This window comes from Amblyomma maculatum, chromosome 11 (genome assembly GCF_055883805.1).
Source record: "Amblyomma maculatum isolate TAMU_Amacu chromosome 11, ASM5588380v1, whole genome shotgun sequence".
Classification (NCBI taxonomy): domain Eukaryota; kingdom Metazoa; phylum Arthropoda; class Arachnida; order Ixodida; family Ixodidae; genus Amblyomma; species Amblyomma maculatum.
This window is the reverse complement of record NC_139354.1, coordinates 109,806,426-109,928,321: the sequence shown is the minus strand read 5'-3', so window position 1 is coordinate 109,928,321 and position 121,896 is coordinate 109,806,426. Positions and strand designations below refer to the sequence as shown.

Sequence of the window (121,896 nt, the reverse complement as noted above, 5' to 3'; positions counted from 1 at the left end):
TACTGTTTGCTGTTTTACTGAAACATTATTTATTGTCCCAGTGTGCTTTGCTATTTCCATGTTTATCAATAAGATTTCTTTGGTTCCCTGCTAAGTAAATGGTTGAAGTTCACGCCTATGACGTCATGATCGTTTCTACTCTCTTATCCCGGTACTTTTCAAGCAGAAGTCTTAAGTTTCTGGACCTATGCAGCATTCCTTCCACATGCAGGGCTATTCTACAAGCGATCTCTCGGCTTAGTACGTACGACAGATAATTCGCTTTAATCCCTTCCGATACATGTTCACGCCTTAAAACTAAAAGTTCTCCATATTATTAGTCTGAAGCCACAACAAAAACCCGAAATTGCGGCAGCTGCTTCAGGAAAGAATTCTTTTCAATTAGCTTCTTTTATTGCGCGTACCTCGTGTAGCTCTCAATAAATATTATTAATTTTCAATCACTCTGTATAACATAGGGGTCTCAAACTCATATTGATATGCAGGATGCGTTGAGAAAATATGTCTCTCGCGGACCAGGAGTGGACAGTAACAAGCAAGAAAATATAGAAGCCATAATTCAAAACAATCTGTAAAACAAAAGCGAAATACTAATAAAATAAATAAAAATCAACTGTATCGTTCCTATGAAACCACACTCCCATTATTGAGCAAAAAGAAAAAAGGAAAAAAACAAACAAACAGAAAAACAGAAAAAGCGGAGCATCTTCGATTTCTTTTTGTCCAAACGCGCCGGAGGAGCGCGTTACTTCAGGATGGCTTGGCGGAGTTACTGAAAGGATACAGCGGTTGAAAACTATTACAGTCACTTGTCCTGACAATATATAAATGCGAATGAAAAAGAGGTCTGGTTGTCCAGCGCCTAGTTATTGAAGGTAACAAAGTTGACTGTCTTGTAATTTTAACTAATAACGCGCAACTTTGGAAAACGCGCTTGCATTTCCAACATTTCGTTCGCACGTACAGCGTCCTCGCGCGCTCGAGATCGTCTCTTGGTCGCGCTCTACACTTCTGCAACGTGCAACGAACTTGAAAGCACGCACGCACCCACGAGCACAAGCTGCCGAGTCTTCCAAGAACTGTTGACAAGAAGCGGGGGAGGAGAGGGGGTTAGTTTCCGGTGTAGAATCGGACCGCTCGCTGCGAAAATGCGCCCCTCCGACTTCCGAAAAAAAAAAAAAATGAAAAGAGCCGCCCGTCCCACCCCGGCAGGTCGTAAAAGAGGATGAATGGGCCACACGCAAAGAAACAAAACCAAATGACAAGGACGCTGGCCTGTTTTCTCGCGGCTCTTAGCTTTACCAGACTGTTTTGAGAAAAACAGTATGCGATTAATAACCTGGACAATAATCATTTTCCTTCGTTTTTTTTTCTTCATATATTTGATCGTAAGACAACTTTGTTCGAAAAGAGCTCCTTCAAAAATAGTATACAAATACCACAAAACTGCATGCTCTCTTCAAAGTCGGCGTGTATACATTTCTTCTCTCGCCCAGTCAGGAACGCTCGCCACCAACTTTCGAGCTGCGGGGGTGACACAGTTGCCCCGCCCTTCCCATTTTCCCCCTCTTTTCCGCCCTTCCTTCGAAACGTCCGAGCGTGAGGTCGGTTTTGTTTCGTCCGAGTCTCCCTCCGTGTACGCATTTCTCTTCTCCTGCTGCGAAGTAGTGTTTTTAGAATTTGTCTCTGCTTGCCTGCTGGAGCGTTCGCCGCGGCCAAGGCTTGCCAGTGCCCTACGCATAATTTCTGCCCCCCGTGTGCTTTTTCTCTTCTGTCCGCTTCTTTTATTTTACACAATAGCCTTCTCCTCCCTTACAATGCGAAGTTGCGTCTACTCAAGTGCCCAGCTGCCATATAGCGAATTTCAGTGAGTGATACGGGCTAAATGGGGTGTACGGGAGCTTGTGCGCCAAAAATATAACTGATGTTACATCACCTACAGCTGCGCTTCGTAATAAGCAAACAGTATAATGTATAATGACATGATCTACACATGAAATCGCGGTCACCTTGTGGCGTGCTGTTTATCAGAACTCGGTAAATAATTTTACTAACAGCTATAAGGTTCACTAAAAATGTGAGCGACAAGCTAAACAAACAATCGCATTAATTAATGTAACAAAACATTTACAATAAATAGCATGTATCATTTTGTTCCATACTAAGCGCAAATTACATAACATCGCGAAAAACCAAAGCCAAGTAACAGGCAAATTTAAAAAAAAAAAAAGTAGCAGTCGTGCTCTTCATAACCTTTTTTCAATGCACCGCCTCAACAGTCGGGCCGACGCATTGCCGCACTCTTGCCATTAACCTGGCGCCGTGCCCGGCATTTAGTCCGGCCAAAAAGTCGGGCCAAAGCCCGCTGCGAACTACTTGCCGAAATGGCTGGCGGCTACCTCCGGGCCGACCGCTTGCCGTGGTTTACTAGCCGACTAAGTAGGCTCCCGACCATTTTCCGAACGTCGGCCACACGTAAATGGTCGGCCAAGGATGCTTGGGCTGTGGCCGCATGAAATGGTCGGTTTCCGACCACACTTGTGCACGCAGGACGTAATGCTCCGACTAAAGCATGATATCATAGACTCGCGATCGAGAGACGCCAAAGTGATCCTGGGCCTAGACCTCACCAAGGCCTTCGACAATGTCAGGCACGAGGCTATTCTCGAAGGGCTCGAAGTGCTCGGAGTAGGGGAGAGAACGTACAACTACATAAAAGACTTCTTATCGGGCAGAAAAGCCTGCATGATATTTCAAAATTTAGAATCTCCTACGATAGAGTTAGGAAGCAAAGGCACACCGCAGGGCTCAGTGCTATCGCCTTTTCTATTCAACGTGGCAATGAGAGGCCTCCCGGGTAAACTTAACCAAATCAAGGGGCTAAATTTTAGCATGTATGCGGACGATATTAACCTCTGGATTAACCATGGGAGCGATGCGAGTACGGAGGAACGCCTGCAAGCAGCGACCGACATCATTGTCGATTACTCGGCTAAAAGGGGACTTTCGTGCTCCCCGCATAAATCTGAGTTGTTCGTTTATAACCCAAAGTACCTCCGCTGCAAGAATAGCGGGGAGTTTCATATTCAGGTGGAGGGCAAACCGGTGCCAAAAGTAGATCACATCAGGATTTTGGGGATGGTCATTCAATCCCACGGTCACAACGGAGAGGTCCTGAAAAAATTAGAAAGTTACGCGATGCAAACCCTCGGGCTCTTGAGGAGGATCGCCACTAAAGGAAGAGGCCTCAAGGAGAGAAATTTACTAAAACTAATCCAGGCATACGTAATAAGCAGAATCAGTTACGCCACGCCCTACCTGGACATCAAGGCCGGCGAAAAAGAGAAGTTAGACTGCCTGATTCGAAGATGCGTTAAGAAGGCGCTAGGACTGCCCATGGGTACCTCGAGCGAACGACTGCTCGAACTCGGGGTGCATAACACGTGGGCAGAATTGGCGGAGGCAGTGCGAGTCTCCCAATTAGAGAGACTAAGCACGACCGAGACGGGCAGGGTAATCCTTGCAAAAGTAGGCCTCAACCCAGACAGGGGAGTTCTAAAAAAAGTCACAATTAATAGTGAAATCAGGAATGCCTTGGTAGTCCCCCCCTTCCCTAGGAATATGCATCCAGAATTTAATGTCGAAAGAAGGGCCAAACGAGCTGAAGCTCTAGAGCGACGGTTCGAGAACATGGGAACAAAGGAAGTAGTCTATGTTGATGCGGCAAGTGGCAGAACAGGTGCGGCGGTAGCGTCGGTAGTCGATGGCCGAGGGGCACCGGTATCCGCGGCAGCCATCAGAGGCCGCAACATAGAGACTGCGGAGGAAGTTGCGATAGCGCTAGCTTGCGTAGGAACAGAAGCCAAGTTCATAATTAGCGACAGCAAAACTGCCATTCAAAATTTTGGGAAGGGGAGGATATCGCCGGAGGCGGCCAAAATCCTCACCCAAAGAACAATAAATAGGAAAATTCAGTTAATTTGGACACCCGCTCACGCTGCTGTCCCTGGTAACGAGGCGGCTCACGAGCTAGCCCGAGCTCTCTACTTCCGGGTAGCCGTCGAGCCCCCCGAACACTGGGCATACGACGAGCGTCTGCAAAATTATGGGGAAATCATCGACCATTATAAATTGGGACGTAGACTGGTACCCCCGCCAGATGTTAGACTAAATAATAGAGAAGCTGTCGCGTGGAGGCGGCTACAAACTAATACGTTCATGAACCCGGTCTGGGCGTTTCACGCGCTACCAGACTTTAGGGACAATGATCTCTGCAAACACTGTGGGGCGAGAGGGACCCTCGACCACATAATTTGGGAGTGCCCACAATCTCCAGGGATAGGGCAAAATATTACAAGTAGAGAAGCCTGGGATACCCTGCTGCGAAGCGCGGACCCTGCGATCCAGCACCGCACCGTCCATCTGGCGGAAGAGGCCGCAAGAAGAGGGCTACCTGCCAGCCTCTAATCCGCGGGCGCACGACTCCCCGTTTCCGATGGAAATAAAAGTTGTACAACCAACCAACCCAGGTGGTCGAAATTGCTCCGTAGCCCTCCACTACGGCTCCTCTTTTTTTCCACTTTCACTCCCACCTTCCTCTTTCCCTTACGGCGCGGTTGAGGTGCCCACAGAAAGCAAGTGAGACAGTTACCGCGCCTTTCCCTTCCTATAAATAAATAATCCGCTAGTATTCACCTTTAATATCCAGCTTGGTCTTGCATAATCTAATGCAGTAATACATCCTCAATCATACCAGGCTTCCGAATTTTCTCTTTGAATTTAGCGCTTCTTCCTGTTGTCTCCGGAGTTAGAGCTACTCTAGTACACTCTACCGGCGTTTTCAAAATCTCAGGAAAAATTTGATATCGCCAGGAAATAGCTTGACAAATCTCCTAGAGTTAATAATAATAATAATAATAATAATAATAATAATAATAATAATAATAATTGGTTCACAGGAAAGGAAAGGCGCAGTATCTATCACACTTGCTCTGTGGACACCTGAACCGCGCCGTAAGGGGAGGGAGGAAGCTGGGAGTGAAAGCGGAAAGAGAAAGGGGTGCCATAGTGGAGGGCTCTGCAAGGTACATCCGCCTTGGGCTCTGGAGTAATTTCTGAGGTTCTCTTCTCTCATCCTGCATCCAACACGCACATGACACGCGGGTATGCGCGGGTTGCGTAGGGTTTTCGCTTAAAAATTTGTAGAGCTCTCTGCATTTCACCCATTGTCATCTGCGTCTCAGTTTTTAAAGCTGAAGTTTCTAAATATAGCTACCAAGGAGATTATATAGTCAGTATTAGTTCCATATAACCTCCTTGATAACCACCAACTGAAAGCGAAAACAGCCGTCGAAAGTCGTTCCTCTCAACTTCAGGAGAAAAAAAAAAAAATGGTTGCATTTCTCCACCATAATCAACACCCGCAAATGCATTTTACACAAAATATTTCTTTCCTTTATGTGATAATGCGCGGTGAAAAAAGCGGACGATTCGTTTCCGCGAGCATTTCCTCCATGATTCCAGACCGGCCGTGATTACGAATATCCATCGTCATCGCTGTCACATCGGCGTCGCAAAATGGACGACGATAGGTCTGAGAAGTCTGGAAAGGCTGACAGAGCCGACCCAGAAAATGGTCACGCGCAGCCAGCGGCGAGAAAAAGATTCCGAAGAGAAGAAAGTCACAGCAGTCGTGACTCTGACAGTGACTACACTCCGTACGTACCCTTGAAGGAGCGTCGAAAGCAGCAACTCGGCAGGTTGGGCCGCCTGCATGCCATTCTGCTGGAGGAAAAGCGCGATAAATCAAGCACTGCCACCGATGAAGATGATGACCAGAGAGATGAATATGGGCGAAAATCCAACATCAGTCTGCTTGACCAGCACACCGAGCTCAAGAAGAAAGCTGAAGCTCGCAAAGAGAGCGCGCTCGAAAAGCAGCTCAAAGAAGAAGAGAAGATATTGGAGAGTGTCGCTGAAAGGCGAGCTCTCATGGGTGTAGCAGAGTTGGCCAAAGGCATTCAATATGAACAGCCTATACAGACTGGGTGGCGACCTCCAACCTACCTGGCCAACATGGCTCATGAGCAGCAGGAAAAGGTGCGCCAGAAGTACCGAATCCTAGTTGAAGGTGAGGGAATTCCAGCACCCATCACCACCTTCAAGGAAATGAAGTTTCCTCGACCAATACTCAGCAGCCTACGTCGCAAAGGTATCACGAAGCCCACACCTATCCAGATGCAAGGTTTGCCAGCTGTGCTGTATGGTCGGGACATGATTGGCATTGCCTTCACAGGCTCTGGCAAAACTTTGGTGTTTGTGCTGCCTCTCCTCATGTTCTGTCTGGAGCAGGAGAAGCGGCTTCCATTTATACAGAATGAGGGACCATATGGCCTCATAGTGTGCCCATCGCGGGAGTTGGCCAAGCAGACGTATGAAATTGTAAGCTTCTTTGTGCGTGGCTTGGAGGATGCAGGCTACCCGAGTCTTCGGGGCTGCCTCTGCATTGGAGGCACCTCTGTGCGTGAGCAGCTCGAAGTGGTACGAAGGGGCGTGCATGTGATGGTAGCAACGCCTGGTCGGCTGATGGATATGCTAGACAAAAAGATGGTCAACTTGGACATGTGTCGTTATCTGTGCCTCGACGAAGCCGATCGCATGATTGACATGGGCTTTGAAGAGGATGTCCGCACTATCTTCTCCTTCTTCAAGGGCCAACGACAGACGTTACTTTTCTCGGCCACTATGCCCAAGAAGATCCAGAACTTTGCGCGCAGTGCTTTGGTTAAGCCAATCACAGTGAACGTGGGTCGGGCAGGAGCCGCCAGCTTGGACGTTGTCCAGGAAGTCGAGTATGTCAAGCAGGAAGCCAAGATTGTGCATCTGCTGGAAACGCTGCAGAAGACCGCGCCGCCTGTTCTTATTTTTGCTGAAAAGAAACAAGACGTAGATGCTATTCACGAGTACTTGCTGCTCAAAGGTGTGGAAGCAGTGGCCATTCATGGTGGCAAAGATCAGGAGGAGCGATCACGTGCAGTGGACGCATTTCGACGGGGTGAAAAGGATGTCCTGGTAGCAACTGACGTGGCCTCAAAAGGTCTCGACTTCGAAAACATCCAGCATGTCATCAACTACGACATGCCAGAAGACATCGAAAACTATGTGCATCGTATTGGACGTACTGGTCGTTCTGGACGAGTGGGTATTGCGACAACCTTCATCAACAAGTCTTGTGATGAGTCAGTGCTTCTGGACATGAAGCATTTGCTCCTGGAAGCCAGGCAGAAGGTACCACCATTTCTTCTTGCCCTCCAGTCTGAGAACGAAAAGTATTTGGAACTTGGAGAGGAGCGTGGTTGTTCATACTGTGGTGGTCTGGGTCATCGCATCACTGATTGCCCCAAGCTGGAAGCCATGCAGAGCAAACAAGCATCCAACATTGGCCGCAGAGATTACCTGGCCAATAACAGTGCTGATTGGTGAATTGGCACTCAGCCACGCCTCATCCAGCTTTGTACATGTATAGACAGACTACAACACAGGGTGCTGTGTTCTATTTTATTATCACTGTTGCTGCAGATAATGTGTACATTGAAGCTTTCCTGGTGTACTGCTGTACGATACATTCCGTGAACCATAAAAGGATGAAACATGTCACATACAAACAAATCTCTTTGCCTTTTGCATTAGTTATAAATATCTGCTACTGAGAGAAGCTCATGATGTGCGAATGCCACTCAATCAAAGGTTCAGAATGTCATCAGCTCAAGAATATTTGGGTGGCAACAGGAACAGATATGGATAGCTATAGATTTGACCCTTCGTGGTTTGCTCGGTGGCTTGACATTCGTGAATGGTGATGCGGATTGTGAACTTTATAGGACATCATGCTGTTGTAAAGCCACTCCGCCCGTAAATTGTGCGTAGAACTGGCACCCTGCCCCTTTCATCGCATTGTGGGTTATGTGCAGCAAAATATGGTATTCGTGTCGAAATTGCATGATCTTGAGTTATGTTCACGGAGGACTGCTGTGGTGCTTAACTGTGTGGGTGTGTTGTGGTTTGAAAAACATTGCCAGTACCTAGCCCTACTTGCATCTGAAGAGCTAAGTGCAAATGTGCATTCAAGTCTCTGTGTTTTCAGTGGTGCAAGCCTTTATTCCACCAGTATGTTTTTAGAGTTGTATCTTTCATTTTCTTTTTTCCAGTTGTCTTACTGTTGTAGCAATAAAAATGTTAACTGTTTTGTTGTACTACTTAATGTTTTCTTTGTGTAATAAAAATCGGTGGATTAACTGAGCTGCTGTTCGCATGCAAGTCTGGCAGATAATTCACAAGGGTCAAGAGGTTGGATTTTGTGAGCTAAATATCTACAGCCCATTTACAATCTGTAGTGCCGGCATCAGGTATGAAAAATCATCTTTTTATTTATTTTAATTTATTAGTTCTTTGAGACTTGCAGTAGTTTCAGTTGTGGCAGAAGGCAATACTTTTGTCTGACAAGGGCCACAACACGCAAAACATTTATATACTCGAAGGAAAAAAAAATGAAAGAAAACAGTCCAACAAGTAGCACTTTCATTGATAGGGCAAATGGAAATTTACAGCCTCTGGGCTTGCAGCAAAAAAGCAAGCATTAGAAACAAAATGAAAGCCTTTGTCAAGCCTTTTAAGGAAAACAACACATATAAGGATGTTATGTAAAAAAGCTCTGCAAAATATTTTTCGTGTGCGTTTTAAAACCTGTGTATACAGCTTCTCCAGTATAGGAAGCTTGTATGAAGCGATGCATGCTGGGTAATCTGCCATTATGTTGTCGCTGGCAGCAGACGACGTAGCACGACACTACCACACAGCCTCGTCTATGTGGTCACGTAGTGCACGCAGACGATGCTGGCGCGATCGAACCGACTGTGGGTTCTTCACGATTCCAAAAATACGTCTGCACGAGGGCGAGAAGGCAAGGGATTCCTCTGACGCCATCGCGAATGGCTTGCATGGGCCAACACACGCGAGATAAGTGCCAGTCCGGGCAAGTATCAAACTACTTGCCAGAACTAGAAATCATGAATGTCAGCGATGTCGACGGGTGGCCAGGTCCAGATGCATAGTGCAGTCAGTCGTTCTCGCGTAGCTTGAACAGGCTCGCGTCGCACTGTTTTGCATTTCTTCGTAGCGCGCCCGATTTTTCGGGCGGAGCCTCGACGCGTACATTTCTCAGGAATCTGCCGACAATTGCACGCACGTAAGGACAGTGCACGAAAAGCCGCGTATTTGCTCGGTGGACCGTCGAAAACGACAAGGCACTTGCTCAATTCAGTCTTGCTGCCCCTTTCCTTCCTCCATGGGCTGCCCTGCCTGCCGTCTGCTGCCAGCGACATCATCATGGCGGATTACCCAGCATGCATCACTTCATGCAAGCTCCCTATACTTGGGTGGTTAAGGTAGGTAACTGAAAATTCAAAGCCCAGTTCCATTGTCTGTACATGTTAGTGGCACAGAAATTGTTCCATGTTTCAAGCTGTATGTTCTTTCTTTAGTGGCGAAGGTCTTGCTTAAATGTTCTTTATTGGTCTGAGACTAAATGCTTCAAGCGATAATTTATGTAAGAATAGGCAGTCTACAGCAAGTATTCAGAGTTTATTAAAAAAAGACAGTGTGCAAAAGGAAGTTTACCACTCTTTTTTGCAGCCTAAAATGTGGTTGGTTGTCTTTTTTTGCGGTAGTGGCCCAGACCAAAAGCAAATACTGGATACTCGTGTATATCAGACAGTAATACAGTTGATTTTTCAGGCTCAATGGAATAAAGTACTTCAATATACTTATCATTCCTACTGCGAATACCCGCTCAAAGGGATTCAAAGTGCTTTGACCAATAAATGCTCGCATTAAACCACACGACCAAAAATCTCATGCAAGTAGTGCTTTCAATAACATTGACCCCAAATTTAGAATCGTAGTTACATGTCAGCTGCTTTCGCTTGGGTTTAAATATAACAAACTTTGTTTTATCACAGTTTAATTGCAATTTGTTTGCTTTTAACCAGCGTTTGAGGTGATCCATGCAGCTATTAGTGAGCAGTCTTAGCTAAGTTGGCCAAATGCAAAGTATGTGTGCAAGCACAATGTTTCGTTTCGCTTTCAGTTTGAGGCTAGGATTTCAAGGTCAGGCTTCAGGCAGGTAACTGGGGGCCTTATTGGTAGCACACTATAATGTTTTGGGACTGCTTGATGCACCTTAAGAGAGCAATGCGATAGCAGTGTGTTTGTATCCACCTTGAGAGAGTGGCAGTTACGGAGTAGTCAACTGCAGCGATAGCTATGGGGTTCCGTACTAGTTACCCGTGAGAAATCCTACATTCAAATCTACTCTGATAGTTTTTCTTCTTTCTGGGAAGGTAAAAGGTTGAAGCTTTCCACACTGTACCTCCTGGTTTTCTTATTCACGCTGCAGAATACTGCTTTCACATTAAAACACTGCATTTGGACGAGCAGGAAAATGAAGGTATGAGGTCATAGACGCTTTCCAAGGGCTAGTCAGCAAACTAAAATAGTGCAAAGGGTGGTACTGCCATGCATTGTATACGATACCATATCTCATAGCTGGCTGGTTATCACTATCTAGTTACTGGTATGTATCTACCAATATCTGCATGGTACTTGGCTGGTTTCGAATGAAACCATAACTATTTAGTGGTAGCGACAGCTGCTGCTCTGGATGCATTGTCACGTGCCAATCAATAAAATTTAGAAAATTTCTGCATTGCCTAATGTGTATAAATATGTGAAATTTTATGTAGGTGGTGCTAGCCAAGTAGTGGCAGGCAGACATTATAAGTGGGAGGAAATGGAAAATGCAGGTCATTAACCTCTGCATTCCTTTGCCCCTTCGTAACATCATATAGAAATGCGACTTCATTGCAGTGCATGTGATGTGAAGTCTCCTGCCTTTATAATACAATACGCATCAGTGGCAAAAAAGGATATGAACAAGCACCAACATTACAGTGACGTTTGATCCCTAGAACAGATATGTGTGTACCATGCGTCGAAATCATATGCAGTACAAATGAACACATGCATGGCAAAGCATTCAGTTTTGACACTAAGTGGTGTTAATGAAGGTAGAACTTGATCACAGAACCTTGATGCTGGACCACAAGGTGCTCACAATCATAGTGGCTTCACTAAAAAAATTTGGGCAAATGCTGGCTTCCCTTGCAGATCCTCATTTTCATACGTGTACTATACCGTTCGCTTAATCCTTTAATCTGTGCATCTATTACCTCAAACATGCTCTTTGGCACACAGTCGTAAGCTACTACATCATGTGAAAGACCATCGGTCATATATAAAGCCCCACTTTGACCAAGCCGTACAAGTGTGCCTGTGTGGACCTGTGGTATCGCGTCTGACTTGTGATCTAAGGATCCAGGTGGGTTCTATTCCAATCTAACTCTCCAATTTCAGACAAAAAGCCCGAGTTCGCAGCTCCTGCCAACTCGGCCATGTCATGTGGCCTTGTCATGTCACACAATCCGTCGACCAATCAGAGCTTGGCCATGACACCTGCCAAATTCGACCTTTCAGAGTCATGGCTCGCAATTTTTCGCTCACAGTGCTAATGCCAGGTTTTGTGGAGATGGCATATGGCAGTGGGTGTTACGATTTTCAAACATGACTGAGGGTCCTCATTACGATGTGTTCATACCCCTATTTATATGCTTCTACAGGGTACAGGATACTGGTATATTTTGTTTGCATTTAAGAGAGAAGTAAGATTAACTTGGAAATTAGCATTACTACCAGTTGTCCTCATTTGATTGGTTACATTTTCTTTCTGCTGAGGGCCTCATAAATTAAGCTTGATAACCTGTATTGCATGGCTGCATCATGAGGTTCATACTGAATCTTCTTGATGCCATGCAGTTGAACAGCCATACTGCTTGGCAGATACATGCGACTGCTCGCGCACAGTGTGTGGTCAACAGCACTTGGAGTACAAACTGTCAAGCAGTGTAATGAAATTAGAGGCCTTTGAGCAGCAGTGATCCTTTCCTGAACCAGACTGGTGGGAAGGCAGCCATTACAGAATGCAGTGCAAAGTCGTCCTCAAACATATGCCCCTAGAGTGTCTTTAAAGGAGCAATACTAAAGGTTACAGTAAATTTATTTCTATGCCTCTTTACATGGCTCTGTTGGTGATTGTTTGGCACCAAAATGTGTTCAAATATTAGTGAGCACAAATTTGCCCACGGGCGACAACGACCTGTTCGTTTTGCATAGATACTGCACCCAACACTATCATCGCTGCATTTAAGTTATCACGCCGCAAAGAACCTTAAATGCCAAAAACAGGCAGAGGGCATCATGATCCAGCATTCAATACGGACAAAAACTGCCTTCACTGTAGTGCAGGGCTTCAGTAAGTTAGCATTCGTCTTGTAAGAAGCAGACACTCAATTAGGAGCAAACAGTAATCAGTATGCCAAATGAATGCACAGAAGCACCACTGGCTAACAGACGATGCGAACAGGCATCCACACAAAGGAGGACTTGTTGCTGTGCCACGAGGCGGCGCCTGCTTGACCTCGTGGCCAATATGGCGTGCCAAAAACATGCTGCCATACCCTTACCTCTTCTCTCCCTCAAAGCAGATGGTAGCTAGCGGCATCTCTTGCACATCTGCATCCTAGAGAAACTATGTGTGGTGTCAGAGGTGATAAAATAAATTTCAAGCCATCTTGAAGGAAACAAGTGCGCAGGTATTTATGATTGCTAGCAGACTAGACCTGCCCCATGACCACAAAAAGAGTGCACTGCCCACGGTCAGAGCTAGCAGACGAACAAAGCCATGCTTTAACAACAGCTGCCGAACGGTTTTCTTATTTAAGTGCTCGATTTACCTTCTCTTTGTACCCTGCCCATGACAGGCCTGTCATCGAGTGCTTTGCTGCTTGATGCCAAAGCAAGTCAGCTGATAGAAAACATTTTGTGTGATACCAGCAGTTTAGTTAACGATGGCTGCAGGCATCTGCAAATGCAGTCACTCCACCCTCTGTAGCTTGCATTTTTGACAGAGGTCAGCACACTCCCTCATGACAGCACTCGTGATATCCACTCACTCACACTTCTAAGTGCACGTGGTTACAAGTGTGAGTGCAAGTTGGTGTTTGTGGGTGAACATGAGTATGAGTGAGAGGCTGTCAGTGGACACAAGTGGTTCTGAAAGGATGCAAGTGGTTTTTAGTGAACGTGAATTGTTTTGAGTGGTTCTGGATTATTATGAGTGGATGATTGTGCACATTCTCTTGGGTAACTGCAGTGAGCTGAAAGAAAGCGTCACTGAATGCATCAGTTGGCATTTGTCTTGAAGCAACTCGGACCACAGGGGACAGCATAGTGAAGGGTTCCAGATGATCTGGACCATCTGGGGTTCTTTAATGTGCACTGACATCACGGCTGCTTTGCGATCTGCCTCTATGAAATGTTGCCACTGCAGCTGGCACGAAACTGGCGCCGGCCTGTGAATGAGAAATATTATGGTGACCAACCATACTTTAATAGACTGGTATAAAGATACTCAGGCTCTTAAGGGTGTCACGCAATAGCATAGGTGACCACCCGACATATAAAGCCCCAAGCCATATGAATATGCCTCCGTGGCATAGATTTTGTGTGCTGGACTTGGCATCCAAGAGCACTGAAAGGATGATTCCTATATATCCACCTTCCCACCTTAAATGAGCAACCAGAGGTGTCACCTCAACTTTTATCGTGCGGTCACATTAAGTCACACAAACCATCAAAGAATCAGCGCTCTGCCATGTAGCTATCACCTACCAGCACCATGCCCATGATTCTTCGCTCCCAATGCAGAAAGTGCCAATACTGAGGCCAGATTTTCTGGATAACAAGGCTGTTAACGCTATCGCAGATTTGTCTGAATAGGTCTGAATACTTAAGATATTATTACGTAACAATATTTACTTAGCATCCATTCAATAATCGTGCGGTTATTATGTGATTACACGGTCATATATAGGTTGGCACAATCACTCATGAGTGCACTCAAATCCACTCTCACACTCACATTTGTGAGTGTAGTGGTCATGATTAGTTGTTAGTGTCAATGGGTGGTTGTGAGCGAACATGAGCGTGAGTGCAAGTTGTGAGTATGAGAGCGAGTGAAGCGCCCCTCAGGTACCAACCAACAATTCTCAGCCCCCCCCCCCTCCCTGAATACAAAGACACAGCTGCAAGAGGTTACTATTAAAACCAGATATTGTACCTATGTTGTACTGTACATCGTATAGACTACACCATGCAGGCCTGGCACAGAATGCTGCTTCAAAATCGTACACATCATGATGATAGTGTGCAAAGGTACTCGCAAGTTCACCTCTTCCTGCTAACCACTCACAAACCATCCCCTGGTTAATCCACCACTACTGTTTCTCAGAATGGAAGCAATGTCATATGTTATATCATCAGCTGCATCAGTGTGCCTATGTCTCGTGCAGAACCAAAGCATCTCCCATAACCCACCAGTTAACCCTACCCTGTGCCATCTGTATCCACCTTACAATTCAGTATAAGGGTACTTCCTAACATCATCTGCTCGCCTCTCTCCCTTGTATATAATCTGCATTTCACCTCTTGCAAGGTAAGCATACATAACAGTGCTCACACACAAAAAAAGAGAACCTATATAAATGGGAAAACATTTATTATGTTTGCATCGCAACTATTGCAAGTTAAGTGTCTTACATGGCAAGACATTCATCTCAACGAGTCAGAGTTCTTACGAAGCAGTGAAACTTCCATCTTTGTAGTCCAGAGTTACCTAGATGAAAATGACATATACTTTAAGTATCGCACAGTTAAATGAACAAATATGCAGCCACTGGCCAAGTTAGTTAAAAACAAAATGGAACTGGAATTTTAGAGGAGCCCCACACCAGTTCCTTATTCACAACAAAAATTGTGAACAAGGTACACCTGTAAACATCAATTCCATCGTTTTTCCTGAGCACAATCTCCAAACGGTTGAAAAAAATTAAGTAATAAAAATGACCAGTTCCTCTTTTTCCAGATCGACAAGCCACTGTCTTCCCACACTTTTCCACGTCTTGGTGGTCACGTTCACAGAGCAGCCACGTCAGAGGCCTCACTCCTGGCAGTTCAAGTGTCACTCAACACCACTCATAGTGCGTCCACAATTGCACACATGATGCTGTCCTGGCTGAGACAATGTCCCTGCACGGGCGACTGGCCCTGGCTGGAACTGGCTGCACCTGTGGCTTGGCTTGGCTGCTGCCACGCAGCACTTGGCTCAGGCTCCGGCAGTACGCTCAGCGTATTCTGCAAGATCTCCCGCACCTGCAGAGCACATGGAACCAATGAACTCTCTCTCAAAGCTCTCAGATCAGCTTCAACAAAGTGTTCTCGTCAATGGATACTTTTCGGGAGGTTATGAATGACGGCACAGCCTAAAAGCAGCCAATAACAGCTGTCATCTATTGTCACCATTATTTTCTGAAAAATGTTTTCTATTGTTGTTTTTGTTTACTGTTATGCTTTGTTTACTCAGACTTTTATGTCTATTACTTTATAATACTGCATCTGTTTTTCCTTGGGCATTACATTGCAAACATCTCGATTTCAGCCAAATGAGATGACAGAGGTAGTGAACATGCAACTTCAAAAACTATGTATCCAGGCATCATGCTGCAAGAGATGAAATGGCAAGTACTAGTCAGCTAGACCTGGATAAACTGCGATGAAGCAAGTCGGCAGCACCAAAGAGCCAAATATGGGGAAAATAGAGAGTCACGAATGCACTCTTGATCTCTAAGCATTTCCCACATATTGTCTACGTTGGAATTGCCAGCTGCATCGTATACACTGCGAGTAGCAAGCAAAAGAACATTTAATACCCATACATTGACGACAACCAGATACGGAGTGTGCCCACCATGCCCAACTCTTTAAGGGCTCATGAAAAGCTGAGCTCGTTAAGAGTGATTGCCACTTTCTTGCTTATGATGTGCTTAGGTCATCATGGGTGTTCTGTGAAGCTATAAGTGGCTTTTGACAAGTCCAACTTATCAAATACATAGTGCCTTCCTATTTAAAACAGATTACAGCGTACATTTCATAATTTGTGCTTTTATTGAAACATAGTTTGTACACTACATGGCAGGAGGTGTACCCTGTTTCTTACACTCTCCCACACTTTCAAACATGGTATTATCCATGCAGCACTTGGGTGCTGGAGAACGTTATCTGTCAAATGATGGCGGTGCAAGTGACTAGGGTGTAGGCTTCATATTCTATTCTTCAAGTGAAGAAGATGGTGATGACGTTTTTACAGCCAGTGAGTCTGAAGTGCAAGACTGCAGTGAGGAGACATTGACCAGTTCCCGCAAATGGTGTCTGATAAACAGCAGTATTCCAGTGAAGCCACCACTCTTTCAGTTCAAGGCTTCTCCAGGACTGATGGTCACCCCAAGCTTAATTCCCTCCTCTCTTCCGCCCTCCCCACAACCACTGCAGCTTTTTGGGGCTTGCTTTGAAGATGAACTGCTTGATGATATCGTAGCTGAGACAAACTGGTATCCCTCTCAGTTGCTGAAGTGGGTAAAAATCCTCACTTCCGAAAATGGTTTCCATATGCCGCTGCATAGTCTTCTACATGAAGTGAGACAGAAACAGCAAAAACGTCCGGAAAGAAACCAGGATTTGGAGCAGGTGGTGCAAAAAGGCCCTCTGCACAGTGCCTTTTGCTTTTGAGCGTTATCACACAGACTGCAGTCTCAGTAGAAAAAAAGAGAATGCAACAGCTATTCAAAGAATACATTGATTACTACAGTTGAGGGCATATATTTGATATTTCTTTATATTACATGAGCCCTGTTAGGGGAATTACACTAGGCAGTGAGGAATGGCGAATAATGCATTATTGCCTGCCGTAAAAATTTTCACAATTTTCCTGTGTTAATGTTATTGTTATGTTAATGGTATGTTATTTTTTTATGACCCACGTCGTAAAAAATCGGCAATTTTCAAACAAAATGTTTTTATAATAGAGCCCTTAAGAGGCTGATTACCAGCGATGTACAGGTCACATGCTCCAGTTTGCTGCTCACATATTGTACATGCACATCGTGAGCAGTGAGCAGTAGTGCTCAGTCAGCACAACACCAACATAATGAGTGAGCGTTACCGTGTGGCTATAAATAAATGATGCTAGCCGGAAATCTACTTTGGAAAATGCAATTCCCATGCTTAAAAATATGAATTTTGTTCTCTTCGAAAGGTACTTATTTGAGATTACATGAGCATGCATCATGACTTCATGACATCATCTCAAAGTGGGTACCGTGGAACCCTTGGGTGGATTGGAGTAGCTTCCTGAAGACCTAATTCCAAGCATGCCTCAATCCTTTCCTTTTAATGTACAAACTATCTCTGTACTGCCATTCCATTAGTTATCGCCAGTCAACATCATCTCAGTCTGAGCATATTTTGAGGGCCCTTAAGTCGGCAGGCATGTAAGGCAGGATCAGACAGAAGCCAAGACACGATGAGGGGTTCCCCCAAAGATATTGAAAACGTTGAGAAACCGTGCTCTAATGAAATATGTTTTCTCGGGGCAAGTAGTATGCACAATCAATGATACTACCAGTCCATGACGAAGTGATTATCTGTGGTCTTGAAGAGAACAACAGTGAGAGTGTAAGTGCTTGGTTATTCTTGATGTCTGTAACTCCAGTTCCACGTAGCACAGCAAAGTTCTTTGTGCAGATTCCTCCATAGCAATATGACTATGCAGCAGAAATTCATCAGCATTAGGCATATTCTGTCTGGATTCTGTTCACATGTTTTCTTTGTGCATTGAATGAGTCAGACAACACAACAGTCTCACAGCCTGTTCCACTGAAGAAGAAGCAAATGAGCAGCCGCACCTTGTCCAGATGTTTGTGGAAGCGGTGGGCTGTGTCGAGCCGCTGCCGCCGTTGCATGTCAAGCAGCACGCGCAACGTCTCTCTGGCTTGGTGGGGTCGAAACTCATTGATGAGGTGGTGCATATGGACGAAGAGCAGGCTCATGTCCTCCTTTTTCTCGAGCCGCTTGGAAGTGTCCGGACAGCGGATGAGCACGTCTACCATGTCCAGGAAGTTGACCAGCAGCGAGTGGTTCAGCTTCTTCAGCTCCTTCTTATGCTCGTAGTTCTGTGGGTAGAGCCGTCGGATGCCCTGGCTCTCCAGAGGGCGGATCACCGGCTCCTCACCGTGGAATGGCACGCCAAACATGGAGTAGCCTGCACCAACAACAACATCCCGCTTTTCACACCGAAAGCTCGACTTCATGACCAAGGCTGCAATAACTGGGTGGGATGTGAAGTCTGACTTTGAACTGACCTTGTGAGTATGGTTCAGCAAAAGCACGCCTAGAGTTAACGAATGTATCTAGCTGTTTGGCTCGACTTATTCGCTACAAAAGAAAGTGTAATATATGGTGTACCATATCCACCTATGAGCCAACGTAGTGACCGCTGTCTACCATGCTGTATATGAACCTTTGACCTTCATACCTTTGCTTTGACCTTGTGTGGCAAGTGTTGGGTGGAATATTCCAAATTAAATAAAGCTGAAACAAGTAAAAGCAAGCTAAACAGAGCTTTTGTTTGACAACTACATTTAACTACATCAAAACCGTAGCATTTTCTTCCTTCTGCATAGTACAATGCACAAGCTATGCTTTCCTCATCTGTCTTGCTGCATATACCTCCTGTCACGCAACCGAGTGCTGATTTCTAATTCCTTGGCTAAAAGTATGTTCAATGGCAGCTTATATTACTTCATGTAGTCTCCTTTTTTCACTAATCATGAACAATAAAATGCCAATAAAGAGCTTTGTGCTGCCACGTATTAACACTAGGCAGCCACACACAGCACTCTCCTCCCACTGCACTGCAATGAAAACAATGCAAACAATCACAGATTCTAGCTTACTCTTGACAAAGCTACACTTAAGCACCATTTGTATGTGAAAACCTCTTCATGGCAAAATTACAACATAACAAAAGAAAATCATCTTCACATTGTGCTAGCTAATCTATGCATGGTTGGAAAATCAAGTAGTAGTTTGCAAGTTTTGCCTATTACACTTTGTGACAGCTGATTCTTAAATGAAACAATAGTGTAACCGTACCTCTGGCACTAGCGTTTCATACCACCTCAGCTGTATGTGATATACACTACCACAGCAGTAAGTGTCTTGTGAAATAACTTTTTCTCAGATACATCTGCATCAATATGCCTAACTTCCAGTCTTCCTAAGGCCAGTGGAAGACAACTGTCTTTTTTATTTTTTCAGAACACACTATGAATGAAACGAATCGCTTTCAAATGCTATTTACTGTGGGCTGGAATCAACATTTTTCAGTTTTTCGTTGCTGCGTGTACTTTCATGACAATGTCAGATGGCACCCTCACACAGTGTGGCACAGTTCAGAACTTGCAAGGGGGGTCAGAGGCTGTTGACCCCCTACTGCTCATTGGTTATGTGTAGGGGTTAGACTTCTCGGTTTAAACCGAAAAACACCGTTAAAGGTATGCGAAAAAATTTTAAGAAGTTTGGTTTAAACCGAAAAAGGTACCTTTTCACACACACTGCGAACTCTCAATGACGGGAGAAAATTACAACAGTATTCCATCCAGTGGATGTGAGACAGTGGGATCGTTGGTTTAAGTACAACGGTTGAGGGTTTTGACGCATTGTTCATGGTATCACGAATGAGGAAAAAATGGCAGCCGTTCTTCCCGACCCTCACAGACATGCCAAGCGTTTGAGAAGGGGCGCTTGTGATGAGGCAGGCACTTTGAGGGGCGAAGGACAGACCTGAGAATTTGCAGCGTAAGTGTATCTAGGAAATCGCGGAGACCAGAGCCCGCCAGTTTCTTTCCACGTGACACTTCATATAGACACAAGGTGAGAGAAGCGCGTTTCTTTTTTAAGTAATTTCGATTTTTATGCAAAAATTTGATCGTAATAAATAATATTTCAGTCACTCCTTTGTCAAACGTGTGAATTTATCTTTTACATATGCGTTTTGTCTTAACGCTAATTTTCATCATGACAATAGCATCTTTTTCCAGGTTTTTAGCCGTATATATAAGAAAGAGTACATTAAATAAAAGTGAATAAAACAATGTGCAAGGAAAAAAAAAAGCCAAAATGTGCACTACGTCACTTTTAACTGTACACGGATGCCTTTATCTCACCGAAAAAAACTGATATTTATTCAGCAGAAAATAAGAATAACCGATAAAAACAGGAAGTTGCGTTTGCAAATAAACACCGAAAAAAGTCAGCTGAATTATCAGAAAATAAAAACCGAAAACTCCAACCCCTAGTTATGTGAAAGACTGCTCATAACATCAGTGTTGTCTTGCCAGTTCAGATTGGGCGTCGATAAAAAAATAAAGGCAGATGAGTTGGAAGTGTACCTTCGTGCAGCGGCCGAGGTGGCGATGGCGCCCGTCCACGCTGCACGTTGTCATCCGTATAGAGCCCGACGTACTGCATCGGAGGCAGCGGCAAGGAGCTCACCTGGGTTGCCTCTCCCATGGCTGTGGCTGCTGCTGCTCCAGGGGCAGAGCTCACAGTGCCCCACTATCTGCAGAGAGAAGAAAAGACACCATCAGCTGCCTCAGGCAATCCAAAATGCAAAGCATAATCCAGGTTCATTTGACTAGTTGCTCATTACTGCCACATCTTTTAATGCAGCAGGTTGGCTCCTTCAAATGAGCAAAGCGGCATGTCGGTTTTCCCCGCCAGTTCAGACTGCATGGTTTTGCAAAAGACAGAAAATGAAAACTAACCAGATAAGGCCATGCAAAGTGTACAGGGTTAAGGCAGGAAAGTATAGAGTGCTGAGGAGAGCACAGAAAGTTGAGCAAGTTGGTTGACATTCATGCCTGAAAAATGCGCGAATTGGAAACAACTATGGAGAATGGACAAGGAAAGTGCCTGTCCTTGTTGTTCTTTCTCCATCCTTGTTTCCAGTTCGCACTTTTTTCAGCCATATACAGTGCTGACCCATTGTCGAAAGAAAACAAAGATGTCTTGGCAGCCTAAACATAAACCAAAATAATATAAGTGGCGGGTGTGCATTGTGGATAGGTTGCGTGCATTGTGATTGAGCATGTGTGCCACTGCATGAACGTGATGAGGTTCCTAGTGAAGACTTCTTTTCATTTTCAATTATCTTCGTACTATCACATTCGATGTCATGGCTTTGGGAGGAGATTGCATGTTCGACCAGCACACCTGTTGCCACAAGCTGCCTGTCAGCACATCACTTCTGCACTGCTTTGATCTTTTTTTCGAAATCGCCCAATTCACAGATGTGCATACACCCACACCCAATGTGAAGAATACTGCACACATCACCCGGGAGTTCCTATGCTATCTTGCTTATCGTGCCCAGGCTTCCACATAAGGACATCCGCGAACCAGATTTTGTAAGACCAAGGTATGCAAACAAGCATTCGCTTACGCTGGGGATACGTGATATCAAAATCTTTGCACTTTCCTCTTGTAGCCGGAGTTGCTGTGGCACCGGAGGAATTGGGCAGTTTTTAACAATCTTGAATAAACACACTGCGATAGCTTGCAAATCAGCTTCAAAGAAATTTTGCTGCACGAAACATGCACTTCTTGATATCAAGAAGTGCAAAAAAGGTAAAATTATCTACTTAACGTCTACAGAAATAGAATCATTCAGTATAAAAGCTGGAACAGCAGAAACAAAGAGAAAATGCTTTTCCTCTTCATTCATAGTATAGATGGAAATTACTAGGAACAAAAACTGCCTGTAGTTGTCAGTTGCCTTTTAAGAGAAAAACAGACCTTGAAAGAAGATGTAATGCAGCTAACAAATATAGTTCAGAGGTTGGATGAATTCAAGCTACACGTTGAAAAATCAACGCTTGCCAGGCATAGTGACAGAAAGTAAAGGCAAACACATTTTTCTGCGCTGTTCTTGGAAATCATTGGCATTCCAATGCTCATCTCTGCAAAGCAAATATTTTTAAGCTGGTTTCACTAACACAGAAAATATTGTTACGGACGAAGGAGGAAGAAGAGGGCAGTGGCGCGGGCAGGAGCGTGCGCGCTAGGCCCGCACACAGATTCATTAAACGTCATCTTAAGACCATCAAGCATCTTCTCTCCGTCCTCTGTTCTCCTGTTGTCATCGCTTTTCGCCACGTAACATTTGGTTGGAGGTGCGGCGTACGTCATCCCTATCCTCGCCTTGGGGCATCGACGCCATCTGTAAGCTGGGACCCTTGACCGAAGGCTCAGGGACATCGCTGAGCAACTTTGCCCCAGCCCTTCAAGCCTAGACCCGACCAACTACCACCGCCCAGCCCCCAGCCAGCCCGGACCTGAAGGCAAGGAGAACAGACAGACTAATCAGAACCGAGACGAAGGACCCGAAACACCCGAATGACCCGAAGCAAACGATGGACACGAACACGCAACCACCCCGCAAGCTGCCCGATGTGACCTCAAGCCATCGGTCCCATGGACTCTGGTGATGGATGGTTGACAGCTCCAGGGGAGGCGGATCACCCACGCATCAGACATTGTACCGGCAAGCCATTCTAGTCTTCTTCCTCTTCTTCAAGCATCCAGACACGGCCATCATCATGCCATGGAATCATCATCGGTAAACTTCCTCGTCTACGATCGGGACAATCGCTCGGTGGCCCCGGGTCATGTTACGGACGAAGGAGGAAGACGAGGGCAGTGGCGCGGGCAGGAGCGCGCGCGCTAGGCCCGCACACAGATTCATTAAACGTTATCTCACGACCATCAAGCATCTTCTCTCTGTTCTCCTGTTGTTATTGCTTGCCGCCACATAACAATATTACTGATAAAAAATAATACTCCTCAACTCAAAGTACGCTGACGCACAAAAAAAAAAAAAAAAAAAAAGAAAACATGTTGTGACTATGCCCCACTGCATCCCATTCCTCCGGAGTCACTAAATTGATAAATATGATCATATTCTAATGGGACAGATCTGTAGAGGTGGCCTTTTGCGAGTGTTCTGCTATATCTGCTATAATTTACACCCTATAGTTACAAATAACAATCAAAGATTGCTCCTTGGAACTTCTGGCAAACGATTACGGTGACAATTCCCCGAGCATTCTTAGCTGCCTTTTTTCTACTGACATAAACTGGGACATGTGGGTGTGCCGCCTCAATAGTATCCACATAATGAGAGGGCAGAAAAGCAAAGGCAAGCGAAAGAGTGAGCTATGAAAAATAATAGGTGCAATGTCAAGACACAGGAAGCGTGCCAGGGTACAAACGCAAGTTAATGACATTCTAGTCGAAATCAAGAAGAAATGGGCATGGACAGAGCATGAAATGCGAAGGAAAAAAATTTATGATCATTAAGGGCAACAAACTAGATAGAGCACAAGTGCAGCAGGGGGTGGCAGACAGCTAGATGGGCAGATGAGGTTAAGAAGTTCGCAGGAATAAATGACCAGGGCTAACATAGCACTGGACTAATTAGAGAAATATGGTAGAGGTTTTTGTTCTGCAGCTGACATAGGCTGCTGCTGGCCAGTCGCCCGCAGATATTGCGCGCCTTTTCAAAGCTTCCAAAGCACCTCCCAACTTGTTATATCATGCAGTCCAAGAAGTCACCCATTAGAACTCTTTAGGTATCTGAAGCATTCCTAAGTGGTGAATTTTGGTGAAGGGCCTGAAGAGAGCTGTGTGCAACTTATCTTTGTGGACTGTCTTGCAAATTGCCTTTGTTTTGTCATTTTTCTGGCTTTTAAGATAAAACATTTAAATGATGTTCAAGACAATGCCAGAAAGCCAGGTTTCTGCTTTGATAATGAAGATGTTAAGCAACTAGCCCAAAATATAAATTATTGCCGTATACGCTGGGAAGCACTATTTTCTGACTATGGTTTGCTCATCACAGGTTATGTGGATCATGATGACGATGAAGCAAACGAGTGACGGTTATAACGCATGCACTACAGCAGGGGCTCTCAAACTGAGTTCCACATAACCCAGAAGTTCCATGAGCTCCATTTGACTGTGGCTCCCTTCTCTCCATGCTATGTGCGGACTAGGCACAGTGTCTAGTTCACAGAAACCAATTGTGAAGCATTTATTCAGCTTTTCTTATCCTATCTCAATTCCTCAGTTTCGCGCCGTCACCTCATCCTGTCAGACAGCGGCGTTGACCAAGCGTGCGAGACAAAATGTTGGTCTTGTGACAAGTTTTCTGCATTTTTGTTTTTGATTTACAGGTCTGTGCATGATTGAGAGATGAGCACTTATTAAAAAGCTGATTGCCAAATATAAGAAAACAAACAAAGCAGGAAAACCCACCAGGATGGGCCCATTCGCAAGCAAAATCACCTGATTTTGATTACCAGGGGAGGGGGTTCCCTGGCACATATTGATGGACGTTGGGTTTCCTGAGGCAAAAAAAAAAGTTCAGAAACCCTGCAATAGAACCTTGCTATGTGGGTAATCTGAGAGCAATACATAGGTAAGGTTGCCTTTTTTTTTTTTACATTAATTAAAACTATGAAAAATGGGAGGAGGGGGGAAGGTGCTATTGCATTTCCATTTCTTCAAAATATTATATTATAAAGTGTTGACCTGAAGGGCAACTCCGGATGCTTTTTTACATTTGTATATTCTGGTAAAAATTTGAGTGTAGGTTCTTCTTTGTCCTGAATTTTACAGAACTTGGGCATCATGCGGTAATCCATTCGCGCTCAACACAAATTTTAAATGTGCATTTTTCGTGGCTTCAGTTGAGGCAATTTCTGCGGGCAACACAGTGTTCCTGACGTCATAAACATTATACTGGCGTTACTGTCCATTTCCCGCGTGATTATGAAATTGTGAGGCTTGTACTGGCCTATCTCAGATATATTATGTAGTGCATATTGACTTCCACACTTTATTTCCACCATCCAATGCACATGCGAGTGTTTTTCTTATGGTATATTGCGAGTGATGTCACCATTTAGTCAACTGGGACGAACGTTACTAGAACATGCAGTTTCGGTTTTGACTTGCTGTTTTTCCTTTTTAAAAATAGTTCTAATTGGAATTTTGAAAAATGGTTTTGTGTGGTGGAGTTAGGGCATGCCAAGCAATGTAATGCAATCAAAAACACAAAATGATGAAAAAACCACCAGAGCTGCCCTTTAAGCACTTATTTTGTTCTCACACACGCGTTCCATTACACAATAAAGCAGTCAGGACAGAAGACCTGCATGTAATATTTTCCAAAAAACTTTTTTTGCATTCATTACAAACTGCCTCTACTGTTACTAGTCCATATATATCTCATATATACCCTGAGACAACAATATTAGTGCGAAAGCACTCACCAACCAAAACTCTTATCCTACTTTTCTTGTTTGTGCCGTTGCTCTGATTGGCTAAGCTTTTTCTCGAGACCACAACCATGTGGCCTCGTGCAGGTAATTCAAACTAAGACCAGAGGCTCCAACGCGCAAGTCTCTCCAACAGGTTTTTTAAGTCTGCCAGCCAACGGAGAGTGATGCAGGGATGGAAGCAGGCTCGAGCATTTTGGAGCAGCTTTGGGAGCAGTAATAAAGCCATTTCGGAGCAGCTTTGGAGCAACGAAAAGAGTTTTGGAGCATTTGAATTATGTTTGGAGCATGTTTCTAAGGCATACTCCTTTGATAATTGACGTTTTTTTAGTTTTGAAATATAGAATCTCCCATCTGATTCCTTTTTATGCAAGTTCAATGCCTTTCCAACTATGCACTCCTCTCCGACAAGACAAACGACCAAAGCATGTAAAGATATATAATGGAGGCTGACCTTAGCAACAACATGGAAAAGACTAGCAGCAAACAGAACGCTTGCTGGTGCACTTCATAACTGAACACCCAGTATGGCCTGAAGTGTTTGCCTATTATGACTTGAGTCAAATGTCGAGTCTATAATTAAGATGCTCTAAAGTAGTAGCACTAATTTGGAGCTCAGATTAACGGGCACAACATTTCCATTCTCTATCTTGTGCATATCCTTTCTGATCTCACCCCTATGCCGATAAATTCCTGATGAGCACTGGACAGTAGTGCCTTTAGGAAAGATAGATGGCACTGAAGGGTAACCTTCATCCTTCAGCTTTCTTTTACTGCACTGCCTGTTGCCAATAGTTCATTAGCCTTTCCAGATACATTATATCTTTGCCCCTGGTGCTGTGACCTTGCTCCTGTGTCCTGTTAAGTTCGATGGCAGAACATCAAGGCAGCTAGTTTGGAGCAGTTTTGGAGCAATATTGTATTTTGGAGCAGGATGGAGCAGGGAAAGCAGTTTGGAGCAGACTGGAGCAATTGGAGTAGCGCTTCCACCCCTGGTGATGGAATCTATGACTGACTCTGGCCTCTTGTAAGGCTCTCTCTCTCTCACACACACACACACACACACAAAAGAAAAAAAGTTAAAACAAACAGAAACACATCCATGCGGATTCGATCCGGTCGAGTTTGAACTCGGGTACTCAGGTTCAGTAAGCAACAGTCTTAACCCACAGGTGCCTTTGCTAGTTGTAGCCAGGTTAAACAAGGTTAAACATCCATCGTATGACGGAGAAGCACCAAGACGATGCCCCAATCTAGTGGCCTCTAGGATATCCTAGTGGCTTCTGCAGTCAAGAACGCCATCGCAATGAAGCTGACTGCGAAGGCCACTATTCAGCCTCTGCCATTTGACGTGGCAGCTACAAGGTGGCATCACGTGTACAGCTGAAGCTGCACCTTCTTGTGCTTTCCCACCATACTCGGTTTAACAGCGATAACTACAGTCAATTTTTTCTAAGCGTCATAAAAAAACAGCTTAAGAAAATGAAATTTGGCCCATTGACAGCAATGTGCATATACTGATTAAGTTTGCTGGCAACTTTATAAAAATGCAAATGACAGTCCTGAAGTCGACTGAAGCCTTGAAGGCCCTTTTAAAATGATTGTAGAGTTATTAATAGTTTCCACGTGGTATCTCAGTTCAGCTGTGTGCAATGTCAAAATGAATCACAAAAAAGGAAGTTTTCAAGTAGAAACTGTTTGTTTCTTCCAAATCATAACTCTCTCTCTGGGTGGAAAATTCAGGAAGAATTGGCACTTTGTGTTTTTGTTTCCTAAAACAATGCAGCACACATATAGACCGGCTAAGATTTTTGCCGATATGAGCCTGTTTATGTCATCCTGGTGACTGCTCTAACCTTTTAGGGAATCCGAATGACACTCTCATAGATAATCTACTGTCAAGCTTTCATGTGCATTTCTCTCCCGAAAACATTAAAAAATATTGTTGATAACAGTAATAGAGTTTGTTGCAGCAAGGGCAAAAACATTTTCAAAGTACAATGATAACAACATAGAAATTACATTTGGGAAAGGTAGGTGGATAGGGAGAGTTCAGTTGAGAGCATTAGTATTGGCCAGTTACAGTTAGCATGACATCGGATAGACTTGAAAGGAATACTTGTTGCCAGTAAGCGTAAAGGAGAGCACAAAACAGGTCTAAATGATAGTTATGATTCGCATTCTAAAGCCACTACATTTCCAGTGAAATATTTTCTGATGATGCTGCCTAAAAAGTATTCCTAAAGATTAAACACTGATGCATAGGTTATTCCATCCCCCAATTGACAGCAGAAAAAAATGTGTTGCATAACAAAACGAGCATTCCAATATTTCCCAACCAGCATATTTCGACATTTCGCATACTTTTGCCCTAATATAAATGCCACATTGTACATGCATTCAACAATGCACTTCAACTGGCATTACCAAATGGAATAAACTGGAATTAATATGAAAAACCTAATTCCAATTATTGATGATTGAGTGAGAGCAGAAGCCGATTGAGCCCAACTGTACTTGTCAATGGGAATGAACTGGGCCATATGGGTAATTATTGCCTCCAGTTGGTTGTAAACGAGTCATGACTGAATCAAATTGAGTTTTGCTGGGGTGGAATAATATAGCGATTCTATTCCATCGAAAACGATTCCATGCTGTCACACTCTCTGCGATTGATTGGCCAAATTTTGAATATGTGGATAATGAGGTTGCATTGTACAACGTCACAGGAATTTATTATACATCTTACTGCTACTAACTTAGAAAATTATTTTTCTTCAACAATAAACTCGTTTTATAGGCATTGGTAAAAAAAATTAAAAATACAAGACAAAGCGTTTGGGCGTGCCTGTTACTATCTCGTGGGCTTTTTTCGTAAAAAGTCACGCCTTCACGTCATGATACGCAATTTTGACGTCATCACCAATGGAATGGATTCGATTTATAGTAGTATTCCACCCCTGAACTCACAAATTGGAACCGTTCGGCAAAAACAATTGATTTTGCCAACAAGTCCAACTGGGTCTGCCTAAAGGCCCAACTCCAACGACATATCCTGGGCGTAGTGCCGTGCCACAGTGGTCGTCACAAGCGGTGCGCATCTCCATGGGACTCGGCGCTGGTGCCGTTGGCGCTCACTGCTGATGCTTGTACTCGTGCTGGTGCGTTGTTGCAGTTTTAATATTCACTCGATGATTTCTGCTTCTTAAAGCATTAGGAGACGTTATTTAGACATGGAACTTAATTACAGTTTACACTTTCTACTTCTGCACAAATAAATGGACATCTTCCACATTTTCCTCGGCTTTTCAATACAGCCTGCAACGCCATCGACGCCACATCAATTTGTCCCGTTTTCTGCGACAGTAGCTGAGACAAGTCTTTTGAGTTTTGTTCCTCCATGTCTGAGATCAACCGATGGGCGGCGAAGGGTTTTGCCGGGGTGGTGCAGTGGTGCAGTGGTAAGACGCCCGGCTACTGTCCGGAGAGCCCGGGTTCGAACTCCACCTCGGCGGCTGCGTTTCGATGGAGGCGAAACGAAGAAGCGTCCGTGTGCTGTGTGATGTCAGCGCACGTTAAAGATCCCCAGGTGGTCGAAATTACTCCGTAGCCCTCCACTATGGCTCCTCTTTCTCTCTATCCACTTTCACTCCCACCTTCCTCCCTACCCTTTTCGCGTGGTTCAGGTGTCCACAGAAACAAGTGTGACAGATACTGCGCCTTTCCCTTCCTGTGAACCAACTATATTATATCAAGGCCACGTGCGACCATGCAAAACGATGACAAAAAAAAAAAAAGTAAAAAAAAAAAAAAGCAGGCAAAGACTCAGCGCGAGCGAAAATTGTTGTTGTTGTTGTAGTGGTTATTTATTGTATGTACAAAAGGAAAGAAAAGATGTTTGCCAGCCCCGGTATCTGCTATAAAATTCCCAATACAGAGGTCGTGGCCACCCTGTCCTCTCATTGGTGTACGGCGCCAAGACGTGCGCCAATGAGAGACCTACGCGGGTGAGCAGCTCGGCGCCTGTGTGAACGCTGATGCCGAAATCTAGCACGGACAGATCTCGGCGCTCCGCTCGAGTTTGCTGGCGTCTCGTACCGTGCGCATGCTCAAACCGGTTTCTGCATACGCCAACAGCGCCGATGCCCAGGATATGTCGTTGGAGTTGGGCCTTAACTGCATCCAAAATATCCATGTGAACATTTGCATATTTGACAAACATGACAAAATTAATATGATTTTTATATCGAGCTTTCTGCTAAATTGTAAATCATTTGTGCTTTTTCTGCAGTGAAAATTAAATGAAATAACTGCGCTGAACTGACAGGCATCAAATATATAAGTGAGAGCAAATGTGTTCTATGAATATGTTCAGGTTATGTTAGCAGTGTCTGATATTTATGTCCCTCGAGTGTGATGCACAGCTGTTTGCTTTGCTTAATTTCTATGAAAGTATGTAGTTGTCATAATTTGCACTCCTTCATAAAAATGTTGGTAGAGTGCCATTCACGCAAATCGGGCTTTTCTGCACCTCAATATCGCTAGTACTGAGGTACGTTTTGTAAACGTCTCTTGGTGCAATATTACCTCCATGAATCCTTATGGCTGGAATTGGGTGAGTGGGAATTCCTCCAACCGGTCCAACTGTGTACTAGATTACGACTGCAAATTTTCCAATTGGGAAATTCTAAATTAGCGTCAACTGCTTTTTTTGACAGGACCGACTTCCAAATTCGACTTATTAACCAAAGTGTAACAGCTAGGGTTTCATGTTCCAATTTGTTTTCCTTCATAGGCTTTTCGTTCACAAAAGCTAGATGAGTACTAAATGCACGCTGTAAAGAAAGAGAAAAAACGTGAGCAACACAGAAACGGTCATAATATGTGAAGTTTAGTCACTTGGTTTTAGCCGGTTTGAGCACCGAACATGGGAACTTAATGCCGTAGCGACTAGAAGTGCGCTATCCCATTTGCCGTACGGTCATAGCTAACGTATGCAGTGCAGCATGGTACCACTCAACTGTTTCTAGTACTCGACAAGCATTCTGAAGTCTACATGGGACCAAACAACGATCTTCAAGAAAGCAGAAAAGAACAAAACCGCACGGCTTCTCTCTTTCTGAGCCATTCAAGAAAACAAAGAATACGGAAAAAAACTTCTTGTGCTCACTTCTTCGCCCCAACAAAGTATTTTCTGCAGCTGCAACCACAAACAACCTGTCTTTCGACGCGATCTGACGTTCACAAACAGAGCGTTGTTCCTTACCTGTGCGGAGAGGACGCCTCGGTCGGCAAAAGTTCGCTTAGAAGAAAAGACGCAGCCAATTTACTCGGACGCCAAATGCTAATGACACCGCAACTACCTGCAGTGCTGTTAAAACACAGTTCCACAGCAATCACGATATTTAAGGCTCTACGCTTGCAGCATCTACGACATCGTTCTCCGATCCGATGCGGTACTGTCGCGGCTTGGCTTGATCTGGCTTGCTTTGGCTTAACTCGATTAATTTTGATGTCTACTGCGATCCGAAACATAACCATAACAGTGAAACCAGCTGAAAGCAAAATAGAAATATTTTGCATGTGGCAAAAAATATATCTTGTTGAATGTTTTTGAAATTTTGAAGCTATTGAGGGGGTATTTATTGGTTTTTAATTTTTGTTTAATCCTCAGGTCGACAAGCTGCAGTAAGCTGTAAGCATTTTGTCGTTTGTACATTGACCTTGGTTTTTATGTGAACAGTAAAAAGTTTGGTTGGTTTGGTTTGGTCTTTATGGTTTTGTTTAGCCGTAAGTTAAAAACTCGGTTTGCGTGGCTCGAAGCTACGCGGACTCCCCGTTGGTCTGCATGCGTGTGTGTGCAGCGTGGTGTGCAGTGAAAACTTCGAGAGTTTTCGCAGTATCTGTTTACATAGCCTCCTATGTAAACAGATACTGCGAAACAGATGTGAGGCTATGCTGTTTACCACTATGCCCAATGCCCTCGTGCGCAGTAAACTGTCACGTGCGCCGCTCACTTCGGCGAACATTCGTGCGCAGCGAGACTGACAGCCACGACGATGACGTGATGTGGCTTCCAACTCTTGGTAAATAGCGCGGTGAGAAGGTTGTCCAGAGAATTTGAGCGTCACCCGAAAGACATCAGCAAAATGAGGAAAACATGGCATGTGACGCGCAGTTAAAAGAGCGCGAATACAGAAGTGCCGTAAGCTTTGTCTTGATCCTGGCCTCAGCTTTGCACTGGCGGCAACCTGGCTCTTTTCTTCATGGTTTTCCTGCTTTTTGTGTGTTTCAGCGTGAGCAGTCATCGCAAAGAATGTTACGTCGTTGACATATTTGGCTCTTGTTAGTGTAGTGGTGGGATGATCGCGTTGGCAGGCTTTGGACTACGGTGAACTACTGTAGCTGGTCCTACCATCCTAGCTCAGACACGTGCTAGCGGACGGAGGCGCGACAAAGAAGCAACTCTCCTGACCGGGAGCCAAAAGAAACCTTTCTCTCCTTCCCCAGATAAGTTTCTTTCGGCGCTCCACACTGTAAACCACTACACTTTCCAAACGAACTTTAACAATTCGCACTAGTGGATATTACTTGACGCTGGCCTGTTGTGTCAAAGGTTCAGTCTGAGAGGAAGCGTCACTTGCCTGAGTGTCCCTGGTCAGTACAATTACGACTCTCACCCATACCTCTTCCCCTTCTTCAAGATCTTTCAGATGACTGACTGCATGTCTTTTGTCGAAATGCTTCTTCTGTAGCTGGCGTGTCTGCAAATTCTTTCGGTGGAAAGTGAGACTGTGAGAAAGGTTTCAGGGTACGGTCCATGCTGACAGTTCGATTGCAGGAACCTCATTCGTTCTGGCTGGTGCAGCGCTGTTAGCATCCTAGCTTTCAGTTTTATTGTACTGCAAACTACATAAATATGAACTTTCAGCATAGAAAGCTTGTTTCAGTCATTCTAACTAAATTGAGCTGCATGTGAATGCATGATCCTGAGCCTAATTATGCCGCTTCCGGACATCTTCCGCCACACCTGCTCTAATTATTTTACAATGGAAGTGAGTTCAAATTGAGTCACTCAAGAGTAAGCAGCGTACTTGAGATGTGCATGACAACGCCAAACTCATCAATAGAGGAAAGTAGGAACACGCAGCGCACAACAAAACACTTTGTTGCCAGAGGCGCAGCCATTCCGTACTGAAACTGTACTGTGCTGTGAAATGGTGACACAGAGCTTGCGCTCCTGCTTCAGCCTCACAGCGCGAAAGAAACAAAGTGGTCACACTTGTTACAAAATGAACCTTTGACAGATGGCCACCTGTTTATTCATCTTGGCTTTCCCTAACTGAAGTCCTTCAATTGAGGTGTGCTTGGGAGTGCTAACATCGCAATGTAATAGCGCAGCTATATGTCTATTTTTAAATTTATCAGCCGAAGTGACACTGAGAAAAAATACAACTGAATCGATCTTTTAAACATTCTTCAGAACTATTGCGCAGTGAAATTTGCACTAGTGTTGGTAATATGAAATCTCGCTCAATTTCCGTTGTAGAACTGCAAGTAGATTATACCCTCTAGCATAGCGGTTTCGAGGTGTTGATGAAAAGTTCACCAGAGGTCACAAAATACTCGTTTCAATTCAGCCTAAAGGATCAACATTGGTCGGAACTTATGCACAGGATAATTAGCAGTAATGTTAAAGATACAAAATTTCACTTTTTTTTTTTTTTTTTAATGAAACAGTGCAGTTAAATTTTAAGCGCATCAAAAAAAAAGTATGCTGATGAAGATGGCTGCAGTCAAATGTTCATCTAGCATGGTTTCCATTTCTTGAAAACTGTGTATTTGCATTTCTTAGGTTATTTCTCATTACCAGCATCCTGCTACAAACACAAGGAAGCTGCTACACATTAATTTTCTTCTCCTACACAGACTAATCCAAAGTGCTCTTTACTGTTTGCAGCACTGAATTGTTGAAATATTATGAGCCCTGTATACACAGATTCAGAGTCTGGTTGGGTTTGCCTGTCGAGTAAAAAGCAGTTGTCGGGTTTATATACATACAATTGGATCGAGTAAAGTAAAAGGTGGAGCAAGTCGAGTTAACTTGCCTGCAAGAGGTAGGTTAATTTGCTTTACACGCTTGTCCAAAATCATGTGGAGGCTTTCGAGTCAGGTAGTCGAATTATGAGGAGGAGCTCCTCCTCCTCTAATTATGGGGAACTCTAGGATCAAAAAGCTCCTGACGTGGCTAGGAGCAACACTAAAATTGAATGCTTGCTAGCCCTCATCAGCAAAAAAAAAAACAACAGTAAGCGAAGCTTTTGACAGTAAAAGGCGTCAGAATCAAACATGAACAGGAAGCTTACACAATGACAGCAAATCTTGATACATACATACATACATGAACTTTATTGCGAGAAATATACATGCAAAAAAAATAGCGCCAAAAAATAGATGCTAGGCACCACTACTATACTTGCTCTCTAGAAGTGAGTTCGTGCAAGCACCGTCTGGGTCGAGTTAACTGTGACCTCGCTTTCCCGAAACTGCCTCTGTGCAAGGCTGTTGAGTCCCATGTATGGTTGGCCTGTGCTTGAATCTCCCCCCCCCCCCCCCCCTTCCCCCAACAGTCTTGCCAAGTGGCAGTCTGTACGAAGCCAGATGTGCTTTTGTGCAGGATTGGCGACTTCTTGTGATATGGAAGAGCCGGGCCTTTTCCCTGACTGGAATTGGAGCAGGTCTCTCATGAGCCCACTGGCCAGCACACCAACGGTGAGGCAGCGTCAGTGAGCAGCCCTGTCAGGTGAGTGACCATGGGTCAAAGTTTTGCTGCAAGTCTTCGACCAAGTCTCTTTTCAGGATCACACATGTATCACATTGCTTTTGGAAGTTCATTGCTCTACTGTGGTAGAACATTCCTTTCTGCTCTTCCAAAACATCATCCACCAAGGTGCTTTTTTGTCTGTCTGACGGAGCGATCGCAGTAATAGGGTCAGTGCTAAGGCATTTGGAAACCATAGGAGTGAATTGCATCCATCTCAACAGCTGATGTGGAACTGGGGCTTTGTCCTGGTGAAGCAGGACTGTTTTCTAAAGCATCCCTTGCCATTTTTTCTTAAAGGGGCGATGACAGGGTCATTCGATGTATTGCCGTTTTATACTTCTATGAATAATATACAGGTTTGTGATTCTACTCGCGAAGTTTCACTACCTAATGCGTGGCGCATATTACAAAAAAATGGTGTAGAAATTGGAATCTGGAAGCTCCTCCCACCAAGAGCGACCGCCATTTTGGAATGCTTGTGTGACATCACAGAGGACACGCGGCGGAGTGTCGTCTGCAGTGCAGGCTGCAATAGCAAAGAACACGTCTTTGGGTGGAGCGGTGCAATCTCATAGGTCACGTCGGTCACTGGGCGTAGTACATGGTAAGGACCTGTGGATGGATGGATGGAAACAACTTTATTTAATAAAAGAAAAAAAAAAGTCTTCCAGGGTGGTCCCCTACTAGTCCAGGAGTCCACGGGCTTTTGCTTCACATAGAGCCCGATCTACCAGCCATTTCTGACCGGCGGGTTGAGCTGTCCGCAAAGCAGCTCAACCTGCCGGTCAGAAATGGCTGGTAGTGGGGCAGAAGGTTTTGACACAACCCCACACGACAGCACGGAAGCCAGAGCAACACCAGAGATCCGGGAGGATAGTGCACATCGCGGTGGTGAGCGTCGTAGCGGCGTTTTTGAGCTTCTTGAGAGATGGTGAGATTGTGACGAGCAATCTGGCGAGCAGCGTCGGCTCGGGCGATGGTATCGCGGGCATAGGTTGTGACGGGGCCAACGGCGGGAAGCAAAGTGTCGAAAGGCAGTAAGGGGTCTCTTCCAAAGAGAAGATAGATGGAGAGTGCCCAGCAGTGTCACGCGAAGAGTTATATGCAAAGGTGACAAATGGCAGACTAATATCCCAGTCGTGATGACTGTCGGATACGTACATTGCGAGCATGTCGGTGAGTGTGCGGTTAATACGCTCCGTAAGGCCGTTCGTCTGAGGGTGATACGCAGTGGTGAACTTGTGCCGAACGGAGCAAGAACGAAGTATTTCCTCAACAACTCGGGCGAGGAAACAGAGGCCACGGTCGGTAAGTAGTTGACGGGGAGCACCATGGTGAAGTATGGCGTCGTACAAAAGGAAGTCAGCAACGTCTGTGGCGCAGCTGGTCGGAATGGCGCGAGTGATCACGTACCGCGTGGCATAGGACACCGATCCATTTGTTTCCTGACAAGGACTCGGGGAAGGGCCCTGGGAGGTCAAGGCCAACACGAGAAAATGGCTCAGTCAGGATAGCAATCGGCTGCAGGTGTCCAGGTAGTAGCACAGGGGGTTTCTTCCTGCGTTGACAGAGGTTGCAAGCGGCTACATAACATTGGACAGAGCGGTAGAGTCCAGGCCAGAAGAAACGCCGGCGCATGCATTCGTATGTGTGTGAGAGGCCAAGATGACCAGCTGTAGGGGCGTCGTGCATTTGTTCGAGAATGGCAGAGCGTAGGTGTTGAGGAACGACCAGCAAGTGCTCAGCGCCATCAGGTCGCATTTTGTGGCGGTATAGCGTATTCCCATGAAGGAAGAACAGGGCGAGGGAAGAGTCATGGCTGTGTGTGCGGAGGCGGTCGACAAGAGAACTGAGGGTTGGGTCCAAGCGCTGTTCGTTGGCTATGCGGGAAAATTCCGATATAGAGAAGACACAGGGGTCCGACTTATGGTCAGTAGAGGAAGGGGGATCGACGGGATAATGGGACAGACAGTCTGCATCCTGGTGGAGCCGACCGGATTTGTATACAACGGAAAAGGTATACTCCTGCAAGCGCAGTGCCCAGCGGCCGAGGTGGCCAGCAGGATCCTTGAGGAAAGAGAGCCAACATAAGGCGTGGTGATCGGTAATTACAGTGAAGGGTCGGCCAGACAAGTTGGGTCTGAATTTTCCAACGTCCCAAACGAGAGCCAGGCACTCCCGTTCCGTAACAGAATAGTTCTGTTCCGCTGATGACAGGAGACGACTGGCGTAGGCAATCACGCAGTGTTGGCCGCATTGTCGCTGTACAAGAATGGCACCAATCCCATGGCCACTGGCGTCGGTGCGAAGTTTCGTCGGGGCAGACGGGTTGAAATGGGCCAACACAGAAGTATTGGTGAGAACAGTGATGAGGGTGGAGAATGCGTTAGCCTGATCTGGTCCCCATGAGAAAGGAACGCCTTTCTTCAGCAAATTGGTGAGAGGACGAGCAACAGTGGCAAAGTTTGGGACGAACCAGCGAAAATAAAAGCACAGCCCTATAAAGCTGCGGACATCACGGGGTGAACAGGGAGATGGAAAAACACTGACAGCGCGAACATTGTCGGGATCGGGTTGCACCCCGGTGGCATTCACCAAATGGCCAAGCACTTTATGTTCGCGGCGACCAAAACTGCACTTCTTTGAGTTCAGTTGAAGTCCAGCACGGCGCAAAAGTGCCAAGATGGAAGAAAGGCGACGAAGATGGCTTTCGAACGAGGGCGAGAAGACAATCACGTCATCCAAGTAACATAGACAAGTCGTCCATTTGAAGCCGCGGAGTAAGGAGTCCATCATTCGTTCAAACGTAGCAGGGGCGTTGCAAAGTCCAAAAGGCATAACCTTAAATTGGTAAAGTCCATCGGGTGTGACAAAAGCTGTCTTCTCGCGATCTTGTTTGTCAACAGAGATCTGCCAGTAGCCGCTACGAAGGTCGATGGAGGAAAAGCAGCGGGCTCCATGTAAACAGTCCAAGGCATCGTCTATTCGCGGCAGCGGGTAAACATCTTTCCTTGTAATCTTATTCAGATGTCGATAGTCGACGCAAAAGCGCCAACTGTTGTCTTTCTTTCTAACGAGCACGACAGGAGATGCCCAGGGGCTGTTCGAAGGTTCGATGATATCGTTGCCCAACATCTTGTCGACCTCCTGCTGGATGACTTGGCGCTCAGTACAACAATATAAACCTCCTTAACAATATAAACCAAAAATAATAACGGCCCCAAGACGGAGCCCTGAGGGACTCCTGAAGTGACCTCAACAGTTGGGGAGAAAGCTCCGTTTAATACCACAGATTGTCCACGCTGGGACAGGTAATTGGCGATCCAGTTCCACACTTCCTGGTTAATATTTAATATGTGAAGTTTGTGAAGAAGCAAAGGGGCGACACACCATGTCGAGCGCTTTACGAAAAAAAAAAAAAAAAACAGTCTGTTTGCCTGTTTTCATCTACCTCCGATACTAAGTCATGGTAAAACTCTATTAGTTGTGTAGTACAGGACAATCCCTTACGAAAACCATGTTGTTCATCAATTAGCTATCTGTGTTCTAATTATTTCCTTGTACAGAATATGCTCCAATATTTTGCAACAGATAGATACTAATGAGATAGGCCTGTAGTTGTTTACCTCTTTTTTAGAACCACCCTTAGGAATCGGAACTACATGTGCCATTTTCCATTCAGCTGGTAGCACGCCAGTAGAAAGAGATTTAGTGTATATCAGATAAAGGTAGGATGAGATAGGCCACGCACAGCGCCTCAATATGCGGGGAAAAATACCTTCTGGTCCGGGTGCCTTAGTTTCTTAACAATGATTCAATACCGTTCACGCTAATCTCTACAGGTGGCATTGGTGTCGCAGCACACACACATTGGGAAATCGGAGAACTTGTTTTGGGCAAAAATACGGAATAAAAAAAGTTATTCAAGCAAGACACCTTAGCTGTGTCATCAGATAAGACCTCGTTGTTGTGATAAATTTCCCTTATTCCAGTCGCATCAGAACCACAGCTTTTCACGTATTTCCAAAACAATTTGGGATTGGTTTTCATGTTATCATTCAGTCGGCTGAAGTACTGTTCCTTCGCAGTGCTTATTTTAGCTTGATATTCATTAGTTACCTCAATTAACTTGTTATACTGATAACTACTTTGTGTCCTTTTGAATGCAATATATACATGTCTTCTTTTCCTGATTAGTCTCAAAATACTAGGAGCCACCCATGGCTTCTTGCACTTTTTCAGCCTGGCTGACTCGATACTCGGCACATACTTCTCTGTCAGTGCTATCACTTTTTGTTTAAACAGTGACCACATTTGTTCAACATCAGCATTTTCTGAAACACAGCCAAACACAGACAAGTGACTAAATAGCTCTTGAGAAATGGCAGAATAATCGCCCCTATCAAATAAGAATACCTTCCTCCATTGAGGGGCCTTGTTTCGTTTGGCTGCATATTTAATGCTAGCCGTGACAGCTAGATGGTCACTAATGCCAGGATTGCAAGTGGCAGAGTCTATTAAATCAGGTGAGTTACAAAGCAAGAGATCTAAAATGTTGTTGCGCATTGGCGTGATCACATATTGGGTGAAGCCAAACGTGTCAACAATGTTTTTCATTTCCAAGTTTTCGCGAGAACCAGTAATAGTTACAAATGTTCCATTGGACCAGTTCAAGTTCGGTGGATTAAATTTGCCGGCAAGAATTACCTCTTTCGATGTTTTAGAAATAATCTCGTAAAGTCTGCAATGTAAGTGCATCGGAATTTGGTGGGCCGTAAAATGCTCCAGCAATAAATTTAGCATTATCAGCAAGGGTTATTGTGCACCAGACTGATTCAACGTCTTCATGTCCAATATTTAACGAGGATGACCGTAAAGATGAATGAACTAGCAGAAACACCCCTCCGCCCTTTTGTGACCTATCATTACGATAAGCGGTAAAGTGCTTAGGGAACACCTCACTATCAGTGGTGGACGGGTTCAGCCATGATTCCGTTCCAAACACGATGTCAGCCTTCAAAGATTCAATCAGACCTGAAAATTCATCTTCCTTGTGCACTATGCTTCTGCAGTTTATGACAACAGCTGTTGATTGTGTGAGGCAGGGGCTGATTTGACAACAGGATGTCACTTCGTTAGGACTGGAATAACTTCCTCTTTGTCTGTATCCCAGGTGAAGGCCTTATCATCAACTATCACCTTAACAATCACCTTCTCAAAACTTAGTTTATTCTTACTGCTGCTGTCAGTTATTTCTGTTTTGGCATAGTTCCATAATCTTTTCCGGATATCTCGTACCTCTGGTGCATAACTCTAATCTACACTATAAACAGACCCTTCGAATTATTTTGTGTTTTTAAGGACATCCATTTTTTTTTTGTCTGAGAAAAAGCTAACAACAATCGGCCGTGTGAACTTCTCGTTGTATCGACCGACTCGATGCGCTGTTTGAACTGTCTTCAAGTCGATATTAAGCTGTGTCTGACATATGCCTTTAATCATTTCTTCTGACTGATCCCATGTTTCGTCCTTGTCGTTTTTGACACCGTGTAAAACAAGGTTCTGCCTTCGACTTCTATTTTCAAGGTTGATGCTTCATTTTTGCAGGTCCCTAACATCTTTCATGACGGGTTTTAACTGCTTTCCCTTGTCCCTCTACAGCTCGTTAAGTGAAACAATCTTTCCCTCAGCCATTCCCAATTTATTATTTATTTCTGTGAGCATAGCCTCATGTTTAGCAAATTGAGCTTCAATGTCATTCAGCTTATTCATGATCGTGTTCTGATCAGCCTGTAAACTTTGGAGCAATTCCAATTCAGACTCGCTGAGGGGACCAGGGTTGCGCTCCACATCACCGGAAAGTAACAATAACAACATCAGAAACAATACCCGGTTAGCAAAGAAACGAAATCCCCTATGGGGTGACCATCCTCTCAGTCGTGTACAATCAAAGCGAACACATGCCGTTGTGGGAGGAGCCGGCAACGCACTCAATAGTATGCATACCTGAAAGGGATAATAATTACTAACCTGCAGAACCAAAAGACGCATGAGCCTCATGTCGGCCAGCGTGCCGGCTCCAAATCCCACGAAGGCATGCAGACGCTTGTTTAAGTAGGGTAGTGCATGGTCATGTGATGTCTCGCGCTTGGTATATTCCGGCATATCACCCGCGATACAACACATATCATTGAGGCGCTTGTCGTCGATGGCGGCTGGCTCATCCAGGCAGTTACTTGGACGCGCGTGGCATGTTGTTGCTGCTGAAAGCGGTTTGAGAAGAAGCGGTGCCGCCCCTTGACCGATCGTGACGGTTTCAAGTGCAGTTCCAAATAAGACAGCAACCTGCAGAACCAAAACATGCATGAGCCTCATTTCGGCCAGCGTGCCGGCTCTAAATCCCACGAAGGCATGCGGACGCTTGTTTAAGTAGGGTAGTCCGTGGTCATGTGATGTCTCGCGCTTGGTATCTTCCGGCATATCACCCGCGATACAACACCTATCACTGAGGCGCTTGTCGTTGATGGCGGCTGGCTCATCCAAGTAGTTACTTGAACGCGCGGGGCATGTTGTTACTGCTGAAAGCAGTTTGAGAGGAAATGGTGCTGCCCCTTGACCGATCGTGATGGTTTCCAGCTCAGTTGCAAATACGGCAGCAACCTGCAGAACCAAAAGATGCATGAGCCTCATGTCGGCCAATGTGCCGGCTCCAAATCCCTCTTTTAAGGACCTTTTGAAGGACCTCTTCGTTTATAAGGAGTGCATCTTGGGTAGACAGTCGCTTTCGGAAGCCGATCATCGTAGGAGGGAAGAGTTGGTTATCCTCAGTGAAGTTTGTATTGGTGGCAGGTGTGTATGACTCATTCACAGAGCTTGCTTAGACATGAGGTCAGTGAGATTGGTTTGAGTGCCTCAAGGTTAGGCTTTTTGCTGGCTTTGGGATGGTTATAATTTTAGAATGCTTCCACTCCGGGGAATTTCGTCCTTTTTCTAGCGGGAGTCATTTATGGAAGTAGTAAAGGCCTTAATTTGAGTTTTACTATAAGATTGGGAATCATGCCATATGTCATTTCGTCAGCTCCGGCTGCTGTATTGCGCATTGCTGATCTAGCGGCTGCATACACTTCGGCTGGTGAAATTGGAGCGTCGAGTTCCTTGTTTGGTGTTCCAGTGCACAGTTGAGTCCGCTTATAACGAACATGAGCTCACGCTGCATTCATTCGTTATATCCCGAAGTTCGCAGTAGGTAGACCACAGAGGAAAAAAAAATCTGTAATGCTCGTCTGTTTTGGCAGTGAAGATGCGGTGATGGCGGTCTCCAGTCTATTAAAGCAGAAGTATGCTCTTTGCCGAGGCCCTTGGCATAGACAAGTTGCCTGAGGCCCTCAATCTAGCCCATTGCCACAGACGTGTTTATGGCTGCTGGCTCCAATAATACATCATCTGATTCTTCCGCGTCGCTCTCTGCCCTCACTTCATAAACGATGTCCTCGTCTGTGCACAGTTCTGCAGTAACAGCGTCTTCATCAGTAGAAGTAAAATCATCCCAAATAGTGTCATGGCCTCCCATGTCGGAGTCGACGACGCGCTGCCATAAATCGCAACCGGAATGATCACTGTCGGAGCCGTCAGGCCCGACATCTGGCACTGCGTCGACAAAGCCGGCCTTGCAGAGACAGTTCCACATGCAAGTGGCCGTCACCTTCGCCCAGGCCACCTCACCATCTCAAGGGCCGTTTACAGTGAAACACAGAGCGCCAAGCTATCCGCTGGGCGGTCAACGGCGATGAGCAAGCGCTGCACTATGCGGTGCTTATATGATGCCTTAAAGGAACGTATTGTGCTTAAATCAAGAAGCTGCACTTTCAAAGTCTGTGGTTTGAGAGGTCGCAGACGCTTTAGACAGTCCTACTTACCTCCAGTCTTGTGAGGGTCTATCCCTCAAGTGGGTTCTCCAGACCACATGTCCTGCAGACATTTACATTTCGTGTCGAGCACACATCCGGCTGGTGTCCAGGCTTCATGCATACGTGACAAAACTCTGCCCGGACGAAAGGGTTAGGTAGCATTGATGGGATATGCCCTCGAACCAAATGCAGGAAGTGTTGGTCCTTGAAAAGTGAGTAGCAAGGAAGATGTCTTGCCCCTAAGACATGGGTCAACAAGCTTAACGTTGGTCCTTATCTGGAGGAGGCTAGTATAGAAGGCATCTGGCAACACTTCTGCTGGTATGTCATGGCAGCTCGTTCTTCTCAATCTGTGAATGGGCAGTAGGTGTTTACTTCATGGCGGGTGTAGTTAAACAATTCAGGTGAAGGTGTGGGCATGAATGAACTTCCCTATACAGCAGGTATTTCTTGCTGTTTTCTTCTGCCTTCGCTCGTACAGAGGGGTGTTGGTGACTACCGCTGTGTCCGTGGCTCAGCAACACATTGAGGTGCGGAGATGAGAACTTCCCTTCCCAGACTGTACACATTTGTTTACACTTTTTACAAGTTATTTACATCAACGTCGTCAGATGCGACATCAAACCATAGAGGGTTAACTACAGATGGGTGAACGATCGGAGGTCAGAGGCTAGCAGAATCGGGTCCTGGCTTTCTGCTACACTTAAGGCCGGAGTCCCTTGAGACCTCCGTCAGCCTAGCCTCCCTCCTCGAACAACCCGTCTTCCCTCGACTCTCGCCCGAATCCAGCTCTCCTTTGAGCCCAATTGTCTCAATGCTCGCTTCCTTAGCATTACCTAAATTCGAGTCTAGTCCGTTGACCAATCAATGACTTGTCACTCTGTGGCCAATAACATGCAGTGTTTCAAAGTGGGCTGGCCGATCACTGTGCCACATATGCCCCTCACCTACGCATATTAAGTAAACAAACACAAAGCACGCACTAAGCGGCGAGCCGTTGCACACGCATCTGCGATTTACACTCTCTCCTGAGGTCTTCCCTCAGTTCACGCAAGAGGCGCCAAGCAGTCGCAAAGACACTTCTGAAAATACACACATATAAACACACACACGCAAACCTCAGGCCCAAACATTCTGATCGCTGCCCTTGGTTGCACGCGTGCAGCGGATTCAAAGGGACGTCCAGGTGTCTTCCCGAGAAGACATGTCAATAGTGGCTCCCTCTGCATCGCGTTCTCCCCAGCCCGTGTTTCGGCACGTTTCGGGATTTATGGCCTCCGCGCCCTTTCCTCTCAAACCGAGAGACAGAGCATTTAGCGCCGAACCCACAACCACTGCGCTTACGCTGTGCTTTCTAACTGCTTTGTTTTGTCTCCTTCCCGGCACGGTCGAAGCGCGACTTTTCCGAGAATCGGGACGGACAGAACCGGCAGCGTCGCCCGCTCTCGTGTGTGCTGGCACCACTTCCAAAAAGCGGCCGCCTGCGCAACCGTCATAAATAACCCAGCGTCAAGCTGCCCCTTGACTTTAGTCGCCCTTTCGGAACCTCTCCCGCGACAGTGTACCCGCGATGAACACTTCGTTTCTGGGCGAAGCCCGCAAACTTAACTGGAGTCTCACAGTGTTATTTGCTGTATTTGGCTGAGCTCATATGAGACCTCTTCATCTTGAATGCTGATGGAACCGAAGTGTGATTGAAGGAGGAAATTTCCCTTCACTTTTTGCAGGAATTGGCATGCCTGGCAGATGGCTCTGGAGAGGGTGAGGCTGGAGAAGCCCATGAGGGCAAGTCCTTCCTTGGGTCGAATCATAAACTTAATTCTGTTCTTGGAAAGGGCCTTCCTTTCCTTGGGTTCATTTTGGGTGTCGATAAGTTTGGAAGAGTGGCATTTTCTTGCAGTTTATCATTGCTAGACTTGCGTTCTTTCCGAAGTTTGCGCTTCTTATGGCGCCCCTTGACTTTGGTCGCCCTTTCGGAATCTCTCCCGCGACAGTGTACCCGCGATGAACACTTCGTTTCTGTGCGAAGCCCGCAAACTTAACTGGAGTCTCCCAGTGTTATTTGCTGTATTTGGCTGAGCTCATATGAGACCTCTTCATCTTGAATGCTGATGGAACCGAAGTGTGATTGAAGGAGGAAATTTCCCTTCACTTTTTGCAGGAATTGGCATGCCTGGCAGATGGCTCTGGAGAGGTTGAGGCTGGAGAAGCCCATGAGGGCAAGTCCTTCCTTGGGTCGAATTACAAACTTAATTCCGTTCTTGGAAAGGGCCTTCCTTTCCTTGGGTTCATTTTGGGTGTCGATAAGTTTGGAAGAGTGGCATTTTCTTGCAGTTTATCATTGCTAGACTTGCGTTCTTTCCGAAGTTTGCGCTTCTTATGGCGGCTCATGGTAAGTTTTCATCCTTTGGGCAGTATTGAGGGTTCTTCAGGTCTTGATCCTTTGGTCCTGATTAGTTGGGTTTCTTTGCGAATACTGTAATTCCATATCTGACTCCAAATCTCCTGGTAGTTCTCTGGAGGGATATTGCAGGCCATTGGGGCCGGCGATGGGCTCCGCTGTTGTCACTTGCAGGCTGTGGAAAGTTTGGCCGGGCCGCTCAGTTGTAGTGAAAGCTGTGGCGCGGCAGCCACGGCGGAGTGCGTCGTTCATATACCGTATAATGCGGAATATAGATTGAGGCGGAATATAGGTCGACCGAATACCTTTAAGCAAAGAACTCAACATAAAAGTTATAAGCACAAAACTTGATGTTTTATTTACGTGCAACCAGACTCCTCGCCTGCTAATTCCTCATTCTTCAGAGCTGTCCGAGCTCTCGTCTGAAGGCGATTGTTTCTCGCTGGCTGCGTCCCACAACATGTCGTCCTCCGTGCCGTCCAGCGAGTTGCTAATGCAACATTTCTTCAGTGCCCCCGTGATGATATCGTTGGGCAGCGAGCGCCATGCCTGCGACAGTTTCTTGCAGATTGATGTGCGCTGACGAAGTGCAAATCCTTTGCATCGCATGAGGCGACAAACCCAGTAAATGGAGCCCTTGAACTGCTCCTTGGTCAGTCCAGATTCATGGGCGAGCTCAGTAGCTTTGATGCGGATGAGTTCCGCTGTCACTGACAGGGATCTGGCACGATGCTCGTGGAAGAAATTTGCCACCTTGCTTCAAGTTGAGGATGCACCGCACGGCGCCCACAAAAGGAGGTCTTCCGCACATTGCAGGCAGACAGCTTCACTTTCTGCGCTCACCGGTATCAGACGCATTTTTCAGATATCCCAAAGTGTCGCTGGGTGGACATGTTTACATGCAGCTCACTGTACTCGATAACTTTCTTCTTAAACGCTGTGCTGAACTGACATTGAGTACTGGTACCCATTTTGCTGGCTGTCGCGAAACACAGAGAAAAGATGGCGTCGGTCAGCATAGAGGCGATAACGATGCGGATGCCAAAAGATTAGCGCTCTTACATGTTGCCAGACGACTATACTCCTATATGCTACTACTATAGGTATATAAATCGAGGGGTGGCGTTTTAGTAATATGTTTTGAAAAAAACCTATATTCCGCACTATACATGTAGACTGCTTTCTGAGAACACTTGAAGCCACGGGTCAAGGGGGCAGTGTGCACGGTCTTGGAGCTGTCGAAAAGCACATCCACTCGCGTTATGAGCTTGGAGGGGTCTCCACACATCTTGCAGGGAAATGCTGCAAATAATGCTGCAATTATTACTGTATATTTTATGACCACATCTTGGAAAATGTCACTGGTTTTCGTAAGGTCACAGTATTTCCTACTCTTATTATCAGGGGTGGAAGTGCGGCTCCATTTGTTCTATTCTGCTCCAAACTGCTTTCCGTGCTCCAAAACGCAATATTGCTTCAAAACTGCTCCAACTTAGCTGCCTCAGTATTTTGCCATCAGATTTTGAAGGGCATGGTTTCAGCACACAGTTGGTTATTAATACTTCCCATAAAAAGATCTGATGCAATTTGATTAAGTAACTATGAGAAGCACAGCATTATGGTGACATGCTGTGAGCTCCGTGCACACGCTTGAGGAGCCGCTTTAGTCAAAATGATGGCAGTTCACTGGTGGCAGAGTTATAGTGCAGCTTGCGCTGGGTTTAATACGTCTGAAATGTGCGTAAACTGGAAAAACTATAGCACTGAACAAATTTTCAAGTAAATTTAAAACAAACCACGAGCGATTGGAGGGAAATAATTGCAAAATAAAATGTTCTGTGCACTTGATGAAAGCACCTTCTCCCAGCCTTTTAAATTGTGGGGGAGCGTTCACGGCACTTGGATCCGACAGTACCAGATATTTGGCGCGCACGCTACTTGCGGCAGCGTGCACTGTCGCGACGCCGGACGCACAGGACCGGAGCCGAGGGTAGCGTTGACCGGCGAGGCGTCGAGGAACCGCGGAGACATGGAGCTTTCATTAGAGCTGAGTACACGTAGTTTATTTACATGTGTACACTTTGGAGATTTCAGAAGGAAGCCCTCTCCAGATGTCAGACATCAGGTTTTCTTCTCTTAGGTCTCCCTAGGTCCTTAGGCAGAGAATTAGTTCATCTTTGGCACGGGCCAATCACAAAGCGCGAGGTGACAGTTTGTGCACTGCATCACTGAGCCCCGCCCCGCACATTCTTGCACGTGTGCCACTACACTTTAACAAACACATCGCCAGTTCACAAGCGACCCCCCATCGTTCCATCCTCACGGCTTGCCTCTGTTTTTGTCCGTTCGGTCCGGCGCCTTGTGGGTCTCCCCCTCAGTGGCAAACACTTCAGCCAGCAGGCCAGAGCTCGCGCAATGCCGACGATGGCTTCTTCCTCTGCTTTTGTCCAATGTCTAGTACCGTAACCCGACACCGCGCGGCTCCGACGACGGTCGCTTGCTCCGCCGCCGCCCCTCTGTAGGTCATTAACAGGCCAGGCTCTTCTTGGGAAGTCAGACCGTTTCTTCACAAAGCGACCAAATCGGCGCTTCGAAATGGCCATGGGTGAGGACAGCGGCTGTTGAGGCGTACGTGCAGACCGGGTGGACATCTGCAGACAAAGCTTGCTGAGATGCCCGTGGAGCAAACGCAGACACACCGACGCCTTCTGAGCAATAAATTAGCTCGGACACAACAGCGCCTTATTTCTGGCGTGCAAGCATCGACCAATCAGCGGGCGTCCTGCTTTTGTGTCTTCCGGAGCGGGTCTGGCGCGTTTTGCAAGCATATTGATGTGTGGCAGAAGGCTAGTACTACAAGAGGGAAAATCACAACAGGCGATGAGAGACGTAGGTGTTCAGGCAAGCACCAACCATTTCTTCAGCTTCGTCTATCACTGTGTAGTCCATCATCGTCCTCTTCAGTGGCATATTACTCCGGCACGAAAAGCACAGTCCCGGTGCGCACTACGTTGAGGAACTACAACTGGAGTGGTACGTCTTCATGCGAGCGACATGAACGATTTCTGTACGGGGCATGTCAGACTGTCCGTGTGGGTGCACAGGGCTGACCTCATGGAAGTGACTGGCCGTAAAACACGCGAGTCAGAGCAAGACAAGAGAGTCCGGGGAGTAATGGACATCCCTATGACGAGAATCATGGCGGCGTTTTTGAGAGTTTTGGGAGCAAGCCAGTCGGCGGCAAGCAATAACACGGGCGGTGTCAGCTCGGGATATGGCGTCACGAACGTAGGAACATGCATTAGCGGTGGGAGGCAGTATGCTGTCAAATGGAAGAGAAGGGCCACGGCCGAACAGAAGATAGAAGGGCGAGTAGCCTGTTGCATCGTGATGGGATGAATTATACGAAAAGGTTACAAACGTTAAGGTAATATCCCAGTCACGGTAATCAGCCGATTACATACATTGACAGCATGTCCGTGAGTGTGCGATTGAGGCGTTCGGTGAGGCCATTAGTCTGTGGATGGTAAGCGGTGGTGAAGTGCTTATTGGAGCAGTATCAGAATTTTTTCGACTACTTGAGCAAGAAAGCAGCGACCACGGTCAATGAGCAGCTAGCGTGGTGCACCGTGGAGCAGGATAATGTCGTGGAGGAGAAACGCTGCCATGTCAGTTGCACAACTGGTGGGTATTGCTTGTGTAACGGCGCAGCGCGTAGTATAGTCCGTAGCCACCACAATCCATTTATTCCCCGAAGCAGACAGAGGAAAAGGCCCGAGGAAATCAAGGCCAACTTGAGAAAATGGGTCTTTTGGGATGTCGATAGGCTGCAGGGATTTAGCAGGCACAATCGAGGGCTTCTTCCGTCGCTGACACCTGTCACAAGAAGCCACGTAACAACGACCAGAGCGGTAGAGGCCTGGCCAAAAGGAGCGCCGGCGGACGCTGTCGTACGTACGAGATATGCCAAGATGACCCGAAGTGGCCGCGTCGTGCAGCTGCTGAAGAAAGGTGGCACGTAGGTGGTCGGGGACTACGAGCAGAAGCTCAGCACCATCGGGTCGCATATTCCGCCAATATAAAGTGCCGTTGAGGAGCACATACAAAGCAAGGGTAGCGTCAGGGTGATCAGTGCTGAGGCGGTTGATATGCCACAAAGCTTGGGATTTAAGCGCTGCTCATGACGAATGTTTGAAAGGTCAGAGATCGACAACACACAGGGGTCATCGTCACATTCGCTTTCAGATGGCGGATCTACCGGGTTGCGGGACAGGCAATCGGCATCAGTGTGTAGCCGGCCGGACCTGTGGACGATAGAAAAAGTATTCCTGAAGACCCAACGCCCGAGACGACCAGTAGGGTCCTTCAGCGAAGAAAGCGCCATCCCGGTCGTTGGCGCGCTTGCCTCTCTGCTCGACAGATGACGCATCATGTCAAAACAGCTTTTCGACTCTCTTCTGCGAAAATTGTGCATGCTGCCGAGAGCAGTCTTTAGTCGATTCCGGAAAATCTAGGCAAGTAAAGATGTTGAATCACTTATCAAGTAACGTAGACCAAATTTTGCTACGTTGTGAACATTATTTCAGCTCGAATAGTGCAGTAGATTTCGCGTAGGACTTTTTTAAAACCTGGGCCTCAAATATTCAAGACCCTGTAGATATACATGTGGGCATATGTATTCTTGGTTGGTTGGCTGGTGGGGATTAACAAACCAAAGCAACTCGAGCGCTTGGAGGTACCCAATATATACTCTTGTTGCAAATATAGCTTACCTTCATTGGCATGAATGGCACTGCTGCTGGTCCACTCACTGCAAGGCTTTTTCCTTGGAGATACCTGGCTGCTCCCACTGCCAAGGAACCTCTCCAGCCTTGCTGCAAAAGTATGCAGTGATTAGATTCCGGACAGCAGCAGCACTGGCATGGTAGTTTCGTGCCTGGGTTGCTTCCAGGGGGAAGAAGTGAGGCTGTGCATCATTGGCCAGCACCGCTTGGATGCCTTGCCGCCAGTGACCTGACACGTTTCCAAAGTTGTCTTCCCTATCCGTGAAGTTTTCTGATCTCGGATTGCGAACAGTGAAGAAGTTGTGCAACGTACAGGCAGCTTTCACGACATAGTCCACATTTTCTGGCAATGGGGCAATGGTTTTCAACAGAATACGCCATCTGGCCGCTGTGATCTCGAATGCATTTTCGGCACATCATCTGTAAAATGAAATACACATCGTTGGAAATAAAGAGGGTTAAAGGTTTCTTTATTTCTTTTGCAGGCTTCTTGTTTTCAATATTTTATCAAGCCTAATAAAATAGCTTAAGGTCATACCTTGCTCTACTTAGTCCGTAGTTAGACTCTTCTTTCATACTCAAGGTGCCTGGCAAGATATGGCCGCATGAAATCTTTTCACAACTGAAAAACTTCATCGCTGACAAAGACGTATGGAGCTGTCAGGCTGGTTCCAGGCAGTCGCCCAACTTCAGGAATATCAAGCATCCCATCCGTCAGCGCTATTCTGAAATCACTCTTCTTGAATGTACTGCCATCACTATTTCTCCCCTCTGCACCCACATCAACTAGCACATATTTGCAGTTGCTATCCACAATCACCATGAGCACTATTAAGTAGGTGCCCTGAAAGGGGAAAGTACAGCACAATAAGCAAATGCTTAAGCTTAATGTGCCCCCTAATGTGTGAAAGACTGCAGTCGCCTTCCCAATCCTATCACAACCATCACTAATTTTTCATTATTCCAGTCTGCTGTGAGCAATGTAGACCATGCAGATTTTCATTAGTACTGTATAAGTTTTGCTTTAACCACTTCACCGTTTTGTTATATCAACGAATTTCTTAACAAAATTGCTTATTTTTTTATTCCTGATTTCGGTTATTATTGCAATAAAAAGCACGCATTCGATCTTTAAAAAATATCTGAAGCAAACTCGTAGTCAAATTAGCATATTGAACTTTATTATTTCTCACAATACGGAAAACCAACTTCCTGCTGGTAATGAGCAATAAAATTAAAAAATGACCACAGCCAACAATTTCTTAGCTCTTTCACTGAGTTATGGTGACAAACAGTTGATTGCTTCATCGAGGAAGCTTTGGGACGTCGTGGTAAATTTCAAAACAAGGGATCGCGCATAACGGTTTGTTGCAGCTCTTGCACCAAAACCGTGGTTCCTTCCTGATTTTCAGGCCCTTGTCTCCTTGCTTTTTGCAGCAAATGAAGCATTTCCTAGTTGGTGTTGCCTTGTTTTCGGTTAGAGGGATGCAAGCCGGAAAGTGCCTCTCTTGAAGACGTGTGGGATCAAGTACATCAGAAGGCCGGCCAGGCTTTATCTTTCGTGAGGGATCGAGGTACCTATTGAAGATTTCTTCAGTAAGGGCGAGGCGGAAGTCGAGGTGGCTATCTTTCCTCCGTCCTTGTGATACAAAACAACGGAGTTAAATGTTGCTTCATCAACCAAGTGGCGAAAAATCTTCTTATATTTTCTGCGGTTTTCTGGGGACGGGTAGTTGGCCAGCATCTGGTCTGACTTGTCGACACCACCCATCGTGTGGTTGTAGTCCCGCATGATGCTGGGCTTTGTGACGTCTCTCCCTTTTGAGTCCTTGAACATTGCCGTGGTTGCACTGTGCACTGTGCTCAAGACATTCATTACCTTTTTGTCGCGCCATTGGTGAGCGACACACTTACTGCGCTGGTAAGCTTGGATCTCTCCTTTTTTTCAGCTTCGGTGTGCGGAATTCGGGAGGCATATCTTGTCTATTTCCTCTCACTGTGCCGTAGACATCTGTGCGGCTTTTGAGGAGGAGATCGACGAGCTGTGGTGATGTGTAAAAATTATCTATAGTGAGACAGTTGCCCTTGCCTAGCAAGGGCTCCAGAAGCTTCATCACCACTTTCGTTCCTATTGGTGATGTGGGGTCGACATTTGCTGGTGTGCCGAGGTCGGTGCCTTTTCCTATGTAGATGACATCCCCATACATATCCCGATGACGCCTCACAAAGCATAAAACATTTTAAGCCAAATCTTGCTCTTTTGAGGGGAATGTATTGTACCCAGCCTAGCCTTCCTTTGTAGAGCATAAGGCTTTCATCAATGGATACGTCTCTCTCCGGTACGTAGGCCGAGCGATAGCTCTTCAACAACTGAACCAGAAACGGCCATATCTTGTGCAGCTTCGGATGCGGGTGACTGCTAAGGTCGCTGATACTAGAATTATCTACAAAGTGCAGCATGCGCATCAGAAGCTGAAAACGGTTGCCACTCATCACTTCTCCGAAGATAGGTGTGAACAAGAGCTTGTTCCTTGATCAATACCAATCCTATCGTGGCTTGTGCACAATTTCTTGCAACAGCAAGAGACCAAGAAACACCTACAGCTCCTCCTCAGTCACAGGCACCCTTTTTTTGACGTGGGAGTGCTCACATGGACGGCTGCCCCACACCTTCCCAGCAGTGTTGCGGTTAGTTTCTTCGACCACCATTGAAATGAGTTCATCGAGGAAACTCTGCATATATTCAAGCAAGTCATTAGGCGAGCTTATAGTGAACGTCTTACTGGGAACTGCCAGAAAAGGAAACCGAGGGGGTCGTGTAGGGATGTTACTGACGTCGATCTTCATCCACTGACGCGCGCTCGCAATGTTCGGTTCTGAGCTGTCCTCTTTTTCATCGGAAGAACTGCTCAGCACAAAGTCATCACTGTCGTCCTCGCTCCCTGAAACATGTACACTTCAGTGTCTGAATCACCATCGTCCGAAGAAGACGACGACGAAGAAAAGCGTCGTTTCCGAGAAGGCGGGCCAGCAATGCACGCGTCGCCTCCGCCGGATGCCATTTTTAAAACCCATTTTGCCATACGAAAAAGACGTTTATGTGGTAGAAAAAAACTAAATTAACAGGTCAGTGCTTCCATCTGTCAAGCAAGATGCCATCTGAACCACAAACGAGCGCGGCTCGTCCGAAACGCTGAAGGGAGGAACCTATTCAGCGAGGACGAGCTATAGTCGTTCAAAACGGTTTGGGGACGGCTTGGCAAGGACGAGCGCAGCTCGTCCGAAACGGTTAAGGGGTTAATTTCTGTGTGTTCATCTCAGAGTACCATGTATTTAAAATCTTTCTGCGAAAATAAAGCTTACATATTGTTTAATAATACAATGTAATACTTTTTGTTGTCTGAATTAATACTTGTGCAGTACTATGCATTTCATAACTACGTTGCCCTCTTTTATTATATATTACTTGTATGCTTTTTGTGTTGTGCATATTTTGTATGCTTGTTGTAATGTTCCTACCCTAAGGGCAACAATAAATAAAAAAAATTAGAGTACTGCAGAACCTGCATTAGAGTAACATGAAAGCACGGGTGCTGCGGTTGGTTGCTCCTGGTTGCTTAATTCACTTCTTGTCTACCCATTTTAGTCTTTGGTACTTTCAAATTGCGTGTCAATCCTTCCTATGCCCTTTTTGGCTCTACTTCCGGTTGCATGACGTCACATCCTTGACGTCACTTTGACTGATTTAATTACAATTTTAGCATTTGATACATTCAAATGTGGCGCCAAGCCATTGGCACCACATTCGCCTCTAATTAATTATCTAATTTATTGGCCTTATGGAATGAAAAATGGTAGGGGTAACATTAAGAGATAGGAAGCGTGCAGAGTGGGTCAGAGGAATAACTCAAGTTACCAACATTCTTATGGAAATTAAGAAGAAGAAATGGGCATGGGCAGGACATGTAGTGCGAAGAGAGGATAACCGATGGTCGCTTAGGGTAACAAACTGGATTCCAAGAGAAGGAAAGCGTAGCAGGGGGCGGCAGAAAGTTAGGTGGGTGGATGAGGTTAAGAAGTTCACGGGGGTCAAGTGGATGCAGCTAGCACAGAACTGGGTTAAGTGGAGAAATATGGGAGAGGCCTTCGCCCTGCAGTGGGTATAGTCAGGCTGATGATGATGATGATGATTGGCCTTATTATTTTTCCGGACATAACATAAAGTCACCCTCTATTGATTGACACCTTTCATTAACCTCTATCACTTCTCAATTACAACTGCTGCTGACACGATATTCCGTGTTTTGCCTCTGAATTATTACCTAATTAACTTATTAGCCTAATTATTTTTTGGAAAAAATTTTAAGTCATCCTTTATCTATTAACACCACTCGTTAACCTCTATCACTTCTCAATTACTCAACTGCTGCAGACTCGAGTTTGCTGACGCGGTCTGCGAGCAGAAATCTGTGAGCATAGCGAAGTAATGCTTTCAAATTAATGAATAAAATAAAAATAAAATGCGTTCTGTTAACCCTGGTAATGTCACATGCTTACTTAGTTCAGCATACTGGGAATATTTGTTCTGCAAGTAAATCTCAAAACAAGAAGGAAGACTAGCAGGTAGAAACCACAGCGTTGCATTTAAGGTCTGAATCACCCTTTCCAAAATTTCAGTGCCTACATCTTTTGGTATAGTCTTGCATACAACAGATTCCCTTCAAGAAAACCTCAATTAAGATGAATTCTTGTTTAAGAGGAACAGTGTGGGACCATTTAGTTGGTTTTACACTGGAATTAGTGTAAACAAAATTGGCCTAAGCTAAGCAGCCTTCCAGCAGACCTTGACTAAGATGATATTTTTCAGTAGTAATGAACACTGGCTCAGTGCAGTGCCACTCATATCATACGGGAAGGAGGTTAAACTGGGTATTCTAGAGTCCATTTAGCTGTGCTGTAAATTTGAATGCGCCTAGCTCCAGCGTGGTCATAAATAAATATGAAATCATTTTCTCAGATCGAAGTTTCTCGTACGACAGACTTTGCAGATTTTTGTGGTGTACATTGTGCGCACCAAGTTGTGCTTTTCTCAGGCTCTAAGTGCCACAACCTAACTTAAATGTCAGAAATGCAGTTCTTTGTGCCACTCAAGTATGACTGCTCACATTCAATGCTCCCATGTGAAACCATTCATTTAGTGTCAGATAATGTTGACCAAAATGAACTAACATGTAAGGCTGACTTTATCACGGGAATAATGCTACGTACAGGCGCGGTCAAAAATATGCGGCCCACGGCTCCAATCGGCGGAGCGGCTGTGAGCCGCACCGCGGCGCTAGCGCTGCGAGGGTATGCACTGTGACGACAGATTTGTCCCTCGCTCTCGAGCGAACACGTCACACGGTTGATAAAGTTGAAGTGCGACGTTCAGCTGTTTCGCAGCTTACGGTCATGGCGAAAGAGGGCTCCCGCTTGCTTGGAGCGTCGCCGCACTTGTGCCGCCTCGCATCTCATCTCCTGCGTGTGCGGAACGGCTAAGGCATGCGGGCGCTCAGCCGTTTGCAAATTGCGCGACGGCCGTTTTTCTAGCTTCGTAGTTGGGTTGAAACTTCATGCGTGTAACCTGCCACGGTGGACTAGTTGCTATGATACTCGGCTGCTGACCGGAAAGACACAGCTGCTGCCTTTCGATTGAGGCAAAATGCTACTAGTCTGTGTAATGTGTGATATCAGCTCACGTTGGAGAACTCCAGGAAATGGAAATTTCTGAAGCCCTCCACTACGGCGTGTTTCACAGTGTGAAATGGCTTTGGACGTGAAACACTACAAACCAATTTCCACGCTTATGTGCTGCACGCTTCTGTGTAATCAGCCGCGCTCGCGTTCTCAAGGTTTGGCTGCCAGCGTGCATGCTTCACTTTCTTAAATAATACACCCGGGTCGCTCGCTATCTTACAATGGTTAGGTGCCCACAGCCACCGCATTTGAAGAATTATTAGAGTTGCAATAAAAGCCACATGTGGAAAAAACTCTGTGGTTCACTACATAAATACGAGAGGTTAGTTATTGTAATAGATGAAAATGCGGTATTAGATATAAAATTTTAATCGAGGGTAATATATTCACTGTGCACAGAGAAATAGAAGTTTTTGTAAAATAACGGGCCCTTACAGTTCCAATAAAAATGTGACGAGAATTGTTAAGTCCAAATGCGAAAGTGCGTAAAATGAATACAAAACTACGGTGGTACGGGCGAATAACGCGAACGGCGTTTTTTGGGCTGTATATATTTGGTGAAAATTTAAGTAATGTCACAAAATGAGGAAATTTATCATTAGTGTATTTACGAGAAGGCTCATCAGTGTTATCGCTTACATGTGCCAGGCATCATCACCATGAAGATAATGTTTGAAGAATATGAACAGAAAATGATTGAGTCGTATGTGTAGCAGGAGCGAGTATTACGGTTTTATGATAGTGCATCGGCCGCATGCAATGATAACGGGATATTTGTGGCTCTCTAGAAACCGTCACTGTGTTCCCATACGCTTGCACCTACATCATTTTGTAAGGAATATTTCAATATATTTTTGTTCCCCTTTTTGTTCGCGATCATTTTTTGTAGATATGTTAAGAAAAGGCGCACTTCTCCCGCTCACTTTTATTTAAATATTGCTTAGTGTAACTTTACACGTTTGTTAACTGGCGATGATAACATAAGTGGCCATTCTTTGCATACATCGACATTACGTAATGAATGACGAGAAATCTCTAGGCTATGAGAAACATTTTCTTGAGCAAGTGTATTCAGAGCAATGCTGATTTATTGTTGAGACAAGGGTATTTTAAAAAAATTGTTTTAATGGTGTTATTATAGCAGATTTTTTAGCCGCTGAATTTTCGGCTTAACATATGAGACATTCTCAACATTACCAATACAATCTCGAGACTGCCTAATGCTTGGTGAATGCCCCTCTGGCTGCAACCATATATCGAAGCCGCCCTGGAATGGAGGCGTATAAGGCCGGAACGAGACCGGGAAGAGAACGAAGGTGGTCCCACTCCTCTTTGATTACCCTCCATAAATCTTCTCGGGTCTGACTTGACAGGGAACGATGCGCCACTCGGCTTTTCATTTGCCCCCATACGTTTTCAATGATGTTTATGTCTGCACCTTTTGGGGGCCACGGCAATACTTGGATGCCCAATTCTTGAAGTTTTGCTCCAACTTTCCTGCGTAGTAATGAGCAAAAGAAAACATGCAAGTCATAATACAAAAAGGCATGAACTAATACAGAAACAATATTTTTGATTGAAAAAACTTGACATAGTTCACGTAAAAGGTTCGCCTCATTCCCGCATACGTTGTTCTCTCGTGAGAGAATAACACTCGACTGATAAATATAGACGAACGCAGGTATACTAAATGCGATTGCATGCTAAATACCCCCTTCCCCTTTGCCTGCAATTCTATGCCTCTCACCTCACGGCCTCAGTTGCACAGTACCGTTAGGCCCCCTCCCTCCTTCCACACCCTCTTTAGTGGTGTAATGACTGACTAAATATGCTTTTCACTAGGGATAGTATTCTGATTTTATTGAACCCAAGGCTTATGAGAAATGTTCAAGTCTCTCCGTATTGGTCTGCACAATACCATTGAGAATCGATATAAAGTAAGGTGCTTTCATTTTGTTTTCTTTTTGTGGGAGGTGTTTGGAGAAACGTAGCCAACAATTATCAATGCGCTGCAATTAAGGTTATGAAAGCTTCTGCGTAAGATATGAATTTCCTTACCTTACGGTGTGGACAGGGCTCCTGTCTTGTTGGAAAATATATAGCCCATCTTCAAAACGGGCATTCCAGCGCGAGGGGAACAAGGTCTTGCCCTAAAATTTGAATGTATTGTTCCGTGGTCAGGTTCCCATCAGTGAGATGCAGAGGTTTAAGTCCGTGGCAAGTAATAGCGCCCCACACACTGATAGAGCAGCGGCCACTTGCTGCAACTTGCTGAATGTACTGCTCGTCATATCTGTAAAATGAGCGTCGATTTCACTTTGAAATTGGCACTGTGCGCGGAAATTCAACACTCGTAATAAATTACGTTGCGAGCGAAAAGAAAGACCTGTGCATAATAGAATATCAGTGCTCGTTAAAAGAACCTTATGCAGTCTAAATTAACTCGTGGCCTGTCATGCGACATCCCTCATAACCCATGTGTAGGCTTCCAATGTTGAGCTACACAAAGCAGCGTAATCAAAGCACCTTGTAAATGAAGATATTGTTTGTAATCGGTTCAGTTACATGGAAACTGGCCTACCTTGTGTCGAGGAGTCTCCACACTGCGCTGCTGGTCCCACTTGGTAACAAAGGTAAATTCATCGCTGAACACGATTTCTTACCATTCGTTTTGCTGCCAAGACAAGTGCTTCCTCGCAAACTCCAACTGGGCTTGCTTCTCCGAATCATTCAAGCGTGGCCTTTGACACTCCACCCTGCTCTGAAGACCTGCAGAATACAGCCTGCGTTTGATGGTGGAAACTGATACTGGGAGATCGAGCTCTCTCTTGATCTCGAGAGCAGTAATAGTGGGCTCGCAGTTAACAGCAGCAACTATCTCGATGTCTTGGTCCTCAGTCATTGCCAAAGGTCTTCCTTATCTAGATGCGTTGCATTTAGAGCAGCCAACCTCTCTAGCTATTGCTTGACGACTGCGCCCGGCAATAAAAAGGTCCAGAATTTTTTGCATTTTAACAGCATCGAGTCACGCCATGCTTGCACTGCTTTATGCTGAGCTAATGAAGAATCTGAATGCTCTCACTGCGCTTTATATCAACCAGCTATGCTTTGCAATCGCTGTTAAAGCGCATCTGTTATCGCACTTATTTCTAATTTAACCACAGTGCAAGAATATTTAGGTGCTGACACAGCGCTGGTAAGGCACTGGACGCAAGTGACCAGATAAAGCACCAGCCATGTTCCTCTGAACCAGGCCGTTGATCGCAGCGTCAGCATTGATGAAGTCAATCTTGATCGCAAGAAAAAAAACACACACACATACATGAATGGAGCCATTGCGATAGCAACCAGCTGATATCACAAAGCGCATTTCTGCCGTCAAGTCGTTCGCGTGGCCTGAACTGTTTCTACATTATCGCCAAAGTAGCATTGTTGCACTTTATTTCTGAAGCCATGCCCATTGCACCAGTGCAGGCGCGAAGTCCAGAATACGTTATTGGCTTGCAAATACGACTGCCGCAATGTTTATCCGAACAATGTGACGAAGAAAAGGTTGAAGTTGAACTTTATGCTGAAATAGGGTGGAGTTAGCAGCACATCACTTTGAGTCATGGTTACTCAATAGAAGGCGCTCGGGAAGCACAATTTTCTTGCTTTAGGTACAGAAAATAGGGCAGCGAAGGCAAATATGGTGCTCGATGAGGCCACTCGGAGAATATAAAGAATTCATAAGAGACTCTTAACCACTTATTTAACGAAGGAAATTCGACAGCTCTCTATATCACTTATACATCAAACAAATCACTAACGTGCAAGTGACCGAGTAGGCGAAGGGGATAAGCAAGCGAACAAAAGTATGGAGGAGTTACGTGTACGAAAACCAGAATAAAATGGAACAGTTATAAAGGCTTCTGTCTCAGACAAGCCCAACAGCATCAATATCTGCAAGAATCCCGACGGCACAATCCCCAAAAACGCGCAAGAAATTGCGCCCGCGATGCTCCCTTTACACTTCTTGTCAGAGTTGTAGACACGCAGGTGGCTGCGGGCACCTTACCATTGTAAGACAGCGAGCGACCTTGGTATATTATTTAAGAAAGTGATGCATGCACGCTGGCAGCCAAACCTTGAGCTCACGAGCGTGGCTGATTACACGGAAGCGTGCAGGGCGTAAGCATGGAAATTGGTTTGTAGTGTTTCACGTCCGAAGCCATTTCTCTCTGTGAAAGACGCCGTAGTGGAGGGCTTCAGAAATTTCCACTACCTGGAGTTCTCCAACGTGAGCTGATATCACACATTACACGGACTAGTAGCATTTTGCCTCAACCGAAAGGTAGCAGCCGTGCCTTTCCGGTCAGCAGCCAAGTACCATAGCAACTAGCCCACCGCGACAGGTTACACGCATGAAGTTTCAACCCAACTACGATGCTAGAAAAACGGCCGTCGCGTGATTTGCGAACGGCTGAGTGCCCGCGCGCCCCAGCCGTTCCGCACACGCGGGAGATGAGATGCGAGGCGTCACAAGTGCGGCGACGCTCCAAGCCAGCGAGAGCCCTCTTTCGCCGTGACCGTAAGCTGCGAAACAGCTGAACGTCGCACTTCAACTTTATCAACCGTGTGACGTGTCCGCTCGAAAGCGAGGGAGAAATCTGTCGTCACAGTGGATACCCTCGCAGCGCTGGCGCAAGCGCCGCAGTGCGGCTTGCAGCCGCTCCGCCGATCGGAGCCGTGGGCCGCGTATTTTTGACCGCGCCAGTACATAAGTGATGTCTATTGAAGTATCTGCTTCCTGAATTGGGGGGTCAAACAATGGCCACATGCTTTCCATCTACTGCCCCCAAGCAGTTAGGATATTGCCAGCGTGCGGCAAACTCTTTTTCGATTCTTTTTCAATCTTCTTTTGAGGGCATCTGGAAGCAATCAGCAGTAGCGTTATGAGTGAAAGGGTTGAAATCTTATGAAGGCAAACATAAAGTGGCGCTTTTGCTGCAATGAAATTTAAATACCTATTTGACTATTTTTTTTCACTTATGCTCCTTAATGACTGTTATGGATGTAGATTTTTAATTTTCTACTCAAGCCAGTCTCCTATTATTCAGAACTTTTCCATGCATAAAGTGTGCACATTTTTTTAGCTGGCAGGCCAACTGTTTGCATAACTGTAAAGCACATTTTTCAGTACTTGTATCTCAGTAATCTGGAAGGCTCTAGGTATATACAATAATAACGCATAACAACAGCACCACAAGCAGCCTTACAATATATAAAATATGGTGGTTGAAGACATATATATGAAAGCAGGCAGCAAACTAATAAACAAACAATCATTTCACATCATTGGTATAAAAAGCAGAAAGAGCTGTGAATAATATATATGTAACAATATGTTCTTTTGAGTAACTAATCCCAAACGAACTGGCAGCTATACAGGGCAGTGAGGTGTTATATACAAACAGGTTGCATTTAAAATTTTGTTTGCTGCAAGTTAACACACAATGTGACTGCAAAACTAAGTCTGTTGAAGTTTTAATAACTGCAGAAAAGCATTTGTATCACAGCAATGGGCCAAAAATTTGACATGCCATGTGCTCTAACCCAAAACAAATATTACATCATATTTTTTACAGCCTGCAGAAATAGTAATTGAACTTTTAGGCTGAGAAGACTGATATAAGGAAGAAAAATGGCTTACGAAAGACCACTTATCCTGTCTACTTAGTATAGTAGCATCAGCCAGTCCTTTGCAGTTTCAATTTTTTCAAAGTTAAAATAGGGTCTAGTGATTTGAAAGCAATTTCATTGCGTGATAGACTTCACTTCAAAGGCTCCACAACCTGCATGAAGCGATCCTTGAGTTGTCCCCATATGGCCTGACAAGCCTCATGAATGCACCGTCGTGCGGTTTCAATCCCAACATGGTATGCCAGAGCAACATTGCAAATGTCTTGACCTGAAGCCAAATAACTGGAAAAAAAAGATGAGAATGAATTCATGTTGAGGTATTTGCTCAGCCCCTCTACTGGTGCTATGTCCTAGTATTCAATAATTTCATTCTCTAAAAATAGTGCCAGGACTTGCTACTTGAAGATTTATTATATGTAGGATTGCAGGTTCAGATTATTTCTACGTTTAAGAAATCTCATCAATGACCCGACAGTTGTCCTATTATTCTCCACACAAAGTATTAATCAAAGCACAGTAGAATTTCAAACACTGCATACAAATCAAGAATCGAACATACCTCAGTGGTATGGCTAGCCGCTCGCCTGGCTCCAGGGGCTCTCTTGCGATGTATTGCCTGGTGAGCTCAGGGGCCACATAGGTCAACAACTCAATTAAGAGCTGTGGCGTCATTCGATAAAATTTGAAAAAATATTGGTGGCCCCCTTCTCTCACGCGACACATCTGTTGACAAAAAAAAAAAAACACAAAATGTAATATGTTAATGAGAATAAGACAGAAATACAGCCTAGCAGGATATCCTTCAATATTACAGATCAATGGTTTACTAAAATATGGCAGCAATGAGAATCAGTGAGCTGAAATTCTCCCGTAACTTGATGGGGATACAATTTTTCTTGTTTATGACAGTTCTTCGTTGTGCAGTCATAACAGAGTGATGAGTCGCTGATCCTGCAGGGCAGAATTTTTGGCATTGACGTGCCAAAGTGTTACAAAATCTTTTTTTTTTTGTTGCCTTTTTCAGGTGTATGGGGGCACACACTATTCGAATGGTTTACCCTAACACAATGGATGTACACTTGAATCTCGTTAAAAAGAGACACTGTTACAAGAGACACTGTTACAAGAGACACTCGGTTATAAGAGACATTTGAAAATGATTTGGTTGGTTTTCCTATGTCTGCCATGTTAACAACATTGCATAGAAGAGATATGGTTACAAGAGACACTCTGTTACTAAGGGCAACTTTTTCAGGTCCCTAGAGTAAATTCTTCACTATTTAGTAGAGGCACAACCCAGGTGTGCTCATGCAATGCAGCTGAAGCATACCAACTCATACGTGATGCACTTCAGAGAAGAGACATGGTTACAAGAGACACTCTGTTACTAAGGACAACTTTTTCAGGTCCCTAGAGTAAATTTTTCACTATTTAGAAGAGGCACAACCCAGGTGTGCTCATGCAATGCAGCTGAAGCGTACCAACTCATACGTGATGCACTTCAGATTCCCTTAGCTAAATTCTGTTCCTTATTAGCATCCTTTTTGTTGCAATATCTCAGGAACTGAGAAGGAGCGCTTCCCCATGATTGGAAAGTTAAAACGACAACGTTGTTTTAGCCATTGGCATTGCGTTACTGTCACCTACAAATCAAATCAAAATGCATGAATGACATCCACCATTTTTAATTCCTCGCTGTTAAAATTTGATCACAAGACAAAAGCTCAGAATCCTGATGTCTTTCTCTTTGCGGACAATGCTTCTTGCAGCACAGAAGTTCTCGTGCTCAGTGCCACTAAATTTTTTTCCCTCCAAACTCCACACCCTACCTTCGACCAATAGACAAAGCCATTGTGCACTCTGTCACAAGTTGCTGTACAAAACAAGGTTGCTAGAACGCCTGTTGCTCGACAGGCAGCAAGACTGTACAATAGTAATCAATGCGAAGTTTGCTGTTCAGGTGATTTCAGGTGTCTGGAATGGCCTGAGAAGTGAAGCTGTGAAAAACTGTTTCAGACATGCAGGCTTTAAATGCAGTGACATGATCTGAGACAGCCCATATATGGATACTGGGGAAAGCTTCCTTGAAGATAAAGCTTGGGCCAGCATCCAAGAGACTGCTAAGGTACCAGCATCTTTTGAGGAACTCGGTATCTGGATATGTGGATTGTGTGTTCTCCCGAAGAGCTTACAGAGTGTGCAATTCTCGCACAAGCAAATGGCACATGTTCCACAGAGGATGACTACGAAGACATTTCAGAGGAAAAGTGTCAGCATCTGAGGGTGATGAGCATGTAAGAGTGCTTCAAAGGTATTAGAGCAGTAGGAAGGCTTGCAAAGTGAAGTGCTTTACCTCCAGAATTTGGAAAGGAATGCACTCTGCACTCACAGAAATACAATAACTTCATTAAGGTTTTCTGAACAATTTCCTGTAAATGCGTGTGAATGCATTTATGTGCTGATGTGCAGTAAACTGATCAATACAGTGCTTTTTAGAATTTTTGGTTATAAGAGACCTTGCTTACAAGGGACATCTTTTTCGGGTTCCTTGAGTGTCCCTTGTAAAGAGGTTTTACTGTATTGAATGACTAGCACCTTAGCTTAACAAAAGCTTCAAACTGTGCCACATCTGACCAGGGGCGAATCTATGGGTCATTCACAAAAAGGGGGGGGGGGGGGGGGGGTTAATTGAAACAGAATAGCTTTTGCACCTTTTGTTTTATTAAAAAAAAAAAAGCGGTATATTACCGCTTGGTGAATCTATGGGTCAGTCACGATGGGCGAGATTGGAAGAAAATAACTTTTGCATCTTTTGTTTTATTAGAAAAGAGCGGTCTATTACCGCTTAAATATGTATTTCCCCCTCAGCATACTTCCAGCATATCCCAGCTTATTTGCAAAATAGTTTGCTGCATATCATTGGGCATGCTACTTTTTCATTTTACACTTATAGTAAGCAAAATTATGTACTTACAGCAGTATGATAGAGTCCTTCTTGCTTACGCACAGCGAAAACAGGCCGTACCCACCAGCGGGGGCTGTTGCCGCGCTTGCCTCTTCTTCAGCAGTAGAGGCAAAAGTGCTCTCAACAAAAGCAGCAGAAGCCGCCGTTGTCTGCTCACCGCTGGCATGATAAACAAACCGGCACTAGAATTGCACTTGAACACGCGAGCTGCAAGCTGAGCTAAACTGTACCCGCTATCACGAACTGGGCTGGGAGCACACGGATACAAGCTAGTTGCTAGCATTGGATAAAGAACCGCTTCCTGGCATCCTGCACAGTAGATTTATTTTTCTTTGCGAAGGGGTCCTGTGAAACGAGGTTCAATGTAAGGATCTTCGCTGTATTATCTTGATAAACTACAGCAGCAAAACCATTAGATGACAGTTCAAGCGCTTGGTCACTTGGCCACTTGCAGATCGTTTGGTAGTTGGCCTAGCAACATTACTTGCAGCGCGCGGCCTGGTGCGTACACTGTGCCATGCGTTTGGAGTTGTGTGCCCCTTTTTTTGCGCAGGCGCAGGCGCGCACGGCGCCTGACGCATAGGACGCAGAGGTGTCTGTAGAGTTGGGCCTTAAAGCCCCTCAATCAACTAAAAGTTGCGCCAACATGTGAAGATTGCCGCCCGCCTCTTCTCTGGCGTTTTCCTTCGGCGTTCGACCCTCCCATTGACTGAGCGATATCATGTGCATTCACGCACTTTTTTCTTGCTTGTTGTGTTCACGGCCTCTTTTCCTGCAGTGCAAAATAACATGCGCACAGCGCACATCGCACAGCGCCATGCGTTTTGCTGCAGCTCGCGCCTCTTTGCATTTTAAATGCATTGCTTGAAATGCAATGTTGCTGCGCTTTCGGGTGCAACACATGAGCATGACGGCAAACGGTTGTTTAGAATACAGTCTGCGAATCGAGATGTGGAACTGACGAACGTCTCGCTGCACCGAATCAGCCGAGCGGACTTCAGCTCAACACCTGTAACTATAACACCGAACTATAAAAACTATAGCACCAAAGGAAGCTGAACTCGGTTCTTGCACATGCTATCAATAAATTGTACGTCAAAACTATGGTTTTGGCACAAAACCATAGAAACAATTAAGACTTCAATAACTTCTCAGCAGCACGCTATCGAGCATGAAGCAGTAAGAATGTGCACATGGATCATTTATGGCATATATTAAAATTATGACAGCGAATGCGAATCCCAAGTGCAGGTGATAAAATTATTCTTGTCCGAGTTATTCCAAATGTTGAATGTCCTCTTCCTTGTACTTGTTGGTGTTCCTGCTGCAATCACCATTTGCAGGTGGCGTCAATGTCATGCGATCTGTCACACATGACACACATGTCACACAGCTGTGATGATCTTTAAAGAGAACTTCTGTCCATACTGCATAGTATGTGACACCTGATATGGCCGTCCAGGGGCAAGGTGTTGCCTCCCAGATTAACAAGCCTTGCAGAGAGGTCAATGATGTTGAATATGGCCCCAGGACTTCTCACCGCATGATGACTCAAGTTGGGAGTGCTGCAACATGACTGCACAAGGTCCACACAATCGCCTGCAAGTTAACATATTGTTCACTGCCGAAATTAAGTGTAAATAAAATTTCGAACCTGCCAGATGTAGGACTCGGGAATATTTAGTCACCAAAGCTGCAAGCCAAAGTGTGGTCGAGTTTAAACTATGAATGTGAGAAATGGTCAATGCAAAACCAATAACCGAAATGAACAATTTCTGTAACAGTTTCAGACGGCTTGTTGACTGACATTGTCAACGTTTTTCTTGCAGTTAACCCTTTGATGCCCAAACCTGCAATTCGCAATTCAGGCTGCTGATTTTGCTAATACAAGTTAAAATAGCATCCAAAAGCACGAAACAGGTGAAAGAAAAAATATTTCTTTATTCATTACTTCGTAATGAATTGTTGCTCCTGGGCAACATCGGGCATTTGCGGTTCTACTTGGAGTGGAAGGAGTGGAAGCAATTCCTTGTCGGTAGCAGGCACAAATGCATCCTGCACTTCTCACAGAAGAGGTAGGTGTAGCCTGTTTTGCAAAACTTGCACGCAATTCAGGCTGCTGATTTTGCTAATACAAGTTAAAATAGCATCCAAAAGCACGAAACAGGTGAAAGAAAAAATATTTCTTTATTCATTACTTCGTAATGAATTGTTGCTCCTGGGCAACATCGGGCATTTGCGGTTCTACTTGGAGTGGAAGGAGTGGAAGCAATTCCTTGTCGGTAGCAGGCACAAATGCATCCTGCACTTCTCACAGAAGAGGTAGGTGTAGCCTGTTTTGCAAAACTTGCACCTGTTCTTCTTTTTGCCGTACTGAGGCCAATGGTGCGTACCATCGTAACGGACATCCGCTACTGGCCGTGGTGCCAGAGGTCGCGTGATTGGCTTCGGAGGTGCATGTTGACTTCCTGCTGCCATGCTGGACTTTCTTTTCAGAGGCTTTGTATTTATTTGAGCCAGGGCTTGCCCAATGTGTCCGCGGAAGGTGAGCAGAGGCAGTCTCTTCTTGATGCCCAATTGCATGCAGTGCCGCTTGTAGAGAAGCCACCCATTCACAATGGAGACGTCTATGAACCAGAAAAATATCCTCATGTACCATTTTTTTTATTTGTGGTCGGTGCGGTACAGTTCTATAAGCATGTCAGCAAGGTCCACACCACCCATAAAGGCGTTGTATTCTTTGACTGAAAAAGGTCGAGGAACCTCAATGGTGCGTTTTTCCTTGGCGCTCCATCGTTTGCATGTGTCGGTCGGCTGAACCCCTGCGTAGCTCGACACGAGGACAACAGAGCTGTTGTCATACCATTTTGTGACTTCAATCTCTGTTTTGGAGTCTGTCCGGAAATCGACGGATCCTCTGCCTTGGCTCTTCAGTGTTGCTTCGGCGGCAAGAGGGCATTTCTCTGTCCGGTCAGCTCGTACTGTTCCAACGCTGTGAAATCCTCTCGACTTCAACTCCTCCACAAGCCGCAGACTGCTGAACCAATTATCAAAATATAATTTATGATTGACATGCGGTTCCAAGTCCTGTACCAAGTCGATTACGATATCTCCAGATATGCCGAATCCATGTTCATTCGTTGTGGTTTTACCTTCATAAATTCGGAAGTCGTGAATAATTCCAGAGGAACCTGCGCGCGTGAAGACTTTGTATCCTCACTTGTGGGGTTTTGATTTCATGTATTGTTTTAGAGGGGATCTTCCTTTGAAAGGGATAATTTGTTCGTCAATACTTTGGCGCTCTTCTGGTGCCACCTTTTTCATATTTTGTTTCAGAAGGTCTACAATGGGGCGCACCTTGTACAGACGATCGTAGCCCTCTGCATCTCTCGGCTTCGCTAGAAAGTTGTCATTCATGTGCAAACTCTGGTGAATGGCCTCGAAGCGATTTCTTGACAAGTCAGCCACCACAGCGAAACGGGTTCCGTTCTGCCAGAACATGCGGAAGTGGGGCATGCGTACTGTTCCCGATATCACAAGGATTGACAAATACTTCCGCATCTCCTCGGGTGTGACGCCAATAGAAGTACCATTCTTTTGTGTAGAGAACAAATTCGTTTGGAAGCACAAAGAATCCACCATTCGGGCGTCAAAGAATGCTGAAAAGTACTCGTAAGGAGTCAGCACATCAGCAGGTGGGGGTGGCAGCTCACCTTTCCATGAAATATCCATGAGTGGCAAGTCTTTGCGTTGCCAATTCCGCGTTGGCTTCTTAGTGCCCCTAGGTTTTTGAGCGGTGCTTGACAGAGCCTCAGGGGACGCGCTTGGAACTTCGTTGTTTTCGCCTTCTGGTGCATTGTCGCTCCGAAGGTTGGTGACAAATTCCAAAGGGCAGTTATGAAGAAAAGAATCTTCTTTAGTTGGTTCGTAGTCTGGATCATCGGGGTCGCTGTCTATGTCTATATCAGACACTTCTCCATCAGGCAAAAAAATTATCTCCTGGATCTCCTCGTCCATGAGGGCCCGTTGTCTTGATTTCTCCATCTGAATATAAAGGCATTATTCTTTTCTCTCACTTCATGCAAGCACAAAAAAAGGCAAATCCAATGAAATTCTGCCCCCTGTGAGCAGTTCGTCAATTGCAAGAGCTCGGCGCCCTAAGCTTGCTCATTATTACATGCCACCCACACGTGCCCGATGTTGCTCCTGAGCAACATAATAGTTTGCACGCCTTGCGCCAGGCCACTCTAAACTTTTCTATCGATTTGATTGCGCACAAACAGTTCCCGTCTCATAATCGATGAGCTTCACATACTATAAAGTTTGCAAATAGCGCCTAGTTGCTGATCAAAATAAAAATATCTCACCTCGCGTAGCAATGTACACGTTGCTCCTCGGAGTCCAAAAACTTGTCTGCTGTTGTAGCTACTGGATGAGTGCTGCCCTCTGTTTTTAGCTACAGAAGCAAATGCTTCTGTATAGACACACTAGATAGCGCTGCCATACCAAAAGCGCAAATGCGCAACAGAAAAAAAAAATGTTTGAATTGTTGCCCGAGAGCAACGTTGGGCATCAAAGGGTTAAAGGAACGACTTATATGAGGCAATTTCACTTAACATATTTTCTGGTCTATAAGTCACACCCCCCCTCCAAATGGCATTTAAAGAAACAAAAACATATAAGTCGCACCTGTGTATAAGATGCGCCCCCCCCCCCCCCCCTTCCTAGAAAGCGATATAAAAACTTTTTGCAGATCAGGTAGTGAGAAAGTGCGACTAAAGAACACGATTTCTGCGGCCGCGCCTCCGTATGCATCCCAAGTTAGGCAGTGCTCACTTGTGCCTTCCGAAATCAAGACAGTGCTTTTCAAAAAATTTTATTTTGACAGCATGAGCAATGCGCAAAACAGCAGCTTACATGACGGCGTTTAGGCAAAGCCATCAAAGTCGTCGTCCTCCGAGTCACTTGCAAATAATGCAGCTACTTCAGATGGGAGCTCCACAGGCATGTCACTGCCATCATCTTCGGACTCGCTGCTATCCACTTCGCTAGCTTCATCACTCACGAACGGAACCAACCCAGCCTTGCTAAACCCTGCTACAATAGTTTTTGCAGAAATCGAGTTCCATGCCTTGCTCACCCATTCTGCTACTTCACCAAAAGTTGCGCGTCTCATGCGTCCAGTTTTTGTGAAGCTGTGCCCTCCCTCTGACATCCAGGACTCCCACAAGCGTCGCAGAACTGCTTTAAAACTTTGATTCACAGAAATGTCAAGAGGCTGAAGCATCTTCGTCATGCCGCCGGGTATGATGACTGGAATGCAGTTTTTTGTTTTTATCTTTTTCTTTATGAAATCCGTGACGTGCGCCCGCATGCTGTCCATCACCAGCATTCCTTGCTTCGCGTGAAAAAATTCATCGGGGCGACGTGAAAAACTCTGGTCGAGCCAGGTTCTCATTATTTCCTTGTCCATCCATCCCTTTGTGTTTGCCTGGATCACCAGACTGGGAGGAAAGGGATCCTTAGGCAGAGTCTTGTGCTTAAAAATAAGCATGGGTGGCAGCTTCGTTCCATCCGCGCAACAGGCGAAAACAACGGTGAAATGAGACTTTCCATGCCGTGTTGTTCTCACTGTAACAGTTTTTTCACCTTTCTCAGCGACGTTTCTCCCAAGCGGAATGTCAAAAGTCAACGGGACTTCATCCATGTTGATGATGTGGCTCGCGCTAATATCCTTGGATTCAATTTCTTTTCTCACAAAAGCACTGAAGTTGTCCAGTTGCACCTGAAAATCATCAGGCAGCTTCTGGCACATTGTAGTGCGCGCTCTCATTACAAGCTTATGCCGCCGCATAAAACGGAAACACCACGACGGACCGCCATTGAAGCCAGCAGCATTTTTCTCGGCTGCCAAGGTCTTCGCCTTTAGCCAGAGCTGCACAGTTGACAGGCCCCTGCCTTCGGCTCGTTCTAAGACCCATGTGCGCAGGCGATTCTCCAGCTTCGGCCAGCGAGCTTTCTTGCCGCGGTTCGCCTTCTTTGTTCCCTTCATTGTCTCGAGCACACTGGTGGCTTTGAGCCAGTCCCGAACCAATTTTTCACTGACCTCAAAACGCCTCCCTGCAGCCCGATTTCCGTGATCGTGTGAAAATTCAACAACACGCAGCTTGAACTTCGCATCGTAACTTCGACGACTTCGCTTCGCAGGAGGCGTCATGGTTAGGAAGGATGCGTGACAAGACCCGACCAACCCGACACACGCGAAACACGTAGCAAAGCAAAAATGGCCAAAGAAAGACGCTATGGCGGACGGAAGTGACGCCAACGAAAGCGCCTCATTTAAACTTGTTATTTATAGTGCAACATTTTCAAAATAACTATTTTTCCCCTTTTCGCAAACATTTTCTGCAAAAATGCATAAGCTTCATTTTGTTTCTTGGGAAAATTTGGTGTTACTTTCATTTTATTTTGAAATGCAGTTACTGTGCACGCCGCGCGGTGGCGCAATGTGTATGTTCTGGTTCTACCTCGTGGCTTTTTTTTGGTATGTTCTTGCTTTTTATCTATTTTCTTTTTCTTTCCCGGTCTGGGCATTTCGAGATGCCCACCCCGTTGCAAAGGGCGTAATCACCAGATCATCATCATCCGCTGGATACGTAGGACATGGAATCCAATTTTGACCTTATATAAGTCGCACCGTTCTGTAAGACGCACCGACCTAAAATTAAAAAAAAAAAGGCCCGACTTATACGCCGGAAAATACGGTATTTTCCCTTTCTTGATCGAAACCACCAACCAAGAAATTATGACAACTACGAGCACACTCAACATTTTTTTTTTAAGTTTGTGCAGTGTAGAGAAGCTCAAAATTATAATGCACCGTAGAAATAGGCAGCAAAAAGCAAAGTGAAATGCTAATTATTAAAAATGTCGGATTCGCGGCATGATTCCTGTAACTATTCCTTTAACCTTCAATCCTTTCCCGGCTGTGTACAACTTGAATACGAATGACACTGTAAGAACAGTCGCCTTTAAAGGCTTTTCTATTGCCCTTACCTCAGTGATGCTGGACATGCTGCACCATTTCCAGCACATTAACTGCATTTCCTTGCTGGTTGGCACCCATCGAGAAGCCCGACACATTCTGAGAGCTCGTTGCTTGGCCGCGCGAATACCTTTCGTGCCATCCAACCACTACGCACTGTCGGGACGCTGGACTAAGTCAGACCCGGCTTTCACTTGTAGCGTGCAGAGATTCCGGGATGATGAAGGATTGAACCTTCGAAGTTCGTAAATATACAAGCAGGTTTAATGGCACTTTGAGAAAACTTATGTACATGAAAAAAAAAAACAGGGTATATCAGCAAAATGGCAAGCGTTAAGAGTTCATAGCGAGAAGCGTCTGGATGAGCCATTTACCCAGGGCTCAGAGCGTCATTTCGTGCTCTGCAACATCCTTAAATTCCACATGTCCAGCCCCTATCTGAAGATGGTGACCAATCAGTTCCAGGGCACACCCCTCAGATATCGGCAACCAATTGAACACATCACCGCACTGATGGTCTGATGCACTGACTGGTCCAGTATTGTTTTGCCGGGTGTGGTCACTTGTTGTCGGGTAGAGCTTGGGAACGGCGAGGAGGTAAATTTCGATTCTTCTGCAAAGATCCTCTATGTTGTTTCCGGCAAGTGGATTTCCTTCTGAGAAACCCAAGTGTACGTGCACGCCATGAATACTGCTCCCAGCATTTGTCCCTTTCCGGCAATTGCAACTCTTTTCTGCATTCACGGGAAATCCTCTAATGGCCGTAATCCTCATGCTCCTTTCTTCTCCTGTACGTCAGCGGACGTGTAACTCCGATCGTCTCCTTTGGACAATAGGCATTCTTCACTTGACAATAGCGCCTCTCGACGGGAAGGGTGAACAGTTGAACAAAAGCACTTCCAGCTGTTTCTCACAGGGCGACGTTTCTTTGTATTTTTCTTGACGTTCCCTTGACAGGGCCAACTTGGCAGTTGTAGGGTCATGACAAAGCAAAGCATGCTCACACAAAAAAATTTATGTGAACACGCTCACTTAGAGCCCTTGCACAAACAGCACATATCAATACCATGCCCACAGGCGCACAATAGTGCCCGCAAGCGCGGACCATGCACGGTCACAACAGCCTCCTCCCCCGCCAGAAGAGTCGCGGATGGCAGCACTCGCAGCTGCTGCATGAAGAGACGACTTAATGGTCTGCACATGAACGCTTGAAGCTCGCTGTCGCTTGTTGCGTTGTCTTGATTGTCGTAAGCCAAATTGCTTGAGCTGTCTCTGAAACTCAACCACATGTCTAAGCAAGCACTCGGCTCCCGTCTGAAGAGACCAGATCAAAAGAAAACTGTCATCGTTGTCCGAGAAAAGCCCACACTCAAGACACTCAGGACCCATGTATGCCTAGAAAACCAAACGTGCTGCTTTACATAGTCACATATATACAAGCGCACGAAAAAAAAAAGGAACCTGAGTATCAATTTGGATACATGGTGAGGAGCACCTCGGACCGCTTAGAAACAGCGGCTAAGCGCGTCCGCATTCCCATTTAACTTCCCCTTTTTGTATCTTATTTCAAAATTGTACTGCTGTAAAATCAAGCTCCACCTCAGAATGCGACTGTTCTTCGATGTCGCAGTTTGCAGCCAAGATAGGGGACAATGGTCCGTCTCTACGATGAATTGGCCCCTCCAAGATGGCACTGCAATTTTTAAATGTCCCATACAATGCAAGCGCACTCTTTCTCTGACGTGCAATAAGCCCTCTCTTTAGAGCTCAGTTTTCTGCTCAGGTAGAGCACGGGGTGCTCATTACTGTCGTCATCCCTCTGGCAGAGAACAGCACCTAGCCCTCGATCACTTGCATCACACTGGACCGTGATACGAAATGTCCTTTGACGGGCTGACTTATCATAGTACACTTTGGAACGAGCTTGGGCTGACTTCATGCTGGCCTCAGCGAGTTCGCTAATGTTGTGTAAGCGATTCAGGAGGTTCAGAATGAATTCTACTACTGTTGGTTCTTCTCCGTGGGCGGCCCTCCCAGGCTTCGCGCACCATTCGCAAAGGTGAGCGCAGTGACCTTCCGTACACCAACTCGGCTGGGCTAAATCCAGTGGATTCGTGCTGCACTCACCGCAAAGCGAAAAGTGCTGCAGGCAGGCAGGTATCCCATTCGCGCTTGCTTTCATAGCACAGTCCCCTCAGGACGCGTTTGAGAACAGAATGCCATCTTTCTACGCTGTTGCTCTGCAGATGGCGGATCGAGCTGTGCACTACCTTAATGCCGCATCGCTCGAGATATGAGGTGGTGAGGACACTTGTGAAAACGCTACCCTGATCACTTTGGACCTCGGAAGGGAATCCAACTCGTGCAAACACTGACAGCAGCGAATCCACTACGCTCTCGGACGTCACCTCGCGCAGCGGAACAACCTCTCGAAACTTTATGGCTGGGCATAACATAGTGAGGATATAACGGTACCCTGACTCTGTAACAGGAAGTGGCCCAACTACATCTATTACTAACCGGTGAAACAGCTCGGTAATGATTGGTACTAACACCATCAAAGCTTTCCACTTATCTTGCGCCTTTCCAACCCGCTGGCACGTGTCGCATGACCGTACAAAATTTTCCATGTCTTTAAAACATCCAGGCCAATAGTATTCTTGCAACAGCCTCTGCTTTGTTTTCCTTATTCTAAGGTGACATGACCACGAGCTGCCATGGGAAAGTCGCAGTAAGTCTTCGCGGTACTTTTGGGGAACGACTAATTGGTCCCGCTCTACTCGACGCTTATCCTTGAATAAGCGATACAGCACTCCCTTTCTCATCTTGAAAGAAATATTCTTTGCTGTCTTAGTGGCGCGGTGGCGCTCCCTTATCTCCTGTATCTTGGGATCATTGGCTTGCTCCATAGCTAAGTCCTCTCGGGTTCCACTTAGAAGTCTCGTGAGATTACTAGACACTGGCGGCAAGAGGTTACTCTCAAGAACGTCCTCATTCTGCGTCTCATCAAGCTCACTTTCAAGTTGACTTATCTGAGATGCCTCGCTCTCAAAGTTTTCTGACCCGCTATCTTGCGCATCGACCACTGTTTTAACTGCCGTTTCCTCTGCTGTGGAATTTTCTGGAATGAGCAGTGTAGCTAGTTCTCGCGCCTTTGATCGTGTTAAGGCTTGCACAACTCTGTCTCCGAAAAGGATGCCCCTCTTTCGCAGCAGCATGTCCGATTTGTTGGAAAACAAATAGGGATAGCACTTAGGAAGCTTTCCTGAAACGGCAGCCTCGGTTAACTCTCCGAAAGGGCCCTCGATGACCACGTTCGCGATTGGCAAGTACACGCTCTGTTCCTTCACTACCTGGTGGATCCATGCACACTGTCCTGTATAGTCCGAAGGCGACACATACTCCGGATGGACAACATTCATCGTTGCGGCCGAATCGCGCAGTACCTTGCAAGGCTTCCTGTTGACTACTAGGTCATGCATGTAGGGTTCCAAAAGCTTCATGTTTTCATCGCAGTCACTGACATACGAGAAAGCAATCTTTTCTTTTCAGCAGTTGACGGCAATGTGATCCTGCTCATTACACCTAAAGCATGTGAGTGGCTTCCTAGCCTCGAGCTTGTTCTTTGTGTTCTGTGCGTTGGTCACTTCCCCACTTTTCTCACTGCCGTCCTTTCTAGGGAGTTTGCCTGAAGAAGCCTTCCTTTCTTCGTTTGCAACTCTAGCAAAGTGCCTTTCCTGACGGTTATTCACACTCAACTTGGGATTGCGGGGCCTATCCACTGCTGGGTTGCTGAATTGTCGGCACGAAGCGTACTCCTCAATGAGTTCGGCAGCTTCAGTTGCCGACTTAATGTCGCTTCGGTCCTGTAACCAATTTCTTTCTTTTTCTGGGAGGCAGTTATAAAACTGCTTCAAAAGAATTCGCTCGACTACAGCGTCCCTATCACTGTAGGAATCAGTGCTCTTTAGCCACTCGCCCAAATTGACTCTTAAATTGTACAGGAATTCAGGGTAACTCTCGTCCCTGGACTTAGTAGCGTTCTGAAAACGTTGTCTGAACGCCTCGGCGCTAAGCCTATACTTTCTCAGAAGGCAAGCCTTGACCTTCTCGTAGTTGTCCGCGTCCTCCTTGCTTAGCCGCGCGACAACCTCTGCTGCCTCGCAGGGCAGAACCGTCAATAATCTCTGAGACCAAGTGTCTCGCTGGAAAGACAGTTTTTCGCAGGTTCGCTCAAAGTTAGCCAGATACAGACCGATATCCCCTGATATCACATATGGCTGCATGTACTTTGACATCTTGAAATCTGCCTCCTTGTTGAGAAGAGGTACCGCTAGCTGGGGACAGTTGCACGACCTCTTGCTCAACTCTACTTCTAATTTCCGGAGCTCAATTTCTTGCTCCAGCCTTTTTGCTTCTCTCTCAATTTCATGCTCGCGCCTCTTTTCCTTTTTTCCCGCTCTTTCTGCTGTCTGAGCTGCTCCTCCTTTTTTTGTCCGATGAGGTTCCATGCTTTACTGAGCTCCTAATCATCGGTTCCGAAATCAGTGATTGCCTTTAAAATCAAGGGTTTTCCTGCCAAACCACTTGTATCAATTCCCAATTCCTCACACAATAGCAACAGTTCCGGTTTCTGCAGCTTTTGTAGGTCCATGGTCGCTCCGAGTGTCGGCTACTTCCAAAACAACTGTGCAAACTACCAAACCTAAAGGTGTTTCAACACTCTTTACCAGTTCTAAAATCTAACCCTGTTCTAGAACCTGGTCCACATCAGAAGAAAAGCCAAGCACTCACCCACACATGCGATCGATGTTCCGAGCAGCTCTCTTGTTGGCCGATTGTTGCTCCTGCTTGTTGCTTGAGATGCCACCTCCGATCACCAGATGTTGTGGCTTGTAGCTTCAGATGCCACCTGCGATCACCAGATGTTGTGGCTTGTAGATTCTGATCCACCTCCAATCACCAGATGTTGTGGCTTGTAGATTCAGATCCCAACGCTGGTCACCAGTTGTGACGCTGGGACTAAGCCGACCCGGCCTTCACTTGGTAGCGTGCAGAGACTCCGGGTTGATGAAGGATTGAACCTTCGAAGTTGGTAAAATATATACAAGCAGGTTTATTGGCACTTTGAGAAAACTTATTTGCATGAAAAAAAAAGGGTATATCAGCAAAATGGCAAGCGTTAAGAGTTCATAGCGGGAAGCATCTGGATGAGCTGTTTACCCAGGGCTCAGAGCGTCATTTTGTACTCTGCAGCGTCCTTAAATCCCCTATGTCCAGCCCCTCTCTGAAGATGCTGACCAATCAGTTCCAGGGCACACCCCTCAGATATCGGCAACCAATTGAACACATCACCGCACTGATGGTCTGATGCACTGACTGGTCCAGTATTGTTTCGTCGGGCGTGGTCACTTGTTGTCGGGTAGAGCTTGGGAACGGCGAGGAGGTAAATTTCGATTCTTCTTCAAAGATCCGCTATGTTGGTTCCGGCAAGTGGATTTCCTTCCGAGAAACCCAAGTGTACGTGCGCGCCACGAATACTGCTCCCAGCATTTGTCCCTTTCCGGCAATTACAACTCTTTCCTGCATTCACGGGAAATCCTCTAATGGCCGTAATCCTAATGCTCCGTTCTTCTCCTGTACGTCAGCGGACGTGTCACTCCGTTCGTCTCCTTTGGACAATAGGCATTCCTCACTTGACAATAGCGCCTCTCGACGGGAAGGGTGAACAGTTGAACAAAAGCACTTCTGGCTATTTCTCACAGGGCGACGTTTCTTTGTAATTTTTTGACGTTCCTTTGACAGGGCCAACTTGGCTGTTGTAGAGTCACGACAAAGCAAAGCATGCTCACACAAAAAGATTCATGTGAACACGCTCACTTAGAGCCCTTGCACAAACGGCACATATCAATACCATGCCCACAGGCGCACAATAGTGCACGCAAGCGCGGACTATGCACGGTCACAACAGCACACAAAGATGGTCAGTTCAGAGGCGTTGACTGCTGGCGATCGTATCTAAAACACCTGCAGCTAGACTGTTCAACTCTCATCGGTGCGACGCGTGAGCACCGAGCGCGGGGTGCTTCTCGCTGTGGAGCTTCAAAAGCCACCACACTACACACCTCGGCACATGACTGTACTGACGAGCTTTTTTCTAAGACAATTTGACTGCATTGCTGTGCTGTAGCAAATCCTTGATCACCACTTGCAGATGACGAACGGCACCAAGACCACTCACAAGGGCCTTCCTTCATGGCCGCTGCCATTGTCGGGTTGGCACAACCGCACAGACTATAGTGCTGCACTGACTAGGGCGCCTCGATGTGCGCATGCTCCGTTGAGGGTGAAGACAACTTCGTCGTCCGCTATAGCGGCCACCATTGTCAGGTCCACTTCAAGGGTGCGAGGCTTGCGCCAACATGCTTTGCGCCCGTCCCGCTGCAAAAGTGTGCTAATTTAATGCCTTTAATGGCTCATGCTGTCGTGGACAAAATGTGTCCCGCTTTTACGGCAGCTCTGATTTGTCGAGGCAGGATGACGTCATTGCGGTCTCGACCAATCACAGAGCACCGCCACAGTAGGCGCGAATGCGTGCCTTTATGGCCATATGCCAATCAATAATCAATTACTAATTAATTAGTATCAATTACTGACTAATTAAGTAGTTGACTAATGAATTATTGATTGTTTACTTAATAAAAATTATTTAACTAGCTACCTAATGACTAGTTTATTATCTGATTGATAATTATTTATTTATTACTTAATTGCTAAGTGCCAGTTGCATAGCAGAATGCGACATTCAGGCTTTCACTACTTCAGTCGCTAAAGTCCCTCGTTATTTTTTAAAGATTTGGATGGTCATTTCTTCTCAAACACAGCAACTGGAGGTGCTAGATTAGAAAAACTTTATTTATAGAGCGGTGCACTTGGATCTTAGCTGTGGATCAAAATGAATGATTAATTACAATATCACAAACAGGTAGATTGGATTCAGTCATTCACTATTGTAATTAACTGCACTTGAACTTCTTTATTCACATTTATTGTCAATTCAATAATAGAATGACATGGTTTTACAGAACAGGAAAGGTTAACATTCTTTATTTATTTTGTCCTCAGAAATAACCAGTGGATTCGCCCCACGTACATGAACCAAATATCGCAGTATCTGTACCGCGCATGCATTTATTGTGCACTGAAAACAAAACATATCCAAGTATTTTTCGATCACATATACAGCTCGTTCATACGAAATACCGGTGGCATAGCACTAGTAGTCTGCACTGCGTCTCGTAAAAAATCATGTCTGGGTAATTTTAGGCTCCAGTGATTGACGATGGACTGGTGTGTGATAGGCGATGTCGAGTTTTTATGAAAGCGCTGTAAATAACTGAGGAATTAAAGAAATGAAAAATAAATGGGGAAGGAATTTCAAAGGTGCCAAAATGGTCAGAATGAAGAGCCAGTGCTTAATGATGCTAATTAAAAAAAAATTGAATGTAACTGTTCAATTAAATAATTAAAAAAAATGAAACATGCCCTCAAAGATGTCAAACTATGCATAATGGAAAGGTAATGTTTGCTGATGCTGAGCATCGGTGTATAAAATATACAAAAAGAAAAATCTGAAAAGGCACACCAGGCAGCGCGCGCAGCAGCTCTTTCCGCACCTTTGCCTGGATCCACATTCGTTTCTGCTTCGTGGCCCCCTGAGGACGTTACGCATCCGTCGTCGCCTCATATGGATAGGGCGGAGACATGGCATCGAGCACAACGCTATCGTCGAAGCATACTCCAGCACTTGGCCAACCCTGAGCAACTATATCGCCATTCCGGAGCTCATTCCGGAGAGTGGAGGCAGTACTCCTTCGCCGAGCCCAAACTGGTCAGCTTCTGTCACCCGCGAAGCTGCACCTCATAAACCCGCAGGTATACCCTTCTCCTCAGTGCCCGACATGCGCGGCCAGAGGCACGGCCGAACATCTCCTGTGGAGCTGCCCTACTTTTGACGCGTACAGCACTCAAGTCCCTGGGCGGGCTTCGACCTGCAACCCTGCAGGCATGGGTCGATCCCCCATCACACATCGGGCTATCAGACGCAACCCGGCTCTGGTGAACTTTTCTTTCTTACTTCAAGGAAGAAGAAGGACCAGGCCATTACTTCGCGGAGCCAACCTCGGGACGACCCTACCTCGAGGAAGAAGTGAACACCGGTCCCTCATATCTATCCCAACCTTCACCCCCACCCCCACCCATACCCTCACCCCCACCCTTAACCGCTCCCCCACCCCTACATCCATGAAGCAACTTAGTTCTGCCGCAAGGTAAACGCCTACCGTAAGCAGAAATAAAGACGTAATAAAAAAAAAAAAGAAAAATTGAAGAAGCAAAACAATATTGTTCATGTGCGTGAAATGCTCTTGCGTCATACCCTTAACGGTGTAGCTTATCAACCATATATTCTTTAAGCACAATTATTCTTTACTCACATGCAAATGTGCCCATTAGTGGTTGCAAGAAACTGGAGTTTTCTATGAAATGTGGCATATTGCAGTGACGATTGCTTGTCACCAGGTTTCTGAGCTATGTCATGGTGAAGGATATATAGTAAAGGATAGAAAGTTAACGGTTTTTATAGAATTGCTGTCATATCAAGTTCATGGCCAAGCTGTGCGCATTACAAAAACAAAGCTAACAGACTGAAATTCCTTAGCAGAGGCATAAACTAGACACAAAGGAAACAAAAGGTGTCGCAAACTCATAAAAGTGTGTCCCCAGACAGCATGAAAAGTACTGTGGTGCATGCTCCGGGGTAGGCTTGTTGATAACACCACATTGTTATCATACTTGCTCTGGCTACCTTCCTTGGCACACATTCTGCGCAATAATTGTATACTGAACACCTTTGAACGAGGGAAAAACAGCGTTTATTTTACTTCGAGGTATGCTTTTCAAAAGCTTTAACGAGCTTTTTTTGGAGGGCAATCTGCCTTTCTCGTTGCTGGTACCGCTTCTTCCTGGCAGCTTCCAGCGACTGCCACAACAGCTTCTGCTCGCCCAGGAGCCCGGCGTGTATCTCGGCTAGGGCTATTGGGGCTCGCTTCCTCTTTCGACACAGAGGTGTCACTGTGCCTTCTGACGCAGCTGGTCCTGGAGATGCAACAGGTGGTGGTGTCCCCGTTTCTTCCTCAGTGTCGCTGCAATTTGGGATAGCAGGCTCGTGCATGAAAATGTGCTGCTCATCGCAGCCGTCATGATCACCATTTTCCATGCAAAGAATGATCTGCATGGGAGTCAGGCTAAGAATGGAGTAGGTGATGAACGGCGGTTTTTTTTCATCCACACAGTTTCATACCAGTTCTCTGGCTGATTATTGAACACATGTCGTGTAATGCTATAACTACCGCCATTGCAATATTGACAATAACCACACCCTGAAATAACATTCCTATGACAAACTGTCAACGCAATTTTTGCCTGTAGACGTCCTTGCCAAAAATACCTAAACGACGATTTCACTTTCCTTTAATTTTCACCTAGTGCACGTCAAAATAAGCTTTGGTAGATAACATATCGAAAATTACATGGACATTACATATATAGTAAATATTCACACCTAATTAACTGCTAGTAGGTACGTGTAGATTGTCTGCTGACAGCTTCTGTATGCATCATTAAATGCAGTGCCATACACGGTTTTCTTTCACCGTCAGTTCTGGAATACTGCAAATTGTGGAGTGTGCAAGTTAAGCACTATGAAAATTTTTATGGTGTTAGTAGGCGGATCAGGTGCTCCTGGATCTCTCACAATGTCCTACATTTTCATAAAGTCATCCCGTCGTGTCAAGCTGCACTAAAATTTTGATAATTTGTAATTGCTCAGTCCAAAGTTATTGAAAAATCCCGAGCACTATTGGGTGCTCAAATCATAAATCAAAAGAGCTGTGTTTGTTTCTTGTTGCAGCTACCCATCTAACCTACAGCTTGAGCTCGTTTTCCTTTTGACAATCTATATGCAATCCTTCTGATATTGGCCCCATGTATGCAGCAACTGTGATAGTTTTGCATTGGCTGCAATATCCAGAGCGTAATTTAGGAATTGAGGTGCGCATCCATGTTCATTTTCTTTTGTTTTAGGTTTGGATTGGCTCTCCAGTGAGTCACTGAGAAATTTGGGGCATTGCTGCATTTTTTCTCCTTCAGCTCACTCTTTACTTGAGGCATGTTTTGGCAACACAAAGTTTATTTCACTGGATTGTATTGCTCGCTGCTCTTTTTTTCTGCACACTGTCGGCAGCTGTATCTGGAATGAGGTGTGCTGCAATTTTACTTGCTGTGGCATCTGCAGTGGGAGTTCTTGAATCTGCAACTCCTCTTCACCTCATTATCACTCCGTCATTTCCTTTACGCAAGATGAGGTGACATCCTCGATTCTGTTGCTGCTGCTGGGATGTTCAAGATGTGGCTGTAATGTTGGGCAGAAACAAGAGGACAAAATTGCCATGGGTGTCATGGTGCAGCCCATGAATGCTGATAAGGGGCCACATAGAGCCAATATAGGTTGGGGTTTCCCCAGTCTCTTATTCGGTTCATGGGCTTGCAGGAATAGTCTCTTCAGTACTGGCAACACTCTTGTAGGCCGACGTCGGCATGGGCTAACCTTCGAGATACAGAAAAAAAAAGCTAGGTATGACAAGGTACCAAATGGTGATGTTCTATGTCGAAGCTATGAGCTTCCTTGATCAGAGACGATTTCCTAACTCCCTGCAGCAGTTCTAAGGTGCACTTGGAATGAAAAATAGTTATGAGCCCTGATAATTCACTGAAATGAAAGCCCACAGTAATTCCCGCAAGGATTGTCACAGACAGCATCAAAAAGCAGCTACTACGGCGAGTTTCTCTTGCATGCAGTCAGCTTCACAGCACTGACAAGTGCGAGTGAAGTGACAGTGATTACAATTAAAACGAGTGCTTTCTCGTCAAATAAAGGAAATTATCTGCAAGTGTATATTATGTTTGAAAAGCTCACTCTGCATGCTTTGCTTTCAAATATTGAAATAAACTTCCAGCTGTGCAGCTAGTCGCATTCATTTCTTGGCTTTTAGAGATTGATCACGGTTCATGAGTGCACTGTGCTTATGAACAGCCATGGATGCGACATGGCATTTCTGAAAACTGTTTTTTGCTTACATGAAAGGACCTCTGCTTCACAACCGTTTAATAAAATAAATCTAAAAAATAAAAACTGTTTATTGATTTGCGAACAGTTAGGCCGTGCTTTAATACAGATTTCAGGGTTTGAAATAGTCACTTCAGCCAACAATGTGTGTTCTGAACCCTTGCTCTCAGCTTACACTGATATACAGACAACAAAGAACTAGGATGACAAAGCCATAGAGCCCAACTCTCTTTCACTCCACTGATCCACCTGTGCAAGCAGCTTACCAACCAGCATGAAACCTATAGGTTTCATGCACCCAGCATATCAGCCAAATCTACTCTGTATATACATTTGGATAGCCTGACTTTTGTGTCATTCTCCAAGCTGTGGTGAAGGGAATAATGTTGCGGTGAAAGAAATGAAATGGGCAAGTTTCACAATGCGTGCACTGGTGGAAGAGGTACCGCGTTTATCAGAAAACTCGCTGAAGTAATAACACATGCACGGTACAAATCACTGATGACATTTATGTCACAGAACACATGAGGTTATGCAACTCCTAGCATGTAGACTTCCCATGGCTAGCTGCAAAAGCTTGCGAAAAACTGGCTTCGCGGGAAAAAAGTTTGGTCCGTTTATTAATATACCGGTTGCCACAGCACCCGTGGATCTCAGAATGAGTGGGCGCAATAGGGGTCTGTTAAATGCGAAAAATAAGTTTTCATAGTGGAATGGAGAAAGCGAGAATTTTTAACCATCACTAGCCTGTTTCCGTGCGAGGCGAAGCCGGTGCACCGAAGGTCAGCTGGGTGGGCTCCTGGGAAACTACGTCGCTCTCTGCGTACAAAACCCTTTGATGAAAATGCGAACACACAAAATCGAAGCCTCAGAAAAAAGATGGCACAGTTAAAGCGTCTCTTACGTTGATCGCATTGGGGCACGTCAACTACGTAGCCGATCTCAAACTCGTTCAGAAGGAGCACAGGGCTGGCAGAGGCAGTTTGGGAGCTTGTCTTCTTGCATTTCGTGACTGGAAGAGATTTGGCAGTAATGATAATATGCAATAACCGCCTGAATATATATACTTACCGGTATTAAAGGAAGGAGATAGTTGACTGATGACTTTATGAGGAAAAATTGTCGGCAACCGGTCCATATAGCCACGGCGTCCACTTGCGTTGAAGTGAGCTCCGCAGATCCGGTGGTGCTTAGAAGGTTGCCACAAAGAGAAGTGACCAGCACTTCCCTGGCGGTTGATTCTTCTCACCCACTCCTTTTTTTCTTTTTCATTTGCAGGGAACGCGTGAAATGAAACGTTCTTGTCTTTCAGCGTGTTGTTGTCGCAGCCAGGCACACAACAAGTCTGACCGCCGCCTCGGCACTTCGACGACATCGCGCGCAGTAGTGGCAGCGGTCACTAAGTAACCCACAGGCACGTAACACTTTATATAGCGCACCTGCAACCGCCCACCACCAAAAAATACACGAAATCTCAAAGCAATTGAAGCATGTGCACACACACACCGCAGCTATGCGAATGCAGGAGGCAGGAAAGACGGGCGGTCGGTCGGCGCTCGCTCACTTTTCCCATAATGCATCGCGCGCCCGCTAGGTTTTTTCGCGGCGCTGCGATTTCCGAAATGGTGCATTAGAAAACATGTTTCTATCCACCTCCTGCTAGATTATCATTGATTATGATGAATAAATACGGGATAATAGACTGGAAATCAGCATGGTCTGGGGCAAGAAACATGCATATCTGCGCATTCACATTGCTGGTAATATCTTGCCTCGCATTTAGCTGAAAAATGTCATCATAGATTTTATAGACGGTGATATGGACACATAGGTCTCATATTAATTCAGTGACATAACTAAGTGATGTGTGTTCCCTTGTTGCAACCACATTTTGGACCAACATGCAGTGATCAACCACACATGTTTATCCTGCATTCATGATGTGCTTCCATGTGCCGAAATTCCTCACCAACTTGTGCTGTCCTGGCAACACACACTACTCAAAGCACACAGAGTAAGGTTCGAATACTCAATTACCTATTGGGCCAAATGTTAATATGCTTATAGAAAAGGCTAGCAAGTAGTAAGTGTATTAATGTGGTTTTCGTGAACATTGTTTTGTGTTTTTGCTGGTGTTACCTATTGAATTTTAGTAATCTTTCTGTACACAACTGAAATAAATTGTCTTGCTGTGCACGGTAATTGTTTGGTTACAGTTATGTCAAAATAATTGCTCAGTAAGCAGAAGCATTTGTACACTCCAGGGCAAGATAGGACTGATAATACAGGGGATAAAAATATTTACTTTAGAAATTACAAAATAATTTGATACAGCGAGAAAAGTGTTGCTGCACCAGTGCATTCTGAACCATGTTGCCATCACCGGTCATGTCACTGGGGCGAACTGGCACCTCTGGTGGTAGAAGACAATCTTCATTGTTACTGCATGCGTATTCTTTGGCAATGTTGTGCAGCACACAGCAGGCGACAATGATTGCCGAGCACTGATGAGGTGCCATTCGGAGCGCCCCTTGCAGGCAATGGAAGCGCCGCTTCAGCTGCCCAATTGTCCTGCACAAGCAGTGCTGCCCTTAACTGCCACAGACATGCTGAAACAACAATACAATTCAAACACTGATGCATGTATCTGCCTCAGGATGTGCATTGTCAGCTGTTAAATGTAAACTGTACACTTTGTATAAACATTCAGAAAGTTGTGTTTTCCACTCAATGCATTTTCGCTTGGCAAAATATCCCATCAAAACACTAAAAGCACTGTGCACTCAAGGTTAATGAGAAATGAGCACCCTTCCAGATAAAATGATTGCTAATTGAATGAAATGAAATCTAATAACATGTACCAAATATGGTGGACCTATATTAGTCTGCAGGCTAAGAGAGCATTTTCCATGACAGTATGACTGACTACATGGTTTTGGATCACGTACACAATGGTAGACGTGCTTGTTATTTCGAAGATCATATTTTGCGTTCATTACGTCCTCAGACTGTGTATACGCAATAGTGCAAAAACATTGACTGCTGTGTTTACTTTGACAAAAGTGCTAAACTTACCTCTTCACAATCGACCTTGTAGTGCCATGTGCTGCGTTGTAGCGCCTTTTCCCTGGCGTGTCCTGTCCGGAACGGCGTCTTAAGCCAGGGCCTGTACGGGTACCCGCTGTCTCCAAGCAGCACTCCGGTGTAAGCACAGCTCTCGAAGCGTTCGGTGACAACTGCTGTTCGCCAGCATCCGCGCGTCGTGAGTGCCACCCAGCTACCGTGAGACGACGTCAATGATGCGGCAGTGGCTGTCAACCATCAGCTGCATGTTTATAGAGTGGTAAAAGTGTCTGTTGACATAGGCCTCCTCATGTTCTTCTGGTGCCTGTATCCGCACATGAGTGCCGTCGATTGCACCCATGACGTGTGGAAAACTGGCCACCACGTAGAAATCTTGCACATCTCGCAGCTCGTTCTGCGACGGCCAACTGGAAAAAGAAAGCGTAGTGATCTTTAGTTCCCTGGCGATGTCTTGCGCAGGCTTGCACACCCTCGCGCATGCACATATGATGAAAAACACGTCGGCTGAACTAAGTCGCGAATTGTGCACGGTAAGTGATACCTTTGCGTTACTCTGCGCATCCTGTATATAGGTTCAAAAAGCAGGTACTAGATATATACACACTTGAGAGATCCTACGTGCAGCACGCATGCTCAGCTGCTCCAACCGCGCGGCTGGTTAAGCCGTGTAAGCTAATGCGCTGAGTGAAGATAAGCAAGTGGCAATGAAACAAGTGAGGGAAACAGATAAGAGGCTTACCGGATCCAGTCTGCTGCGGTGGACGAGGGCGAGAGCAACTCGACATAGAGTGCGGCTTATTGTCGATTCGTGGGCCCCGATCATATTTCCGGCAGTAATCAAGAAACATCCGGAGGCAAAAACTTTGAACGCTAGCATCACCTAGCTCGGCGCTCAAAGCACCGCTCTGGCACGTCGGGCGCTCGATTTCAGGGTGAAGTATGTCGGTAATAAAGGCTATGCCGCTCCGCCCAAAGCGTAGACGCCGCTGCAGCTGCTTCTCGCTGAACGCATCGAGGGGATTCATCCTGTCACGAAACACATGTTCATGGCGCAACAATAGTTCGGCGAGCATCTCGAGGCAGACCTAGTGCAGGGCGGCCATGTTGGACTGACTAAGATTGGGATAAGACTGCTCGAGGCAGCCTAGATTCCAGTATTATTCCAGTCCTAAGTTTCTGTCTTATTCCAGTCTAGTTTGTTTTGTGCAACTGTCTTATCGGCTAGGGAACGTTTAGACTCCACTAAGATTTTGTTAAGCCTGAAGATCAGAATAAGATGTTTCGTGCAAGTGGGCCTTGATCTTGACCTTCAATTCCAGCACACTGCCAGAAAAATAGAAGTAGGATACCTTAAAGTCAAGGTTCTCCCTTATATACTAATCTCCGAATATGCTTCAACTGCCAGAAATGCGGTCATGGATCACAAACCGCCGTGGACACAAAACTTGTGCTAAATGTGCTTCTAAAGAACACCTTGCGGAAGACTGGGATGTTCTCCAGAGTTGGCACAGTGTGGCACTGGAGCATCAATCATATTCAAGTTCTTGTGCAACGTGGAAGAAAAACATTATCACAATAAAGGCAAAAGAAAGCATATCGTTCACTGAGGCAAGAAAACTGCTGGAAACAACCCAGTTTTCTGAAAAGAGACTTTCTAAACAAACTACTTTTTAACACACTCGTTTTCCCCTTTATCACAAAATTTTTACCTTGCTCTTGGCGCATGATAGCCTTAGTTGCTTATGCGCCAAAAAACCCAATGAAATAATTACACAACACAGTGAGCCCCACAACCAGTAATCTGCTTAAATAAGCAGGCAGTTTCTCCAAATTGTCATGCAGTTCTTCAAATAGTATAAAAATATTTCACAAAACAAGTGATCATGAGTGAGCACAGAAATATGTACTATGAGAAAAAAATGTAACATGCAGGTTAATGAAGTGAGGACAACAGAAATATTTCACTGATCAAATCATCAATGAATGCAAAAACTTGTATTCTGAATCACAAATATCACTTATGCAAGTTCTTAAAATGTGTACTAGCTGTAAAAATATGAGGTAAATATATGTGCACAGATTACCACTTCATAGCTTTAGGTGCTTTGAAACTGCTTGGGAACATAAACCCAACAAGTAGACCAAGCAGATCAAACAAGTTTTCACAAGTGATTAACATTTGAAACCTTGAAGAGGTGCATGTCCATATTTATATGTATTGAATCAAAGAATTTGCACAAACTTAACCTTATGGGTAGGTAAGCAGTTGAAGTAAGTTCCACTTAATACTTTTGTTCTTTAACATAGGTGTCTGGTGTGGCCAGCACCATTGGATGCATTGATAGATCATACATCAACATTTGCTGTCCAGCCAAAAAAATTTGTTCCACCTGCATCAACAGGCACAATTTCATCTCACTGACCTTGTAGGCAGTGTGTGATAACAAAAATATTTCTGGATGTGTTGATGGGAAACCCAAGTAAGATTCGTGGCTCCCAAATCTCCAGGAAATCAGGACTATCAAGAAAGCTTCCTGAGGTGTATGCACAAGAGAATTTTCATGTACTAGGCGATGCTGCCTATCACTCAGAGAATTTCTCCTTACACCTTTCCGTTACTGCAGAAACTTGAGCTAGAGGCAGAGCCTCTTTAACATGAAGTTTTCTGCTTCACGAGTCCAAATTGAAAATGCTTTTGCCGATTTAAAGGGTAGGTTTTGCCATTTACATCATGTCAACTTCTTTGTTGCAGATAAGATGAACTGGTTCATTATTGCATGCTATGTCTTGCATAACCTGTGTATTAAGTCAGGTGACACCAGTGCCACCTGTGCCAGACAATGGCTCATCAAATGCTGAATGGGAGTCTTCCACTTGAGGAAAGTGAGGGCTGCAACCTACTAACAGCCATAGAAACTCAACTCTGCCATCAAGGAGAGCTCAAGCGAGAGGCAGTGACGCGAGCCATTAACCTGTGAAGAGTGGAAAAAAAAAAGCACTCCTCATGTGTCTTGCCAAAGCTCGTGCAGCATGTTTCAAATTTTTCTTGTAAGCTGTTCGCCTCTGAAAACTACAAGACAATTTTTGGATCCAACCACCAACCATAAAATAGCTTGTGATGTACATTTTTGATAAGCTGCAGTCAGCTATGGCAGAACGCTTCATCATGGTGAGTGGAGCAGCCGTTACAACAGGCCGTGCCATTTCTTATATTGTGAGGCTACCAGGATCTCGATTAGGGCAGGGGCAGGCCTTGTAATTCACCAGATGGTATAGCCTCTTGAAGCACATGCTCCACTTGCCTCAACAAAAAACTACACTGCACTTGACTGCAGCTTATTGTTCAGTATGAAGCATAATGTCAAATTTACTGTTCCTCATCAAGATCAAATGCCTGGCGAATGAGCTGCATTTTTCTTTGTGCATTTGCTCTCTTCTTCCTTGAACACCCTCTCCTCACTTTCTGCTTTTCTTGCTGCTTTCCTCCTTCTGTCCTTCTAGTTCTATCTTTTGAAAAAATGGGGCCATATCTCATCCTCGCTGTACTTGGCCAGTTTCTGCGCTGCTCACTTCCCGACTCTTGAGCTGAATTTAGGTCCTCTTGTTTATCAGGCTTTGCAAAGCTTGATGTTGATTCAGGGCAAACCTTCCTTGAAACAATGCCATTTGCATCTTGTACTGCCTCTGGCTCAATGCTGTCATCCAGCCACCTAATCTTTTCTAGCTCATTCTTGTAAGGAACCTCTTGAGGTGAGTTGCCTGACCTGTTGTTATCTGCTACAGCTGTGCGTTTCCCTTTGCACACTTTTGTACATTAAACAGCACTGCTCGCCAGTTCTTAGAACACCGAGCCTTTTCTCAATCTCTGCAGCGATTTTCTCAAGCATAGCCTTTTTATTTCTAAATTTCTTTAAAGGCTTGACCTGCACAAAATAAGTGATGTACAGGTCCAGCAGAAGTTTTGTCTCCCCTCCTGTCCACTTGCAGACGAGCTGGAAAGACAGGAACTATTCAGAAATAAAATAATAAAATAGAGGAAAGAAAAAATACACCATGCTTACATACAGTGTGTTCCTTTGCTCACACCTGGGCTATAGGTTTGACCATGCGAGGGGCCAGGCTACACCTCTGCTTTCTTTGCTGCTGTGCAACATAACGTGTATCCTACAAAGCAGCATAGCAAAAGGTTTTTGAGGCTAGGCACCTAAATATATTTCAGCCTGTTGTTTTAATCCTATTGACATGCATACTTGCAGCCCTAAGTAATCATGTATTTAGTTTGCACTCCAAAATAACAATGCAAAGGTTCCTAAGTGGTCACTTGGCAGAGCATTGCTTTTTAACCATATGAGTGTACAGTGTTGGAACCTGAGCATGCTTATGCAGTTTTCATACTCCCTTTAAGATATTTTCTTTCTGTTTGCTTAGAAATTCATGTTTCTTGATGTGCTACGCTATTGTGGCTCCCCAGTGTCTGGCCATCTGTAAAGAACTGAAATAAAATGACCTGTTTGTACTTGGGAATTCATTTCATTATGAACCATCATTGTCATTGCAGCTCTTACGCCAAGTAGTCAAGGCACCATTTTGCATCTTTCAACACAAGAAGCTTAGAATAGAGTTACGAACTGGTAAGGAACGGATCCCCTGGCTTCCAAGATCATCTCCTGAATCTGCAATATTTGACATGGCTGTGTTTGGTATTCTTTTATGGCAGTCGCATGCCATGTGACATTTTAGATACATTCATCCCATAACAGAAAAGGAGATTAACAATTTTTTCATAAAGACAGCATTAAGGTTGCGTTTACAAACACTTCATTTCAATTAATTTTCCAGAACATTCTGGAAGGTCTCTCTGGGCAGCTTGATATCATCATCATCATCACCAGCCTGATTATACCCACTGCAGGGCGAAGGCCTCTCCCATATTTCTCCACTTAACCCGGTTCTGTGCTAGCTGCATCCACTTGACCCCTGCGAACTTCTGAATCTCATCCGCCCACCTAACTTTCTGCCGCCCCCTGCTACGCTTTCCTTCCCTTGGAATCCAGTTTGTTACCCTCAGCGACCATCGGTTATCCTCTCTTCGCACTACATGTCCTGCCCATGTCCATTTCTTCTTCTTAATTTCTACTAGAATGTCGGTAACTTGAGTTATTTCTCTGACCCACTCTGCACGCTTTCTATCTCTTAATGTTACCCCTACCATTTTTCGTTCCATAGCCCTCTGGGTTGTCCTCAACTTAAGTAGAACTCTCTTGGTTAGCCTCCACGTTTCAGCCCCATAGGTGAGTACAGGCAAGATGCAACTGTTGTATACTTTCCTCTTGAGCGATACCGGTAAGCTGCTAGTCATAATCTGCGAGTGCTTGCCAAATGCGCTCCATCCCAATCGTATTCTTCTTGTTATTTCCTTTTCGTGGTCCGGATCTGCGGTTACTACCTGTCCTAAGTAGGCATATTCGCCTACTACTTCCAGTATTTCGCTACCTAATGTAAACTGCTGTTCCTTCCCGAGGCTGTTGAACATTACCTTAGTCTTCTGCATATTGATTTTCAAGCCTACCTTTCTACTTTTCCTGTCTAGGTCATCAATCATTATTTGCAGTTCATCCCCCGAGTTGCTTAGCAAGGCAATGTCATCAGCAAATCGCAGATTACTGAGGTATTCTCCGTCTACCCTTATCCCTAACTGCTCCCATTCCAAGCCTCTGAATACTTGCTCTAAACAAGCTGTGAATAGTACTGGGGAGATTGTGTCTCCTTGCCTAACACCTTTCTTTATGGGAATTTTGTTACTTTCTTTATGCAGAACTATGGTAGCTGTGCAGCCACTATATATATCTTCTAGCACTTTCACGTACGGCTCGTCTACCCCCTGATTTCGCAATGCCTGCATCACCGCCGAGGTTTCAACTGAGTCAAATGCTTTTTCGTAATCAATGAATGCTATGTATAAGGGTTGGTTATATTCCGAGCATTTTTCTATCACCTGATTGATGGTATGGATATGATCGATAGTAGAGTACCGTTTCCGAAACCCTGCTTGATCCTTTGCTTGATTGCAGTCTAAGGTTGTCCTGATTCTATTAGTGATTACCTTAGTAAATACCTTATACGTAACAGATAGTAAGCTGATTGGTCTGTAATTTTTAAGGTCCTTAGAGTCCCCTTTCTTGTGAATGAGGATAATGTTTGCATTCTTCCATGGTTCCGGTACCGTCGATGACACCAGGCACTGCGTATACAGGGCGGCCAGTTTTTCTAGCACGATATCCCCCCCGTCCTTCAGCAAATCTGTAGTTATCTGATCCTCTCCAGCTGATTTCCCTCTTTTCATAGTTTCTAGTGCTTTCTTGACCTCGTCCTTCGTCACTGGTGGAACGTCTGACTGTTTTTCCCTACCGCCAATCTCATTACGGTCCTGACTACTTTGGCTACTGTAGAGATCTGTATAGAACTCCTCGGCTACTTTGACTATCTTTTCCATATTAGTGATGACGTTGCCCGCCTTATCCCTTATTGCATACATCTGGTTTTTGCCTAAGCCCAATTTCTTCTTTACCGCTTTAAGGCTTCCCCCGTTCTTTACAGCATGCTCAATTTTCTCCATGTTATACTTCCTTATATCGGCCACCTTGCGCTTATTGATTAGCTTTGATATCTCGGCCAATTCGATCTGGTCTGTTGGATTGGAAGCTTTCATATTCTGGCGTTTCTTAATCAAATCTTTCGTCTCCTTAGACAGCTTGCCGGTATCCTCTCTAACTATCCTACCGCCTACTTCTACCGCGCACTCAGTAATGATATCTCTGAAATTATTGTTCCTTGCCTCTAGGGTAACGTCGCCATCCTCAGTTAGAGCTGAAAACCTATTCTGTAGCGAGATCCTGAACTCTTCCGCCCTCCCCCTCACCGCTAATTCGTTGATGGGTTTCTTTCTTACTAATCTGTTGCGTTCTTTCTTCAGATTTAGGCTAATTCTGGACCTCACCATCCTGTGGTCACTGCATCGCACTTTCCCGATTACCTCTACATCTTGCATAATGGCGGGGGTTGAACACATTATGAAGTCGATTTCATTTTTAGTCTCTCCGTTAGGACTTTTCCATGTCCATTTCCGGTTCTTCCGTTTGCTGAAGAAGGTATTCATGATTCGTAAGTTATTGCGCTCTGCAAACTCAACTAGTAACTCCCCCCTGCTATTCCTAGAACCAATGCCATAGTCACCTACTGCCTTGTCTCCTGCCTGTTTTTTCCCTACCTTGGCATTGAAATCGCCCATTAGTACAGTATACTGCGTCTTTACTTTTCGCATTGCCGATTCTACATCTTCATAGAAGCTTTCAACTGCCTGGTCATCATAACTACATGTAGGTGCATAGGCCTGTACAACCTTCAGTTTATACCGCTTATTAAGCCTAATTACGATGCCTGCAACCCTCTCATTAATACTGTAGAATTCATCTATATTACCCGCTATACACTTATTGACAAGGAAACCTACTCCTAGTTGTCGCCTCTCTGGTAAGCCTCGATAATACAGTACATGCCCATCCTTCAGTACAGTATATGCCTCATTCGGCCTCCTAACCTCACTAAGCCCTATGACATCCCATTTCATGCCCTCTAGTTCCTCTAACAGCACTGCTAAGCTAGCTTCACTAGCTAGGGTTCTAGCATTAAACGTTGCCAGGGTCAGTTTCCAATGGCGGCCTGTCCAGCGGAGCCAGGCTTTCTTAGCACCCCCTGCTGCGTCACAGGTCTGACCGCCGCCGTGGTCAGTTGTTCCGCAGCCGCTGGTGACTGAGGGCCGGGGTTTTATGGAGCTTATCATAGGAGGTTGCGGCCAATTACTGCACCAGGGTGGCCAACTCCTGTTCTGGTGAGGAAGTGCGTTGCCGGAGGTTTTCACCGGCATCAGGTCGCACCCCAAACCTGTTTATGCAATTCCATCGACACGCGAATTTTTTTTTTTTTTTTTTTTTTTTTTTTTTTTTTTTTTTTATCCGGTGGAGAATTGCGCGGCACCGGGATTTGAACCCCGGTCCTCTTGCATGCGAGGCGGATGTTCTACCACTACGCCACCGCTGCACCTGATATGTGATCACTGAAACCTTCATTTGGCTTCATTTAGATAGCAAAGCAGGGGAAGAACAACATGCTAATAATTGTGGTACATTGTTTTACTCACTTTCAGAAAAGGAGCAAAAGTGTACCACAGTTCGTTAGGAGAAATACTCACATTAACATTACAAGATGCGTCTTGAACAAAACAAGAAAGATTATTTGAAAAAGTTTATTTACAATAATACAATACAATGTTTATTCAACATCTCATGGATGCTTGAGGCATGGGCACAAAGTTAAGAGAAGGCAAACTGCCGATAAGAGTATCCTTACCATTTTACCCTCTCTGAAGATGGGCCAGGTGCTAATTATGTCACAAATGTGCTAACTCGCGCTTTCTCCTATTGTGCAAGCTCACTGAGAAATGACAGTCAGAATTGCTCATTTCTTCAAGGGAAACCACCAGGAGGAAAAAGATGCTTCTTGTACCCCGAGTGGTTATGCCACAGACATCCACACTAACTTCGAGAACCACCAGAGGACACACACTGTGGAGCGCAACTTTTGGTTCAGAGAGTGTGGCCAGCCCTTTGCAAGGAAGGACAACATAAAACATTACTCGACACTTGCACAATCAAGAGACCATACCAGTGCCCACATTGCAACAAGGAGTTTACTGCAGTTAATTTGCAGTGCACCTTTGCATTCACACATACAAGAGGCCCTGCAAATGCAACCTCTGACCCATGACTTTTGTGGACAGTTCAGACTTGTATATCATGTACGAAGCCATAAGCAAGGAGAGCCATTTGCATGTTGCTTTTGTTCTGTGGCATCTGCCTGTAATGCGGGCACTTTTATCCACATCGCCAAAGTGATGATCACCTCGAATGGGTGCCAATCATCGCAATTGAAGCAGCATCGTTGACGTCTGGAGGCTTAAAAACTGGATGTGTGGTGATCCTCCGGTCCAGAACACACCATGCTATTTCCGGATTTAGTTGTGTGATCATGAAATGTGGAGATTGGTGAAGTGCGAGGCAGCACAGCTCGCCAGCCATTTGGGGCATTAGAGAGCATCAGAAGAGAAGAAAAAGTGTGTGTGTGGGGGGAGGGGGGGTTCAGTTTAGAGGAGTTTCAAAATCCAAACAAAGTAGTTCCATAATGTAATTTACAACTAATTATCTATACCTGCATACCTTCCTTTCTCAACTTCTTTGTACACACATCACTTCATCTTTCACTGTCCTCCCAGCGATGTAAATATTTCTCTTCATAAGAGATTGGAAGGTGCGTTAACACAATCCTCACCAGCTACAATTATTGTCCAGGCTTTCAAAATCTTGTCAGCTTATTCTTTCTCAAAACTGCTATGCTATTAAGGTTTGCCTGGGCCCTGCAGACCTTAGACAAACTTCGACAACAGCAGATAAATTTAGACGCCATTCCCGCTTCGATTCTTCAGGCTGCTCCTTTGAACTCGCAGTCTGTCAGTGCCTGTACCAGTCAGCTGGCACTGTCATGACCTCATGTGGCTGTGCTTTCAGTGCGCTGTACTCCTTTCTGACTGATGTCCCTCGGTGGTGCTTCCATGTCCTCGTCACTATGGAGCATCTGAAACCATGCTTTGTCAAGCACTGCCACATGGGGCATTCACTGCGAATTGCTGACAGAAGTAGCATGACCACGGTACAGCCCCGCAGCTTCTTCATGCACTGTAGGTATCTATTTTACTGTCAGGGCCCTAGGGCATTACAAAGTGGAGTAGGGATACATAAAGAGTGCAAAATATACAGGGATGACAAGCCAAAAATACCAGTCTATAGAAATACCCACAAATAAAGAAGACAATATGTGCAATGTGCAGGGGGTAGAGTGCAACACATTTTTAGAGAGTAAATGGCATTAAGGTATGAACGACACATCTGTGAAAATGGCCACATGCAGTGCCTTACTTTGCAGATAATCTATTGTCCTAATTCAATGCTGCACTTCAATGAGTGCATTCGTCTGGCACATTTTTGTGATCCACTTGAGGGTCTCCATTGAGGGTTCATGCTTTTGAGCCCCTGCTGAGACTGGGCCATGTCCTCATGAGACTGGTTGGCTGTATGCCAGGTCCGTTCGATTCACCCTGCATGATCTACACTAGTTCATGCAGTGCACAGCAAGTGCCGTGCAAGTGCTACACTCATGCAGCGCCAGTTGAGACATGCAGGCGTAGCGCGACACTAGCGCCAAATAGAAACGAATGCGAAAGTGCAAAAGTCGTGCAAGCCTTCTGGTTCGTTTGCGACGCGCGCGCGTTTGTCAGGTCTGTCATTGTTCTCTGTGTGTTCTCTGCGCTGCGAAGGAAAAGAAAATGGACCGCGACCTGCTGCCAACGGTTCTACAAACAGCTATGGAGCTTGTAGACTCGGACAGCAGTGACGAAGAGGAACTTGAGAAACTTATTGCAGTGGCAGTGACGGAGCTGGAGAGACTGAAGCGAAACCGCATGCCTCGTTACTGCGAAGAAATCGTAGGGCGATATTATGACTTCGAATTCAAAAGTTTGTTTCGCCTGTCACGTAGCACCCTTGAAACTCTTGCAAGTTCTTTCGAAGCGTCGCAGTTTTTTCCATGCCCTACTGGAGGTCGTACTCAAGTGACTGCTGAAAAGACTTATCTTATCGCTCTGAGCTACCTCGGGCACCAGAATAGTATGTATTCGTTGGCTGACCGATTCGACGTGTCAGTCTCGTCGGTGAGTGCTTGCGTTGATAGAGTGCTGAACTTTTTGAACAGCATTAGTGCATCTGTAATCGCCTGGCCCGACCAGCGTTGGCAGGAGCGCATCAAGGCTGCCTTCTTAGCGAAAACCGGCGGTAAGGGACCACGCAACACAATCGGCTGCGTGGACGGCTGCCATGTTGAGATCAACAGGCCCTCAGAGTCGCCGCAGTCTTCTACAACCGTAAAAAGTGGCCGTCGATATTACTGCAGGGCGTGTGCGACGATTGCAGTAGGTTTATTGATGTGTTTATTGGGTTTCCTGGGTCGGCCCATGACGCAAGAGTACTTCGGGAAAGTCCTCTTTTTGAAGATTGTTCTCAGAAATGCAGCAATGGATACTTGCTTGGTGACTCGGCATATCCGCTACTACCTTGGCTTTTGACACCGTACCGGGACAATGGGCGAAGCTTTCCTTCGTGGAAGAAGAAGTTCAATAAGGTGCACTCGCAACAGAGGATCGCGATCGAAAATTCATTTGGACTGCTTAAGCAACGCTTTAGAAGGTTGTACCTTGTGGATGCCGCAAGCATTAAGCAATGCTGCCTGATCGTAATGGCGGCATGTGTGCTGCACAACATGTGCAACGAAGAGAGGGATTTCTTCGAAGACCTAGAGCATCTAGCCCCGCAAGAAGATATCGAGAATGACGAAGACTGTGACCTCACCTTTGACAGTGCTGGCAACTGCGAAAGCATGCGAAATGATATCGCTCAAACGCAGTGCTGAGCTAAATGTTTGCCTCTTGCGAACTAGCGTGCAGTTTTTAGCAGTTTCTAACTACAGCACAAACAATAAACATTTATAAGAAAAATGGTTTATTCACTGCTTTTGGAAGCCTGCCCCTCCACGGCGGCAACGAGGTGCTCTAAAAGGGCCAATTTTTTTTCTGCCCTTTCGGCCCTCTCCTTCCTTGCTTCCGCAAGTTGTTGCAGGAGGGTTTCAACGGTAGTTTTTCTTTTTATGCGTTTTTGTCCTCGCTGCAGTGATGGGCCTTCCTCCGACACATGCGGTGGGCTGGGCGGATCCTGGAGTGGTGACCCTCCGTTCGAATCACCCTGGCTTGTGGGCTGTTCGTCAGTGCTTGTTTCCGACGGTGCGCTAGAACATGGAAACATTTTGAGCCTTACTTTGTAAGATGCGAGCTGTACAACTTCTGTGACCTCACCTGCAGTTTCTCGGCTCCATCACTCTACCAGGTGCTAATAAAATGGCAGGCGTAATGTGGTGCTCCTTCTCCAAAACACCAGCGAGTTCTCTGAAATGGGCGAAATAACAATTGATATTTTTGTAATTAACCATTACAGCAGTGATCTGCACTTACTCTTCAAACTCGAACGTAACGCGCGAGTGGCCGGACGAGGAATTCTTTTCCTTGGTCCTTTTGTATGCCCTCTCCAGGGTTTTCCATTTATTTTCTACCTGGAGAGGGCTCATGTCGCAGCCAAACTCCTCGTTTATGGAGTCCGACAGTGCTTGCCACAACATTTTTTTTGTGCTGCAAGAAACGAAATGTAAAAAAAAGCATATGCAGTGTATCAGCTACCAGATCAAACAGTTCTGAAATTAATATGCCTTGGATGCAAGTACAGTACGCTATTTTACCACGGTACTGTCACTTCAAAAAAAAAAAAAAAACGTTAATAATAAACTTACCGGAAGCCACCCTTTTTTCCTACGAGTGCTTTCATCTGTGGATAGCGCTCGATAAGAAAGAGCGTCTTAGTCCTGTGCCATCGTTCAGGCTCAGGAGAGCTGCTTAGAGGCGCGTTGCTCTGCGGCGGTGTGGACGTTCGGCGATCAGCCGGAGCCTGGCTACTGGCGTCGCTCAACACCGCCGATACGATTGAGCCGTCTGTGCGAGAGTATAAATATTGATGTTTTGAGTGCCAATGTTAAATATAGTTATCTGGGTCGTAGCTTTGAATAAAACCTGTCAAAAGGTCGAAGGGGAGGCGACGTACACATGGCCGGATAAAGCCAACTACGAGCTTGGTTAGTACCAAGCTCATTTACGGGGAACGATAGAAAACAAAGCTAGAAGCAAACTAGATGAGTAAAATAAGAAAAAAACAAAACAAGTACCATGCAAGCACAGCGTCGGCGCATGAAGAAACACATGCACGTGTTTCTCTTTTTGTTGACCGAGTGAAGCCTTACCTGGTGTGGTGAACATGTAGCCGTGCTCTGACCTCAGTTGTTGGCCGTCTTGTCCAACGATCGGTGTTAATAGCGTATCCACGCCGTTGACAACGCCAAACACGCTGCCGTCGTTTGCCGCCATACTGAAGGGCGAAGTCGCGCGCGTCTCGAGCTGTCGTCTGCAGCAGCACTGGCTGCACGCATTCAGCACTGTCAGTCGAGAGAGTGTAGAATTTTTCTCAACTAGGACTACACGACATCTACACTTGTGTGAAAAGAACGGCGTCATGTAGAGGGCGCTAGCTACACTGGTGAAACGAATGGCGAAGTGCTCCACGAAGAAAACTAGTGTAGGCAGTGTAGGTGAAACGAACGGACCTGCCAATTCTTCCTCGTCTCCTTGTTTCCCTGGAGACTGCAGCACTTACGGTCATCATGACATCGCTTGCTAGAAACTTTGTCAAGATTATAGGAATGTTTGCATAGTTCTTTGTCTGCTTACTGGATCATCACCTGTTGGATCATTCGTGGGGTCAAATGAGATCTTAATCCTGACAACCGGCTGTCCTATCACTTGGAAAACAGTAAAATTTGCTCATGTGTAGCAAATGATGCTTGATCTGTTTGACCGTCTTTGTGATCAAGATAATGCATGCCTGTTTCGATTTTTACTTTCATGAATTCCACAAGATTCCTTATTCAGTGTGGTTTTTATTGAAATATAGAATAACAGATAATTAACAAGCATTAATGAAATTAAATGGGAAATGCTGCATGCTTACAGTGAAATCTGAATGGTGATAAATGATGCAGTCTGCCTTATTCGTAAATTAACGCAAACCTGTCTGACTGCACTGCAGGTGGTTCTGAGTTCTAAGCAAGCTGCGTGCGACATTGATCTCAAGCCGAAATCAGCAGGTTCATCTGTGAGTTCTAAGCAAGCTGAGTGCGACATTGATCTCAAGCCGAAATCAGCAGGTTCATCTGCTGAGGGTCGTATTCTGGGCTTTGAAGGCTGCCCGTGAAATTTTTCAAAGAACGACCAGTGAGCACTTGTCTCCAATAGCAAGCTTCCCAAGCTCATGACAGTCCTTCGTGGTCAGAGCAGGAATATTTAGACAGCATTTTCCAAAGATTGTCAGCACAAGTGCTGCCTGGTGCATCCAGAATGCACTCTGCTGTCCACACCAACATTTGCACAGTTCCCACACCAGCAGAAGCTGTGTAGTACTTGTTTGAGATGCCATTGGGCCCAATGTATTGTCCATCTCCCAAGTGCTTCACGATTTGGGAGGCTACCTCATCTTTTTCACTAGGTTTTGCAAGAGAGGCCTGTGGTCTGCAGAGTGATGGTGTGCATGTTGCAGAATTTGGTTGGGGAAGTACTCCCAAACAGCAACAAACTACCAGAGCCACAACCTTGCATGGCTTAGTTTTATGTAGGACAATGCCATTAAGAATTTGGGTTGAAGCCTCTGAATAATTATTCATGTTATGCCCATTCGCACAGTTAATAATAAGTCACAGGACAGTTATAAGTTTGATATGCCTTGGGATCGTGAAGAAATGAAAATGTATCAGAGGTAATGTTTAAGTATCCGCAGTCTATATAACGTGCCCGCTGCATATGTGGAATGTGCATTTTCTCCAGTTGGCTTGCACGTGTCAACACTCGTACAAAAAAAAAAAAAAAAAACAGAACTAAAGTAAACAAAAGATCCACTGCATCATATGACAGTACCCCAACGTACTGCTTGTAACTACACTAATAAAAGTGTAAAATAGGTTTTATTCACATGGCGTGCAATAACATATATTAATCGTGCATTGAACTTCATGTATCCCAATACTGGCATTCAATTGGCTAACAGCGGACAATGGTGCCCATGCTTATTGAACTCTGTTTGGACAAAACGTTGGTCCTTTGGGGGATGAACTGTATTTAAACAACCAACACTTCTTTTTAAGACTAACAGTGGAGAGATGAACTGTTAGTCTTGCTGCAGTTACTCCTGAAAGCCGAACTGTTCGCATACAAGCTCCCCTAGTATAAAGTATTCCTCTTGAGGCATAATAATCTTCACTTTGTCCTGAACAAACAGTTAATCCTCATTGCGCTTCCAAAGATGAACTGTTTATCCGAAGGGATAAACTGTGTGGAGAGGTCAACTGTTAGTCTAGCTGCAGTTGCTCTTGAAAGACACTGTTAGTCTTCGTTCATGCTCTGCAGGGACAAACTGTTAGCTTGAGGGATAGAAAGTGTCCTGAACAGACAAACAGTTATTCTCAATTCTCCAGGGATGAACTGTTTATTGCAATGGTAAATTGTTCTCTAGTTGCTTCTGTGGAGGCTAACAGTCTCCACATATATTCTGTCGTAACTGGGGCGACTCCCCTGACTTTTAACAAGGCACTCGGCTCCACTACGCCGGTAACGAGGGACTGCGCAGCTGCCTGCGATGCGCACGAACAAGGCGCCAAGGATCCGTGCTGTTCTGCAGGAAAAGAGGGAACATGAAGAATTGTTTCCAGTGGCCGAGCAGGCATGACTGCCTGCAGGGCTGTGTTCTCCACGGCCCCTCACAAAGAAAGAATTTCTACGAAAAATGTAACACTGCACAAGAAAGATGACCTTCTATTCCACCACTATATGGGCAAAAGAGGCGTGATTGTGATGTTTGATCAGTTAATTGTGCCAAAAAAAGTACAGAGAGGACTTGCTTCATCTGGCACATTGAAGCGGATGGGCAAGGCCACTTAGGGCTGAAAAAAAGTAAGGCACGCCTCTTGCAGGAATTGGATTGGCCTCTGTGCTTCAGGGATATGGATAGGTTTATGAGGTCTTGTGACAGCTGTCAACGGGTAGGGAAACCACATGACAAACAAAAGGCACCTATGCAGCTTGTTCCGATAATCTCAGAACCTTTCAAGCGCTTGGTGATCTACATTGTCAGGCCGCTTCTAACCACGCATTAAGGTTATAAGTACCTGCTCACACTGCTTTGTCCTGTGACAAAATTTCTGGAAGCAGTGCCACTTAAAGAGCTGAGCTCTATGGAGTTTGTGGACAGGCTGCTTTCTGTATTTGAACGCGTGGGTTTTTCCTCGGAAATACAAAGTGACAGCGGTAGTGTGTATACCAGTGTTCTAACCACAACGTTCCTAGAAATGTGTGGAGTTAAACTAACCCACAGTTCTGTATCCCACCCGCAATCTAACAGTGTTGAGCAATGTCATTCTACTTTGAAAAGTGCTGCGAGTGTTGTGCTAAAAACGCAAGAGAAAATGGGACACTTTCCTACAGGCCACGTTGGTCGCGCTCAGGACGGTGCGCCACACGTCAACAGGGTTTACACCTGCTGAGTTGGTGTACGGGAGGAAATCTGCTAGTTCCACAGTCATGTAGGGATTAGGGGTAACGAAAGAGCAGACACATGCACTGCACAAGCCAAATCTATGAATATAAAGCATGAGAGCATACCCCACAGGAATTGCATAAAGTTGGTAAGCAGTAAACTGATAGGTGGCAAGCTAGTTGGGCAAATGAAACAAGCAAGCTGCATTCTGTAAAGCCCTCTTTAGGGGAATGGAAATTGTGCCGACAACAAGAACATTTTCTCTAAGCTATTTTATGTCTATGCATAGGACACATGCACACGCATAACACATAATTTCCTCTTGACAAAAAAAGACAAACCAGTTTGTGAAATGTGTGGTGATGAGCTCACATCAACCACATTTTAATCTCATACCCACAACTTGAGGATCTTAAGAAAATGCTTTATAATATTTTAAAACCACACATTCCACTTCACCCTGCATTGCTTTTAATCAAAAAAGCATTCTTTAATATTTCTCTTGTTTGTACATTTATTTAGAAGGCCAAGGTTTTAAATTAGATATGAGCACCATAATTCTAGGCACCTCACATAATGCATCTAACTTTGTGTTTGGCGCATCATAGCCGCAGTTGCTTTTGTGTCATTAAATCTCATATAACTAACTGGTGTATGGGAGGAATCATCGATCTCCTTCGCTACTGTTGACAGATATGGGAGGGCAGAGAGGATTCGAGTGTCGTGGAGTACGTCTTGAGGATTTTAGAAAGGCTACACAGGGCCAGAAAATTAGACGAAGCACAAATGAAGAATAGAGACATGTCTAAGGTCTATTACGACCGCGGTGCTAAAGAACAGTCACTAATCCGCATGACAAGGTGCTAATTCTGCGACCATCGAAAGCCAACAAACTTGAGATTCAGTGGGACAGTCCTGCTGTTGTTTTGGAGAAGCTGTCGGCGACAAATTACGTGGTATGAATGCCGGGCAAACGAAATATTTGCAAAATTTATCACCTCTATTTTTTGAAGCCTTTTCTGAAAGGCAGTCAATATTAAACCACGTTAAACATGCCAGAGTAGGTCAGCTTGGAAATTCCAAGCAATGAAAATTAAAGGCATGATTACACGGCAGCTGAGATTGAGCGACTCTCCATCCAGCCCAATTTTCTTGACCTAGAACAGGCAGACAGCCTCCACAAACTGATCGTCGAGTTTAGGAATTTATTCTCGAGGCGACCAGGAAGAACTAATCGGGTCACCCACAACATCGATTGACCTCACGCGGCACCGGTCAACTCAAAGCCTTACAGAATGTCACCACACCACCAGAATATCCTCCGACGACAGGTGGAAAAGATGTTCAAGCTGGGCATGATTAAGGAAACTGAGAGCGATTATGGCTTTCGTATGATCATTGTCGAAGCACCAGGGAAAGATCCACGACCTTGTGTCGATTACAGAAAACTGCACATGGTCACCAAGGATCAGATTTGCCCAATTCCAAATATTGAAGAGGGGCTCAAACAGGTTAGCACTGCAAAGTGCTGAACTTGCTGGCCGCCTCCTATGCCTCGAAGGTGGACCAGCCTACCTCGCCCTGAGTGGCCTCGATGGCAGCATAGCCATGGCAGCCAAAGACAATGTGCCCAATCTTGTGCTGTCGCCTCTCGAGCCATCCATGCGTAGCAGCCGACAAGCAAACCACAGAGTTGGGAAACGGCAGCACCAGCATATGAACCAACTTCCAGAGGTTGCACACCATCAAATAATGGCTGCAGCCCCACAGGCACCGGCGGCAGAGGATGCACTGAGCCCGGAGAGCACTCTGGCATAGCGCCACTTCGTGTATAGCACATGTCTGGCCCATTGGAGAGGTGTACTCCAAGATATTTATAGGCTGTGCAGGTGGTCAGATGGTGCCTGCCCCAAGCGACCTCGTCCTCGCCTGCGCACTCACCAACCAGCCGGGCTACCGCCGTTTGCCAGATAACCATGAACATTCAGTGGACGTCCACAAATGGTACTAACATCCAATGTCCATTTGCAGACATCCTGCGAATATTGAGGGGCTTTTGGATGAAAATATCAGTGCATGAACATTCAGTGGTTATTATTTTGAGCATGTTCTTTGAATATTTTGGCAATTTTGTTAACAGCCGAACAAATGCAGTATTTATTAGTAGATGCATATGTAGACACTGTGCACATTTTATCTCTTTAGGTGCAGACAGAATGTTCGTTTTCCTACTTTAACCATAACACTAACTTCCTTTCATTCACCATCCAAAATGAGGTCTCGGTTATAATGTTGTATGGCGATATATACTGTACACGAAGTTCTCCACCTTTGCAATCAGTTGATAAACTTAACATGCCAATGACACTGGGTTTGCTCAAAGGAAACCTATCACCAAGACCTGTCCCGCTCAACTGCTGTATAAACCATATAGAATGGCTTGTCTTTATTTTTCTTTCCTTCTATACGGTCCTCAAGCCCACAGTGCTTTGGCAGAAGGAAGGGTTTCATTTTATTGCCACATTCTAAGAAAACAAGCAGCTTTCTGTATCTTTATACCTTTTCACGTTTCAATAGTAAAAGTTTGCTCCAAAATGAGACAGTGGGGTGATAAATGGCCATACCTTCCAAGAATTAAGTCAGTATTTATATTAAGTGCATTATTAAATGTCTTGCTAGTTCTCATGAACTCTAAACATGAAATAGTACACTTCACACTGACCTGCAACACAATTTATGGTGGGCATTTAGGTCATAGGCACAATGTTTCATTACATGTGTTGACAAGAAACCATGCTTATCTAATTTTTTAGCAATCTGCATTTCTGGATGCACTCATTCGTGTAAAGATTTGATCAGAAAACAAATGAGTGTATTTAATGGAAGTAAATTTTTGTATGCAGTTCCATTTCAAGATAATCGAGTGGCGGTATAGGATTGAACTAAACAATGTGGCTGCATTTTGGTGGAAGTGAAATAAAATAAAAAGAAGCACTTCATGTACTGTCAAATGTCAATGCAGGTTTTTAAAAGAAACCCAGGTGGTCAAAATTAATTAGGAGCCCTCCAGAACACCTCCCCTCACAGCCCACATACATCTTTTGGGCATTAAAACACAAGATACCATATTACACTATCCCTCCTGCATAGGCCTTTGCAAAGTAGGAATCGTATGATGCTACAGGATTACACCTGTTGCAAATAATTGTTCAGTGTATTGGGTACACGCAAAATAGTTGTTTACTTATTTTTATACACATAACCTAGAGACTCATCAAGACATTACACGTTGAGTGAGCATAGTGAAATCAAACTAAAAAAAAACAGGTGAGGGAATTTGACCTGATCAGTTACACAAATTGAACAAGAATACAAGCATAAAATGAAACAAGAAATGGGGTGAGATAAATTTGTGGAATTCCAGTACATAATATAAAAATATGTTGGGAACAAGCAATTGTACAGTAAACTCAAAAGTAGTAGTAGGACAAAAAGCAAACCAAATAAACATACAAGTTATGCACATTAACAAAACATAAAACAAATTCGGAGGTCATGAGTTAGGTTCCTACTGACAGTATGTTTGCTCGTTTTTGCGTTATGCAAAAATATCTTCCACCTAAACATTTATGCAATAGCTCTCTTTCTCGAAATACAAACACAAAAATAGTGGCATTCCCAAATGCATTCCTAGTTTTCGAAGGTTATTGACTTCTTTCATACATCTTACATGTGCAGTAATGGAACAACCGACTTGCTTTGAAAAGGGAGCAACACTGCCTTCTTAACACTTTTAAGTGGCCAGAATTTTAAACCAGACAATTTGGACATACCAATTCTTGTTGATTCAAACGGCTTTGTGTACAGGTTCTCTTGGGATATGTACTCATGACCTATCACACAAGCAGAACTACCCTCCACAAATGCAAAGCTTTTGACCTCGACAATGTGACTGTCAACAATGCAGCAATTGTCTGGCCAGCTGCAGGCTAGCTTAAAGTTGCTCATTTTGACAACAGAGTACTCGGGCAGCTTGCACCCTTGAGGAAGGAGCCCTTTGCTATGGGTTTGTTCAAAAGTGAACTCGTTCAGTGTTTTTGCTTTCAACTCCTGATGGACACATTCCTTCTCAACCATTCTGTTGTAGAGTTGTTAAAGCAATGTTGCTAGTTTGTGAAGTTCCTTTTTGATTTGCTGAAGGTAATTCTCAAAAGGGAATGCACTAAAATGGTCTAAGCAGCCAAAGACACAGACATCATTTCCAAGGTGCAACAGACAATGCACATTATATGAGGTATTCTTTGCCATATAACCTTGTGAACTTGGTAACAAAGTGTTCCAACAAGAGGCATGCATAGGAAAACTGCCGAGCGCAGAGGTCATTGCTGAGTAGCACTGATATGGCACAGTGGAATACAAGAAAGTTGGAGTATAGTGATGGCGGCAAGACATCTGCAAGAGGCCCTGTGTACAGCAGAAAAAGTCGCAGCTCAGTGGCCTTTCACCTGTCAAAATCTACAATGGACCTCCCTTTGCAAACAAATTCTGCTGGGACATAGTTCCTAGCATGCAGAATTGCTGCAGACAGTTCTTTCCGGCATGTGGGCCCAATGCGAACTAGTAGTGGTCCTGATAGCCATAGGTGTATGAGCTTTCTCATGATGCCCAAGCAGACTAAATGCATATAATCAAATGGCACATTTTTGATACAATTAATGGGCAGCTTTAAAAGAACTGATGTGCCTCGATGGTGCTCCTCATCTGTCTGGTTTCTGAACGAAAAATTCGCCCTCAGATTGCCAGCCTTTGCAGGAAGAGAAACTGCCGTTAATATATTCCCCCTCTGCGTCACAGCATGGACAGCTGGAATACCTAGTGTGCGATTTTGTCATCATGACAAATCATCTTGCCAGAGCATCACTGCAGAAAGTTATGCCATTTCCATAGCGGTAAAAGATATACTGAAGAAAAACATAGAAAAGAGCTCCATATCTACAGCGCGATAAACGGGACAAGAGAACACAATAACGACAAACACAGCGCTGTATTGTGTTCTCTTGTCCCGTTTATCGCGCTGTAGATATGGAACTTCGTCACCAACTCGCCCAACAACTGACCTTATAGAAAAGAGCATAATCTTCACTGATTCCCTCAGTGCTATCGCAGCTCTACATCCCAGCAAAGCAGTAGAGCCCTTAGTGGGAGACATAATACATACCATATAACAGCAGAAACATGGGGGCAGGAAATAAAGTTCTGCTGGATACCAAGCCACATAGGGATCAGAGGCAATGAGAGAGCCGTTGCAATTGCTGCAGCTGCCTGCAATGTAGAAATTCAGAAAGAAAGTATACCATATCGGGATGTGAAAAAGTTTGTACTAACAGAAGTGAGAAGAAAATGGCAAGCTTCATGGGACAATGAAGCAAACAACAAACTGCATGCCGTCAAACAAAAACTTGAGGAATGGAAGTCATGTAACCATCAGAAGAGCTTATTTGAAGTAATTTTGTGTCGCCTCCGTATCGGTCATGCCCATCTGATGCACAACTTCATTCTTAACAAAAAAGAAAGGCTGATATGTGAAGGATGTGGAGATGTAACTATAAACCACACTTTATTCTCCTGCATAGAGTTCGAGAAACTGAGAAAAATATTTCACACCCTTCTACAGAGAGCAAATTCCATTTCACCCCGTCTTGCTCCTCGGAGAGGATGCAATCGTCGATACATCCAGAGTTTTTAAATTCTTAGAAGAGGCAATGCTCCTAAACAAGTCTGTCACACGGTACGTGTAATGTCATTTGCAGCGAACGACATTTACAATGAATGTCATTGCGATCTCGCGTTCCCAGTCTACACGGGCATACAGAATGGCATTTGCAATTGATGACAATGTCCATCTTGGTCCATCTGTGAACTGTTGTGATAAAAAAAAAGTACAAGTGATGATTTTTTATTAACCTGTTTGCTGTTCTTTATTTGTATTACGGTATTGAACATCTAAAGGCTATTTAAAAATAGACTGGTCCACCATGCGACAGCTTTAACTGACAAACGCTCCGTTTAGAAATCCAAAGCAAGACAGGCTCAAAGTCACTCGCGATGCCTCTCGCATCTCGCCCGCCATTTGCAACCAGCCACCAGAGAGGTAGCCAGATACTGCTGAGAATACTGCCATACTGCCATGCCTCCGGAATTCGGCATTGTAGCAGGCCCTGAAGACGTTGCTGGAATGGTGACAGTGACGAATGAAGAGCAGTGCAAAAAAGCACTATTTCTTCTTCATCTCCTGAAAATGAAGCGACGAAACCGGCTCAAGCAGCTGAAGATTGCTATTGAAAGGTGCGCGAAGACCACTCGAGATTTAGAACTGTGTTTGGTGATGAATACATTTACGGCAGTCGCCGTTTGGGCTAGCACTTCATCGGGGATTATCCGCGAGCGATGGTCCTTTCCAAGGAACGAGAACTGGTTTGAGGAAACTGCCAAACCTAGGTGCATCCCACTTAAGCAAGCGTTCCGCGTCAGTCCTGCCACATTCCGATATCTTGTGGAATCGCTGCAGTGCGTGTTGCAACGTGAAGAGACGAACATGCGAAAGCCGATTTCCGCAGAGAAGCGCGTAGCAGTGGGCCTGTACCACCTATGTTCCAGCGCCGAGGACTGGACCATCGCGCACTTGTTCGGCATCGGCCGGTCCACTGAACATTGTGTACAGGGAATTCTGCAAAGCAGTCGTCGACATTCTTGAAAGCGCCTGGCTGCACATGCCGCGGCAGGAAGGTATGGCGGAGCACATGCGCGAATGCTACGCAGTCACCGGCTTTCCGCAGGCGATCGGTGCTCTGGACGGCTGCCATTTCGCCGTGTCTCCGCCGAAGAAAGATGCAGCCGACTACTACAATTATAAAGGCTGGTACGTATTTGCTTTCTTGCCTTTAAACTTATTAATAGCTGAGCAGGGCAAGGACAAAATTACCGAGAACTACATAACTAGTAAATGGTTGTTCTTTATTGCACAAATGAGTATGCAGGCCTGAAAGCAGGAGCCACGAAATCGAGGTGCATATTTGGAATGTTGAGATTTGTGCAACTTTTCCACTCAAATGGGAAATGTATCGGCACGTTGATAGGTGTGATAATTATTTTCTGTGCACATCATGACTGGCACACAGGCCGTGATCATTATTGTTTCATTAAGAACAGCATGCAAGAGCTAGCATCTCTCATTTTTTCCTACACTAGTGCAGTAAGCATTTTTAGCAAACCTACCACCTAAAATTGAAATGCTAGTTTCTTGTTCGAAATTGTAACCTGAATATCATTGTAAATATTTCTGTATATACAGCTGTTGTCAGTAGTTAAACTTCATGCTGATAGGGTGTGTTTATTCAGTTTCTACACCATGCTTAAAATTACTCCTTACATGCAGGTACAGCATAATACTACTGGCAATCGTTGACCATCACTACCGCTTCCTCTACCTCAACGTTGGGAGCCCAGGCAGATGCCATGATGCCCATGTTTACGGCCGGTCAAAGCTGAAGAAACTTGTGGAAAGTGACAGATTCAACTCTCCTGTGTCAACCATTGAAGGAGTTCCTGTCGCACCAATCATATTATGCGACCAAGCCTTTCCTCTCACGGCACATTTACTGAAGCCATATCCAAATGCCCCAATTGGTTCGAAGGAGGCACTTTTCAACTACAACTTGTCAAAGTCTAGGAGGATAGTGGAAAATGCATTTGGGCGTGTAAAGGCTAGCTTCAGGTTCATTATGAAGAGGATGGAGTGTAAACTGGCAAACGCAAAGCAAGCCATCAAGGCATCTTGTGTTTTACACAACATCTGCGAAGCCTTCAGAGACAATGTGGAGGAGCAGTGGGTGCAAGACATGTACACTTTCAATGCACTTTATGAGCAGCCCTCCAACAGCAGTGATGCGTGCACTAGTGAGGGTCAGGACGTAAGGGCGGCACTTGCCGATTACTTCTGGAAACGGGCCCAGTAAACACTGCGAACCACAAATTGATCGCTCAAGTACGCTCTTTATTTTTGCAAATATTTGAGCAGTGCTTCAGTCAGGCATTTTTCGTTCCCCACAGATTCACGAAGAATCTCCAACTCCATTTTACGCAGCTCCATTGCTTGTCTTCTGCTTTCCCTGAGCTCCGCGCTCAACTGGCTGTTCGAGTTGATCAGCTGTGATAAAAGTGTCTTCTGCGTCGCGTTGCGACTCGGCTTTGCTGCTTGGCGACCTGGTGGTGGTGCTCTATGGTCTTCTGCACTGGATGCCAGTGGTGAAGGCACTGAGAGCGCAGCAGCCTCACATTCCGATTCATATGGTGCTGGAGGCATCTCAAAGGTATTGGCATCATTCCCATTGCTGTCACCTGGTGACGACTGGTTGTATTGCAAGCTATCGATTAGCTGGAAAAATAAAAAAATATACCACACATGAACATATTAGTGAAGAAACTGCCTACAAGGTCTTTTCTGGTTAATACAGAAGCAGAAAAAAAACTACTTGTATGCAGCAGCCTTCACAACCTGACAGTAATATCCATTTCTATATTGTACGCTACTGCAGCATTTTGTAGTAACTGTGACATTTCTCTAACACTTACCATGTACAAGTTGAATTCTTGTGTACATTTTGATACAGAAGCCACAAGAAGCAGTGTAACAAATGAATCAATAAATAAGTGATGCTCCACATGTGTCGTGCAAGAGAATCAGTGTCTCCTTCGTTATGAGTGATATAAAATTTGAAAAATATTTCTTGGTCTTGGTTCACAGGAAGCGCGTATAGTGCTATATGCAAATGCACGTACCATCTCAACAGTGGCACCATCGCCACACACAGCAGTCTCATCCACGAGACTGCTGTCGTTGATAGGGAGGTTTCCCAGAAACCTTGCGATTTCTTTATAGAAACGCCATGTGATGGCACCTTGCCCCGTTGTCTTGCGGCTGAGCATCCTGCAAGAAACATATACCATTGTTGCAGTGGCGTTAGTAATGCTTCGAGGTCTCCACTACGTCACTGCTACTAGGAAAGTTGCTACCCGTTCTCAACATGCAGTATGGCAGTCATATCTGCCCAGGTATGTATTGCATTTATGCTACTTTCACTGCTTGCACGAGTCAATGAGGGGAGAGAAGCTGCAACGAATACTTTGGAACATCGGTGCTTTCGCACAAAACGAATACATTTTCCCGTGTTTCATGCAACAGGCAGTTGCTAAGGGGAACGGGTTGGCATCGGCAAAAGCACGGCAGAAACAAGATTCCTAGCGAAACGAGCTATGTAGTAATTCAAACTGAAAAATTAAGCAGAAATGCACTAAGCAGCGTTCACAAACCAAGGCACAGTGCGTACATGCACATATCACTATGACGTAGCGGCGTATGCTTCTTGCGACTTAAAACATGTATAGCGCCGGGTATAGGGCACGGCAAAACGGAGGACCATTGCTTTTGGTACTTTTTTCAAGCGTGGTAAGCTGCTCAGTACGCGAGGATTGGCACACGAAGGGAAAAAAAAAAACGACGCATGCATCTACCGGTATATACCATGCTTAACGTGCGACGCTGCGGGCAAGGCTGCGGGTGCGCACCTTCGCATCTGAAAGCAGCACACGTGGCTGAATATGGTGAACAGTGGCAGGCGGTGAGAGCTGTTACGGCAAAAATAAAGTTTTCACTTACCGGTATCTGTTTCCAAGATTTTCGATCTTAGATTTCACCTCTTTCACAGTTTTGTCAATGCCCAGCGCAAGCAAGGACTCTCGTATAGCTACATAAACACTCATGTTGCGCTTTGCCCGGCGCAAATCACTGAGGTCCTCCCAAATTTTGATGAGCGCATGCGTTTCGTCGTCGCTCCAGTGCGCCTTCTGCTTCTCACATTGCACTGTAGAGGCTGCAGAGTCGTTTTCCATGTCAGAAGTCGAGAAACTCAGCTGGCGGATATAAGCACACTGCTATGCGACCTTCGCAGCCCACGCTTCACCGACGAGGACGGTTTGTAAACATAGCCGACAGTAGCCGTCGGCGACTGGGATGAAGAATATAGTTGCACAAGTTGCTCCAAATATCGTGCTGTATGTGAAAACATAATTACATGTTATTTTCATCAATCAATTTTGATGTTTACTTTAGTTATACTTTGTTCTCATTTATTGATTTTGCGAAAGTTTGCCAAGCCGCTGGTGTTGAGAGTAGGCAAGTCTCCAGTGAATGAGTTCGCCCAGCTCATTCGCTGGGCGAATGTCATTACCTGTAAATGGAATTTACTATGCACGTGTAGCAGCCAAAAAAAACGTCATTAACACATAATATCATTCGCTGCGAATGACATATGTACCGTGTGACAGAGGTATGTGCCATTAAGCCCAGCACAACAACGTCTTCAACGGAATATTGAAATTTATGTGCAGCTATGCCATTTTCTAGGAAGTCAAGCAGTTCATCCACAAATGATGCAAGGAATTGATTCACATCCGGTGGCTTTGATGCTCCAGCAAACACACCAACAGGAAATAGGCCCAGTTCTTTGCAATTTGTTACCAAACATAATATAGGCGAAATGTGAGTGTGAGAGCTTATGGACGCTGGAAGCCCATCAATATTGAATGACAGAGAGAGAGAGCTGTTGGCATTTGTTCCACTGTTTGCAGAGCTTGATATAGACCTGCAAACCAAAGTGGCAGTACTGTCCAGGCCCCATGTTAATAATGTTAGCTCCATGCAGCCTAGGAGTTGCCAGAAGTGTACGGGCATCGCTGGGTAAAGTACTGAAACAGTGATGCTTCATCAATAGCTTTAACAGTGAAGTAACAGCCATGTGCTTAATTTGCTGAGACACAGCCCAGGCTTGAAGTTCTTTGGCATTGCTGCTTTCAGAACTGTACATACCAATTTTTTCTACATAGTTAGGATGTAGTGCCGTACTACCACGACTGGTGTGTGCGGGATCGGGAACGAAGGCACTGTCCCAGTCGTCAGCCGGCACACTTTGTGACATGTGACGTTTTGCTTCGCCAGGAGCAGTTGGCACCTCACTAGGGACGCTTGATGCATCAGCCGCTGAGCCTTCGTATGATCCATCGGAGTCACTTTCAGACGAATCATGTTCAATTTGTTCACTGCCAGTGTCACGAAATGCCGTAGAAGCCCGTTTTTCTTGATATCATGCTTTTCTCTTAACCGTGTGCTTTTGCTTTTCCTTTGACATTGTTGCTGCATAAAAAGGGTTTCCTTCCTAATCTCATTAAGACGTGCTAGTCACTCGTGTTGGCTATGCTGCCTGGGTTTGCAACAGTAAACAAAGCACAATGCATAAGCTGCTAGCTTACAATGAAAACTGAAGAACTGTCCAGTCACACCTCCCCTCACACTTGCTCGAGTCCACGATGGAAACCGTTTTCACTGCCCACAACTACAGGCCGCACAAAACCACGCAGTTTACCAATGCACTAGATTGTGTTGATATAACTTCTGGAAAGATGCAGACATAACCACTCTGATATACATTTCATCTTATAAAATCCGGCCGATCTGTTTTCAGGATGTCTCTTTACCCACACTTCGCTGTGTGTTTGCCATATTGTTTGTTTACGTTTGTAAATGCCTGGCTTAACAACCGGCTTAACTTTTGTTTTGTCTTGACTTGTAACAAGCGCTAAGAAACAAACTAGCCCTACATTTAAATATTTTGTAGATAAATAAAGAAGACATAGCAAATGGGTTTTTATTGCTGAGTTATTTAGACGTTTTGTGGTACGTTCGGGTCGGCCATTGCGGGTACCTGAACTGCTTTCCACAGCTCGTGGACCATAACAAAGTGATTGCAGCCCCATAGGCACGTTCCACTCGCTGTGAAGCTTGTTTCAGGTGTTCATCATGTCTTGCTGTATATTCTGGCTGCGTACTGAACCAAATGCCAAGATATCGGTATTCCGTTGCCATCTCGAGGACGTCCCCGTTAGGTAAGTGGACGAGCTGCTAAGCGTCCGACGGCGCTGAGAAACACAGCACTGCCGACTTCTTTCCATTGAAGTTCAGTCCAAGATGTGCCATGGCTTCAGCGCATATGCTGATGAGGGCCTGGAGCTCTGCATTTGTCTCTGCCATTAATACTACATCATCGGCAAAAACTAGGCCTGGTAAGATCTATCGGTTCTTCACGCCACTGCTGATGTAGCTTAGCGTGAATCCCAACCGTGCATACAAAAGCTTGCACTCCACCCCAGTAACGTACAACATATACAGAAGAGGGGACAACGAACAACCCTGCCTCAACCCCTTCTGTACCACCACTGACTCTGAGCTGACGCCGCACACTATGGTCACTACTGTGCAGCGTGCATAAAGGCTACGAAGCATGCCGATCTAGGTGGGAGGAATTTCCAATGACTCGAGGCATTGCATTAGAGGCTCATGTGGTACGCTGTCATACACCTTCGTGACGTCAATAAAACAGCAGGCCACTCCACGAGCTTCCCTCCTTGCAATTTCAATACATTGGGTGAGGACAAAAATATCCTCCAGCCGCTGGTCTCGACGAAAAACATTTTGGAGCTGTCAGATGCCCATTTTGCTCCGCCCAGCCACTCATCCACACTTTTAACACCTACGTAAACACTGTACATTATGCTTGTCACTGTCAGAGGGCGGTAGTCCCGCAGAAGGCCACTGTCCCCACCCCTCTTAGGGATCAGTGTCACTATTGCGCGGAGCCAGTCTGCTGGTATCATTGCACCTTCCAGAATGTCACCGAAGATACCAGCCATTTGCTTTCTAGACTAGGCTCCGAGACACTTGACGAGGCCAGCAGGGATGTCATCCAAACTGCAGGCTGTGCGCGCACTGATTTTGCCCATGGCTCTATCGCTCCACTCGAAACCTTCCACTGTTCATTGTCCGGAGGAGGGTATTTCCACACCTTCGAAGACGTATGGCAAGGTATCAGTTGCGTATAGTAGCGTCATGTGGTCTGTCAGTAGGCAGTGGAGAACACCCGTCATTCCTGTTTTTTCATCCCTGATCAGCGGGTCTGGTGTTCTGCCATCTGTAGATGCTACGTATGACCAAAATTTAGCCGCTGCTTTTGTACCAGCGGACATAATCTTTCTGAGCATCTGCCGATCTGCCTCTGCAATCTTACGCTGTGTTATAGCTTGCATTTCGTGCTTGCGCTCGAGGTAAACGCCCCAGGCTGCAAGTGCCTCATCTGTAGGCAGCATTTTCACAGCATAGCGGTGATGGCGGTTTGCAAGCCTTCGCGCTTTATAGGCAGCTTTCACCTCATCATCCCACCACCTTTTCCTGGAACGTCCTCTTCTCGAACGGGCCACAGTCTCATGCCTTGCCATGATGCTACATAGTTCAGCCACGTACTGGTCGTTTGTCGCGAACTCTTGGTGGGCCAAGCTTCTTTCGAATTCTTCTGCAACAGCCTCGTACGCCTTCATGGGAAGGAAGCATGTGGGAGACCGCCTGCGATCCTGCGTTGGACTGCGCCTCACATAGGTTGTAAAATCTTATGCGGTTATGGTCGCTTCCTAGGCTATAGTGGTCCCCTTCATCTATGTGCACACATAAGGGAAGTTAGGCACCTGCTAACAAGAGCATAGTCTATGCAGGTGCGACTCCCCCGAAGATGGACCGCTTCTTTCACGTCTGTTACTAGCACAAGACCTTTCTAGAACAATAAACGTCTTTCCTGTCCTATCCCCCAAGCACACCACGTGAACGCACCTTGGCAGTCTGCTCGCAGACTAGTGACCTCGAATGAAAGGTCCTGACCCAGCATCTGCAGGAGCTCACCATTGCGATCGGTGTACCCACCCAGCTCTTGGATGTTCCGGTTGAAGTCGCCGAGCACAATGATTTCCTTGTCGAGAGCCCAGCACTTGGTATTCGCTTTGATGCACTGAATGATGCTCGAATTTGTTTGGTATTGGTCCGCTGACACGCCTAGATACACAACACACTGTGAACGGGTGCCAGGTTTATGCCCTGACACCCATTTGTGATCGACGCAGGGCCCCTCCAGGTGCAACCATGAACTGCCCTGGCGCCACAGGAAACCCACTCCACCACCCTTACGCGAACCAACACATCTGTTAATGCCAGCCCAACACCACTTTGGGCTGGTGGGCCGTTCTTCCAAATCGCGTAGATGCGTCTCGGCCACTTTGTACAGCGTCACATCTTCCTCAAGCAGTTCTGTATAGCTCCTTCCACCTGGCCAGCCTCCTGCCACCATATAGGTTTAGAAAACCCGCCACCACCTTTGCTTGCCTCCTTTTGTGCCGTTTCCTCTGGATCCTTTGTCTCGACACGTTAATCCACGGCTGCATTCGCCGGCGGAGCTCGAGCCTCCCTGCCAACACTTTAGGCTGTTGCCAGGAGATATGGTCTACTGTCTCGTCGGGAACCACTGATGCATCAGGTGGTGCCGGACATATTTGCCCACTATGCCGAACAGATTGGCAGCAGGTATTGCAGCTTGAGTCGGAGAGAGGCCCTGGAAGCACTTCTGTGGTGGAGGTGGCTGGCCCGACATCACACGAGGCTGAGCCCGTTAAGCCAGTTGGCCTGAGTCCAGAGGTCGGATGGTGGTGTGTGCGGACGGCAATGGACTGGCAGAGGCATGGAGCAGAGGGTCCTGGAAGAATGGCTGTGCTGCGGGGCTGTTGTGGTTGCTGAGCCAGCAGGTCTGAGTTCACCATTGGTGCCCAGGCAAGGGCGTATGATGACGGCAGTGGGGGTGGTGCTATGATCGCTGACGTTACATGTCCTCCATTTGAGGCGGGTGACTGTCGTGTGTGTGGGGGGGGGGTTAGGGATTTCATCCCCGGGACATCGGTTGCTGCTGACGACGGCCCCGATTGACCGCTCTCTCCCTCTGCTGGTGGGATGAGAATGCTTTTGGACAGGCCTGCTCTTTTTGACGCCGCGAAGGCGCGATGCCTTGGTTTCGTGGTCCCCTCGAAACGCTTAAAAAAGGCTCGGCCAATGTAGCTATCAGCTTAGCAACACTTAGATTTGTCCGGACGCGGTAGTGTAAACCATATTGGGTCAGGCGCCCTTCATCTTGGGCAGTGTGTGTGAGGTCCAGAAACGTTCCGGGACTTCAGAAGAGGTGCAGAGCACTCGCAGATACGAGTTCAGCGTCGCTACTCGAGCTTGCACTTCTTTCCCTTTAAAGGACACTTCAGGCACTGAGCAGATTATTTGCTTTGCTGCGCGTTACCCTTTGATCTCATCCGTGGCACCTGCATGAATGACCACCGTAGCTCGATGTCTTGCAGCATCAAGATATTGGCATAGAAGCTTGCGCGTGGTGGCAATTGCCTTGTCTGGGACAGAGCGGCTAATCACCAGCTTAGCCCCTTCAATTTGACAAGCTGCAGTGCACTTGTTCATCATTAACTTCTTATAGACCAACACTGATCTGTGACGTAAGCATGTTGTGGTGGCACTTCTGTCACCATGTGTGCAGACTGTGGGTAAAAAGTAGGGCCAGCACTCATAGGAATACATCGAACCGAAAGATTTCAAAGCAGTTTTCTCATTTCACGGGGCACCTATGATGTTATTCGGCACAGAGCAATCATGAACATCCAGAGCAGATAGTGAAAGTATAAAACTTCATTACTGAAGCGAAATATTTTTAAAACACTGCAAAACGTACGGGGGTGTGAGTTAGGAGGGCGACTCATCGAAGCACATGTAAACACCACTTACCCCAACATTTTTCTCATTTCGCAGAACACCAGGAGTGGTGGCTAGTAGTTGAACGTTGGCCAGCGCTTTGAAGAAGTGTGTGACAGAGTGCTACATGACAGCGGAGGCAATCTTCCAGTAAAGCGGCGCAAAAGTCCGACGTTTATTACGTTAACCCGTTCAGAAGCGCCGTCCTCTGCTGCTTCGATGTGAAACCAGCTTGGGCTAGCGACGTCTAGGGTAGGCAGGGAGCGGCGCAATTTGTTCCCGGCACACCATCGAGAGGCACCGTTTATGAAAGCTCTGTACTTGTGCAGGAATGCTGTTGGGACCCGAGTATAGCAGGCAGTCTCCATATGTACACTGGGCTCGAGTTGTAGTCCGGCATAAAATGAAGAGAAAATTCTGCTTCCCCCTTTCAGAGTCCGATCGGTGTATCAGCGCGAGCGTGCTCAAAGTTTACCCAAGCTTTGTGCTTGAACACGCCGACAGCAGGATCCAATGCCAGGTGAAGTAATCGTAACATGCACCAATAAAGAATGCATCGACTAAAGGGAGCAAAAGCGTAAAACGTCTTGAGGGCATGGCCAGCCGCCGCTTCCGGCCGGCCCAGAGTCAGACTATGCTGAGAGATGCAGACATGGTGAGCTATCCTGTATCATCACTGCTCTTTCATAATGGCTGTGGCTCTATCACAAAGATAGCAAGATTTGGTCCCATACTGCACAAAAATTATTACAGATGCCTACGCATGAAAGAAAATACACTCAAACTTTCAGAACTTTTCTTGACAAGTGTTTTGTGTTGAGTAGCTTCTTTTTATCATGTGCCTCAGTTAATATTTGCCAAGAAAGGCCTCATAAACTTCCTTAAAAGTAAATTCAGGAGAACTACTTGGCGGCATGCTATTGTTCATGCTGCAGTCAGAGAATTCATCATAAGTGCAGGGAGCTCTGTGCTGGAGCTTGCAGCCCTTTCACAAGGATAGCAGCCACTGTAGAGGCAGTGCTTTCAAGCAGGCTCACAAACCCTAAGAATGGCAAAGCGATATAAGAAAGACCTTATTGATCAGCTCCGTCAATAACATCAATTGTGGTATAGCTTGATTTTGACGCCTGTATCTTTGATAAGTAGCCTTCACAACTCACATTATCTTGCACAGCTTTCATCATGAAGTCAGCAGTCAGTGCCAGAGTACTCATTCGCAAACTTTGTGGGGGTGGACCAGAAAGAACGAAGGAAGGTTAGACTAATGGCACAATTAGTATGAATGATTCTGAAGCAACATCTAAAATTGTAATACAGCAGTCTGTCTCCACTGCAGCTGCACCATCATCCAAGCAAAGTGAACAAATTTTAGGGATTTATAAATGTGTCAAAAAGCAGTAGCCATTTTCCCTAAGGAACCATAACAAGGTACTTATGACTCCCATTCAAAGTTTCTCATTTTGATGCAACTGCATGTCAGCTTTTCATAGTACTAAAACATTTGTATACACTTTTGTCTACATTCATAACATGCACGTTTTCATTACTGAAACCACTATGAATGATAGACATTGATAAGTAACGAAATGATGCAAGCACACTTGGGTAGCGCTGCAGTAGAGTTGAGGTGAGGAAGCAGAAGCTTTTTGGTGAGCTGATGCCACTGACGCACGTTGAGGGGCAAGTTTTACTGCCTGCCCAAGAGAGCTTATTACACTGCCACATTGCTAGTTGGGGATGAATGGATCATGCATGTCACTAAAAATCTTCTGAAGTGATGACAGAGCTGCATAGGCATCAGTTTGATTGATTCATTAGTTGTTGGATGGTTAAAAACGGATTCCACATCATTGCTCGAGAACTTTCCAGTGAAAATGAAATGAAATCCAAGGCCAAGGAGACGTCTGTGCAAAGAACCGTTGACTCTGTTGTCATTGCAAGTGTGGCAGCCTTTTTATATCTTTCAAAATAGGCTAGTCACTCATTTTCAAGCGAAGTGAGCCTGCAGGAATAAATGATGCATAAGGTAATCAGCTAGAAAGTTTGGCTTAGCATATACATAAGCCACAAAAGTTTCAATTTTATCAGAAAAGATTTACCCATGCACAAAATCATGCATTTAAAGGAAGGTGGCCACTCATGCATTAACATAAATAAAACATACCGTATTTTCCGGTGTATAAGTCGCGGTTTTTTCTAAAATTTTTGTCGGTGCGTCTTATCCACCGGTGCGACTTATGTATGGAATAAATCCGGGCCGCGGCGGGTGAAAGGTGCCTGTGTACTTCGTGACATCAGTACACGCTAAGAGACCCAGGTAGCATAATTTAATTTGGAGCCCACCACTACGGCATCCCTCATAGCCGATGTCACTGCGGGACGGTAAACACAACAATTAAAAAAAAATTACATGGTGGGCGCAGGCATGCGCCCTAGCCAGAAAAATGATGATGATGATCGCACGCCACCTTCTGCCGCGCACAGTAACTACATTTCGGAAGAAACTCAAAATTGACTTGCAAAACAAAATGCGGCACATTCTAATAGGCAGTTTTTGTCTGAAGGAGGAAAATGTGTTGTTAATTTTAAAATGGTAGCTCGCCAATACAAAAATACAAATTTCAATTTTTGAGCTGCTTCCGCTGCGTCACTTCCGTCCGCCGTGGCATCTTCCTCGGCATTTTCATTGCACTGATCGTTCCGGCATGTACGGCGTGCCGTGCATCTGTCGTGTCTGATTTCTCGCTAACCATGACGCCGCCTGCGAGGCGAAAAAGTTACGACGCGAAATTCAAGCTGCGTGCAGTTGAATTTGCACAGCAGCATGGGAACCGGGCTGCGGGAAGGCAGTTTGACGTTAGTGAGAAAATGATCCGGGACTGGCACAAAGCCACCAGCGTGCTCCGGACAATGAAGTCGACCAAGAAGGCCAACCGCGGCAAGAAGGCGCGCTGGCCGGAGCTTGAGCATCGTCTGCGTGCGTGGGTCCTAGAGCAACGAGCCGAAGGCAGGGGGCTATCGACAGTGCAGCTGCGTCTCAAGGCGAAGACCCTTGCAACAGAGATGAATACTGTTGGATTTAAGGGAAATCCGTCGTGGTGCTTCCGCTTTATGCGGCGGAACAAGTTGGTGATGCGAGCGCGGACGACAGTGTGCCAGAAGCTCCCCGACGACTTTCAAGAACAACTGGATAACTTCAGTGCATTTGTAAAGGAAGAAATTGTGAACGAGAATATCAGCGCGAGCCACATTGTCAACATGGACGAAGTCCCGCTTATGTTCGATATTCCCCTTGGGAGAAGCGTCGCCGAGAAAGGGGAAAAAACAATAATGGTGAGAACAACCGGCCATGAAAAATCGCACTTCACCGTTCTCGCCTGTTGCGCGGACGGTACGAAGCTGCCTCCCATGCTAATTTTTAAGCGCAAGACGCTACCAAAAGACTGCTTTCCTCCTGCTGTGGTGATACAGGCCAATGCTAAAGGTTGGATGGACGAAGACATGATGAGTGTGTGGCTTGATCAGTGTTTTTCGCGCCGACCTGACGGATTTTTTCACGTGAGCAAAGGAATGCTTGTGATGGACAGCATGCGGGCGCACATCACAGATTTCATTAAAAAAAGAATCAGCGCGAAGGACTGCGTCCCAGTGGTCATACCCGGCGGCATGACGAAGATGCTGCAGCCACTTGACATTTCTGTGAACCGCAGCTTTAAAGCGGTTCTGCGACGCTTGTGGGAGTCGTGGATGTCCGAGGGTGACCACAGCTTTACTAAAACAGGACGTATGAGACGCGCGGCGTTTGGAGAGGTAGCCAAATGGGTCGCCGATGCTTGGGACTCCGTTTCCAAAAAAACAGTAGTAGCCGGGTTCACAAAGGCTGGGCTGATCCCGTTCGCGAGTGGTGACGATGCTGACGGCGAAGTGGACACCAGCGAGTCTGAAGACAGCGATGCGCTTGCGGAGGAACTCCCACCTGCAGTTGCTGAATTATTTGTCAGCGACTCGGAGGAAGAAGGCTTTGATGGGTTTGCCTAAACGCCGTCTGTGAGTACCATACGCGTACCATACATACCATATATATGTATGAAAATAAAACATTTTTGAAAAAGTATTGTCTGGACTTTGGACGGTATATGCACGTGTGTCAGGACTGCCCATCACGAGATACGGTATGTGCATATGCGGCGGCCGCCGCAATCGTTTATTTTCGTCGCACTTTCTAACAGCGCGATCCTCAACGAGTTTTCTACTGAGTGAACAGGTGCGTTTTATACACCGGTGCGACTTATATATGTTTTTTTTCGGAAAAACTGCCGTTTAGAGGGGGGTGCGACTTATACAAAGGTGCGACTTATACACCGGAAAATACGGTAAATTGAAATCACAAGCAGCAGCAGAGTGAATCGCTTATATACAAGCTCCATAAATTGAATGTTAGGAAGACATCGCTCAAATACACGAGCACCAAGTTGGCATCCATGTTTTTCTAGAATCTGTGGACTGATGTTACCTGGAATGAAATTACACTCATGCTGATCAGGCTGACAATTGCCATATTGTAGGGGCAACTGTGTATTATTGCAACGAATAAATGAATCTGCTTTACCTGAGTAGAAAAGATGATAAGATCCCTGGAAACAGACATTTCAAAATTATTTGGCCAAAGGTGCTTTTTCATCAAGTGCATCACAAGCTTGTATGCACCTTGCTTCTCCTGCATGTCATGGAGGTTCCTGCGACA

At 45.5% G+C, this 121,896-nt stretch overlaps 2 protein-coding genes, 1 long non-coding RNA gene and 1 pseudogene across 4 annotated transcripts; 3 read left to right on the top strand and 1 right to left on the bottom strand.

Moving 5' to 3' along the window:
• The first annotated feature begins 5,519 nt into the window (after nt 1–5,519).
• Nucleotides 5,520–8,286, top strand: abs (ATP-dependent RNA helicase abstrakt). Its single transcript, XM_084583845.1, has one exon. It carries the CDS (start codon nt 5,578–5,580, stop codon nt 7,480–7,482), a length of 1,905 nt encoding a protein of 634 aa, XP_084439971.1. The 5' UTR covers nt 5,520–5,577; the 3' UTR covers nt 7,483–8,286.
• Nucleotides 8,287–14,711: 6,425 nt separating this feature from the next.
• MED7 (mediator complex subunit 7) lies at nt 14,712–30,947 on the bottom strand. Of its 2 annotated transcripts, none has more exons than XM_084583843.1 (4): nt 30,733–30,947; nt 20,517–20,686; nt 17,970–18,325; nt 14,712–15,381 (listed from the first exon to the last, which is right to left on the bottom strand). In XM_084583843.1, exons 2-4 carry the CDS (start codon nt 20,635–20,637, stop codon nt 15,205–15,207), a joined length of 654 nt encoding a protein of 217 aa, XP_084439969.1. In that variant the 5' UTR covers nt 20,638–20,686; nt 30,733–30,947; the 3' UTR covers nt 14,712–15,204. The 2 variants fall into 2 exon arrangements, with proteins under 2 accessions (XP_084439969.1, XP_084439970.1); XM_084583844.1 differs by lacking the exon at nt 30,733–30,947 and adding an exon at nt 30,637–30,704.
• Nucleotides 30,948–31,248: 301 nt separating this feature from the next.
• Nucleotides 31,249–97,688, top strand: LOC146174656 (uncharacterized). Its single transcript, XR_014701939.1, has 3 exons — nt 31,249–31,564; nt 34,144–34,269; nt 96,911–97,688. It is a non-coding gene; the product is annotated as an uncharacterized LOC146174656 (long non-coding RNA).
• Nucleotides 97,689–108,017: 10,329 nt separating this feature from the next.
• LOC146174655 (uncharacterized) lies at nt 108,018–109,437 on the top strand (annotated as a pseudogene).
• The last annotated feature ends 12,459 nt before the right edge of the window (nt 109,438–121,896 follow it).

Excerpts from the sequence above, each read along its gene's own strand:
- abs (XM_084583845.1), top strand. The coding sequence starts at position 5,578 with ATGGACGACGATAGGTCTGAGAAGTCTGGAAAGGCTGACAGAGCCGAC.
- MED7 (XM_084583843.1), bottom strand. The coding sequence starts at position 20,637 with ATGGGAGAGGCAACCCAGGTGAGCTCCTTGCCGCTGCCTCCGATGCAG. Across the intron at positions 18,326-20,516 it reads ACCTCGGCCGCTGCACGAAG|GCTACTCCATGTTTGGCGTG; the intron begins GTACACTTCCAA and ends TTGTTGGTGCAG. Across the intron at positions 15,382-17,969 it reads TCCACAAACATCTGGACAAG|GTGCGGGAGATCTTGCAGAA; the intron begins GTGCGGCTGCTC and ends TGTGCTCTGCAG.